At 34.4% G+C, this 144179-nt stretch overlaps 3 protein-coding genes, 1 long non-coding RNA gene and 1 pseudogene across 4 annotated transcripts; all 5 read right to left on the bottom strand.

Moving 5' to 3' along the window:
- Nucleotides 1–34190: 34190 nt before the first annotated feature.
- Nucleotides 34191–73367, bottom strand: LOC126722203 (probable LRR receptor-like serine/threonine-protein kinase At1g56130; annotated as a pseudogene).
- On the bottom strand, nt 50039–52013 carry LOC126723020 (uncharacterized). The gene is made up of 2 exons (XR_007654100.1): nt 51613–52013; nt 50039–51107 (listed from the first exon to the last, which is right to left on the bottom strand). It is a non-coding gene; the product is annotated as an uncharacterized LOC126723020 (long non-coding RNA).
- On the bottom strand, nt 55439–56506 carry LOC126723015 (uncharacterized). Its single transcript, XM_050426194.1, has one exon. It carries the CDS (start codon nt 56504–56506, stop codon nt 55439–55441), a length of 1068 nt encoding a protein of 355 aa, XP_050282151.1.
- Nucleotides 73368–75103: 1736 nt separating the features above from the next.
- Nucleotides 75104–99376, bottom strand: LOC126723018 (probable LRR receptor-like serine/threonine-protein kinase At1g56140). The gene is made up of 24 exons (XM_050426197.1): nt 98946–99376; nt 94368–94548; nt 88734–88805; nt 88442–88513; nt 88265–88336; nt 87832–87903; nt 87214–87285; nt 87030–87101; nt 86756–86827; nt 86602–86673; nt 86413–86484; nt 85697–85768; nt 85539–85604; nt 84960–85025; nt 84797–84841; nt 83530–83594; nt 82127–82503; nt 81105–81306; nt 80850–81005; nt 80223–80341; nt 78376–78586; nt 78061–78292; nt 77793–77943; nt 75104–75832 (listed from the first exon to the last, which is right to left on the bottom strand). The coding sequence occupies exons 1-24, from the start codon at nt 99073–99075 to the stop codon at nt 75446–75448; spliced, it is 3108 nt and encodes a 1035-aa protein (XP_050282154.1). The 5' UTR covers nt 99076–99376; the 3' UTR covers nt 75104–75445.
- A 16340-nt stretch (nt 99377–115716) lies between these two features.
- On the bottom strand, nt 115717–121336 carry LOC126722202 (probable LRR receptor-like serine/threonine-protein kinase At1g56140; the record flags this gene model as incomplete). The annotated part of the gene is made up of 7 exons (XM_050425349.1): nt 115717–116318; nt 118369–118519; nt 118734–118954; nt 119022–119273; nt 120188–120306; nt 120825–120974; nt 121072–121336. Coding segments are annotated over 7 exons (1542 nt in total), but the record flags the coding sequence as incomplete, so codon positions are not given.
- Nucleotides 121337–144179: the final 22843 nt, after the last annotated feature.

Here is a 144179-nt window from a genome sequence, read left to right as displayed (position 1 = left end):
GCTGAGATTCAAGTCTCCAGGAGTAGGAGGAAACTTCACACACATATATACTTAGATTATACTAGAGTAAAATTTTTATCTTGTATAAAAAAAAATTTTAATTTTTTTCACCTATATATAACACCCAAATCCCAATTAAAAAATATCAAAATTACATTATTTTTTAAATACTTAATGGTAAGTGGTAACTCTTCTAAACTACATTGAAAACAAATGGAAGTTATAGAATTGAAATGAAAGAAAAAAAATTTCAAAAGTTATAAAACTAAATTGAATTTTAGGTAAAGTTTGATGATATAATTTGTAAATTAGCATTAGAATGATAATTGATTTTATTTTAAATTTACCAAAACTTGGTAGTAAAATTTTAGTAGAAATAGAATTTTAATTTTTTAGTACTTAGTTAATAGAGCTTTATTTAAGGTAAATTATATTGGTAATTAATAAAGTACTTGTGAATTTAGCAATAGAGTTTAATCTAAAGTGAACTATGTTAATAATTAATAATTTGTGTGAGGAAAGCTTATAATACGACGTGTAATGCATGCATTGATTTACTTGACACGACTACACATTTTAAGACACCAAATTTTATTATATAATATATGATTTTTTTATATGTAATTTGAGATATCCAAAGAAAAATTAAATATGATAAAAAAATCTATTTAAAAAAAATTATTATTATTTTTGTGGATAATTCAATAGTTGGAACAACTTGGAAGATATGAGATTTAAATGTTTGACATTTCTCTTGGAAACGCAAAAAAAAAAAAAAAAAAAAAAAAAAATAATAATAATAATAATAATAATAATTTGATTTTAAGATTTCAAACATATGTTAAGGAGCTTCCTTCATCAATCTCTTCCCTACCCTTGGATTAAGTCCCAAACAAAATAAGTGAGAAGTAATTAAGAATATAAAGTGATGTGTATCCAAGTGAGAATGAAGTAGTAAGTATTGGTGCAAACACAATAATAATAGAAATAACATAAAGAAAAATTGAATAAAATATTTCTAAGTATTATTTATTTGAGAAAAGATGCATAACACTATTTGGACTGAGATGTGGCATTCGTTTTCTTTAAGGAGATTTAAGCACTAGGTTGACTAATTTTTATAACTGGGGGAGACATTCTCTAACTTACCTCCTTCCTTCACCTCCTTCTTGTGCACATATCTAGCACAATATCTACTCCAATAAATTTCAGCCCAATACTTACCACACTTAGAAAAATATAAGAGAGTCTTTCTTATTTTCAATGTGGGATTAAACATTTCACTAACTCTTATCTTCCATATTAACTCTCATATCTTTATATTTATGTTGTCATATTTATCTATTTTAATTATATAATATTAAAGAAAAATGCTATTTCCACAACATTTTCACAATAAATCCTATACAGCAAGTTGTTACATGCTATTACTAGTGAGCAAGAAATTAATTTTAATAGTGAATTCAAATTAAAAACCTGTAACAACCTGCCACATAAAAATTGTTGTGAAAATATTATGGACATAACACTTCTCAATATAAAATGCTACAACTGTAAGATTTAAGAATAGATCTAAGTTTACAAGCTGCTTCCCTTTTATGCTTTTTATGTGTTTTCATTTAGAGTTAAAGTCTGTTTTGAAACTGCTTATTTTGTTAAAACTGAAAACTTTTTGCTAAAAGTACTGTAGATAAAGGTAAAAGTTAGCTGAAATAGTACAGTAGGACCCGTGAATAGTATCAAAAAGTGCAGTAGGGCCCATGAATAGTAGCAAAAATAAGTTGAATAGTAAAATAAGCTGCCAAAAAATAAGCTGTCCAAACAAATCTTTAGGGTGTGTTTGGATACCGCTTATTTTGCTAAAACTAAAAAATTATTGCTGAAAGTACTATAGATAAAGGTAAAAGTTAATTGAAATAGTACAGTGGAGCTCATAAATAGTGTCAAAAAGTATAGTAAGGCTCATAAATAATAACAAAAATAAGATGAATAATGAAATAATTTTAATTTTTAATCCTAACCCAACTGATCACTTAGTAGCAAAAACTACAAATATTTTAGGCTTAATTTACATATATCTTGCCAACCATTAGACCCAAGTCCAAGCTAAATTGTCTTAATCTATGACAAGAAGCCAGGCTTGTCCGGCCCACATAATGACGGATCCGGATCCTTTCCATTTCTCTTTGAAATGGAGAGTGTCCATTTCATGGACAGGATCTCTTTGAAATAAATCAATGATCTAAGACATGCCATGTCAATTAAAATACAAATACCTAACTTAACAAACGCAATTGTGGTTAACCATATTGTTTACTCAACAAACCCATCTATTTTGAAAATTTCAAAATCTCTCTGTTCTCCAACCCATCACCAAGCTTCACTCTCTCTATCTCTCTCTTAACCCTACCATTGTTGCTGCCACCATGACCCCTCGTGCCTAGCTACCATTATCGTGCTGGCCAAGTCTCACACTAGTCCAGCATCGTCAGACTGCTCCGCCGGCATAGGCATTGCCTAGTAAGTTTTCCCTCTCTATGATTTTTTTTTTCTAGGGGGGGGGGGGGAGAACAAAAAAAAAAAAAAAAAAAAAAACAAACAAACAAACAAAAACAAAAACAAACTATGATACTGCTATTTTTTTTTTAATGGTGTTGAATTTGGTTTCTTTTTTGTGTGGTTTTATTAGTTGTTGGTTTGAGCTTCGGGATTAAAATTTGTCTGACTGCTCCGCCATGGAATGGTTAAGTTTAGCTCTGCTTCGCCTAATTTCAAACTCTTACTGCTCATTATCATGACAAATCTTTCATCATCAAAATCTCATTTCCTTTTATCATTTTAGCTTGTTTGTTGAGTTAAACCTTTGCTTTCATTGACAAAATATGGTTGATTTGATGCAAAATGTGCTTCTTTGAATTTTTGTCCAATTCCTGGCTGAACCACTTGAATTCTATGCAATAACAATTCTTTTGAAGTATTACTTACCTTGCAGACATTTTTGTCCTTAATATTACTTGTGTATCTATAGTATTTTGTAGAATTGTCAACTAAATTTGTATCATAACATTTTTTGCAACTTGGCATCATATTTTTTCATTTTGTAAGTTTCAATAAATACTATAATTTTAAAAACTTTTATTGGACCTCAAGGCTCAGGCTTGATACAATGTGCATGTAGGAACAAGCCTTTTTGAACTCATGTTCTTTTTACACAAAAGTGTTTGGATTTTGCTTAGCTTCTTACCAAATTCCCTTTCAAATAGAAGGTATGTTTAATAGAAGATATTGCTTTTGTTCTTATGTTGGTTCATTTTTTCAAATAGAAGGTATATTTAATAGAAGATATTGCTTTTGTTCTTATGTTAGTTCAATATCATGACTAAGTATATGGACCACTTGAAGTTTGTTAATGTATTTGCTATATGTAGATCTTTTGATTTGATGGTATAGATTTTTGAGAAATTTTTCTTTGTGGATTTTTTTCCCTTCTAATGTACATAATGCATTTGATTTTTCTTTTTGTAGAAAATGAGTTGGAGCAACCTATCCTTAAAATAGGTCTAAAGATAGGTAAGTGTTGTTCATGAAATCAAGTGCAAGCTTTATGCAAAGTTACATGTACTAATTTTTGCTCATTTGTTTTGAAAAAAAGGTTTTGAAGTTTCCCATGACTGATTAAAGAAAACGTATCTTGAAGTTCACAAGGCAAAATTTGCTAATTTTCAGTTTAAGTAACGATTGAGATTTGATATATTATAGCTTATAGGGCAACTTAGACAATTATTTGCAAAGTTTGTAGCAACTTTTTGGTATTTTTTTGTAGTTGGCTTAGAAGGTACATAAAGATGTTGGTTTTGTGTGTACATGTTTGAGTATTTTTTTAGTTGAACAGTGATCATATATGTGATATGTTGTTAACATTATGAAAATTTCTAATGAATTTTTATTTTCTGTGTAATTTCTTAACATTACGATATATGAAATGCAGTCACCTAGAATACTTGACACTTTGACGGTCTTTCCTCTCAAGTAATTGATGATTCAAAATAACGTAGGAAGTATACCGTTAAAACTTCAAGATGATTAAAGAACCTGAACAATAGAGAAAGAAGATTCACAAAATAATCTAGGAAAATTTCTAGAAATAGAGAGAAAATTGATGAGAGAATAGCTTCTTATTGCTAAAGTTCTATAAAATGAAAGCTGTAACTGATTTTATGTACAAGATCTGTTTATTCCCTTTTTGTTCATTCAAAATGCAGGCATTTCACTCAATGAAGTCAGCATTTTCCTTGCTTTGAATGTGTCATTTAGAGCCTTCTTAACTGTGTTCTTCTTCTTCTTCTTCTTCTTCACTTTTGGATTCTTCAATACTGCTCTGTTCTCAATAATCTTCATACCCTTCTTCTTGACATATACCAAGGAATGATGAAACCTAAAAGCAATATCCAAAAAATGCCAATCCTTCATATTATAAACTTCTCCATTATTTCCAGCTGGTTGAACTATAATAATTAAGTGAAACAAAGAGCTCGTATTTTAATGATTGCTCACAACCCAATACCATGTTTTAAGGGGGTAAAAGAAAGAAAATAGTTAACAACAGATTGAAAGCCAAATTGAACATTCACAGTATCTTACATCTGATTCTATGCATCCTCAAGCCAATATAATTAACCTTATAACTGACAACGCTCTAAGCTTTAAGGTGAATTAGTGCATTCATGCATGCTTACTAGATAAAATTGTCAAAATTTTCCTTTTTCTTTATCCCCTAACCGATAAAAAATCAAATTGAACATCTCCAAACAACTAAATCAAAAGTTATGATAACATAACAAATCAGAAGATGAGGCACAATAAAAGGAGAGTTTTCCCCAGTATATGCATAAACACCGATGATACTTCCTCCCTTGTCATTACTTCTCATAATAATACAAGGCTAATCGTAATGACATGTCTTGTTTCTTAACTTATGCAAAGCATATGAAATATTTTCCAATAATTAATTCTTCACTCATCCTTTATTTTAAGCTAGCTTTGCTTCTGCCATTTATTCTAAAAAAAATTAGCTTTGCTTATGGTTTTCCTTTTTGTATTTTTTATCCTAGTCTCAAGAAACTTGTGCATGGTATCAAAAATATAACTCATAAATCCCATTGCTTTTAGAACAAATTCAGATCAAAACAATCCATAACTATTTTTATCCTAGTCTCAAGAAACTTGGGTGTGGAATAAAAAATATAACCCATAAATCCCATTGCTTTTAGAACAAATTCAAAAAAAAAAAAAAAAACCCATAAATCCCCCAAAAATATGAAACACCCCACCAAGCTCAAAACCAAAAGCTTAAAAATTGAAAGTTTAATAAATGTATAAAACACCTTGAACGTTTAGACCCCAATTTACAAATTACCAATTCAAGCTTAATATCAAACAATTAATGTGCAGAAAATGAACGTAAACTTAATACAGAATTGATAAACAATCTAAACCAAATAAATTCACATCCACAGCAGAAATTAAATGGAAAGATTAAGGGAAGAGAGATGCAAACACAAGGACAACACTCGATGTGTTATCGAAGAGGAAACTGAAGCCCTAGGCGTAAAACCTCTCCGCCACACTCCAAGCGGTAAACAATCTACTAAAGAATGTAGTTGGGATACATGAATAGTAGAAGAGCCTCCAAGCCTAATCTACTAATGTACCTAAGCCCTCCAAGCTCCTACTCCAACGAGGTTACGCCGAACCTATTTCTTCTTTATCTTGCCGAATTCTGTTACTTGACCATAGCATCTACCAATATGAAATTGGTACCTTTTTAACTGCTTCCCAAACACCAAATAGCCTCCTCACAGATATGGGTATAGTGAGAAAAGGTTTTGGTAATGTACCTCTCAAGGATTTGACAATGAAAAGGAAGAGAGTAGAGGAATTTGAAGAGTCTCTATGTGAAGATTGTGGATGAATCAATCTTGTTTTTCTCTAGGATTTCTCTCACAAAATTCTCTCTGGAAGCTCTCTCAAAATCGTGGGTATAAGGGTATATATATAGTAGGGTGAGAAGGAATGTGAAAAGTCAGTTTTTCCCGAACAGGGTGTTCTGGTGACTTGACCTTGCGACTGGGTTGAGTCACGAGTTCAAGCCGCGAGCTAACAGTCTGGCCAGCCTGGGACTTTTGTCCTGTAGTGCAACAGCTGGTGTGACTCTTCAGCTTCTGGCATGCTTGGCACGTGTGCACCTTTTTGGCGGCTTGCAAGCCACGAGCCACCCGCGAGATCCAGTCGCGAGTCCCTGCTTCTTTGCACAATCTTGAGCATTTCTTCACATTCTCTCACACACTACTCTTACATGATTCCCACCTAAATACAGGGTTACTAATTGCTAAAATACAAGCAAATTTGACAAGGAATAAAGCCAACAAGATGGTTGATAAAATTTAACCTTACAAAAATAATTTTAAAAAAACACACACACAGAAACCATTCTATGAAAAAAAAAAAAAAAAAAAAAACCAAATTCAACACCAATAAATCAATCAAAAAATAGCTGTATCATTTTTTTTCCTTCGTTTTTCCAGCAACCAAACAGAGTTTATCAATAGAAAATCAGAGAGAGAAACTTACTGGGCAGTGGCTATTCCAGCGGAGCAGTTCGGTGATGCTAGTCTATGAGATATGGCCCCCGTGATGGTGATTTGGACCGAGAGTCATGGTTGCAGCGGCAATGGCAGGGTTGAGAAAGAGTGAAGCTTGGAGAAGAGAGAGATTTAGAAAAAAAAAAAAAAAAATTGTTTAGATCAAGTGAGTTTACTGAGTAAACGTTAACCATAGTTGAGTTTGAGCAATTTAGGTTTTAATTGATGTGGCACTTCTTAGATCGTTGTTTTATATCAAAGAGATCCTGTCTATGAAATGGACACTCTCCATTTCAAAGAGAAATGGAGAGGATCCGGATCCATGATAGGGCTCCCGAAATTTTCTTTTAGGTTGGGACTTGGGACGTTGTTTTATTCTTCCACCTCTAAGAGCATCCACACTAGGCCTGGCAAATGCCAAATTTAAGGAAGATTTGGCATTTCAGGCCCAAAAGAGCTCAACATCTGGATTGCCAAATGGGAACAATTGTAAAAAAATTTACAATATTGCTACAGTGCCATTCTACATGTAGAATGGCACTGTAGCACTATTGTATAAATTTTTTAATCACTTTTATTCTCTTTCTATCCTTTGTCTTCTCTTTCTCTTTTCTCTAGGCTAAGACATCTTCTTTCTTTCTTAACTCTCTATTTCTGCTTTCTCATCTACCCTCTCTCACTCTCTGACTTGTTGTTGGCTAAAGCAAGGTCCAATGAAGGCGTGGCGGTGATGGTGTTTCTCACGGCGGTGATGGCGTGGGTTTCAAATCAGTGATAGCGTATTTTCGACAGCCTGAGTTTCAAATTGGCAGCGTATAGTACTGATCGGTGGCTTGGGTTTGCTGATCGGTGGTGTGGGTTTGCTAATTGGTGGCTTGGGATTGCTGATCGGTGGCTTGTGGAGATCGGCGGTGTGGTGGGTTTGAAGTGATTTCCTCAATCATGGGTTTGAAGTGGTTTTGTCTCTTGGTGTGTTTCTGGCAATTTTTTGGCAATTTCCTCGATCGGTGGTGGTGGTTTTTGGCAATTTTGTGTGTTTCTTTTCCTCTTGTTTGTTTCTTGTGGTTGTTGTTGGTGGTGAGTTTGGTTGTGGTGGTGGTTGTTGGCCGGTGGTGGCAAGGTGGGTTTCTGGGTTTTTCTTTTTTGGAACAGGGTTTTTGGGTTTTTTTGAGAGGAGTACATTTTGTTGGTTATATATTTTAATGTGTAAATATATTATTTTAATGAGTAGAATAGGAAAATAAAAATTGGGATGTTGGGTGTGTTGTAAAGTAGTATGGTATAATGATAAAGTAGCTTTTTGAGATGGTAAAATAGAATTTCTTGTGGATACGGGATGTGAATGCTCTAATCTTTCTATCTGTACGTTCGGATTTTTTTTTTTTAACAAAACAAAACTAGTAGAAAACAATGAATTTCAAACTCCAATACACATTATTATTATTATTATTATTTTGGGGATTGGAAGATAGAACAGTATATTTGAATTTTTAATGTAACTTCTAGCATCTCTGTCAATTACCATTGGCCTTTTTTGTGTGTTTAATTTTAATAATTTAATAATTAAAAGATGTGTTTTGAATCTTAAATGTTTCTATTAAAAATATTATAATATAATAATTAATTCAACTATATGCCTTCTAGCCTCGCCATATTATTTGAAAAGAAAGTTTAGAGACGCAAATAATTTGACAAAATTTTTGACACTAATTGATATAGCAAATTATTTGTCATAGATAAAAAAATAATGTCAATTATTAACTTATATGAAAATTGGTGAAAGCTTGCTAACTCAACAGCTAAAAAAAAAAAATGGTTTAATATTTTGTTCATGTAGCGTCACCTTTACTTAATGAACCATGATATAAAGTTCTTTACGTCAGATTGAAAGGATAGAGGGGGCATTTAGGATGACTCATTCTATACGTTCAAATTGAAGGCAAATTAAAAAACAAAAAAAAGGATGTAGACAGCTTTAGGGTGTTGGTGGGGTTAATATCAATGAAAGGAACTTTTTCAAACTTTCGGAGTCAAAATTTCCAAATTCGTTCTGTGCCATTGATTTGAGAAAACGTACGGATATCTTTCATTTGTAAATGTGGGTTTCAATTTTGTCTAATAAATATTTGAGAATCTCACTGCTGTAAAAATACTTACAAAATAATACAATAGCATGTATTACAACATATAAAATATATTTTGGTTTGGCTAATTCTAAGCTTACAGATACCACTAATCAAAACTCACTATCGAGAAATTAAAACCACACGTAAACTTTCACAAAAACTCTTAACATGAAAGCAAAACATAAATAATACAGGAATAAGAAATACAAATAAATAAATAAATAAATAAAGAGGAATGGGAAAATATCTCTTACTAATCAGATTGATATTACCAAAAGTTATCTCAGCTACTTAGGGAAAAATTAACAAATGCTTTAGGGGCATTGGTTTAGGAAATATTTAATTTTTTTTTTTTTGGAAAAGAAAAAAGTAATTGATTTTTTGACAACTTTTTTATACTTCTCATAAAAGTGGTATCAAAATTTTCTTAAAAGATCCATTAACAAATGTTCTAAGGGCACCCGTTATCCAGACTTATAAATGAATAGCGTATATATATGTGTGTGTATAACTCTTAAATAACTACCTAGTGACTAGTAACAAATCTTTTGTGCGGTCGTGAAATATTGGATTGGAAGCTAAAGCTATTGTATTATTATTGTCACAAGAAGTCAGGAGAGTTTTGTAGGACTTGATGAAAGAGATTAATATTCTGAGTGAGTGGATGATAGAACCGAACATTTCCTTATAAATTGTGTGGTTCTTTTTTATAGGACAAAAAAGAAAGCATAGTTTCAAGTTTCAACAACTTATGGTAACATTTTCATATAAATGGAAGAGAAATGCTACGTCTATAATATTTTCACAACAAATCATAAATAATTAGTTGTTATTGGTTCAAATTTGAATCTACCACTGAAATTACTTTTTTGCCCTTACAATAACAACCAGTAACAACCTGCCACTTAAGATTTGTTGTGAAAATATTATAAACATAACATTTCTCTAAATAGAAAGGTATATTTTTTTTTAACTTTCTTGTCAAATAAGCTAAATGGTGTGCATTGATAATAGCTTAATTTTGCATATTTATATCATTGTTAGAAAGCATTATCATACTTATTTTGAGTTAATTCATGCATTTTATATTTGGTTTTTGAATAATGTTGAATAATCAATTTTGTATTTAATTGAATTTTATTGCGTGAATTTGTCTTTTGTAAGAGAATGGAATTAAATAAATTGATTTGTGCAAAGAAGAAAGCTAATGGACTTTACTTTTACAAGGGCCATGATGAAGTTAAAAAAGGCCAACCTAATTAAATTTAAGTCCAATTAGAGCAAAGAATTAAAGGAAATTTACACCAAATCCAAGTCCAATTCAGGTTAGGATTCCAGCCTGCACATTAGTTAGTATTTTTGGAATAACTTTCGGCTCAAATTTCCAATTGAGATGATTCAAGTTGGACTGGAAATTTAACTTAAAGGGCTACAACTTTGTAGTTTGTCAAAAGTCCGAATTCTGACGTTAAATGGGCCAAAATCGTTGGTTAAGTGAAGCTTAAAAGTCTGGGATTTTCTCTAAACGGGAATTCAACTTGTAATAGGATTCCTTGACCTATTTAAAGGCACTTTAGGGCAAAATTCAGAGGAGGCTAGTGCTAGGGCTGAGATGCAAAACAAAAAATTGGAGCAAGAGGCAGTGCCACATGTGGCTTCTCTGTAGCTTTTCTCCATGATAGCATTGTGGCTATTTCTTTATTTATTTTATTTGTCTAGTTTAATGTTTAATATTTTATTCTTGTGTTTTATTTCAATTACCATGAGTAGCTAAATTTATAATTAATGTTGAGGATAAAACCTTGTTGAGGATGAAACCTTGTTAAGGATTATCAGTATTGTTTATGTTATTTGATTTTTCCCACAATAGTTATTCTTTAATGATTTAAATTGTTTGTGCTTCATATCAATTGACTAGGATGAGATTCTAGATATGAGTTCAATTATGTTTTTCTAATGATTTAGGATTTGTCTTAATTAATTTAATGCTTGGTTTATTATTTCTTGATTTTAAAATTGGATATCTCTTGTGATTTGTTTGGCTATGGATACAATTGATGATTTGATTTTATAACTAGGAAGTGAAGAAGAGCACGCTTTAGATATTTAAATAGAAGTTTTAATGATAATATTTTCCATGGTAACAAGATTGATTTCTAGATTATCATGTAGTGGTTGGAAAAAATTAATGATCATAAATATATGCTAATATGAATTAACAAGGCAGATTCCAAAACCTTAATTCCTTTCTCTAGATTGTTTACATCTCTTTACTGCTTTATGTTATATCTTTGCTTAGTTTAATTATTTGTTTAGTTTATTTAATTTAAAAACAACCAATTTTTATTTAACTATATTAGGATTAATTTGGTTAAGATTTAATTAATTTTCCTACGCTCATTCAAATAGGAATGGCAACGAGTCGGGTTCGGGGCGGCTTTCTTTATACCCGAACCCAACCCACGGGCCCATACTCGTTACCCAAACTCGGCCTGTTTAATAAACAGGTTTTTTTTGTTGCACCCAAACCCGCCCAGTCGGGTCCCGTGTGCCACAAACCCCGGCCCAAAATCACAAATCATCATAGAACATACATGAAATGAACCCCCCCAAAAAAAAAAAAAAAATAGTCACAACATTTTCTTGGCAATTTTCCTGCCATCCAAACAGATGCCAAGATCTAACAAACCAATCTGTACAAAAAAAATCCAACAAATCCCATAAATTTTGCAAACCCAGAAATAAAATTAGCAAATTTGAAAATCCTACCAACAAAACACAAAAAAAAAAAAAAAAAAAAAAAAATCCAAAACCAAATTTTGCTCACAAAAACATGAAAAGAATAAAACCCAAACCCAATTGGTTGTGGGTTTGTAACGGGTGAGGGGTAGTTCATGGTGGTTGTGGAAATTTTCGTGATTGTTGGAAGTTTCAACTTGTTAGCGAGGTGCTTGATGCTTGATTGTGGCTGGGCTTGTCGGCGAGGATTTTCTTGGTCGCTTGAGGGAGGGCTTGTATGGGGCTTGAGTTGAGACATGAAAGTGAGAGTGGAAACTAGAAACTGAGTAAGGGTGAGGTGTGAGAGGGTGGCTGCTGGAGTGAGGGTTAGAATGAGAGTGAGAGTTAGGGTTAGATATAAGGTAATATATATAGTTTGGTTTTTTGGTAATTTTATCTAAACTAAGCAGGTCGGGTCCGGGTTTGGGTTTGGGTCGGGTATTGCAAAAACCTGGACTCGACTCGAACCTGTTTTGAGTTTTATTTTAAAAACCAAAACCCGACCCTACTGTTTATCGGGTCGGGTTGGGACGAGTACCCTTGGGTCGGGTCACAATTGCCATCCCTACATTCAAGTCCCTATGGATTCGATCTCGTTCTTGTCAAACTATAGTTTGGCACGGTTCATACACTTGTGAGTATTTTAAAATTTCACAACACTAAAAGATGTTCCTATTAATTACTATTCTTTCATGCATTATCACTGACCAACTACATTGATTAAATTGTGAAAATTTCAGCCTATGGCAATAATTAGGTTTACTAGCTGCTGGCTATTGATATATATTGGCTTTTGAGGGTCTCGGGTGAGGCATATGGGTTTTCGAGTTTACTGTTAAGAACTCTTTTTTGGACTTGGGTTAGGTCTAGTGCATCTAGTGCATTGGACCCGATCAGATGGTGATATGTGTCTACTTTTAAACACATGTCTAAAAGTGGATACATGTCATCACCTCAACAAGTCTAGTGCTACTGGACCTAAGCATGACCCTTGTTTTTCAGTTGGTACTTGAACATACAATAACTTTTAATGACTAAGATTGAGTGTTTAAAAAAAAAAAAAAAAAAAAAAAAAAAAAAAGCAAAATTCATCTCAACATTTGAACGAAAATTTTTGGCAAAAGTTAAAATGTGAAAAGTTAAAAGGTAAAAATTATTCTAAGAAAAATAGAAGCTATTGCATGTGGATGTTGTGCAATTCTGATATCAATCCCTTTTACTTATTTATACTTTCTTTTGAATTTGAACCAACTTTCCAATTCGAATGGACATGTTATTTTTTGGTTGTTTTGCATTGAATAGCGGAAGTCTAATTTGCAAGGCCACAATATGAATTCTTTATTCCGCATCACAATAAGACTTAAAGCCCAAACTAAGCATTGATATTTTTTTCCTGGAGTCTGACTGATTTGCTTAAAAGAAGCCCAATTATCTAGTACATTAGACCCGATCAGATGGTGACATGTGTCTACTTTTAGACACATGTCTAAAAGTGGATACATGTTATCACCTCAACAAGTCTAGTGCTACTGGACCTAAGCATGACCCCTGTTTTTCAGTTGGTACCTGAACATACAATAACTTTTAATGACTAAGATTGAGCGTTTAAAAAAAAAAAAAAAAAAAAAAAAAAAAGCAAAATTCATCTCAACATTTGAATGAAAATTTTTGGCAAAAGTTAAAATGTGAAAAGTTAAAAGGTAAAAATTATTCTAAGAAAAATAGAAGCTATTGCATGTGGATGTTGTGCAATTCTGATATCAATCCCTTTTACTTATTTATACTTTCTTTTGAATTTGAACCAACTTTCCAATTCGAATGGACATGTTATTTTTTGGTTGTTTTGCATTGAATAGCGGAAGTCTAATTTGCAAGGCCACAATATGAATTCTTTATTCCGCATCACAATAAGACTTAAAGCCCAAACTAAGCATTGATATTTTTTTCCTGGAGTCTGACTGATTTGCTTAAAAGAAGCCCAATTATCTCTTATTCAGTATTTTTTTTTTATTTGGGGCCAGCAGACTTATTACGAGAAATTGAATTTAACATTCATGATGGATAAAGCTTAAACTCATCCAATCTAAACTCCAGAGAAATACAAAATCAACTCAATGAAAGAGACAAATCAGACCAAGGTTATTCATATTCTATTGATGCACACATTACAAATTTTACAATCTCATAAATATTTTAGCTTTGTTGATTGAGTCAAAAAGCACTAACACCATATTACATATCTATGCAAAATAGAGACATAATCTCCATCCATTTAGTGTTCATGAGAGGACAAATAATGGTGAATCAACTATTAAACATTATGCCATTTCCTTCATTTGTGTCTCTGCCTCGTTGGGAGTTAGCATGGGAGATCCACTGGGCGTTTGGGAAGGTGCTTGCCATATTAATTCGAGGATTTGTGGGTACGAGCTATAAAGTATACATACAAAACCAAATGCACATATAATGAACATAAACCACCCAAAGGGAGGGACAAGTATCAAAATGAGCAAGTCACAAGCAAAAGCTCCACAAATAAGACACAAAAATTCAACTAAAAGGAGAGAACTATTGTGGGAATTTGGTAGTGTCACCATTGCCAATGCTATAGTGCCGGTACATACATCTATTATTAATAGCACCATGATCGCACTGTGTTCGAGGAATAGAGCACCATCTGAATTTTGATACTTCAATCCGACGAGGGCGAGCAAAAAACTAAAGGAAAAACCGAACAAAGCAAGAAATTGCTTGAAGAAATGGAGTTCTTGCTCAGATCTAGACATAAAAACATTAAAATGCCTCAGATTATGTACAAAAGATAGTTTTTTTTTTTTTTTTTTTTTTTGAATAATATGCATCATATTGTTAAAGGTTGATAAGAATTAAATGAACATTTGTCACATTCCAATTTTTTTTTTTTTTTTTTTTTGGCTTGGTTGCTAACAAGTAACAGGTGTGCAACATGGCATGTTTTGATATGTATAACATAGGGAAATGTTTTGGTGTATATAATAGGGTCAAGATAGCCTCAATTTTTAACTAAAGTTGGACAAAAATTGCGAAAACTTTATCCCATGTTCAAAGACGTTAGCTACTTAGTGTATAAAATCTTATAATGTTGTGCCAAAAGTCTAAACTAACCCTTGGCTTAGTAAATCCCATTTTCTTGAAAAAATGGGATGATTTTACCAACCATCATGCATAAGGAAACTCTCTGCATCTTAATTAAGAAATTCGACAATAAAATCTAATATTTGTTTTGGATCGACAGCAAAAAAAAGTTATGAGAAAGAAACAAGGCAAAGAAAAAGAAAACAGAACCATTAATAATACAAGTTCCCAGCTTATTTACTTCAAAACATCATGATCATAGTCTATGCACCATGTGTTACAGGCTTGTAGCCTTGTTGGGTTGCCGGGTAGTTAAACACACTGACTCCAGGTCTTAGAATTTAGAAACACACCCAATCCACACATACACAACACAACAGAGGAGATGAAGTTTAGGTAGCTGATTATACGCCAGAGGCTTCTTTATACTTGAACGTGGAAGCTCCAATCCAATGCTTTAAAAAAAAAAAAAAAAAAAAAAAAATCACATCCAATTTCTTTTTCATTTCCATATCTATCATTGAGTGCAATTTAATGAGCATTAATTGAACGCACATAAGAAACCAACCTTATTTAGTAAAACACTTAAAAAGGAAAAATGATCTTGTAGGTTTAGGAGCTAAAAACGTCTTGTTCGTCTTAAAAAAAATTAGTACTAAACCATGGAGCTTAAGTCTTTGCACTACTAGAATTTATGGCTAAACAGAGAAATGTAGAACCAAAAAACTAAAGCAAGGAACTTTGTACTAACCTTTCGGAAAGAAGATTGCTCAAATTGTTGCTGTCCATCCTGAACTGAGTGAGGAATTCGGGTATGTTCGGAACAGAAGGAGATGGAGAGGAAAATGGAAATGGTTTATCAGCTCTGTGTTCTGGTGTTTTGTGCTTGTTTCCATTGAATTGAAAGAGTCGGTATTTATATTGCTTCTTAGTCATGTGGTGGACCATCCCAAAGAAAACCAGTAGAAAATTCCTTTTGATTGGGCATAGTCTGCATAGACATTACAAAATCCGAATTGATCGGGGTGTACCAAATGGATTCGCCGTATTTTTGAGTCATTCGGGAAAGAAACGGACCACTCCTATGATTGTCAATTTGTTTAAGGTATCCTACGATTCCTTATGATGTCAAAGTCTCATGGTCTGATACACAGCTTTTTTGCCTGCTACTCCCTCTATTCTCTATGTTAAATCTACACAAAATTTCCAACAGATACATAAATTGACTTTTATTTAATGCAAAATGTCACTTATATTCTTTCAAAGAAATTCTATTTTCATAACATTTTAACAACCTATTTTGTATGGTAAACAGTTATTAGTTGTTACGGGTAGACAAAAAAGTAATTTAAATTATGAATTTAAATTAGAAACAATAACAAATTAACGATACATATAATTTGTTGTGAAAATATTATAGACATAACGCTTTTCATTTTCTCGAGTAACATGTCCTCTAAAAAAAATACATTATGCGGAAACTATCATTTTTTTTTTTCACTCTAAATTTGTCCCAAGGCCTGCCTTACCAAAGTACAAAATGTTTAAGAGCATTAATTATAATATAAGTAATTGCATGGATTTTAATTATTTATCACTAAATCACTCACTACCGTGTGACATTCAATTTTCATTTTTAAATATTTTTTCTTTAAAAAAAATATAGCATCCAAATTTAATTATGTATTTCTTTGGTGTAACACAATGCACTTACATTCAGCCTTTGGGATCAATTTGGCAGGTTTGTTAAGATTTGGTATTGGTTGTTAAAAGAGTACATTTTTTAAAAATAAATTCTAAGCCTCGAATAATGCAAAAAAGAATCAGCTATTCCATTCTCACTTTTAAGCTGGCCCAATTTTCTAGCTATCCTTTTCTAGTGCGACTTCCCTGGATGTTTCCTTAGCCTTGCCTATACGTATCGAAACCACTGCCTTTTTAAAGAGGCCGAATTTTTGGGATGTCTGATTTTTTGTGTTAGTTTGGGATGCCGTAATATTATTGCCATTTTTAATTTCTTTTCTTTTACCTTTTGATCTAAATTCTTCTTATCTTTTTATATCATAATCAAAAGAAGAAGAAAAAAGCTGTGATTAACCTCTTTATTTCAATTTATATCTATTTCTTTAAATTGATATAAATAAAAAATATAATTACGTATTTATATGATGTTGTCTTATTATTTTCTCTCATTTCCATTTTAATATTTAATTGTCCATTCTCAATCCTTCCCTACTTATAATTAAAACATCCAAAATCCAAACAAGAGCAGGGAGGATAACCACGTCCTATTTTCTCATGGATGGAATCATAATTTTATGATTTTATCTTTAGGGGGTCAAAAAAAAAAAAATGCATAACTCTCTCTCTTTTTATTTATTTATTTATTATCAATCAAGAATATAAAAAATAATATATTGAATATCAAAATAAATAAATACATAAAAAAAAATAAAATTAGCCTATATTCAATTCAAATACTAAAAATATGTAAATCAAAAGATACAAATTACTTCTTTTTAATACATTTCAACTTCATCCTTTATAATGTATCAAAAAGTAGTCGATTATGTACTAAATTTCATATTAATTTCCTTTTTTATTTACTAAATCAAAGCTTATCTTATACAATCATTTTCCATTTTGTTGACGTAGTTATATATATATATAGAGAGAGAGAGAGTTGAAATTTCCCATTCCATAGTTGCAATAGAAATTAGAACCACCCTATCAGTTAGCAGGTTGTTGATTTCCTGGTCCTTACAAGCTATTGGCGTAATTCATAAATATTTAACATTTTGTTTCTCAAAAAAAAAAAAAAAAAACCTTTGTTTGGAATTCAGATGTTGAACTAAATTATGTTTGTAATGGTTAATTTCCAATTTCAACAAACAAATATCATCAATTTTGAAAATTCCACAGATCTCATTGCTTGCTCACTAGACCGATGATTTAATTCTTGTAATTGAGAATTTATTGCAACATGTAAAATATCTAATTGTTATTGTAGGGACTCAATTCGTAACGACCCCAAGATGATATTGAGCTCGTACGTAAAGGGCCCAAACAATATAATTTGTAGAGCGTGGGTTTGAAAGGCTAGGCTTTGGTTACCGGACAGTGGTTTGGGTGGCTCTAGTCAATGAATCTCGTCCGAGGAGTTTGTGGAGCTTTGTGCTCTTATTATCTTCCTTTTTTCTAAGACTCCATGGTTTGGGAGACGGGTTGTCCCCCCTTTTTTTGGCGCATCAGCCTTTACATTATATAGACCTTCTCAGTCGATCCTAACCTTCCATCCGTTGATCAGGCAAGTATCTACTCAAGTACCTGTCCCATCAGTCGCTTCACCCTACTTTTTGTTAGTTGCACTGACCGAAGCCACACTGTTCAGAGTCTTTTCCCATTAATATGGTTAGTACGTTTGTGGGCGCATTTAATGCGGAGGTGACGTCTTCTCCTTGAACCATTTACACTCTTTATTCCCGTATGAGTCCCATTCTGCTCGCCTTCTTTTCTGAGGGTGCTCTGGAGGTTGCCTTTGACAATATACCGATCTTTCTTTTGAAGTCCTGGGAAGTCGAGGACAGGGTTATCCTCGGCTGCGTCTATGGGCCATTTGGTCTTTCACTATTTGTCCTCGGCAACCTCTATCCTCGGCACGGGCCCTGGGTCCTAATGGGAAGTGGGCCGGTTTGTGAGTTCTCTGGCCCCACAGTTATCAATGACAAAATAAGAAAAAAAAAAAAAAAAACCCAAACAATAATTAAGGCAGAGCTAAATATCACCGTTAAATCCAAATCTCAAAGAGCCATAACTTTTAACTTTTGGTTTTTTTTTTTCAAAGTGCCATTCTAAAAATATTATGAATCAAAAGTCATTTGCTTTTTTTCCTCTTAGTTGTGATATTTTAGAGCATTCACAATAAGACTTTTAAAAGCTAAAAAGTAATATTTTAGCATCCCATTCCATAAAAAACACCCTACAACAAGGATGCTATTTCTATAAATTTTGGCATATGAGCTACAGTAGATTGCCATAGATAGCAGTTTACTGTAACTTAAATCTTATAACAAGAAATATTAATATATTCCTTAGATAAGTGGCGTTGCTTTTAATGTTTGTAGATGTAGTTTTTTATTATTATTTTAAATGAAGTGGCAAAGAAATAAAACTTTTGATGTAGGGTGTATTGTAAAATAAGGTGTTAAAATAATAATAGCTGCATTAGTGATTAACCTTACCAAGAAGATTTTGTTAGGAAGAAAGATTATACAGTACTTGTGAATTTTGAATAACAGTTTTGCTTTTATTGGTTTTTGGCTCTATGCATAAATATTAGTTGACATTATGGCAAATTTTTAAAGACTTAAGGGATCGAAAATTATATTTGGCTTGTGTAGGAGATGATGTGACCATATTCATTGTAATCCGTTGAGTTATAATGTGTTGAGAAGCAAGCCAGCCTTACACATTTTGTGTCCGGTGACAATTTAAAGTAAGTTCTTTTTATTAGTTTCTTTCAATACCCTAATGGTAGTACTCATTAAATACTCATTTGCAAAGCCAACCATTTGATACTTATTTATTTATTTATTTATTTTAAACTTTAACCTCAATTGAATTGATTTCTTTGAACTAATACCACTATGATAATGCCAAAATCATGAAATATTAAAAATGTTATGGGCATATTGAATGCATTTCTTGCAAAATATGGCCACATTGCTTTGCAAATTTTTCATATGTGTAAACTATTTTAAATATAAAATAAAACTGTTAAAAGAACTTGCAAATTCTAAATTGTGTCATATATATTGAATACCTCAAATTTAGTTTCAAATAGCTTCTTTTCAAGTCTTGCTCAAATTCATGATTTGCAATAATAAGGCCTAGTATAGAGCTAACTCAACACATTTTGGGCCAAACAGAAATGTAAAATGTATTATTACTTAATATTTTATCAATGATACATGAATTAGAAAAATAATCCAACCTTTTTATATAATTTAATACAATATTAATTGGACTATTTTCATATATTTATATTAAAAAATTTTAATTCTAAAAATGTCGAAACCATTAGTATTAGCATAAATATCATATTTTAGATACCCACCATCTCTCTTGGCAATGTTGGATTTTAGTTTTGAATTTGACTCGAAAACTATTAATTCTAATTTTAATTTTGAGAGAGAGAGAGGGTAAAATTTTTGGGAGTTTGAAATTTTTTACACTTTTAAAATATTGCAAACATAGTAAAACGTATTAATGAAATTTGAACATTCAAAAATAATATAATATTTTAAAATAATGTTTATTTATTAAATTTTTGGTCTTAATTAAAAATTTTAAATCGTAAGACCAAAAAAATTCTATCAATTAATAGAAAATTTTTAATTTTTTATTATTATTTTAGGTCAGAGGATTATGTTTATATTACAATATTATTTTATGCAATGGTATTAGACAAATAGATATAATATATTATATTTTAGGGTACCTTTTTCCATTTTGGGGCTTAGGTTATTGTCTAAATGGCCTTATGGTTGAGCTTAACTGTTGAGAAGTTTTAAAGGAAAGGAGAGTATATGGTAAAGGGGGAGGAGAGGAGAGAAAAGGAAATGGCATACACCTTCTCTTTGATGCACCAAGTTAACTAGAAGGGCAAATAATGGGTTTGGACTAGTTAACTTGTTGAATAACTTGTTAACATGGGTTTGGACTAGGTGTCTTCTAGCTTATTTGGGCTGGGTGTCTTTTAGCTTTTGAACCAATTTTTCTATTTGAATGGGCACAATTTCGATGTTTTGCATTAAGTCCCATAAAGCCCGGTTTAATTAAATTTTGCTTAGAATAGGCCTAAATTTGAATTCTTTGGGCCGCATCATTGTAAGATTTAAGCCCAAGCCAATCACAATTTTGTTTTTAATTGAAGTCCTATTATCTCTTTTAGGATCTACTACAAATACAATTTAGATCATAACTTATTGAGACAACTTATTGAGACAACAAATTGTGAATTGTAGAGGATCACTTTCACATTGACCAAACACTAATACTGTATCATTTTTTTTCCCATCACTCATAACCTACTACTTTAATATGTTGTAGAAAAAATGTCACTAGACTTATTGTATTAAAAATCAATGCATAATAAGAACACAATCTCCTCCATTCGCTGTGCTTAACCTTCTGTCAAGCCTTCCTCCAATTTAGTCACTTGTTTCTCTGTCACATAGGGAGTAAGCATGAGAGATCCATTGGATGCTTGGGAAATTGATTGGAATTGGAATTTCTGTCTGAACCAGTTTGAAACTGATTGGATATTTTCTCGGCAAGACTCAAAAATTTGTTTATAGAAGCCATATAGTAAACATACAAGTGTGGATGCACATAACGCAAGAATGACCCACCCCAAGATTGGGTTAAGGATGAAGAGGAGTAAGTCACAGGCCAAAGCCCCCAAAATAAGACACACACTCTTGAAGAATAAGGGAGAATTTCTGTTGGAAGTGGCTAGTACCCACGCTGCCAATGCTAAAGTGAAAGTAACTACATCAATTATTAGGCCTAGCATGATTGCATTGTGTTCATGGAATAGAGCAGCACCTGAACCTTGATACATTAATCTGACGAGGATAAGCAGATTACTAAAGGTAAATCCAACCAGAGCAAGCCATGCGATGAAGGAACGGAATTCTTGCTCAATTCTAGACAGAGAACATAAAATGTCTCAGATTATGTGCAACATATAGTTAAAGGGTGCAAATATAAGAAATTAAATGAATATTTGTCACATTCCATTTGTTTTTTGGGGCTAGGTTGCTAGTAATGTGTAACTTGACATGTGTTGTCATGCATAACAATGTGAAGATTGCTTTAATTAATAATAATAATAAAAAAGATGGACAAGGATGATAGAAAATTTATCCTTTGTTTAAGAGTAAATGCATAAAATCTTTTGATGTCTTGCTAAAAATATGAACTAAGTTGGGAACAATAAATTACAAGGCCCTTAATTGAGTGAATCTCATGTTCTTGAAAAATTAGGGTAATGACAGAGTTTTGTAATTTAGTGGTATTGCATGTTTTCTTTTATGAGGAGAATTGTCATCCAAATCATCTCTCACCTATTATCATAACCCTTTATTTATTTATTTATTTTTATAAAAATGGGGATAGTTTAATCTCCTATCATGACTTTCACATACCAAATGCTTCTTATTTTAAGAAAAAAAGTAAAAGTAAAAGTAAATTGAGAAGAAGAAAAAAAAAAAACAAATAAGAAGAGGATTTTACCTTTAAAATCACAAGTTTTTCTAATTTTGTAGAAATATGCATAAAGAATTTTGAATTATGCACAAGAAAAATGCTCTGCATTTCAATAATAAATAAAAAATTCGAAGATCCATTGATAAAACATCGATATTCATATTTAAAAAAAAAAAAAATACTAACATACATATTTAGCAAACAATATATAGCAATGTAAAGAACTGAATAATGCAAAATTTTGTCCAACGAATTTTCGATAAACGGTGTGAAAATCTTCCTTTTACATTAAACATGGCATAATGGTGTATTGAAAAATATTCATATTTAGACTCTGTGTTTTGGTCAATGGTCAGGACCCCTTTGGTTTGGTTTTGTAATACAACTCAGCCATTCATCCAAGAAAAAAAAAAAAAAAAAAAAAAATGAAAAAGTACTACAAAAGATGTTTTACGAATTAAAGTTAATTGATATTTGACAATTTTTTTTAAAAACTTTTTATTTTATTCATTAACGTACAACTTTTTAAACATTCATTGTTTTTCTAGTAACTATAACTAATTTTTAACAATTAAAAAAAAAAAGTAAAAAAGTTACTTTTACATGCAAGAGAAAAAAGTTTTGTAACTTAATGAGGACTAACTTAAGCACTGTAATTTCCTAACTATCAAATTATATATATAAAAAGAGCACTCTTTAGCAGATGTGTATGAAAGTTAGACAAACATGTGTACTTCTCTTGTGTACTTTCAGATTGAGAATATAAAAAGTTCAGAAAATTATTTGCATCCCAAGAAAAAAAAAACCATTTCTAATACTCTGTCATGACACTAAAACATTGCTCAATATCCAAAGGTGAGCTTTTTGGATCTTACCTTTATAAGATTCAAACATTTCAAAATTTTCAATTCCAATCTTCTACATTGTTGGCAGCCAATGAAAAAATTCCAGAGAGAGAGAGAGAGAGAGAGAGAGAGAAATTAATGAGCATGGAAACAATTAAAACAGGGGAGAAAAGAATCAATAGAACCAAAAAGATAATGATGTGAGGAAAACTAAAAAAAGAAAAAGAAAAAAGAAAAAAGAAAAAAAAAAAATCAAGAAAACAATTGATTAAAGCTGCTCAAGAGTATGATGCATCATGAACTGTAGTTGCCTTAATTCATCCAAGAAAAAACAATTGTAGTTGCATTAGGCAGTTTGACACTCTGAAATCCTAATCAAGGCCTTGAAATACACACACATACACAATGAAGAAGATTGATTCTAGCTTGTGCACCAGAGAGACTTCATGTACTCAAATGTGGAAGCTACACTGCTTTTGAACCAAAAAAAAAATGAAGAAATCACCTCTATCAATGAGTAAAGTTTAATGAACATTAATTGAACACACAATCAAAATCTTATTTAGTGAAACGTTAAATGAAATTCATGAAGAAAAAAACACACACACACATAGTACTAAAACTGTGGCCTTGAAGGTTTGAACAGAACTCTACTATAATCCATGACGAAACTGAAAAATGTAAAACCAAAAACTAAATGAAAGAGCTTTGTATTTGAGCTAACCTTTCGGGAAGATTGCTGGAATGGTTGCGGTCCATAATCTCGGTGACTGTCTCTGACTCTGAGCAAGAAAAAGAACTGGTTTCTATGATATCTCTGTTTTTCTGTGTGTTTTGGTGTTGGTGGTGAGGAAGAAAGAGCCGGGGGCATTTGATTTATAAAGACCTTTGGTGAGTCACCACAAAGAATAGACAGTATTGGGGAAATCTGAATAATACGGAGACGTACCAAATGGCTTCTCCGTATTTTCGAATGATTCGAGAAACCAACTGACCATCTAAAATCTAAATAAACTTAGGAATGTTCATATTAGTAAATCTAGGATTGTCCACATGTTTACGGCATATATTTTGATACAGTTTTCTTTTCTTTTTTAAACTTTTTAAAGCATATACAATATTATACTTTCCAATATTTTAAACTTATATAGTGCCATTTTTTTAAGTGATAATATCATAATTACAATGAAAATGCAGTTTGAATTCGGGATATTTTAATTAAAAACACATAAGTATACTAGTTAAATTATAAAGTTCCTTGCAGTTGATTAATTGTCGTGTTCAAGTAAATTCTCACTGGTATTTTCTCAAGTATATTATCTAAAAACTACACTTTATTTTCTCACGTACATGTTTTACAGTGTTATGACTTGTGAGATTAGTGAATGCATTGACTTTTTTTTTTTGGGTGCTAAGAGCATCCTTATCAAGGATTGCAAAAATGCTAAAACTTAAATTTTAGCATCTTAAACCCAAAAAACCCACTCCTTCAAAACTTGCATATGCTAAAAAAATTTGAGATCTTGCTACAGTGCGCTCTCATTTTTGAGAGTGCACTGTAACAAGATGTTATCATTTTTTATTAATTTCTTTTTTTCTCTTCCATGCTTGTCTCCTTCTCAAGTCTCTTCTCACTTCTCCTCTGTCAAACCATCTCATCTAAGCTTCATCCTTTCCATCTCTACCATCTCAGCCAACTCTCACCATCTTCTTCCTAAAAAGCTCACAAAAAACACCCAAACATCCCAACAAATTACCCAAAAACTCTACAACAAAAAACCTCATAGACACCATCAAATTGCCCTTTGTAAATCATACTTGAAACCTAGAAAATACCCCCACTGCAATCACATAGAAACCCAACCAAAAAACCAAAAAATCAGCACAGAAAAATACCCAAAACCTCACTGAAAATAACCAGAAAATACAACCAAAAAACACACACACACACACACACACACACACAAAATAGCTTCCAAAACCCAGAAAATCAATCCTAAAACTTCCTCTGTACACACTACTAGCTTATGTTGTTCAAGTCATGATTAGAGATGGGGCCAGGCTCAGATCCTTTTGTTTCTCATCTGTTTGGGTTAAGCAATAAAGTCATTATTTAGAGCATTGGTATCAAGACTTCTAAATTTTTTAGCATTTACAATCTCAAAACACTACTTTTACAATTTTAACACCTTATTTTACAATATACCAAACATCAAACATTCTATTTTTTTTTTCAACTTCATTTAAATATTCTTTCTTTAATATTTTTATTCTTTTTTTTTAATTATTTCTCACTCTCCCTCTGTCTCTCTCTCTCCCACTGTCTCTCCATCTTTCTCAACCCGGTCTAGAAACTTTTCCCTCTTTCTGATATTTTGCTTTCAAAACCTCCATGGCCTAAGCTTTTCAAGCTCATTGCCTTTTACCGCAGCACTCAACAACTTCATTCTCTGCTTTATCTCCGAATTCAAACCCGATCAAAGCCTAGACTTCGATCCAAACGAGGCAAAGCCTCCCTGTTCCACCACGAAACCCAGCCAACGCCAACACAAACCACCACACACGATCTCAGCAGTGGATTTGCAAAGATATTTTGAGGGTTTTTCAGTGGTTTGTTGCATTGTGATTTAAAAAGTGTTTTGAAAACATGTATTTAAAATATTCATAATGCAAAAAATGTGTTTGATATTATATTTCTAATAACGTTTTTTCAAAAGTGAAAAAACATAATTGTGTGTTTGGTACATGTTTGTTTGTTTGTTTGTTTTTTTTTTTTTTTTTAAGTGATGACATGTAGTCTAATTAGTGAGACTTACAGTCTTTAAAATATTTAAAAAAGTGTCATTGAGCAACATTGTTTGAAATCTAAAACTAGTAAGAGGAGTTTTCCAAATTCAGTGTTTAAACACCTTAAAATGAGCAATGTAACTCAAGCACTCATAAAAAATAAAAATAAAAACACCCTTACCAAACGCGTTGTTTTTTTTTTAGAACCATAGTTTTTAGTATTTAAACACTAAAAACTGTTGTTTGGAATCGCATACTAAACAGGCCTACCAAACACATTTTTTGCATTATGAGTACTTTAAATACATGTTTTTACAACACTTTTTAAACCACAATTTTCACATCATTTTGAACAATAATACTCAAACACCTCTACCTAACAGGCTGTAAGTGAGAGAGAACGAAATGACTCCATAGGAGGGAAAACACTCATTCCTACCTTTCCCCTCAAAACCTTAAATTGGAAAGAATCAGAAGGAATGAAATTAAGTTTAATGAAATTTTCACCATAACTCCCCACGACCCCTAAACATTGAGCACTTTATTTTAAAATAGATGTACAATAGTAATGTTAATATTAATAATTTCATTCAATTTTTCTATGTTACTTCCAAACAAGGTACATTCTATTCATTTTCATTCATTTATTTAAAAATATGCAAACATGATTACTTCATTCCATTTCATTAATTTCTTTTCTATTTTTGCCAAGAGATCAGTAGCTTAATTGGCACCTCCCCATGCATAAGTGCTTGGGGGTTTAGGGAGGAAAGGGTTCGAGCTGCAAGATTAGCAGCATATTATATTTATCTTAAGATAAAGGCACGACCTTGACACCCCCCTACAATCTTCAATGAAGCCTGCCTTTCAATGAACAAGGATTAAGGAGCACTCAATTGAACGGCAACAAGCTAGTAGCAACTGTAAATATTTTCTTTATGTTAGATTATAAACAACCATCATATAAATTCTAAGATCTTGAATTATCATGATTTCACAACTACACAAATTAATTATAATGCTTACCTTGATCCATTATTGAAATTTTCTTAAGATCAAGTCTTAATATGAAAGACACTTAAGGTCTGTTTGGATACACCCTAAATGTTTGAAATTTTCTTTATTTTGGGACCACCCTAAATTTTTTTTATGCCAATAAAATTAAATTTTGGTCTATAATTTGAGCAACTTAACAATATATTGGGGGTTTTTTCAAGCAAAAATGAAAAAAAAAAAAAAATTGAACTAAAATCTAAAATATATATATATATATATATATAATAAAATTACTAAAGGCTGGGCAGCGGCTTGATTCCTTGACTAAGCCCACTGTCCAATACAACACAATTTCCAACATTTTCTTATTTTTTATTATTATTTTTCCTCACTAGACATATATTACTTCTTATTTTTAATTTTTTTTCTCTTGTTTATTCTTAACCAAACATGTCTTCTGTCTCCTCGATTTCTACACTTTGGGTTTGTTTGGATACCGCTTATTTTATTGAAACTGAAAACTTATTACTGAAAATACTGTAGATAAAAGAAAAAGTTAGTTGAAATAGTACAGTGGGGCCCATGAATAGTACCAAAAAGTGCAGTGAGGCCATAAATAGTAACAAAAATAAGCTGAATAGTAAAATAATTTTAATTTTTTCATTTCAATCCAAATGCATGCTTCATGTGTGTTTGGATAAATTATTTTTAGCCAGTTTATTTTACTATTCAACTTATTTTTACTACTATTTATGGGTCCTATTGCACTTTTTAGTATTATTCATGGACCCCACTATACTATTTCAGCTAATTTTTATCTTTATCTACAATATTTTTAGCAAAAAATTTTTAGTTTTAGCAAAATAAGCAATTTTCAGACACTTTTACATCTATGTTTTAAATTTTATTACATCTTCATCTACACTTTTACGTCTACGTTTTGCCTTCCTCCTTGTTCGTAATTTCTGTGTCTTCTACCAGTACCAGTGTGGCAATGTCTCTTCTCAAGTTTTAAGTTTCAAATTTCTCAATACGATTTTTTTTTAGTTGTACGAGTACCTTTGTTCATTTCTTTTCATTTCATTTTTTTTCCTTTTGAGGTTTTTTGGTGTATAGAATGCAAATTTGTTTTGGTTTTAAGAACAATTATTTTTTTTATTATTATTTTTTTAAGCACAAACTTCATGCCGGCCAAAACTTGAATTTTGGCCGGTACTTACTGAAACGTCCCAAAAACACCTGAAATAAACCGGAATGACCCAAAAATTTTTCAAAGTGGAATAGGGTAGGTTACCATCCTGGTTTGTTTACCGGCATGGTATTTTCTTGTCATTCCGGCCAGAACAAAACAGAATTAATAACATTGAATCAAACCTAATTATCTAAAGGCTAAAAGGAAATGGGATTGTGTAATTTATGCTTCTTGAAGAGCACATTGGACAAAATTCCTGGAGTCGCCACTATTTTGACTCTCTTTTCTTTTTAACTATTCAGTGTATGTGATGAGGTAGCTGAATGTCTCTTTTATAGGTAGAGAGAGGACCAAATTCCTTGCATGTATAACCTCCACTTGCCCATCAAAGTTGGAGTTACTTAGAAAACTTTACTTCTCCGTTAACCAATGTTTAAGGACATGCAACTTCTTATTAAACCATAACATACATGAAGTTATCAAACGAATATGTTATCAAATGAGACAATTTAGTCTTACAGTAAGAGCAAGAGCAAGAGCATGGGAGATCAAGTAAAAAAGACGAGTTTGAGCATAGAGGATGAGCTTGGACCGAAAGACTGAGCATAATGTTCGGGCCGACTTTGTGGACTCATCAATTACATGCCCAAAATCTCAGCCATAATGAAAAATATCCCCCTTGTTATAGATCCCGTATGACCATGATGGCAAGATGGATAACATCAAAAAAAACTCCTGGAAGAAGACTATATATATGGGAGAACTCAAACCTGAAGTATATATAAGGTACATTCACTGATTGGATCTACTGGAAACTGTATTGATTTAGGCATTGGAGACCTTAATTCAATGCCACACCGGTACCCCTTTAAACCCTTTTCATTTATACATGATACAACCCTATTCATTCATATAAGGGGTAATTATTGAGTACTCTTGAATTGTTGATACCATATTTTGCCGGCCCTTGATTTGTGTGTCGGACCTTGAAAAACCCAAAAATATCATTTTCTCTCCATGGGGTCACGAGAACATTTATAATGGCGTGGTGCAACTCGTTCAAACACCAGAGTGCTTAAAGTGCCTTTTTCAGCTAAAATGACCAAAGTGTCCCTAGTCAACCCTAGGTTGACCAAAGATCAATCAAGGTCAAAATCCTCACAAAACAACATTTTTCATGGTTTTATATTAAACATGAGCTCTTCGGATATTTTTAGCAACTTTGACCAGGTTTGACCCAGAGTTGACTCTCGGTGGGCCCTAGAAACCCTAATTTTGATCCGGCTGTCAAAACGGGTTGAGACTAATGCCATTGCGAAGATTATCAAATTATCATTCCAAAAACTATTCATGGGTCGAAATCAGAGTTAGAACGGTCAAGATATCATGAAAACTAGGTTAGCGCACCGATCAATGCACCATTAACTTCTAGGAGCCATAACTTTTGATCCAACCGTTGGATTTTCAAGATCCTTACCTTTTCAAAAACAGGAAGTCAAAATTTTTCCAAGGGTGTCAAAATCAACCCGATCTGAGTCCTTTTGAAGGGGGCGGCCCTTGAAGGGCCACTGCATTGAAAATCGTGACGGGGCTATAAAAGGCCCCAGGCATCCTTCAGACCAAGAAAGAAAGACTTTTTTGGGGTCCTGCTCTCTACCTGGACATTTTCGACACCTTTCTCCCCTCTTCCAAACACAAAAAACACACGAAGAAGCACATCAAAGCCTCTCGATTATTCCTTCTTCACAAAAAAATACAAGGTATTGTTCTTATATCCAGTCTTCTTCTCCTTGGTTCAACACCTTAGATTTTGGGTTTAGGGATAGGGATGTAGCTTTTAGGCTACTATCCACACCCCTAACCTTCTAAATATTTTTGTAGCATTTATCTTGTTTTTTTTGCTTGAATCACATGATTTATTGCTCTTTTTAGCATGTTGCTTGCTTTATTTTTGCTTCTAGCCTAAATCTCTTTGCTTTTTATGCCTTATGCCATGTTTCATGCTTAGATCTACATCCTTACATGCTTATATGTTTAGATCTACACGCTTTATGTTATATGCCATATTTTCCTATGCTTTGTTCCTCATTTTGTTCTAGGATGAAGTTAGGGTTACATGCTCACATGCTTGTATGATGTTGTTAGCTATGCCTTGCTTGGATCTATGTATCTATGTGTTTATTTCCATGTTATATGGTTAGGTCCTTGTCTTCACATGCTTATATGCTTGGATCCATATTCTTCCATGTCTATGTGCTAGGCTTTTACATGCCTACATACATATTTCCATGCTTATATGTGTAGATCAGTGTGTTTACATGCTTAGATCAATGTTCTCTACATGCTCTATGCCATCATCTATGTGCTTGCATGCTTCACAACTTGTTTATGTGTTTAGGCCTAGACCTTGTTTGTCATACCATGTGCTATTGTAGCCCTTTTGTTCATTTTTATTGCATTTTCTTGTGTTTTGGCCTAATGGTTAGGACCCGATCTAGACTCTATAGTCTTTGTCATCATCTATACACCAAGGCCACATCAAAGGATTTGGAATTGGATCACCCCTATTTGCATGTCTATACTTGCTTGCTTCTATGCTTTATGCTTGTGTTAGCCTCTCTAGTTCTAGGTTTTTCCATGCTTGATACCCTTAGCGGGTTTGTGGTTATGTGATTACATCTAATGCCCATGAGGCCTTGTTTGGATGTAACCATTTGAGATGCATCACCATGATGTCGGTTGCTTTGTGCACACCTTTCCCCATTTTCCGCTCCGTGTGATGATATGCTTGCCATGCTTATTTGTGCCACCCGCTGGCTTTCTATGCATCTTTACACGCTCACTTACATGTTCATGCACGAGTCTTGCTTGCTAGTGTGTCGTCCATGCTTTAACACAATGAAGTTATAGACATTTGATCCAAACCTACATTTGTCCCTTGCGGACACCACCTTTTGTTTGCTTTCTTGCTTGTTTGCCTTCTCGCTTGTTTGCTTGCTTTCTTGTTTCTTTGCTTGCTATGTCTATCATGCTTATCTGCTTTATGCCTCTTTCATATGCTTTTTGCATCTTTTCCTTCCATTGCTTGTCTGCTGGTTTCTTGTCTTTGCCTTTTCATATACACACATGGAACGAGAACGCATGGAGCTAGGGCACGATCTCCCAAGTGCAAGCAAAAAGGGCAAAGACGTAAGCATGTAAATATAAACCAAGCAGAAATGTTCAATAGTTTTACGCGTCTAGCCTCTCCCATTTGGTTATGTACTCTTTTAAAACCCCTTCCTTCCTTCCTCCTTCCTTTCTCTCTTAGATGGGTTGTATTAGGTATATCATGACATGTACTATTTGTCCTCAACTCTAGAGTATGACGACCCCTGTTTACTTTCTTGCACCTATATTTTGGGCCATGCTCTAGGAATGTAGGCATTTACTTTCCTATTTTGTGTGCTAGCATTGTGCATGATGTATGTATATATATACCTGCTCCCCCCTCCTGGTGTGATTGTCATAGTCCATGTCACCTAAGGCAAAGTGATGCCTAATTTCCGCCATGAAAGTAAGGTGACATGTCATTAGATTTTTGCCATGGAAATCTGGTACTTTGCCTGAATGCCTTAGGAAAGCATAGATTAGGATCACGCCCATTCAAAAGCCAAACCTCAAAACCCCATGCATGGAAAACCCTAAAACCCAATGCCAAAATCATGTTTTTTACTGCCAATCTCCGAAAATTAAGGTTTTATCAAAACAAAAGACTGTCCTTGGACAGGCATTGTGAGGTGCCTAACACCTTCCCCACACGTAACCAAACTTCTGGACTCAAAAATCAATATTTTTTCCCATTCACATTAGATTAGGAAAAATGTCCTTTTTCTTAGCCTAGGATTGGTAATAAAATCAACTAGAAACAAGTGACCAATCACACCTTAAGAAAACCCAATGATTGGTTGCAACTTTACTTACCTTTCGTAATCCCTTAAAATTTGGCCAAGATTCCTGCCACATTGCCAAAGGTAGACCTACCTTCCTCCATTGAGAGAGAGAGAGCACCTAAAGCTCTATGCGAACCACACCAAGTGCACGAACCAATCGAGAGGGGCCTCCAATGGACGCTGTGCTCGCGGGAGCGTCACCATAGCGGGTGGTCGAACAAAGGCCCGATGACGGCGGTTTTCCTCTCCGATCGAGGCCAGGTGTCGACACGAAGTACCATAAATGCATACTCCTCCCTCTCACATAATTGTGGGTCCTACTAATTAAATTTATGGTATGACCCAAAATTCATGTGAGAGGGGGGAGTACGCATTTATGGTACTCCCAGAGTATTCAATAATTTTCCTCGTACAAGGGGTGGGAGCCATGAATTTTCACTTAAGGGGCCGAGAGAAAACAACCATATTGATTTGCAATTCAAGAAAAACTCAAAGTATGACATTCATACATACATACATTTGTACATACATGTCTTGGCACATTAGTTTAGTAAAACAAACATTAAATCCAAAGTCTTAACTATATATATATATATATATATATATAGCACAAGATCACTATTAGAATTTTTTTTATCAATGTAATTCATATTAGCACTCAAAATACTAACAAATTAATTGACCAACTGAGCATTTTAAGTCATTTTTACCCCCTGAGTTTCTCCTTTTTTCTTTGGAACAATTATGTCCATAACATTCATAGAAATCAAATATAATAAAATCACCAAATTAGACTACTATGGTAAAAAATAAATAGAAATTAAATTCAACCAAATTATACTACTGTGGGGGGGGGGGGGGGGGCGTGTCAAAAACACGATTGCAAAAGAGCAGAAATAATTTTCTTGATCTACATAACTAATTTATGATAAGTGTGAGAATGAAATCCACAATGGGAGAACTAAACAAATAATCAAAGATAAAAATGACTGAATCACAACTTTTCACTTGTATAAAAAATCTTCCTGAGGTGGGTACAAGGACGAAGAAGGATGAACACTTATGGAGATCCTTCTCACTCTTATAGCCCACCTCCTCCTCCAACTGTCCTACCCATTAGTTGGATCTTAGAGAGATACTTGTTCCATCAGTACCCTTCCTTGCCATTTCTTGATCATGATGGCAAATTTTCGGGTGTCCTCCCTACTTAGGTTAGTTAATTAGCATTTAATGTAGCTAACATTAGGTAAGAGAAGTCTTAAATGCGAGGTGATTGTTGAATTGGGTTCTGCATTCTTTTTGACGTGTTCCCATCGTGATCAAGTGAAGATTGGCCTCTTCAGCAACACATGCAGGCATTTTTCGCACTTCCTTAGGAGCACGTGCTTCGCAGATCTCCTTGGCATCATCTTCGAATGGCTTTTCCTGTAGTGGGCTTCCTTTGTACCTTGACTGTAATTGGATTAGGCCCTTACCGCAGAGTGGGCTTCTTGATTCTTCTTCTTCAGGCTAAGATCCTCAGGGAGAGCTTAGGTCCACTCCCCACAACTACTATGGTAAAAAAATATTTTGAAAATCACTTTTGTACTAATGTACTACATCTTAGTTTTATCCTCTATCCTTTCAGGAAAATTGAATGAATAAAAAGTGGTAAAAGTGAAGGGTAGTAAAGGATATGGACGTGGACGTGGACATGGACATGGGATATGGTCTAAGGCTCTTAGAATATAAAAAAAAGGAAAAAAAAACCAAAAAAGCAAAGAGGATTTGGCTGCAGCTATGCTTTTAGAGGAGAATGGAAAAGAGAAAATGAGTGAATTTTTATAGCTGGAAAGTTGGGATTTGGAGTGGGGCAATTCTTATGGCTGACATGTAGAAGGGGGGCCAAGTTTTTTATCCAGTGGGACCAGCTCTTAAATCAAGGGAACAGAGACCAAGTTTTACCTACAATTAGAGAAGATTTAAAATTTTTTGGAGGGGGGTCATACATTACTTAACTTTGCCCCTACTTAGAGGGTGAATTTTGCATTTTAGCCTGTATTGTATATATTATTTTCACATACTTGCCATTTCACCATGATGAATGGATAAGTGAAATAGCTATTCTTTTTTAGCTAAGAACTTCACCTAGTTTGAGATTACATGGCTTTAGCTCATGATGTAGAACATTTATCATTTCATTAATGAAAATTTTAATCTTCCCAGTTCCCATAAAAAAAAAATAAAAAAAAAATAAAAGGGCAAATTACAACTTACCTGCATGTAGTTTGACCAAAATTTAAGTTGCTTACCTGTGATTTGAAATTTGGCACTTTACTCAACTGAGATTAGTTCAGTTAGATTTTCTTTACTCACAAAAGGAAGATTGAAAAATTCATGCCAAACAATTACATCTATGATGCTTTAAATACATATACAACTAGGAATTGAATAATACACAAGAAGTTCTTCAATTTACAAACTTAGATAAAATTTGATGAAAAATAGAGAATAATTCTCATCGACCCTCAATAAATCTCACCAAGCATAGGTTTAGATTCAATTGCTGTTGAATTTTCTGCAGTAACCACCAAGCTTGTACTTGCTGATGATGAGTTGAAATAGCTAGTATCAATTCCTATAGTTGCACCCTCACTCAAAACATTGGCTATATCATCATATGTCCAATCTATCAAATATCCTGGCCTTGAAGTTACAGTGCTCACTTCAATATCTCCTGAAAGCATTCCCACCACATGCAACATTGATGGCCAAAATGTTGGGGACGCTTGAGTGCATAGAAGAGATACTCCTATTAGCTGTTTTACTTCTTTCTCATAAAATTCTGATAATGTAGAGTCCACATGGTCTACTTCACGGTTGTTTTCATGTAACTGCCAAGCCTGAGAAAGATACATGTGTTATTAGAACAGCTTTACAATATTGTATACAATCCAAATTCATACTTTCTGTTTCAATGAGTCTAGTTGTTCATAATATAGTATAAAGATATTGGTAATGAGTATTCTAATTGTCTGAATGAATAAGACAATCATGTTTTACAAGGGATCTAAATAAAATCCAGTTTTTTCCCCTAAACTCATACAAAGGCTCATTTTGTGAATCTAACTTTTGCATAAATAAGAACAACCAAAATGAAGTAAAACTTATGTCTTATCTTGGATTTAATAAAATAACATTGAAAGAAGCTATTGCAAAATTTTGGTCACACAAAACTAGGCTCTTGCTAGGGTAGATTTGGGTATGGAGACTCATTTCATTTCCTATTATGGTACAAAGTGGGCTTATTTTCAAATACTCTAAATTATTAATTAAAATTTATTTTGCTTCCTTTGGACGTCCAAACTTTCCTCTTAAGAAGATCCAAGTTTAATTTATTTATTTAGAGCAAGAAAACAAAAATCCATTCAATTAAAGAAAGATAACAATCTTATACATGGAGTGCAAGAATATTGTGCATATCCATTCAAGCAGATATATCTTTTCTTCTTCCAGGCTTGAGTTAGCATTTGACCTCCCACTAACAATCTCAAGAGCCACAACACCAAAGGCAAACACATCAGCCTTCTCTGTAAGGTGCCCACGCATGGCATACTTCGGTGCAAGATACCCACTATATCAGTAAAAATTGCACGCAAAGTTTAGTACTAACATAACTAAAAAATAACAAAATAAAATAAAAGGATTATGTAATTCAGAAGGACAAGGTGACAAGCTAAGACTCTAGGGTCTTACATGGTCCTTGCAACGCGGGTGCTTATGTGTGTCTTTTTATCATCATAAAGTTCGGCCAAGCCAAAGTCTGATATTTTGGGAATGAGATTAGAGTCAAGAAGGATATTACTGGCCTTCACATCTCTGTGTACAATTTGAAGCCATGACTCCTCATGAAGATAAGATAAACCTCTTGCTAAACCCAAGCATATATCTAAGCGTGTTGACCAATTGAGATTCAAAGTTCTATTTCCTGTCTCATGCAAGCATATAAATTTAATCTACATAGTATAAATAACTAGTTACACACACAAACACAGAAACAACAAAGACGGGTTCACATACCAAATAATGCTTGATCAAGACTTTTATTCTCTAGATACTTGTACACAAGGAGTCGTTTATCTCCCTCAATGCAACATCCATGCAACTTCACAAGGTTACGGTGCTGCAGAGCGGATATAGTAGCAATCTCAGCTACGAATTGGTTCTTTCCTTGGTGTGATGTTACAGAAATTTGCTTCACAGCAACTACTCTCCCATCATAAAGTGTTCCCTATTACAAAGCACCAAAAAAAATATTAAAGAAAATATTTTTAAAAAAGAACCACGTCTACATATGATTATAATCCATTAGAGTAAATTAAAAAGCAAGGTTTGGCTAATTATAAGGATGGATGGCTTAATATATATAATTTACACTTCTTATTTGATTGATGGCTCAAGTCAAACAATGTAAAATAAAACAATACAATCACATCAAAAAATAAAATAAAACTAAACAAAACAATACAATATCCATTTATATATAAAAATTTTAAGGATGAAACTCAAAACATTGTAGTTGCTTAATGGTAATCTTCAAAATGAAATTTTATGTACAGTTTAATCATTTTCAATCTCATGCGGCTCATACCATTCAAAGGAAAAGTGTTAGCAGGGATGACAACATTTCCCAAATATAAATGTTCTACAAAACACTAGATAGCCTTCAATTCATTGGGTCCAAAATGTCAAATTTTTTTATAATAATAATAAATTAATTTTTTTGAAGTGTCTCCTTTTTCCCTCCAATGATACGAGCAATACAGTAAGCAAGCTATTAACAGCAGAAAGATCATCTTATGGATTCCATTTCATAGATCAGGTAAGAAACCATACAAATATCTAGGAAAAAAAAGGATAAAAGAAAAAAAGAACTGTTCTTTGTTGCTAAAACATTAGTAACAAAAAATTAATTATGTTTGCCTATGACTTCAATTATTTGGTCAGAATCTCCTAATGCTAAAACATTTTGGAAACTCTTTATTTGAACCAAATGTAATGACTAAAAATGCTATACCCTCCACAAGATGTAATTACTCAACTGCTCAAACTTTAAACCATCCATGAGAATATTAAATTTTTGGAATCATCAATTCAAGATTTTATACGTAGTTTTTTTTTTTAAGAAATAATTACAACATGCTGCTAACTTCGTAGTTCGAACATTTTTTCCCCCTACACCCCAAGTACTTTGTGCAAGGGGAGGTATCAATTCAACTACAAGGCATTAGATGATTTTATACGTAGTTTGTTTGAAGTGAGACTACTTAGAATGTGTGTCCAATAATTATTTTTTTGGCCAAATTATATTTTAAATCATATAATTTGAGTTGATCGCAATTAAACTCTATACTTAAAAAAAAAAAATAAAAAATATATAAAAAAAAATCAACTAACACCTTGATCTTTGAAAAACATTTCATTTCACCCCTCCATCTATTTTTTCTCTAACATCATTTACCATAAACATGCCTAAACAATGGTGTTTTACAAAGATTAGGTCACAAAAATTTGACACCGCATAAAATTGAGAGAGAGAGAGAGAGAGAGAGAGAGAGGGAGGAAATACAGCATTATTTTGGACTTAGCAAGATTCACCATTTTATAAATAAATGACGACATAGGAAACATGGACAGAAGCGGTTAATTGAAACTTTTGATAAAATACTAGGTTCTTTTATATGTAACCTTTTAAAGTTTAGGGCTTATTTGAAATCAGCCAGGTATAAAATATAAATTACCCCTTTTTTCATCAATTCATCATCCACTATAAGTAGATTTCTGTAAATCAGTGATTTTTAATAACAGATTCACTTCTTAAAATTGGGATATAGTGACATAAAATGGACCTCATTTCACTACCCCTTTTTTCATCAATTCATCATCCACTATAAGTAGATTTCTGTAAATCAGTGATTTTTAATAACAGATTCACTTCTTAAAATTGGGATATAGTGACATAAAATGGACCTCATTTCACTATACGACGCTTTGTTTTATAAGTATACCAAGTGTAAAGAGCAAGTTGCACTGAAGATTGAGCAGTCCAAATCCACAATAGCCCAAAAAAAGGAATATGAATTTGTGATATGGCGACTTAGACAAATATGAATTTGGGAAAATAGCCTAAATCAGAAACAAGTAGAAAATAAATTTGTTCATTTGATTAAAGAACTTTGAATAGATTTTGACTCAAACGGAAGTTGAAAGATAACAATAACAAAAGATGCATATGCATTAGATCTAGTAAAAGAAATAGTTTATTGTTATGGATATGGGGTTATGAATCTTCATTTTTTTTTTTGGATCAATTTACTTCTACAATAATTGCGATTGCCAGTTTCTCACCAATCACAGGATCAAGAACCAAGATATCATGGTAAAGAGTGCCACGCAATTTCAAAACAAAAAGAAAAAAGAATGTATAGGGAAAATATACAGGAAAGAAACTAAAAAAAAGGGCGATGTTGCAATCTATTGTTTGTTAATTGTTATTTGGTTGGACATAGCAATAGATGTACAGTAGCTCTAACTTACATCAGGCAATCAAGATTAAGTTTGACAAGTGACAACTATTACGTACCAGCAACATGATTTTTGGCTTACCTTCATCATCATTGGTTAGCAGTTTTCTTCTTCGCACAATATAGAAAACCACGAAAACAGAAACAAAGCTCAAAACTCCAACACCAACAATGAGACCTACAATCAGACCAGTGCTATTCTTGTTGCTGCTTGGAGGTCCTCTACTAACAGTGGGTGTAACTGGAAATTCTATACAAAAGTTAGTCAATAACATGTGAGGAAGCCAGTACCTAATTTTTCTGAATTGCACCTACAGTTTTAGCAGTTTATTACCTGGGGTAGCACTGATAGCTGAAATAGAAGGCCCGTAAATACTTTGAGCAGTTACACAGCAAGTCCCTTTTCCAGCCCAAAAGAGATAGATTTCAAGGTAGTTTTGTGATACCTGAACATTTTTAAGTTCCTTCTGAACAGCTACTAAAGATAAACCACCGGCATCCTTTCGTATGTCAAAATCCTTCAAAAAAAGATTCCCCTGGAGTAAACAAATTAAAAAATTAACAAAAAAAAAAAAAAAAAAAAAGGAAGGAGGATAAAATAAAGGAGGTAATTTTACAGGGAAATTGGAGAGGGACTATATCACGGTTGTGTTCTTGGAAACTTGAATTTAGATTTGGATTTTAAATCAACAGACTTGAATTGCCTTTATTTCAAATCCATTGATTTTAGATATCTTTTCTGTTAGGTTCTAAAGACTTAGGAACTTATGTATTTAGAACTCTAATGTGTATTGTTGGCAAACCATGATCAAAACAAGTTGTTTAGTTGTGTTTAGACTTGCTCAAAGTTGTGTCATTTATGTAAAGTTGGATTTAAGTTGTTGCAAAATTAAAAGTGCAATTCGGCCTGGTTTGATCGATCAAAACTTAGGCTTGATCAATTGAAATTCGGGCAGAATGCGTTTTTCTGCAGAATTCCAACTCAGCCCTAGTTCATTTAAAACGCTTAGGGTTTTGTATTTTTGGTCCTAGGTATATAAGGCAAACCCTAGCCATGTTTTAGTGTTGCTCATATTGCTGTTTGTGTAAATCTCTTGTGAGATCTGTGAAGAGCTTTCCTTTACACAAACTTAAGATTATCAAGAGGAGATTTGTTCAAGAACTTGATGATCATTCAGTTGCTACCATAAGAACTTAAAGAAACACAAGCGGGTGTGCTCGTACTTGCTGGAGAATTCAAGAAAGAAGGAGTTCATGGTCTTGGAGCTTGCATGTGGTCATATCAGTAAGTTTCTACTGGTGGGTAGCAATAGGATGTTAGTGGTCTAAATCCTATTGTAAAACTTCAATTCTTTTATAATGGATTTAGGTTTACCTTAAGGATAGTTAGGTTAAATCCTTCCCAGGTTTTTACCGATTTGGTTTCTTGGGTGATCATATCATTGTGTTATTTATCTTTCCGTTGTTTTGCATAATATGATTGTTTGATTGTGATAACCTAGATTTGGAATTTGGACTAAGTAATAACTTGGCTAATTACCTAGGTTAATCCAATTATGTTTTTTAAGGGGTCTAAAAACCATCAAGTGGTATCAAAGCAGATTGCTCTCTTGTTGTTGATCTTTTGATCTCTGAGCTGATCCTTGACCCCTGTTGTCATGAAACACGGACATTCTCTTGTTATTCCTCCTTACTTTGATGGGAATAATTATGCTTATTAGAAAGTAAGGGTGAAAGCATTCCTGAAATCAATTGATGAGAGAGTCTGGAACTCCGTCGAATACGGATGGGAGAAGCCCACTACTCTTGTTAGTGAGTGGCAAACTTCTCAAAAATAAGCAGCCGCGTTCAATAGCAAAGTTATGAGTGCCATCTTTAACGTTATTTCTATGGAGGAATTTAAGAGAATCTCTAATATTGAGGTTGCTCATACTACTTGGAATATCTTCCAGACTGTACATGAAGGCGCAAAGGCTGTCAAAATCAATAAATTGCAGCAATTAACTTCTAAATTTGAAAGCATTAGGATATTTGATGATGAATCTTTTGATGAATTCTATGCTAAACTTAATGATATTGTTAATTCTACATATAACTTGGGTGAAATCTATGATCAACCTAAAATTGTTAGGAAGATTCTTAGATCTTTGACTGAAGATTTTAGACCCAAGGTAACTACCATCAATGAGAGTAAGGATGTGGACTTCATCCCTATTGATGAACTTGTAGGATCTCTTCAATCCTATGAGTTGGACCTACCTAAGACTAGTAAATCCAAATCAATGGCTCTTAAGTCAGTTGATGATGTTGATGTTGGTGGATTTGATGATGAGCTCTCTGCTACAGAGATTATTTACCTTGCCAAGAACTTTAGGAATTTTCTTAGAAATAACAATAGAAGGGCAAGAGATAAGAACACTGCTGAACCTAGAAACTTTAGAAAGAATGATCCCACTAAGGTTAACAACACTGATAAACCTAGAGAAAAATTAGGTGAATCTTCTAATAATTCTATGGGTCCTTAGTGTTTTGGATGTCAAGGGTATGGTCACATGAAATCTGAATATCCTACTTACTTGAAGTCTAAGGGTAAGGCTATGGCTGTAACCCTTAGTGATGGTGAAGTTTATGATGATAAGTTTGATTGTGACGAGGATGGAAACTTCATTGCTTTCACTGCTACTACTGTAGTCAATGAAAGTGTATCTGCTGAAAAGAACCCTTCTGATGGGGAACACTTTGAGGATGTAGATCTTCAAGAAGCCTATAATAAACTTTGCAAAGTTGTTGCAAAGGATGCTATGAATGTTGAATTAGGCTTGAAGAAAATTGCATCTCTTGAGCTCGGTAAGAAAAATTTGCTTGTTAAACTGTTTGATGCTATTGAACTTTTGAATAATATGAAGACTGAGAACATGCTTTTACTTGATAAAGTTAAGAATTTGGAACATGAGTTTTTTGTTGCTAGAGAACAATCTAATAGGTTTGCTAGTTCCAAACTTGATCATATGCTTAGTGTTCAAAAGTCTCATTCTGACAAAACTGGGTTAGGTTTTGTAGAAAGCATCAATGTGTCTGCACCCAATTCCACTATCTTTGTTCCTTCATCTTCTTTTGAACCCCCTGTGAGTGAGGCTGTGAGTGAGGTTGTCAAACCCTTAGAAGTTACACCTCCTAAGAAGATTAGGGTTGATCTGAAAGAGTCTAAACCTAAGCAGCCTACCCTTTCTAAGGACAAGTCACATGATAAGTCTGCATGGGTTTGTCATTTTTGTGGAAATTCTGGACACATTCGTCCAAACTGTTACAAGTTGCAAGCTGCTAAGAGAGCAAACAAACCAAAAGTACCTGTACCTCAAGCACAAGATCCTATGGTACTCATTGGTGAATTGGTAAAGACTCTAAACCTTTATTCCAATCCTGGAGTTGGAAATCATTCCCATGTGAATAAGAACTCCAATGCTCGTGATGCATCTAAAAAGTTTTGGATGCAAAATGCTCAATCTAATTGAGTTCTTTTGACATGGTCCTTGTGCTTCATTGCTATTCTTTGTGACCATTGTTCTTTGATTTTTGTTTTCTTTGTTTTTTGGATTTGCATTGCATAACATTCATGCATTTCATTCTAGGTCGTTTTCGTTTATTTTATTTTATTTTTAAAAAAAATTAAAAAAAAAGGAAGAAAAAGGAAGTAAGTTGTGTTTTGCACTATTTTCTTGGTTTTTGAAAACAAGGTTGGTCAATTTATTTTCATATGACATGTGTTTTGTACTTTGTTTAGCTTTGATAAACTTACTTATTGCACTTTACTAGTTGAAGCTTTGTAGTGCACGTTGTGTGGGAAAGATGTTTATGGTTTTGATCACTTTGTCTTGATCTTGAAGTCATATGTCTTTGACTGTCGGACTTGAACCTTTAAAGAAAGACATAAATAATCATCTCACCACTGTTTACTAGCCAATCATGAATACCTTAGTGCATATCATAAGATTTTGTACTCGAGAAAGTGTAGCACATGCACAAAAAGATCATAAGGTGTAGCCTCGGTTTAAATGCTAAAATTGGTGTGTACATTATTAGACTTAAAACTAAATCAAATAATTGCTAAAATTGGTGTATACATTATCCTGACTATTTTAATAAGTTTATGAATAATTTAAAATTGGTGTGTACAATATGAGGCAAAATCAAACTTACATGATTGCAAGCTTATTATCTAGGAGATGTGGGAGTTATATGATGTAACTTTTTTGGAAATAGTCTCTTTCAAATTCTATGTGATGAATTTTGTAGATTTTGTGTTTAAATGCTATACACATATCACCTCACATGTATCTCTAACTTTTGCTAGTTGCACACACTACACAAGTTACTCTTTGCTAAACATTGTATATGTTATTGTGTGTGTCTTTGGTGTGACCAACCAAGTTTGCAAATACTTTGAGTTTTTATGCAAAACAAATTTGATGCTTGAGAATTTATGGAGAATGTTTGATGATCTTAGTTTTGGGAAAACTAGGTTTAAAACTTTGTTTTTGAAATACATTTCATCACATACTCATGCATTTTGTTCATCAATGCTTTGAGGTGTTTCTAAAATGTGTCTTTATTATTTTCAAAAAATGTGTTTTTTCTCAAAAAATTTTCTAAGCCTTTGTCTATTTCGATTGATCCAATCTGTTTTTCGATCAATCGAAATTGTTTTAAAATTTTAAGGAAGCCTTTGTCTGCTTCGATTGATCCAAATTGTTTTTTGATCAATCGAAATTGTTTTAAAATTGTTAAAAGAAGCCTCTATTTGTTTCGATCAATCGAAACTGATTTTTGGTCAATCGAAAATCGTGAATTAGGTTTTTTAAAATCAGAGTTTGACTTGTTCAGACTTACTTTTCAAAAAGGTTTTCAAACTTTTCTCTCTCTCCGAATTGGACAAGGTTTGCCCACAAATTTTTTGTCGTTTTCCTTCGGATTTTTTGCAAGGTTTTCCTCTCTATAGGCCAGTAAGTCCTTTATGCCTTTCCTTTTGCATTTTACTTCATGTTTTCATGCATTTTTCATGCATTTCATTGGGTATTTTTGGAACCTTTCAAATTGGGGCTTTTGATGTTTCAAGCCTCTTTTTCTGAAATTGATCATTGGGTTTTGTTCATATAATGTTATAATCATGATCTATGATGCTTAATTTGATCAATTTGGTATTTTGTACGAAATTGAAAATTCTAGGGCTTGTATTTATCCGAATTTGGGGATTTTGTTCAAATTGATTTCAATTGGCTTGTTGAATTATTGTAATTGATCCTTATTTTATATAATCTATCTTGTGTGATGATCAATTGGTCAATTTTTTACTAATTGAACAAGTGGTTTTTCAAATTTTTGGGGTTTTTGTTAGAAACTCTATGCTCAAGCCAATTTTGTGAACTTGAATTTAATTTGAACTTAATTGCACTGCATTAGAGCATGCATCATGACATTTAAATTGTTCATGCATCATATAGATTTTTGTTCTATATTTTTTTTGTGCTAACTTGCAGTCTGCCCTTGGTTTTTGTTTTTTTTCCCGCTTTGTGTCTTTGTCCTTTTCCTAGCACCATGCCTAGGAAGACTAGAGCCCATAGGACCCCCTCCACTTCCTCTGAGTCTCCCTTTAGGAGTGAGTTGTTCAGGAATGACAAAAGCATAAAGGTCTATGAGAAACTGAACTGTAAGAGAAAGATTTGGGCTAAGCATTCTGTTGTGTTAGATGAGGTTAATCCTGCCATTAGGGCAAACCTTGAGAGTAGAGGTTGGTTGTCTTTGTTAGAGGTAGATCATTCACTCCTAACCGCCCTGATTAGAGAGTTCTTCTCGAATCTCTCTTGCCACGTTTATGATTCCAACACCCTGGTTAGGAGTTGAATACAAGGTGTTGAGTTCACCATTACCCCTCGGATAATGGCTGATGCTCTTTGGGTTCCGGTTGTTAGAGAGCTTGTCTATCCTTATGAGGAGTCTTCACCCCTAGATGACGTTATGTCTTACATCACTGGGTCTTCTATCTAGTGGGGTTCTGATCCTCAGATTACGTCTGCTGAGCTTACTGAGACTACCTATCTTTTCTTTAGGATAGCGTGTCATTCTTTGTGGCCTATTTCTCATTTCCACACCATCCCTCTTGAGCAATGTGTGTTTTTGTACGCTTTTGTTTCCGGTGCGTCTATCAACTTTCCTCATATGTTTCTTCGTTCATTGAACGAAGTTCATAGGAGTTCTGTCGTTGCTTATGCTCTTATCCATCCTATTTTCATTTATAGGATTTTGTTGTTTCTCGGTTTAGTTGATTTCCCTGCCGGTGAGCCCGTTCATGTTATAGCTCCCATAGGTGCCACTTTCCTTAGGCAGAGGGCTGCTCACTTGAGAGTTGGCTCTACACGTCCTAAAGGTGGGTCATCTGGTGTTGTTCCCCCTCCTCCCTCTTCTACAGTTGCTGATACGACTGAGGCGTTTGGTGTTGCTACTACTGATGTTGATGTTCCTCCACAGACTACTTCGTATGATTCAAACATTCAACGTATGTTGGATCATGTCTTGGCCGTTTAGGTGGCTCATGGACAAATTTTGGTGGACATGCTCGATGAGATCCGTGCTTTGCGTGTAGAGTTGGCACAGTTTCGACGATCCTTACCGCCACCTCCTTTTGATGATGGATTTTGATTGCCCTTTGGCATTCCGTCACAAAAAGGGGGAGTATTTTTTGATTTGAGCACTTATAGAGTTTTTGTTTTCAGGGGGAGAGTATTTTTTGTGTGTGTTGGAGCTCGTTTTTGTTTTGTTGGGCTATTCATGATAGGGGGAGATACATTTATTGTTTTATATGTTTCTTGTTTCAACTACTTATTGATTAATATTTATGAGTTGTTCATTGATATTTGTCTTTATTGTGTGTTGGTTGAAATCAAGAATTTATTTTGTTTACTTGTATTTTCCATACATGCGGTTATGCATTTTGTTTAGTGTTTTAGGAAATATACAGGTTGATTCAATTGAGATGCTGTCTACACTTGCAACTGATGGATAGTAGTTAGGATTAGATTTGTTATAATGAGCATTTTTTTGTAAAGGGATTTTCTTTGTAAACTTTGAGCTTTTAGTTTTGTTTTGTCACGGATTGCCAAAGGGGGAATTTGTTAGGTTCTAAAGACTTAGGAACTTATGTATTTAGAACTCTAATGTGTATTATTGGCAAACCATGATCAAAACAAGTTGTTTAGTCGTGTTTAGTCTTGCTCAAAGTTGTGTCATTTATGTAAAGTTGGATTTAAGTTGTTGCAGAATTAAAAGTGCAATTCGGCCTGGTTCGATCGATCGAAGCTTAGGCTTGATTAATTGAAATTTGGACAGAATGCGTTTTTCTACAGAATTCCAACTCAGCCCTAGTTCATTTAAAACGTTTAGGGATTTGTATTTTTGCCCTAAGTATATAACGCAAACCTTAGCCACGTTTTAGTGTTACTCATATTGCTGTTTGTATAAATCTCTTGTGAGATCTGTGAGGAGCTTTCCTTTACACAAACTTAGGATTATCAAGAGGAGATCCGTTCAAGAACTTGATGATCATTCAGTTGCTGCCATAAGAACTTAAAGAAACACAAGCGGGTGTGCTTGTACTTGCTGGAGATTCCAAGAAAGAAGGAGTCTGTGGTCTCGGAGCTTGCATGTGGTCGTGTTAGTAAGTTTCTACTGGTGAGAAACAATAGGATGATAGTGGTCTAAATCCTATTGTAAAACTTCGATTCTTTTATAGTGGATTCAGGTTTACCTTGAGGATAGCTAGGTTAAATCCTCCTCAGGTTTTTACCGGTTTGGTTTCCTGGGTGATCATATCATTGTGTTATTTATCTTTCCGTTACTTTGCATGATATGATTGTTTGATTGTGATAACCTAGATCTGGAATTTAGACTAAGTAATAACTTGGCTAATTACCTAGGTTAATCCAATTGTGTTTTTTAAGGGGTCTAAAAACCATCAATTTCAAATCCAAGGTTTTTAAAGTTGGATTTCATCAAACAAATCCTTGATCTTTTAAGACTATCAAACAAGATATTTGGATTTTAATCACTCAAATCCAAATTGACATGCCCAAATCTTGCTATCCAAATGCATCACAAAGGTTTCATTCAAAATCCTTATCATGATTATAGACATATTTTGGATATTATGGGTTTTGGAAATTAATTGCAAAAGTAGTGAAGAAATTACAGAGTGGTTGTGCCATACTTAAATAAAATTATGAAAAAAACAAGTGCAAATTAGATGGTCAAAGAAAATTTGAGGGGCCAAAAAGGAAAACCTCTAGTGGTAATTTAGGAATTAATTAGATAATCTCAATTATAAATACGCATTATATTCAAGGAAATTTCTGCATTGATGAATATATTTGTTACATACATTCTCTTTTTTTTTTTTTTTTTTTTTTGAGGTAAAAGATAGAAATATTATTGATTAGAAAAACGATATACAAGCAAAAACGTATAAGCCCTATTCTGGCACATTCAAAACAGGGGAAGAGTTAGACCTCTAATACAAGCCTGAAAAAACAAATACTCCATTTCATCTTCGGCACTAAAACCTGATAGCTTATCCATTGTTCCTTTGTGCATTGATGAGATTTTGGTATTCCTGCAAGAACCCAACAGCCCCTGCTAAAATGGTTTTGGGGTGGGGTTGAACTCTCTCAAACTATACTTTGTTTCGTGCATTCCAAATTCCCCATGATACCACTGCCTATTTTTCTAAATCCGTTTTAGAGTCTCTGTATCAACGTTTTGAACAGCAAGAAGAAATCATTGGCTTCGTTTGGGCATTTTTGGATTTTCCCTGAACATAAGGCCCATATGTTTCTTGCGAAAGGGCATTCCCAGAGCAAGTGACCTGTAGATTCTAGTTGCTGACAACACAGTTCACACCGAGCATCCACATTCACCCTTCTTCGATGTAGGCTCTCCCTAGTAGGCAGTATATTTGAGCCAGCTTGTCAAATGAATTTGCGGACCTTTGGGGGCACATTCAGCTTCCAGATTTTCTTCCAATAAGTTCTGTCCCTACTAGTTGTGGAGTGTTCAACCCAATTTTGTTCCTGCAACCTGATGGCAACTTGATAAGCTGACTTTACCAAGAAAGAGTGGGATTTGTTTTTGAAAGTTCAAATAGTGTAAAATACCCTTGAACGTTTAGACCCCCAATTTACAAATTAACCAATTCAAGCTTTATGTCAAATAGCTAGTGTGCGGAAAATGAACAAAAGCTATAATATAGAATTGGAAAAACTATCTAAGCCAAATTAAAATCACAACCCACAGCAGATAATAAAAGGCAAAGATAAAAAGGGAAGGAAGATGCAAACACAAAGACAACACGCGATGTATTATCGAAGAGGAAACCGAAGCTCTCGGCGTAAAACCTCTTCGCCGCCTTCCAAACGGTAAACAATCCACTAGAAAATGTAGTTGGGATACATGGACAACAATAGACCCTCCAAGTCTAATCTACCCAGTGCACCTAAGCCCTCCAAGCTTCTTGCTCCAACGAGGTTGCGCCGAACCTTTTTCTTTTCTAGCTTCCCGGATTCCGCTACTAGACCATAGCATCAACCAATGTAGATTGGGTCCTTCCTAACTGCTTCTCAGAACACCAAACAACCCTCTCACAGTAATGAATATGGTGAGAACAAGGTTTTGGTAAAATGCCTCTCAAGGGTTTGACAATGGAGAGGAAGAGAGTTGAGGAATTTGAAGAGACGCTAATGTATAGAATGTAGGTGAATCAATCTTGTTTTACTCTAGGGTTTTTCTCTCAAAATTCTCTCTGGAAGCCCTCTTTCATTTGTGGGTATAAGGGGTATTTATACTGGGGTGAGAGGAGAATGTGAAACGTTAGGTTTTTCAAAACAGGGTTGGCTCGTGGCTTGGCCTCGCGACTTGACTGAGTCGCGAGATCCAATCGCGAGATAACCGTATGGCCAGTTGTCCTGTTTTGTCTTGTAGTGCTCCAACTAGCATGACTGTTCACCTTCTGGCATGCTTGGCACGTGTGCTACATCTGGCGGCTTGCAGCCGCGAGTCACCCGCGAGATCCAGCCGCGAGACTCTGTTTTCTTGCACACTCTTAAGCATTTAACACTCTATCTCACTCACTACCCTTACAACAAACCCACCTAAATACAGGGTTACTAAATGCTGAAATACAAGCAAATTTGGCACGGAATAAAGCCAATAAGATGGTTGATTAAATTCAACCTTACAGTTTTCCTTCCAAGCTAGTACATCCTGAGTCAGATTACTTTGCAACGGGATAGACAAAATTTCCATACATGTCTGATGTGCAAAAAGGTCATGTATTTTTTTCCCTATCCCATTGGAAAGTATGGACATCAATCAGATCCTTTACCATCAAGTTGTGTTGTTGGTCACCAAGGAAAATTGGCTTATGGGATAGCCACCTATGGGCAAACACTCTAATGGATTGACCATTCCCCACCTTCCATTGTGCTCCTTCCTTATATCCCTTGCAGCTAGTAAACTTCGCCATACATAGGATGGATTATTCCCCAACTCAGCTTTCATAAACAAACAATTTGGGAAGTATTGAGCCTTATAGACCCGAAAAAATAAGGAGTGGTTTTGCTGGATCAACCTCCACACTTGTTTTGCTAGCAAAGCTAAATTAAAGGCATGAATATCCCTAAACCCCATACCACCCCTCTCCTTTGGGTTGCACAATTTTTTCCAATTTATCCAGTGGATTTTCTTCTCATCCTTTGTCTGCCCCCACCAATACTTTGCCAAAGTAGAATTAATTGTGTCACATAAAGCTTTTGGGATTTTGAAAATACCCATGGAGTAAGTCGGAATAGCTTGAGCAACTGTTTTGATGAGGATATCCCTCCCTTCCTTTGAAATAATTTTTTCCTTCTAGCCCATGACACTTTTGGTTATCCTTTCCTGTAAATCTTTAAAGGTGTTAACCTTTGATGATTTACCACACACCATAGGTAATCCAAGATAGGACTCACAATCCTCCATAATCCATGCTCCAAAGAGGCCTTGGATGTCTGTTTTAATAGCTTGACTTGTATTCAGGCTAAAAAAGATAGAGGTCTTTTGTCTATTGATTGCTTGCCCCGATGCAGCTTCATACTGTCCAAGAATATAGCTTGGCAGAAAATAAAGTTGTCATCTGCAAAGAATAGATGAGATATACAAACCCCATTAGTGTAGGATAAGATTCCATGTAGTTGTTATGACTCTGTTGCCTTCCTGATCAATGAGGATAGGCCCTCTGCACACAATAGAAACAGGTATGGGGAGAGTGGATCGCCTTGCTTTATACCAAGGGATGGGGTGATATATCCTTTTGGTTCACCATTAATGAGTACCGAGTATGATGCAATATGGACTATTTCCATTGCTAACCGCACCCATCTCCCATCAATTCCCAACTTGAGCATAATTTGCTGAAGGAAGGCCTTTTCTACCCGATCATAGGCATTGCTAATGTCCAGTTTTATTGCCATTTGCCCTTTCTTTCTTGTCCTTTTGTTCCTCATCCTGTGTAAAACTTCAAAAGCTACTATAGCATTATCAGTAATCAATCGGTTAGGAACAAACGCACTTTGGGAGTCAGATATTACATTTGGCAGAATTAATTTCAATTTATTGGCTAACACTTTAGATACAATTCGGGACACTACGTTGCCTAGCTTGATAAGTCGGTAATCTTTGACAGATCTAGGTTCCTTTTTTCTTTTGTGGGGGGGGGGGGGGGGGGATAAGTACAATATGGGTGTAATTCATTTTATGCAAAAAATGACCAGATTGTAAAACAGATAATATAGCAGTAGTAATATTGTCACGCCTTAAACCCAAAAGGGTCCACGACATGAGAAATCACATCTTAAAGTACCTGTAGATTTTTTTTTCTTTCTTTCCTTTAAGACAATCCAATCTACAAAAATTATATCAAGTTCTAATATCAAGAATTATCATTATAATTCCATTGAATATACTCTCAAAGTAAGTCAAAGCTCTAAGCATTAATTACAATGACCACTGGCCACAAAATAATAGAGGTCTGAATAAATAATTACATATCAATAGCTTGTCCCATCAGTGGAAATAAAGTTACAACTACTATAATATACAAAAGAATGTGTCAAGCCTATTCTAAGATGTACAACATCTAATATCTCCATTACAAAAGTTTAGCCTCCATCAGTAGTTAGTCTAACTACTATTAGCCACCAAAAAGCTGTCTCAAAATATTGTTGCCTACTTTAAAAAGTTTATAAAATAATGGGATGAGATAGAGCCCAGTAAGTAGTATATTTAATGGGGGTGGGGGAAATGCAAGTTTCATTTTCAATAATAATAATATGACAAGAATGATTTAATAATGAAACACAAAGTTTCTCAAAATAAATACCTTGAAACTATATACTATAATCTGTGAGCACTAACAATATAATTTCGAAAGCCATAAAATCTAACATACAGTAATTTATCATAAATATACCATACTACCACATAAATTGGTCAAGGGATCCACCCATTCACAATTGGCATGATATTGTCCTCTCTGGTATGCAGACTCTTGGCCCCATGGATAATAGCCTCACCCATACCCTCAAGGTTTTCTTTCCCCCCATGGGTAGCAGAGAGAGCGCGTCAAATAGGACCTCTCTTGCATGTGGTCTCTTGGCCCCATGGGCAGTAGCCTTACCCATACACATTTAAGGAACCTCTTCCCCCCATGGACAGCAGGGAAGAACGCGTCATCCAAAGTGAAAGAGCACTGACCTAGATTTGATTCCGTTGTCACAAAGACTACTGAAACCAAATCGGGTGATCACCGGGAAATCACACATAGCATGGTGTTAAAACAACTCACAGGTTACATTACTTTGAAACACATAGTTCATATCCAAGTAGTTTCAGAAAACTTTAAATAATCTAACTTCTACAAAATTTGTAAGGTTTTCAACTTCATTCTTGTCAAGAGATTTTCTATCAGTTCCCAATTAATACAAGACAAGATAAGCATCTTTAAAATTTTCAATATACCATAAAATCAATGGTTTTCTTATCAAAGATTAAATAAAAGATGCTCATTTTTCCATATAAAAAATTCATGCATTTCCCCAAATGTAATACCAAATATGATGCATTTCCATATATATATATATATATATATATATATATTAAGGTTACGACACAATAGTTTTTAGGAAAATATAATTTCTATAGGTAGTTTCCAAAAGCGTGTCTAACCCAAAAACATTTATATAACATCATTATTTTTCAAAATCCCATTATAAAAAAAACTACTTACCTCGCAACCGCAAAATCCTAATTCTCCAAGCTCCAAGGAGATTAGCTAGAACCTCAAAAAAAAGATGTGAAGGTGTTTATGGGTTTCCAAAAATTTTCCGGTGATCTTGCCGGAAAAATGATGGTGGAAATGGTGATGGTGGTGGTGTGGAAGTGCCGGTGGAGAGGATGAGAGCAAAGAGTGTTCTACCGAAAATGAAAGAGAAGAAAAAGAAAGAAAAGAGAAGTGAGGGAGTGAGCCGGCCAAGGAATGAAAAGATAGAGTGATTGTGAGGTGGGTAGTGGGGTTAGGTGGGGCTTGGCACGTGTGAAACCAAAAATATCTGATCTTTTTTTTTTAAAAAAAAATTATAGGACGTTACAATCTTCTCCTCTTATAAAAATTTCATCCTCGAAATTTTACTTACCTTGATCTTGATAAAGGCTTGGATATCTTGACAACATATCCTCCTCACGCTCCCAAGATGCCTCTTTCACTGAATGATTCTTCCAAAGCACCTTTACCCACGATATTGTTCTATTGCGTAACACTTGCTCCTTAGGATCCAAAATCTCTACTGAAACTTCTTCATATGATAAATCAGCTCTAATATGAAAAGGCTCATAGCTCAAAACATATGAAGGGTCAGGAATGTATTTCCTTAGCATAGACTCATGGAAGACGTTATGAATTCCTAACAAGGCCGGTGGTAGGGCAGTTCTATAAGCAGCCTCACCCACTCTCTCCAAGACCTCAAAAGGCCCTACAAACCTAGGGCTTAACTTACCCTTTTTGCCAAATCTCATTACCCTTTTCATAGGTGCAACCCATAGGAAAACTTTATCTCCAATTTCAAGTTCCAAAGCTTTCCTTTTAATGTCAAAATAGCTCTTTTGTCTACTTTGGGCTGCTCGTAGTCGATCACAGATCATATTTACCTTTTCACAAGTCCTCTGAATAATCTCTGGCCCCAAGAGTTTTCGTTCTCCAACCTCATCCCAACAAATTGGGGATCTACACTTTCTCCCATACAAAGCCTTATAAGGTGCTGCTTTAATACTTGAATGTAACTATTATTGTAAGCAAACTCTACCAAGGGTTATTCAGCAAAAAAAAAAAAAAAAAAACTCTACCAAGGGTAAGTGACTAGCCCAACTCCCTTTAAGATCCAAAGCACATGCTCTCAACATATCTTCTAGAGTTTGAATAGTCCTTTCAGACTGTCCATCTGTCTGAGGGTGGAAAGCTATGCTAAAATTCAATCTAGTACCCAAGGCCTTTTGCACACCACCCTAAAAATGAGAAGTAAACCTTGGATCTCTATCTGAAACAATAGTAGCAGGTACTCCATGAAGTCTCACAATCTCATCAGCATAGAGATGAGCTAACTGATCAAGGGAGTAGTTCATCCGAATAGGGAGAAAATGAGCTGTTTTTGTCATTCTATCAACAAGCATCCAAATAGCATCATGACCCTAAGGAGATCTCGGCAATCCTGAAACAAAATCCATAGTGATTTCCTCAATGGGAAGTGGTTGCAACAAACCCGAGGGTTGTTGGTGCAACACCTTAACTTGCTGACAAGTCAAACATTGCTCTACAAAGTGAGCAATCTCCCTTTCCATATTATTGCACCAAAATTTTTCACGAAGATCACGGTACATCTTTGTACTACCCGGATGTATTGTATATGGGGAATAGTGAGCCTCCTCTAGAATCTCCTTTTTAATCAATGGATCATTTGGCACACAAAGTCTACTCCCAAATCTCAAAGCACCATCCTCAGAGATAGAAAATTCAGATTTCTTTCCACTACGCACCTCATCCATGGTTTTCTTTAAGTGCGGGTTGTCAGCCTGTGACAATTTAATTCTTTCCACCAACGTTGGTTGAACACTTAAACTAGCCAGGTAGGCCTCAGAATGGCCTATAACAACCTCAATCTCCATCCTTTCAAGATCCCAAATAATTTCCTCTTGAGTGGTTAGCAAAGCATCAGCTACAACATTAGCCTTACCAGGATGATAGTTAATAGAGAAATCGTAATCCTTAACCAATTCCAACCATCTCTGTTGCCTCATATTTAACTCCTTTTGGGTAAAGAAATACTTTAAACTTTTATGATAAGTGAAAATCTCACATCTTTCCCCATACAAATAATGTCTCCAAATTTTCAAAGCAAAAACAACTGTAGCCAACTCCAAGTCATGAGTGGGGTAATTTTTCTCATAATTTTCTAATTGACGAGAGGCATAAGCCACAACCTTCCCATTTTGCATCAACACACAACCAAGGCTCTTATTAGAAGCATCACTATAAATGACAAAACCCCTTGTACCTGAAGGGATAGTTAACATTGGAGCTGTGACCAATCTCCACTTTAGCTCTTGGAAGCTTTTCTCACATTCTTCCTTCCACTCGAATTTAACATTCTTTCGAGTTAATTGTGTCAAAGGAGCCGCAATGTGGGAAAATCCCTCTACAAATCTTCTGTAGTAACCAGCAAGGCCTAAGAAACTTCTAACCTCACTCACATTTGTAGGCCTATCCCAATTAACCACCGCTTCTATCTTATTAGGATCCACTGTAATTCCATCCTTAGATATCACATGACCCAAGAACACTACTTGATTCAACCAGAATTCACACTTCTTCAGCTTAGCATACAACTTCCTTTCTCTTAGAATCAATAAAACAATCCTCAAGTGTTCTTCATGCTCTTCTTAACTCTTAGAATAAATCAAAATATCATCAATGAACACAATGACAAATTGATCCAAGTACTCATGAAATACCCTATTCATCAGATCCATAAAAGCAGCAGGGGCATTAGTTAATCCAAACGGCATCAACAAAAATTCATAATGACCATATCTAGTCCGAAAGGCCGTCTTTGGTATGTCCTCACCCTTAATCTTCAACTGGTGGTAACCAGAACGAAGATCAATCTTAGAAAAGACTTGTGCTCCTTGCAACTGATCAAATAGGTCGTCAATACGAGGCAAAGGATATTTATTCTTTATGGTGACTCTATTAAGCTCATGGTAATCAATACATAACCTCATAGACCCATCCTTTTTCTTGACAAATAAAACTGGAGCTCCCCAAGGCGAGGCACTAGGGCGAATAAACCCTTTGTCCAGTAGTTCTACCAATTGCTCCTTAAGTTCTTTCAACTCTGTGGGTGCCATTCTATATGGTGCCTTAGAAATAGGTGCAGTGCTAGGAAGGAGATCAATAGAGAACTCAATCTCACGATCAAGGGGCAACCCAGGTAGATCATCAGGAAAAACATCCGAAAATTCCCTCACAATGGGAATGTCCCCTATCTCCAATTCTCCACTTTGTAAATCCACTACACTAGCAAGGAATCCTTGGCATCCCTTTCTAAGCAAGCGCTTTGCTTGTATGCATGATATCACACGAGGCATAAAAGGCAAACATGAAGCCTTAAATAGAAATTTTGATTCACCTGGAGGCCTAAACACCACCTCTTTCTCAAAACAATGCACACTAGCATCGTAAGAAGCCAACCAATCCATGCTCAAAATGATATCAAAATCATGCATATCTAACAACACCAAATCAGCCAATAACTCTCTACCCTCAATACAAATAATACAAGACTTAAGCACAAGATTAGTCATTAAAGTATCACCAACAGGGGTAGAAACCGATAACTCAAAATCAAGTAGTTCGGGGCTCTTGTCATGATTTTAGCAAATGCACAAGAAACAAAAGAATGTGTAGAACCAGGATCAAAAAGAACTTTAGCATGTGTAGAGAACAAAGGAAGTGTACCTACCACCACTGTATCTGTGACCTGAGCATCCTGAGTAGTCAAGGCTTACACTCTACCTTGCACCTTCTTCCCATTGTCATTACCCTTTGCAACTTGAGATGAGGAAGAGGAACCCGAGCCCTTAGAACTTGGCCAATCTCTAGCAAAGTGTCCGGGTTGCTTACAAACAAAACAAATCTTGACCCTATCACAATTTTGTCCATCATGAAGTTTACCACAACGAGAGCAAGACTTCTTATCACTAGACTGAGGATAGGCATTCTTGCTATGCGTAGATGATTGTCCTCTATTACCCGAGTTTTTGAAGAATCCTTTCTTATGCCCTTGACCCTTACCATGTTGAGAATTAAAGGGCCCTTGCTTCATTTCACTCTCCTTGGAACTGGGGTTGTGCTTAAAGTCTTCTTCAAGACTCATTGCCCACTTCACAGCCTCCGTAAAAGTATCCACTCTAGAGGCTATAATGAGAGGCCGAATCCTACCATTAAGGCCCTCCCGAAACGTTTTCACTTTCTTGGACTCATTTGGAAGCATGTAAGGAGCAAAGCGAGAGAGCTCAACAAACTTAGCAACATACTCCTCCACTGTCATAGCCCCTTGAACCAAATCAGAAAATTCTCTTGCCTTACGGTCCCTCACTACATCGGGGAAGTATGTCCTATTGAAAACTTCCTTAAACTTCTCCCAAGTAATGGGAGTGTCTCTTCCCAACTCCGTACTCAACAATGGCTCAGTGCTTGACCACCATCTATCAGCAGAACCCTGAAGAGCATAAGTGGCATACAACACCTTCTTAGCATCAGTACATTCAAGGGCTCTTAGTAATTTTTCCATCTTTAGCAGCCAATTCTCTACTACCATAGGATCAGGTCCCCCATCAAAAGTTGGAGGGTTTTGCTTATGGAACTCCCTAAAAGTGCAACCCTCCCTCCTACGCTCACCACCCTGGACTACTCTAGTAATCCTAGCATAAATCCTATCTGCCACCTCATCAATCTCGCCACCATTAGGAGTGGCAGATCTCTCACGCTCTTGGCGATGCCTATGGCCATGCTCTGGAGCTGTAACCTCATCCACATGCCTTACTTTACGTGCTTTCTTTTTAGGAGGCATAATGTACCAAGGTATTTATACCTATACCCAAGAAACAAGCAAGTAACTCACAAGGCAACATAGAAGGTTAACATAGAAAAGATAGATAAGGAAAAAAAAGAATAGTAGGTGGAAGCTAAAATAAAGGTACAAAATAAAGAATTCATCAAACCCCTAATGCTATGACTTAAATCAAAATCAATTCCTATTTTCAAAGTCTACAGAATCATAACCTAAGCTTTGATACCATAATTGTCACGCCCCAAAAGCAAAAGGGTCCACGGCATGAGAAATCACATCTTAAAGTACCTGTAGATTTTTTCTTTCTTTCTTTCCTTTAAGACAATCCAATCCACAAAAATTATATCAAGTTCTAATATCAAGAATTATCATTATAATTCCATTGAATATACTCTCAGAGTAAGTCAGAGCTCTAAGCATTAATTACAATGACAACTGGCCACAAAATAATAGAGGTCTGAATAAATAATTACATATCAATAGCTTGTCCCATCAGTGGAAATAAAGTCACAACTACTATAATATACAAAAGAATGAGTCAAACCTATTCTAAGATGTACAACATCTAATATCTCCATTACAAAAGTTCAGCCTCCATCAGTAGTTAGTCTAATTACTATTAGCCACCAAAAAGTTGTCTCAAAATATTGTTGCCTACTCTGAAAAGTTTATAAAATAATGGGATGAGACAGAGCCCAGTAAGTAGTATATTTAATGGGGGTGGGGGAAATGCAAGTTTCATCTTCAATAATAATAATAATAATAATATGACAAGAATGATTTAATAATGAAACACAAAGTTTCTCAAAATAAATACCTTGAAACTATATACTATAATTTGTGAGCACTAACAATATAATTTCCAAAGCCATAAAATCTAACATATGGTAATTTATCATAAATATACCATACTACCACATAAACCGGTCATGGGATCCACCCATTCACAACTGGCATGATATTGTCCTCTCTGGTATGCAGACTCTTGGCCCCATGGACAGCAGCCTCACCCATACTCTCAGGGTTTTTCTCTCCCCCCATGGGCAGGAGAGAGAGTGCGTCAAATAGGACCTCTCTTGGCCCTATGGGCAGCAGCCTCACCCACACACAATTAAGGAACCTTTTCCCCCCATGGACAACAGGGAAGAACACGTCATCCAAAGTGAAAGGGCACTGACCTGGATTTGATTCCGTTGTCACAAAGACTACTGAAACCAAATCAGGTAATCACCAAGAAATCATACATAGCATGGTGTTAAAACAACTCACAGGTTACATTACTTTGAAACACATAGTTCATATCCAAGTAGTTTCAGAAAACCTTAAATAATCTAACTTTTACAAAATTTGTAAGGTTTTCAACTTCATTCTTGTCAAGAGATTTTTTATCAATTTCCCAATTAATACAAGACAAGATAAGCATCTTTAAATTTTTCAATACACCATAAAATCAATGATTTTCTTATCAAAGATTAAATAAAAGATGCTCATTTTTTCATATCAACAATTCATGCATTTCCCCAAATGCAATACCAAATATGCATTTCCATAAATATATATATATATATATATATATTAAGGTTACGACACAATAGTTTTTAGGAAAATATAATTTCCATAGGTAGTTTCCAAAAGTGTGTCTAATCCAAAAACATTTATATAACATGGTTCTTTTTCAAAATCCCATTAAAAAAAACTACTTACCTCGCGACCGCAAAATCCTAATTCTCCAAGGTCGAAGGAGATTAGCTAGAACCTCAAAAAAAAAGATGTGAAGATGTTTATGGGTTCCCAAAAATTTTCCGGTGATCTTGCCAAAAAAAAGATGGTGGAAATGGTGATAATGGTGGTGTGGAAGTGCCGGTGGAGAGGATGAGAGCAAAGAGTGTTCTACCGAAAATGAAAGAGAAGAAAAAGAAAGAAAAGAGAAGTGAGGGAGTGAGCCGGCCAAGGAATGAAAAGATAGAGTGATTGTGTGGTGGGTAGTGGGGTTAGGTGGGGCTCTACCCACCTCACAACACATGTGAAACCAAAAATATCTTATCTTTTTTTTTTTTATTAAATGACAGGACGTTACAAACATCCCTTTCAACTATGTGCCAATATTTTTGGAAAAAGAAAGGAGACATACCATCCAATCCTGGTGATTTGGAGGGGTGCATTTGGAATAGAGCTCGCTTGACCTCTTCAAGAGTGTATGGTTGGAGCAGTGTGTGGTTCATGTCTGGAGTTACTACTCCATCCACCGAGTCCAACACTAATTCTAGATTTGTGGGTTTGTTGATGTGAATAAATTCTGAAAATATGCTTAAGCCACCCTAGCCGTATCAGATTCAAAGGTGCACCATTGGTCATTCTCGTCTAAGAAACCATGGATCTGATTTTTCTGCCACCTTTGACTAGCTCTTTGGTGGAAATATTTTGTATTCTTGTTGCCTGTTGATAACCATATTGATCTCGACCTCTGCCTCCAGAATAGTTCGTCTTGGAAGAGTAGCGACTGAATCTCATCCCTCACCTTTTGTATTAAGTAGTTCATGTCTGGAGTTACTACTCCATCCATCGAGTCCAACACTAATTCCAGATTTGTTGGATTTGTTGATGTGGATAAATTCTGAAAATATGCTTCAGCCACCCTAGCCGTATCGGATTCAAAGGTGCACCATTGGTCATTCTCGTCTAAGAAACCATGGATTTGATTTTTCCGCCACCTTTGACTAGCTCTTTGTTTGAAATATTTTGTATTCTTGTTGCCTATTGATAACCATATTGATCTCGACCTCTACCTCCAGAATAGTTCGTCTTGGAAGAGTAGCAACTGAATCTCATCCCTCACCTTTTGTATTAATTCAACATTGTCCGCCGTATTCATAGAAGTCAGTGTCCGCCGTATTCATAGAAGTCAGTGCTTCTCTTCAATTTTTGTTTTGGAGTTTCCCAAATTTCTTCCCTGCGCCACTAAAGCCATTCGGCATTTTTTAATCTTCTCAAAGAGCTGAAACATGGGGCTGCCGCTGGTCACCACTCCATTCTAGGTTTCAAAGATTACATTATCGCACTCCGAGTGAGAGGCCCACTTCTCCTCAAAACACTTCAGTATTTTTTTCCCGATGAGCACCTTGTGTACACGCTTGGGTATTGAGCATGATTGGGTCATGGTTCGAATATGCTGCCTGAAGATGGTATAACTTATTGTTTGGAAAGATATCCCTCCATTCAGTTGTTGCGCAAGCACGATCCAATCTTTATTGTACAAACACGTCACCCCATCTATCTTTCCTCCAAGTAAACATGTTTCCATTGAAGCCAAGATCAATAAGTTCACAATGCAGCAATACACTCCGAAATTCCTCCATCAGACGAAGTGATCTCGGAATCCGTCCTTGCTTCACCTCAGATGAGAGGATTTCTTTGAAATCTCCCAAACATAGCCATGGCAGTGAGTCTAATATGAAGGAGTCTCTAATATGAAGGTGTCTCAACAAACTCCAAGATTCATGCTTTCGATACTCCTTCGGTTTGCCGTAAAAACCTGTGATTATCCATGGTGCAAATGGGTCAGTCCTAATATGAGCATCGATATGGTTTTGAGTGTAGTTTTGGACATGTAAATCTACCCGTTCTTTCCATAGCATAGCTAGTCCACCGACTCTACGAATGCAGGGAACCACAAGCATGGCATCATAGTGCAAATCGGCTTGTATTGTTTTCATCTCGTCTACTGTACGCTTCATCTTCATGATAAACAAAACGTTGGGAGCTTTTTTCCTCACCAAGTGAGAGAGGACAGTGACTGCACAAGGTTTCCCAAGCCCCCGACAATTCCAACTCAAGACGATCATTGTGCTTGGTGGGGCTGAGTGGTAGCCGCCGCCGTTGTGCATGTTTTTGTACGCTTCCTTCCTTCAACAACCTCATACTCCGCCTCACAAGTTCGCTTCTTCCCTACCAAGCCTTCAGAGACCACGGGTTTACTTGTGGCGTCATGTTCTAGGTGTGGAATTTTTTTGAACTTTGGAGTTTTTGCATTTGGTTTCTTTTTTTGTCACGTGACTCCCTCGTGCTTGTGTTTCCAAGGGTTTCATAGTCTTTGCTCTCCACAATTTCCACGTAGGAGATAGGAACACTAACAAGCTATGCTCCATGATTTTTGGGATTGTGCTCTATCCCATTAACTTCGGTGTGTATCATAAACTCAAGACCGTTTTCGGAATCAGCTTGAATAGAAACGGATGTCTCTCTATGTGTATTTAAGGCGGGCTGCATTTCCGTTACTCCCTCATCAATGCCATTAATCACGTGACTTATAGGTGGAGGATTTGCCGTCTCAGGGGTGTGGCTGGTCAGCGGTGGAGCCCTTGCACTTTATCTCCTTGGTCCCAACGTGGTGGGGTTGGTGGTGCCCATGTTTGTTGGAATTTCGGCCTCCGAAAACTAGCACGCAGCCACTCCCCATATGGAGTTTCCTCGCCATCCCTAAGCCCGTCCCCAACATTAGTAATCTTCAAGTCGCTGCCCATCTTCCATACTGACCTCAAGAGATTTTTTGCTGCCCTAAGGTTTATGGGTTTGGTCTTGAGGAACCTACCCACAAGGAGCATTCTTCTAGTATTTGTTTGCGATGCTCAAAACGAACCTGTATGACCTCACCCTCCTCTGGCATCAAACTCACTCGTCGTAAGCGTTCTATGAAATCCGAATCCATGTAGAGCAACCACAATGCTGGTGCGTCACTAGTGGAAAGTATCAGTAGTGAAAGTGTGTATTGCTTTTTCCCACATAGAGTAGGAAGAAGGTCTCACCCAAGATGAGAAGAAGAGCTCCTAACGAGAGGAGAAGAAAATTATTCTACGTATTAATGGTTAACAAAATAAAAGTAACACTTATTTACAAGGGAGAATAAACTTTTTAGGCAATGCAAACTTGCAAACTTCATTTTAAAAGAAAACACAGTAATTCTAAAAGAATTTTACAAGATGATGCAGACCTGAATGTAAACATCAAAGACACACCTCCCAAGTTTTTGCCACACATCAGAGTTTAGAAAAGTTGTTTTTGCAAACTGGAGGCTCACAGTGTAGTTTCCATTCTCAAGCCCTAGGCCATAGTATCTTAATGACGAAGCAGAGAGTCGAGCTGTTTCGAACAACTCTGATTCTTGTATATTGAGCATTATTGGTCCCAAAAGAATATCCAGCATTGCTAACAGCCTACCTGTTTGTGTTAATCACATAATATGCAGCTGGACCAAGTGTCTCATTATCCCTCTCATACACAATTCCATTAGAAGCAGTAATTTGAGGACCACCACACTTAATTGCAAGACCAGAATCTGAAATCCAATATAAAAGAAGTATTGATTGATATGAGCTCAGAAAAGGTGATTAAACTTGTGCGCTCATAAGCATACTATACATTTCAATTGTCAACAATGATTGAATTAGAAGCCTAATCAATTCTAGTGATTTATTATAAATAAATTAAAATTTAAGTTGAAAAACACTTTAATTTATCTGGAAGTTGAATGTGTGACAAAAGATTGACGTATTCAAACCTGAGCTTTAAATACTCATTTAATGATCACCAGTAAAGGGTTCTTGACAGAGGCTCAAAGACCTTGCAATTTTTTCTAAACTGCCATCATCAATTATTGAAAATTGAATTGACACTAGAATATAGCTATGATGCATTGCCAATTTAGCCCTTTAAAAAGATCAATCCAATATTCATTTTTAACAAAAATTTGGAATGCATCCGGGTTGTTCCGTGGCCATATCAATTTTGTAAACATTTGAAGTTTCATTACTTTGCATTCTTCATAGAAACACCAATCCTAGAGTCTAAGCTCTCATTTTTTGGCCTCAATACCAATGAATGATTTAGAATCTTACAATCAACTGAGATTTAAATTGTACTTGCTTATTCCAGTGCCTTGATTGCAAGGAAAACCCCATTGAAGACAGTTCAGTCCTAAAGGCAGAACACTAGAAGTAGAACCGAAATACACTTAGGGCATGTTTGGTAGATTGTAATAGTCTCTGTAATGTAATGGTTATTCCTATGATTTAATTATTCTTTAGTTTGGTTGTGTTTTTATTACAAGGAATAATCATTCCTTATGAATAGCTATTCTTCAAAATGAGGAATAACTATTCCTCTTTAAGAGGTTGTATTAACTATTACTTAGTAAGTGTAATAATTTCAAAACTTAATATATTTTCAAGTAAATAAACTTTCCATATATATCTAATAATTATAAAAATAAAAAATCATAAAAAAATAACACATATTTATCTTAAATTTAAAAATAACAAATTTTAAGGAGATATAATTGTATGAGTAAGAAATTTCCTAATATAAATGTTAAGTTTCATTCGAATGTTATAAATCACAACCAAACTAATGAATAGGTTTAGTTATTACATTATAACACATTTTATTCCCAGTAATAAAGATTACAATTCCTGTCGTAATCTCCATTCAGTATACCAAACGTACCCTTAGATTTGGAATATGGAGTTTAATGGTGCACATGAAACATTAGTTATTAAAGAAATTTATTTGATCGATACAAATATTCTTATTAGAATTAAGCTTTCACTCATGCAATGACAAATGAGCTCTTGGCAAAATGCAAATAAGCATTCTCCTAATAATTCTACTCATGATTGCCCATGATGAAAAAGGTTTCTTCAAATGAGTTATGCAGAATCGGTATATTGGGGAGGGGGGAGTGGCACTTTGTCAATCAGACTTTGATCGTCCCCTTTACTCTCCTAGGTATCAAATCAGATAATTACTCCACTTTTTTCTCAACGTTCTGTGGCAGGATAACATAGATTAGATGCTCATTTGACCATATAAATCTCAGTAAGATGACGCAACCAGTTTGACCCATTCTAATTAATGATGACTCATGAGTTGTTGGAGCTGGAAATTCGATTTGTCATATTCAGGATGTGAGGCTCAAAGAATATTTTCTACTTCTTCCTTTTTCTGTTCAACTTCCTGCAATTTTCAATTAATTTTACTTTTTTTTTTCTTTTCACTTTCTAATATTTTCCAGCCTTCTTGAAAACAAACACAAGTCCTATCTACACTAGTTTGGTAGGTAGGTTTTTTCCTACATCAGACGCCCAATGGTCCACTCCTTTTACTGGAAATGTCTTAAGTAATTTTCATGCTAGACATCTGATAATTGATTACTATCGATAATTTACTGCTAGTCAAACATTATAATTCTCAGAAGTGGTGAGTTGATGACAATTCACACTCCACATAAAGCTCCAAAACATTTGAGAGGACAAGTTACCATGTTGAAAGCATCATGGCTACTAGCTTCTAACAACCTCACCACCATAATTGACAAGACTAATAACATTTTAAACTAGAGCAGAAAAAAAAAATTCATTATTGTAAAACACGAGCATTAAAATAGAAATATAGCTTGGAAAAATTTACCTGTTGTTAGAATTGTCTATTGAGAAATTGTTGGCAACTAAATTACTGCATAGTATACAACATAAGATCTAAATGTCAGTTTTTATTCAAGTGTAGTAGGTTATAGAATATCAGAAAAATTAAATATAATATAAAAATTTCAAATACAATAGTATACATACAGTTGTAAATTTTGCTCACTGACCCACGAAGGAAAGCTTCCCTCTAAATTATTGTAAGACAAATCACTGCAAGCATGGCATTACAAGGATGTTAGATACTTGATCTATTCAATGTGTAAATAGGTAAAGTTATGTGACATTGATGCTCTGTGTTAAAGTTGAGAATAAAATAATATAAGTAGCGAAAACTAGAAAGAGAGAATACGAGGGATTATGTGGTTTAGTCAACTAGCTACATTCATGAGATAAAACCCTAGCGGTTACATCTTTACTGTGTACTCAAACCAACACAATGAACCCATTAACAGGGTATCTATATAGACTAGCTAGAAGCTTGATTTAGCCCAACATGGGCTTACAACATAACTAGGCCTCTTGGGCCATTATATCAACATAAATCCAATATCTTTAACACTCTGAAACAAAATTTTGAAACCACATCATTTGAAATCCAGAACCTCTATTTTTCCATGTTTGCTAATAATACCATGCTTGTTTATGCTATTAGCTACACATGGAAACTTACGAATCTAGTGGGATTACTCTTTTCTGAGACTATAAGATTAGGCCAGTACAATTACTCCAATGGTAATACAGAATACACTTTTCTATAAATTCTTGCATCTACATATACAGAAAATGTTTCATCACTAAGTTAATACATAGAGATCAAATCTTTGATTAAACTGAGTGTGTTATAACCAGCCAATTAAAAGCATCTAACCTCCCAATGTAAAAGTATCTTCTTCGTATAATTATTATAGCTCCTATATATAAATGTTCACTTAGCTCATACAAGATAATGGGATGTGTTACTCAAGGTTTTCCTACCAAAATACCACACTAAAATAGCTTAGTGTTAATAAGAGATTAGAATCATAATACCCCTCCCTTGACATCAGATTGATTATTACTCCTTGTACATTAGAGATTCAAAAAAGCCTTGTACATTCAATCGACAAATGACTTTTTTCAATTAAAAAGCTATTTGTTAGACACCTCCATTTTCATTTTAAATGTTTCATGATGTTGTTAAATGCAAATAATGTCTTATTTTCTTACATATTGAGAAGAGAAGTGCTTTTTTGTGCAGGCACAGTGCCACTTAACTTGTTATTTCCAAGAAACCTGATAATGAACAAAATAAAATATGTTTCAATACCAAAAAAGAATAATATTGGGTGTATAATATGCAATTAAGAAAATGAGGTCTATTACAAGAAAGAGAGTGAACTCAAATTGAAAAGCAAGTCTGGAATCAATCTGATACATAAAACTAGTTATCTACAAGAAGTAATTAATAATTATAATCCTTATACAACTAGAGCTAGTAAAATATAAGCCAGATACACCATCCCAACACAAAAGAAGGAACAAGGAAAGGATAAAGAAAAGATAAGAGAAGTTGAAAGTAATCGGGATGAGTTTGAAATACTATGAAGTGGCCCCTTATTTGATTACAAACAGGGAGTTATATCACTTAATTTGATCAGTACCATTTACCACTTAAATTTTAGTACATGAACCCATATAAATTTCTTTCTTCAGGTTAGGTTGTTAAACCTAATAAATAGTAGAGATGTTCCTAGTTCCATTGGTTTGAACAATAATCAAATTTAACTGAACACAATTCTAACTCCAAGTGTATCTAAACAGTTATCGACCAATGGCATTACTTACAACTGTTTCAACTGTTGGTATTCTCCTATATTGAATGGAATTGAATCAGGGATATTATTATTTCTCAGCACCCTGCAACACATTTAATTAAACTGTCATATAATATTCTGAAAGAGCAATAAAGAAGGAAAGAATCTGAAACATTGCTACTTTGGTGTTTTCATAATTAGGAAACACTGCTACGTGTATATTCATAATTTGGAATCTAAAACATTGCTACTTTGGTGTTTTCTTACGAGATACTTAGAGACTTCATATCCTTTACAGTGGAGAGCTTCCATTAGACAAATCACTTATTCTCCTACAATAATATCACACATGAGATTGTTAGCTTTACATGTCTGCAAAATACAAATGAAAGTAACCAAGAGATTTAGAGACTCACAAGTCCTACAAAGATGTCAAATTGGAAAATGTTTTGAGGGTATTGGACCTTCGAAAGAGTTACCTTCAAGCCTCCTACAAAAGCATTTTGGAGTAGTCAATCTTAAATTGAGCACAAATGCATCTTTTCAGTAGAATGTACAAGTAAACGCTAAAATTTTCTCAATCAGAACTCTACAATAAACAATATTTCATTATGTAGGATAGGGCTAGCAATATCATCTTACAAGGTATTAAGCTTTGACCAATTCCCTATGAAGTCAAGTATCTTTCCTGTGAGTTCAGTGTCTGATGCCCACCTAAGACCACAAGGAGTGTTTCCTCACACAATCCTATCACAATTTTTTGTATTTATATTTATCATTATGTAAATTTTAGAAAGTTTGCAATTGAAAAAAGAAGTAGTAGGCTGGTTCTTACATCGCCTGTAGGCTTTTTAAATTAGCAAATGTAGAAGGAATCTCACCAGTAACTCCAGAACTATCAAAGTAGCTATCAAGGTAATGAATTTACATGAATCAATTGATATTTGATATCATATCCTCAACAGAAATAAATTTGGTAAAAACAGTAATGAATAAAGACGAAAGGATAGGTCTCAAGCCATCATTAGATTATTCATGTTACTAACTTGTTATGAGAAAAATTTTCAAAATTTCCCACCGTAAGTATCTACAAATTAAATATCAAATTTAACATGATTGCTGGCACCAAATCTTTGCAATAGCTGTACCATTTCCACCAAATCATTTTTGCTAATAGTGATTGACTCTATAATGTAAAATATATTTTAAAAAATTATGACTACTTTTTTTTTTTTCTTTCTTGGGATAATATATATAGTCTTGCATATGCAAAAGAAAATTGTTATATAGCATATAAGATTTGTTGTCCCAAAGTTGTTAAGAGCCTTATAAATCAACTGGTTGGTACCTTCTGATGTTTTCAAATGAGACATCTAGGGTTCAAATTCTCCTTCCCCAACTCTCAAATTATCAAAAGGATTTTTTCTCACAAAATTCTAATTATCTTTAGCCACAAACATGATATTACTAGAAGCTTTGCTAGAACAATTTCCAAAGTCTGCCTCACCGAGCTATAAAATACAATTAAATTGACTTCAGAAGTGACACCGAAAATGGAAAGCTATATTAATTGTACTAGAACTTACAGCTGTTGTAATTTCACTAAATTCCCAAGCTCCGATGGGAGAGAACCAGTGAAGTTGTTAGTTGAAAAAGATCTACAAAATTAGCAAGTAAAACAATATATGAATTATAAACTAGGATTTGATTCTCTTAGGTGTAGATCATCAAGGTCAAGTATGTGAAATGAAGAATTCCAACCCAACAAAAAAAGTAATGTGAAATGCAGAAAACATCAAAATAGGTGTACAATTGCATTTGGTTGACTACTAAATTTATATTTTGTGAAACCCTTCTTCATATATATTTAATGGGAAGTTACACTTGCATCTATGCACCTTGAACCTAAGACCTTACCTCCACACTATTTTGAGGGAGGAGGAAATGCCATTTGAGATAGATGTCATTCAAAAATCCTTTCTTCAAATATATTATAATAAATAAATGGTTGTAGTTGAAGACCACTAGTACCTAAATAAACAAAGAACAACACCACCAAGACGCCACATAGATGACCTACAAATTTGAATGAGGGTAACTTACAATGACTGTAAGGTTGAATTTATTCAACCATCTAATTGGCTTTATTCCGTACCAAATTTGCTTGTATTTCAGCATTTAGTAACCCTGTATTTAGGTGGGTTTGTTGTAAGGGTAGTGAGTGAGATAGAGTGAAGTTTGCTCAAGAGTGTGCAAGAAAACAGAGACTCGCGGCTTGGCCTCGAGGGTGACTCGCGACTGCAAGCCGCCAAACGCAGCACACGTGCCACGCATGCCGGAAGGTGAACAGTCATGCCAGCTGGAGCACTACAGGACAAAACAGGACAACTGGCCATACGGTTATCTCGCGACTGGATCTCGCGACTTAGTCAAGCCGCGAGGTCAAGCCGCGAGCGACCTCTATTTTGTAAAACATGACGTTTCACATTCCTCTTTCACTCCAGTATAAATACTCCTTTTACAGAGAGAATTTTGAGAGAGAAACCCTAAAGAAAAACAAGATTGATTCACCAACAATCTATACATTAGAGTCTCTTCAAATTCCTCATCTCTCTTCCTCTCCATTGTCAAAACCTTAAGAGGCATTTTACCAAACCTTGTTCTCACCATATTCATCATTGTGAGTGGGCTGTTTGGATTTCTGGGAAGCAGTTAGGAAGGAACCAATCTACATTGGTTGATGCTATGGTCTAGTAGCGGAATCCGGGAAGCTAGAAAAGAAAAAGGTTCGGCGCAACCTCGTTGGAACAAAAAGCTTGGAGGGCTTAAGTACACTGGGTAGATTAGGCTTGGAGGGTCTTTTGCTGTCCATGTATCCCAACTATATTTTCTAGTGGATTGATTACCGCTTGGAGGGCGGTGGAGAGGTTTTACGCCAAGGGCTTCGGTTTCCTCTTCGATAACACATCACGTGTTGTCTTTGTGTTTGCATCTTCCTTCCCTTTTATCTTTGCCTTATTTTCTGCTGTGGATGTCTTTTATATTTTGGCATAGATAGTTTTACCAATTCCATATATTAGCTTATGTTAAGTTTCCGCACACTTGTTGTTTGACATAATTCTTGAATTGGTTAATTTGTAATTTGGGGGTCTAAACGTTCAAGGGTGTTTTTACACATATTTGAACTTTCAATGACGATAACTCCATAAGATTTCCAAGTTCCTTTGGAAGTGTCCTTGATAATGCATTGATGCCAAAACTCCTAATTTATTAGACATCAGAAAAAAGAGAAAGGTTAACTAACATTAAATGTACTATGTCCTATAAGTTTCATATCAAAATTCAGACAGGCTTACAGGTATTGCATGCGAGTTAGATTGCCAATGGATGCAGATAGGTTACCTATCAAGTAATTTTGGGCCAAATTCCTATAAGAAATATTGGAAACTTAGCATATTTAATAGACTAATGAAAATGAACTATCCTGCAAAACTAGTACACCACATCTAGTATAAATTTCAATTGGTTAACATAATGTAATACAATTTCAAGGTCTAAGTTCAATCCTATCTTACATGAAAAAGAAGGTAATCAATATTCATGCAAAAAGCAAGTAAACAAACACATAAAGAAGAAATCGTACAGATTGAAGAGGAAAGTCAAAGTCCATAATTCTTCTGGGATTCCTCCAAAAACACTCACAGCATAAACCTTCCTAAAAAAGAAAATTTAATAATAAAATAATAAAACATCAACCATGAAAAGAAAGATTGATATACTGAAGATGCTCAAGATATATTTTGAAGTATAGGTTTTGTACTATTACATACACCACATCCTGGTCTCTTTCCAAGTTTTGCAGAATTTCCAAAGATTTTTAATTTTAAATCCAAAAAAAAAAAAATTTATACGAAATGATTTTGTATATGAAATTAACTTGTGGATTGCTAAGTGGGTTCCAGTTAGTTTAACTAATAAAATCTCTGATGGTTGAATAAGATGTCTAATTTCCCACCTATACCAAAAACCAATTGGTGTCTTGGTTTGTTGATTAGGAGTTATTATCAGGAGTGAACACCATAGGTTGAAACTCTCTCAAAAAAAAAAAAAAAAAAAAACTTGTGGATTGCTAAAATTGTAAGCTTGCATTAAATGACTGCTCAAGAATATTAGTGATTAATATCATACACTAGATTTTTACAAGAGCAATGTTTACATATAATGATGAGTTGCCAATTAATGGCCATATAGCCTAGTGGCATTCCACTTTTTTCTTATGGGATTTGATTTGAGGGTTGAATCCCCTTAACTTACACTTCGCAAAAATAATACATATAATGTTAAGGCCCAACCTGATTATCCTTTGCAAGGATTTTGTTCTATATTTTGTGCTAAATGGCATCTCAACTAGTGCTTGTATACTCCTTTTTTTTTTTTTTTTTAATAACTAATTTAATTGGAAAAAAAAAGACTATTTCATGCCAAAAAAAAAAAAAAAATATATATATATATATATATATATATATATGCAGAAAAGACATGAAGTAGCCAAAAAAGTACAAAGAAAACTAACTACTATGTACAAGAAAGAATAGAGTTATAAACATTAATGGAATTCCTAGATGTGAGTCCTCAAGTTCGAGACCAATGAAACAAAGTGCTTACAAACGAGCTCTCGGCAAGGAGTTGATCTCTCAAGCTCTCCACAATTTTAGGTTTAATTTGAAACTTTAGGCTTTGATTTGTTAATTTTGGAATTATAAGGTTTAGTTTGTAACTTTTTAAAGTGGAGGGTTTAAAATGTAATTTAGTCAAAAAAAATATTCAAAAGAGAGACACATAATTTAACCCTTGGTAATGCATATAAATTGTAAGTGCAAAACTTAGATATAATTCACATTGCTTAAGTGTCCGTTTGGCAAAAATAATTTTTGCCAACTTATTTTAATATGCAACTTATTTTTGGTACTATTCATGGGTTCCATTGCACTTTTAGGTATTATTCATGGGTCTCACTATACTATTTCTACTAACTTTTATCTTTATCTACAGTACTTTCAGTAAAAAGTTTTTAGTTTCAGCAAAATAAACAAATCTTAAACAGACCTTAAAAGTGTGTTGTGTGTAGTAAAACTTGTCTTCCCATTCCTTAAAAGTTACCATGATTTTTTACTTTTTAGTGGAGTTTGTGGTATGCATTTGTGTCAAAACCTCATTTTCTCTCCCTTATGTGTGTGTATATGTTTGTTTCTCAAAAAGAGAAAATGGACACAGTTAATTTCACATTAGGGGTCTGTTTGGGATCCACTTATTTTGCTAAAATTGAAAAATTTTTGCTGAAAGTACTGTAGATAAAAGTAAAAGTTAGTTGAAATAGTACAGTAAAATCCTTAAATAGTACCAAAAAGTGTAGTGGAGCCCATGAATAGTAGCAAAAATAAGCTGAACAGTAAAATAAGTCGACTTTTTAATTTAGAGCCAAACACACACTAGGTTCTCCGTTTAAATTCAAAACACATGGTTGCATTGAGTAATGATATTCAAATAAAATTATATTTTAAGGGACAATTAAGACTATAAACTCAATACAGCTATGTATTTTTAAGGGACAATTAAGCCATATTTAAGTAATTCTAAGCAAAAATTACATTATTAAAAAAGAAAAAAAAAAGAAAAAAAAAAAAGCAAAAACAAAAACAAAACAAGAGGATATAAAAGAGAGACACATACAATTGGGTAATGTGTCAAGTAGTGCTATTATTAAACGAACAGTCGCATTTGATCAAGGGCTTGTAGTTTCCGTCATTGAAGCTGATGGAGTCGATAGCTGCTCCACTGCATGGTTCCCCACTTATATTCCATTGCTTTGAATTTGCTGAGATCCCCCATTTTTGAAATATTGTATTCAATGCTCTAACTGCAAAAAAAAAAAAAAAAAAAAAAAAAAAAAAATCCATCCCAAAAACAAAAAAACAAAATGTTATGTATTTTAAATAATAATAATAATCCCTTTCAAATCATTCATACCCATCACAGTTTCAACTTTCAACTATACATACACACACATATATATTTATATATTTTTTGAATTGATTATATCCAAATTTAAATCTCAAGAAGTGTAAGCCCTAATTATTATTATTATTATTATTAGATATCCAATAAGTCTTTTTATTTTATAATTACTGGGGTGGTATGTGTTTGGGGGTCTTTATGAGTTCTTTGTTTACTTGTCTCAATCACTTTAGCTTTGGTTGACTTCCCTTTGATTTGTTTCAGCTCTAATACGACAATTTCAACAAGACGTTCTGCTGATTTGCCGTTGGATTTTGTTTTTCACCTGTTGGTATAGCCCAACACGTGTGGGCTGTGAGAGTGGTTTAGAGATGGGCTTCATACCTAGGCTTTGCCCATGTTTTCCTTTCTCCCTTTGTTGGTTCAGCTTTAAAAAACAAACCAATAGATATCTTGTTCCCAAGCACTTGTGGACCTAACCCACTTGAGTATTGGCCCAATTAATCTCATGGCCCAGATCCGAACTAAATCAATTCCTTGAAGCTTGAGCTTACTTTGACCATTGGTATGGGCTGTAGCCCTTGAATAATTTGTGGGCTTTGTTTCATGAATAGATTCTTGGGCTGAAATTTGGGTTTTTTTTGAATCTGTAGACTCAATTTTAACAGGGTGTGGGTTTTTTTTTTGGTGGATATTGGGCCGTGGAAGTGGGCTTTGTTTCATGGCTTGTTGCTTTAAAAATGCCTCCAACAATATGTAACTATATACCCGAATTTACAAGGCATCTAAGCCCCACTATTTTGTATTTGGTATTAACCAATTTCCATCACCAATATCAAAACTTCAATATCTATTTTATTTTTCAGCAACATGATTCTTTAGTTTGTATAATATTGAGTATGAAGTTACTAAGCCTATTATCAATTTCATCCAAAGATTTGCAAGCTATAGCATCACGATCAAATTCTGAAAGTCCTATCAATTCTAAGCCTTATACTTCAAGTTCACACTCAACAATTATAAACCAAACACAGTTTTCGGTATTCATCATGTTTATTAGTTATAAGTTCTAACCAAGAAAATAAGAAAAGCAAACTTTAATAATGTGTAATATATTCACATTTAGTTTAACTGGCATATTTTAGTATTTCCAACAGAGACATTTAATATTCACATCCTATCTCCAACTATTAATGTTTAAAAAAAATAATTACGTGTAATATATCCAAAGAGGACAAAGCACTCAGCCAAGAACAAATAATATGTAAGGTAAGAAACTGTGTTAGAGAGAGAGAGAGAGAGAGAGAGAGAGAGAGAGAGGCACACCTTCAGTAGGATCTGTAGTAGCTTGGGATTGATTTTGAGCTTGAACTAACTCAATCAGGTGGCCAAAGATGCAAGAAGCACAAAAAGCTAAAACTAGAAGAGGTGATGATCCTTCCATGACTTAAAATTTTCTCTATGAGATTGATTGATTAACAAAATAGACGAGCATTCATGCAACAGAGCTAGAGAGAGAGAGAGCAATAGAGGAAGATAAAGGCTTCTCCTTGACTTGCAAAGCCACCAGACCAATCTCTGACAAATGCATTTCCTATTCAGCCAAAAAAAAAAAAACAAAGAATTTCCTATGTATATATCCAAATCCCCACGTTCGTATCCCCTTGGTAAACTATTAGAAACTACATGAACTGCCAATTGGGACGTAAGGGTTGACCATTTTTTAGTTATAAAAACTACATAATTCAGTTAGGATGTCACATCATGCCCCACTCACAAGCTTGGTATAGGTGACAACTTGGTAGTACATATCCACATTTCATTTTCGGGTTAATTCACAAGCCCTGTATAGGTGACAATTTGGTATAGTTAAGTGTTATACTAGGAAGTCTTCCTCTAATTTGCCTGCCTTAGCGTAACACACCAGGAATTCCGGTAGATCAAAGCTATTGCTTGCCAATCAAGTAATATCCTTCTTTGGTGTAACTTAAATATAGACAAGATTCTTTGGGGGATTAAATCTCTTCTTTCCTTCTAAAGTCTCAATTGAATGGGAGTCTATGACTATCTAACATACTCAAGCATGTCTTACATGCCAACAAAGCTTACATATCTGAAATGTGTAGCTTAACTATCATTAATCAGCTATCTTCTTATTTTCATATTTTAGCCTCACACACTCTTGACGTGAGGTTCAGGCTAATTGAAAAAATTCACCTCTAAATTAGTTTGGAAAAACATTTCTGCAACTCACTATATAGTGATTGATTAAATTATTCATGCGTACTTTAGTCAAATGACCTATCTAATGAGTCATGTAACTTGTTTTAAAAATGCTTGTGGATAGTTTGATTTGTCATGTCCAAACTAGCTTATTCCCAACTAAAACGGATGGACAAATTTTTAAATATCAAATTATAGGTATTTTATTGGTTCATAAGATTAAGCAACAAATTCATCAAAAATACCTAGAAAAAATCCCAGCCTATCTTCATAAGAATAAGAAGAGTTTTGATGAATCCATTGCACTAAATGAAAAAAAATGACTAGAAATAGAGACAAAAATCAATATGATTTTCTTTAACTTGGAAATTTTTAATCCCCAAGGCGTTGTCATAGAGAATTGAGAATTCTAATTTGTTACAATTCAAGGAATAGAAACGGTATACATAAAAATATTGTATTTTGCAATGTAAATAAGTTTTAAGAAAATTGTGGTTGAGATCAAGTTTGAATAAAAAGATCTTTATAGAGATAAAAAGATACTAATTAAATTAAAGTTCTTTCTTTAGCCCAATTATCAATTAGAAGATTTATCTTGTATGAATCACTATTAGTTTGATACCAATAATAGTAGTCATTTTAGTCTGGTAAGGATTCAGATATATCCACTATAGAAAAATCCATTAATTATACATTTTTTACTCAATTACAATCCAGCCTTATGCCCAATATTAAATATTTATTATTTAGTATTTTTGTATACTATCAATTTCACCTTGTTGAATGGATAAGTGAGATGGCCTTTTTTTAATAAGAACTTCATCTAGTAGCAGTATAAAAAAAAAGTACATCTCCATGTAAAACATTTGTACAGTTTCTTGAATAGTACATATGACAATGTTTTAGTTACAACATGACACAAACAATGCCTTTACCAAGAAGTATAATGAAACTACGGTGTCAAACCCACAAAAGGAAGATTGAAAAACATTCATGCTAAACAATTACATCTATGACTATGATTATTTAAATACGTATACGATTTTTGATTTGAAGAATACACAAAAGTGTTTGAATTCACACACTAGAAAAATTTTGAAGAAAAATAAAGACTAATTCTCATTTCACCTCTTTGATAGTCTCACCAACCATAGGTTTAGAAGCATTTGTTGGTGGAATGTCTGCATCACCTACCATGCTTGTACTTGATGATGATAATCTGTAATTGATGCCTTTAGTTGCAACCTCATTCATTTGGATACATCTTCAAATTTCCAGTCTGTCAAATATCCTGGCCTTAAAGTTACAGTGCTCACTTAATTATATCTATGATGATTTAAATATGTACACAATTAGGAATTGAATAATACACAAAAAGTTCTTCAATTTACACACTTAGATAAAATTTGAAGAAAAATAGAGAATAATTCTCATTGACCCTCACTAATAATCTCACCAAGCATAGGGTTAGATTCAATTGCTGTTGAATTTTCTACAGCAACCACCATGCTTGTACTTGTCGATGATGAATTGACATAGCTAGTATTAGTTCCTATAGTTGCACCCTCAATCAATGCATTGGTTATATCATCATATGTCCAATCCGTCAAATATCCTGGCCTTGAAGTTACAGTGCTCACTTCAATATCTCCTAAAAGCATTGCCACCACACGCGACATTGATGGCCGTAAAATTGGGGATGCTTGAGTGCATAGAAGAGATACTCCTATCAGTCGTTTTACCTCATCCTCATTGAATTCTAATAATGTAAAGTCCACAAGATCAGCTTCACGGTTGTTTTCATGCAATTGCCAATTCTGAGAAAGATAGATGAGTTGTCAGAGTACTTTTACCATATTGTATGCAAGTGGTGCCAGTGAGTGATTAATTTGTTTCAATGAGTCAACTTTCGATGGGTTCGGAATTATAGTACAGAAGTGGTGCAAGTGAATAATCCAATTTTTTTAATGAGTCTAACAACAACAACAATGGTAACAATCAAGCCTTAATACCAAATTTTTTGAGATTGACTAAGAATTCTCAATAGATTAGTTAGGGTCAGCCATATGTATTCTTTTCTATCATGCTATTTTAAAAGTCATACTCTTTGTTTCAAAAAAATATAATTGTTCATAATATAGTATAAGAGTACTGGTAATGAGTATTCTAATTATCTGAATAAATGAGACAGGTATTTACAGGGGATCTAGATAAATCCTATTGTTTTCCCTCAAGTCATTCACAGGCTTATTTTGTGAATCTAAATAACACTCCATTTTAAGCACTTATTTTAAATGTTTTGTGACAAATCAAGGTTAACATACAATTCAATATCAAAGAATATGTAAACTTAAAAACCAGGAGCATAAAAAATTATGTATAAAGAAGAAAAACCAAAAACTAAAAATAAACTTATGTGTTATATTAAATTTCATTAAATAACTCGGAAAGAGACCATTACATAATGTTTGGTCACAAAAAAAAAAAAAAGAAAAAAAAGAAAAAAAGAAAAAGAAAAAAAATAGGCTCTTACTAGGGTAGATTTGGGTATTGAGCTATGAAGTATGGGTGCGTTTCAGGACTCGGGTGCAGATGCGGGACTTAGCAATTTTTGAAAATGGTGAGTGCGGGTGTGGCGGGACTCGGCAATTAAAAAATTATTAAAAATATTTTTATTTATATATTTTATATATTGCTAAGCATGCTTTTATATATAATAATAATAATAATAATAATAGAAAACTCATATAATAATAATAATAATAATAATAATAATAATAATAATGTACAAAATAAAGCCTCTCTGATCAAAGACTTAGTGGCTCAGTGGCTCACATACCAAAGGTTTAGTGGTTCAGTGGCCCAATGTAAGAAAAAAAAGAAAAAAAAAAAAGAGGGAGATGTGGCTCACGTGAGAGGCACAAAAAACAAAATAAAGCCTCTCTGAACAAACGCATTTAACAATCCTTTTCAAAAAAAAAAAAAAAAAAAAAAAAAAAAACAGAACGACAACCTGGGCTCGTGAAAAAAAAGGGAGAAGAAGACAAAGAAGCAAAGAAGAAGAGGAAAGGGGTTAAGGCCGTTGAAGACGGCGATAGCAGTGTATCAAATCCACTAGTATTTTTGGTTTTAAGTTTTTTTTTTTTTCCTTACCAGCTGATTTCCTTTTTCCGGCCGAAACACACCTATATTCGGCCGATACGATCCGATTCGGCCCGAATGGGCGCAAATTGGCCCGGTTCAACGAGAATTGGTGCGCGTTGGAGCTGAATCGGTGCGAGTTGGCGTGAATCTGGAAATGGAAAAAAAAATGGACGCAATTCGACGCGCAGGCAGCGGCATCCCTCGCGCGTCGTTGCGTCGGAAGCGGATGCGGCGGCCATTTTGCCGCGTCCGTGCATCCTAGGTATTGAGACATGTTGCAAAGTGGACTCATTTTCAAATATTCTAAATAAGAAAATAAAATTATTTTGCTTCGTTTGGAAATCCAAACTTTCCTCTTAATGTGATCCAAGTTTTATCTATTTATTTATTTTTGATAAGTTATGATCCAAGTTCTAATGGTACTTCAACTTTTGGCAGAAAAAAAAAAAAAAAAAAAAAATATATATATATATAGAGAGAGAGAGAGAGAGAGAGAGAGAGAGAGAGAGAGAGAGAGAGAGAGAGAGAGGGAGAGAGAGAGTTGTGGATGGATCATGGTTGTCATGCAAACACATATCCAGATGAAGATAAATACTACAGAAACTTTTTGAGGGACAAAATTATTGTTCATACCCATTCAAGAAGATGCTTCTTTTCTTCTTCCAAGCTTGAGTCAGAATTTGGCCTCCCACTAACAATCTCTAGAGCCACAATACCAAAGGCAAACACATCAGCTTTCTCTGTAAGGTACCCACGCATGGCGTACTCCGGTGCAAGATACCCACTATATCAGTAATAATCACATGAACAAATAGTACTAACATAAATATATCAGTAACATGAAATATATGATTATGTAATTCAAAAAGACAAGGTGACAGCTGTGCCTCTAAAATCTTACATGGTCCCTGCAACGCGGGTGCTTATGTGGCTTTTTTTATCATCATAAAGTTTGGCCAAGCCAAAGTCTGATATTTTGGGGATAAGATCAGAATCAAGCAGAATATTACTGGCCTTCACATCTCTGTGCACTATTCGAAGCCGTGACTCCTCATGAAGATAAGCTAAACCTCTTGCTACACCCAAGCATATATCAAAGCGTGTTGACCAATTGAGATTCAAAGTTCTGTTTCCTGTCTCATGCAAGTATGTAAATTTTAATTTAGATAGTATGCACACCCACAGATAGAGCAACAGCAAAGATGTGTTCACATACCAAATAATGCTTGATCAAGACTTTTATTCTCTAGATACTCATACACAAGGAGTTTTTTATCTCCCTCAATGCAACATCCATACAACTTCACAAGGTTGCGGTGCTGCACTTCAGATATAGTAGCAATCTCATTTATGAATTGGTTCTCTCCTTGGTGTGATGTTACGGACAGTTGCTTCACGGCAATTCCTCTCCCGTCTTTAAGTGTTCCCTATTACAAAGTACCAAACAAAATGTTTCTTAAAAATAATTATTGATCTACATATGGATTTAATCCATCAAAGCAAATAGAAAAAGGAGAGTTTGTCAAACTGGGATGGATGGCTTAATAGATGTAATTTACGCTTATCTGATTGATGGCTCAAGTAATGCAATGTAAAACAAAAACCACACAATAACAATTTATATATAAAATATATATGGAAAAACTCAAAACACGGTAGCTGCTGAATGGGTTATCTTCACCATAAAATTAAAAATGATGTGCAGTTTAATCATTTTCAATTTAATGCCTCATACTATTCATAGGAAAAGAATCAGCAGGGATGACAAGATTGCCCAATACAAATGTTCTACAACACACTGGATTGCTTTAATTTGGCCCAAAACTTGGAATTTTAAAATCTAATATTTACTTTCTAGAGTGTTTATCCCTCCAACGATACAAGCAATACATCTAGCAAGCCGTAAACTACCGAAAAGATCATCCTATGGATCCCATTTCTTAGATCAGGTAACCAACCATACAAATGTACGTCTAGAAAAGAAAAATGAAATTGTTATTTGATGCTCCTAACAAATAATTAGTAAAAAAACTAATGACTTCAATTTTTTTTTTTTTGGCTAAATTATATTTTAAACCATATACTTTGGGTTGATTGCACTTAGACCCTAAATTTTGAAAAGTTTCAATTAAAACCTTAATAGTTTGGATTGATTCCTATAACAGAGTTATAGGAAATATGAACAGAAGGGGTTAATTGAAACTTTTGAGAAACCACACAGATTTAAATATAACTTTTTGAAGTTTAGGGTTTATTTGAAATTAATCATAAACTATAAGGTTTTAAATGTATTTTTCCCCCTTTTATCAATTCATCAGCCTCTATAAGTAGTTTGCTGTAAATGAGTGATTTTCAAAAACAGATTCACTTCTTGCAATTGAGATCCTCATTTCAACATAAGATGCTTTCTTTTATAAGTATACCAAGTATAAAGAACAAGTTACACTGAAGATTTAAGAATCCTACAAATCCACAGTTGTCGTAAAAGAAGGCACAAAAACCATAATTTTGAATGAGTAATCGGGCCAAAAAGGGGAAAAAAAGTGTTAAATATATTATGTTATGTAAACTTAGACAAGTTTAAATTTGGGAAAATGGCCTGAATCAGAAAACAACTAGAAAAATAGGTTGTTCATTTGATTAAGAATATATTTTGAATAACTTGCAACTCTTACTAAAGTTGAAAGAAAACAATAACAGAAGATCCATGTGCATTAGAACTACTACAAAAATAGAAATGGTTTCAGGCTATGGGGTCATGAATCTTCATTTATTTTTGGATCAACATACTTGTACAATATTGCAATTGCCAACTTCTTGCCAGTCACAAGAACAAGATATCATGTTAAGGAGTGCGATGCAAATTCACAACAAAAAGAAAAAAGAATATAAAGGTAAAAACCAAAAAGATAAAGGGTGATGTTTCAATATGTGCTTTGTTAATTGTTATTTCTTAAAAATAGCAATACATGTATAGCAGCTCTGAACTTATATCAGATAGTCAAATTTAAGGCAATGGCTTGGGTACAGCCACTAAAGTTCTTGATTGGAATAAGGGATTACCTTATAAACTGGTCCAAATCCTCCCTCTCCAAGCTTATTATCTGGGTTAAAATCTTCTGTAGCAGTCCTTAGTTCAGTATAATTGAAAGTGAATGTTTTAGCATCTATTTCATGGAGCTCTGCAATTTCAACATAAACACAGGCTATAACACTGAATCTATTATCTAGTAATTGATATGGTCGAGTGGTTTAAAACAGAAAATGCAGAAAACTTTTGCATGCTAAATTGAGTAACTATCCTTTTCCTAAGCATCAACCATCAATGTGTTTTAGAACAGAAAGTTGTTGGACTGATGCTGGAGATTTGGTTGCAAGCTTAATTGTGGAAATTTGCTTATAACCTGGGGCTTCATTGGCCACATAACTTATGTTTCTCCCTGGTCATTTATGTCTGTGTGTGCATGTGTATTATTCCAAGACACGTATAGAAGAGATTTTGGTAAAAATGCCAATGTATACATGAAATGATACACTGCTCAACCTAATATGCAGTATGTAGAGGCCACCTCACTAATAGTGACTAATATAGCAACAAACAAAGGAAAGAGCTCCATTTTGCTAACAAGTAGAGAAAATTGAATCAAGTTTGACAACTATCATGTATGTGCAACATGATTTTTGGCTTACCTTCATCATCATTGGTTGAAGGTTTTCTTCTTCGAACAATACAAAAAACCACGAAAACAGATATAAAGCTCAAAACCCCAACAACGAGACCCACAATCAAACCAGTCCTATTCTTGTTGCTGCTTGGAGGTCTGTTACTAACAGTGGGTGTAAATTCTATACCAAAATAAGATAGTCAATAACAGGGTTACTAACATGTGAGGAAACTAGTACCTAATCTTCTGATTTGAAACTACAGTTTTTGCACTTTATTACCTGGGCTAGCACTGATGGCTGAAATAGAAGGTCCGTAAGTGCCTTGATTAGGTATACAGCAAGTCCCTTTTCCAGCCCAAAAGAGATGGATTTCAAGGTAGTTTTCTGATACCTGAACCTTATTGTACTGCATCTGAACTGCTCGGTAAGAGGCACTACTGGCATTCTTTCGTATATCAAAATCCTTTACTACAAGATTGCCCTGGAGTAGAAATATTCAAAGGTTCACAAAAAACCAAGAATGAGGATAAGAGGAAGGAGGTAATTTATGGGAAAATTGGAGAGGGACTACATCAGAGGTTTCATTCAAAATCCTTGTCATGATTATAGAGATATTTTGGATATCAAAGCTATATTCGGTTTTGGAATTAATTGCAAAAGTAGTGAAGAAATTACATAGGTAGCGGTTTTACCATAGTCAACTGCAATTATGAAAAAATAAGAGCTAATTAGATGGTTAAAGAAAATTTGTGGTGGGTCCAAAATAGATAACCTCTAGTGGTCAATTTAGAATTACTTTGATAATTTCAATCGTGGGGAAATGATTAGTGCACACAAAATTATGTGTAAACTTTTTTAAAACTAAAATTGTGAAGTCACGATTTCAGTTTTAAAAAACTTTACACACAACTTTGCCTGTAATAGGACCACCGGACCTCCTGGCCTAAGTGGTACCCGGATCACTTGGTGACCGTCAGCTTAGGGGTTCTAGCCCCTACATAAACAATTACACATTAAAAAAAAAAAAAAAAAAAAAAAAAAAAAAAAAAAAAAAAACCTTTGTTTGTAATAGGTAGATATGCAGTTCGTAATAGACATTTCCCTTCAATCATATATATGCATCATATTCAAGTTAATTTATGCATTGATGAATAAGACGGTCAATATATTTGCTGCATACACTTTTTTTTTTTTTTTTCCATGTGATTGTATACTAGGGTGAAAAACTTTTTAGGCAAAGCAAACTTCATTTTAAAATAAAACATTGTAATTCTAAAACAATTTGATATTATGATGCAGACCTGGATATAAATATCAAATACACGTCTCCCAAGACTTCGCCAAGTGTTAGTGTTATCAAAAGCTATTTCTGCAAATTGGAGGCTCACAGTGTAGTTTCCATTCTCAAGCCCTAAGCCATAGTATCTTAATGATGAAGCAGAGAGTCGAGCTGTTTGGAATAGCTCTGAGTCTAAAGTATTTGTAAACTGAGATGACGAAGAACTTGTATACTGAGGATTATTGGTCCCTCTAAAATATCCAACATTGCTAACTGCCCACCTGTGTGTGTTAATCACATAATATGTAGCTGGACCAAGTGCCTCATTATCCCTCTCATACACAATCCCTTTAGAAGAGGTAATCTGAGGGCCACCACACTTAATTGCAAAGTCATAATCTGAAATCCAACATAAAAGAAGCAGTCATTGATGTGTAATCTCAGAAAAGATCATGGAAAAATTCTAGGTACTTGATCCAATCCATAACCAGCTTAAGAATAACACACACACACACCAAAAAAATGCAATATCCATATCTAGATATTTATGACCTAATATCTTTTGTGTGTGTGTGTGTGTATATATATATATATATATATGAAGAATAACACACACCCATCCTCTCGTATCTCTACAACCCCAGAAATCCAAGAAACCCTAAAAGAAATAAAGTGATTTTGTAGAGCTACTTGTGTTCAATCTTAGAGAGAGAAAACCTACACACATAGAGTGAAACGATAGCATTTCTCTTCTCTTTCCCTCTTACCATGCCAATACCTTGAGAGGATTTTTATCATCACCATCTACACCTTATTTGAGTGTTAGAGAGAAGATTGGTATTGGGAATTTTTAGAAAAGCCTAAGTTTAAATCCAAGTTCCACTTGTTGAATAGCGGTTGGTTGCTCAACTAGCAAGACCCCATAGAAGAAAGGACTTGGTAAAGTCGGATGCAAGCAAGAGCTTGGAGGGTCTATAGTCAATCTTGTATTGCATCTATTCTCTACAAGTTGAATGTGCGACTAAGTGCTAATGACAAAAGATTGACATAATCAGACCCAAGCTTTAAATACTCTTCTAAAGATCACTAGTAAAGGGTTCTTGGTAGATGTTGACCTTGCAATTTTTTTCTGAAGTACATTTCACTGCCATTATCAATTACTGAATACCAAATTGGCACTGGAATATAGTTATGATCCATTTCCAATTTAGCCCTTTAAAAAGATAGATCCAATTTTCCTGTCTACTAAAAATTTGGAATGCATCCTGGTTGTACTGCATCCATATCAATATTTTGTAAACATTTGAAGTTTGATCAATCTGAATTCTTCTTAGAAACACCAATCCTAGAGTATAATCTTCTTATTGTTCGGCCTCAATACCTGCTAATGCTTTTCAATCTTACAATTATGTTAATTGTACTTACATAATCCAGTGCCTCTATTGCAAGGAAAATTCCGTTGAAGACAATTCAATCCTGAAGGCAAAACACTAAAAGTAGAACAGAAATACACTTAGACAAGGAATATAGTGATTATTGGTGCACATGAAACACTAGTTATTAAGCATATATATATATATATATATATCTAATTGATACAAATATTCTTATTAGGATTAAGTTGTCACTCATGTAATGAGAAATGATCTCTTGGTGATATGCAAATAAAACAATAGAGACTAAAACAGGAAATAGAGAAGTGGGATAACCCCTTAATAAAGTATTTATAAAGACTAGAAGCTAGGTTAGCCCTATATGGGCTTAAAACATAACTGGGCCTCTTGGGCCATTACATAAACATAAACCCAATACCTTTAACAACACACAATGGAAATAAATTGGGGGTCATCTCTTGAAGGATTGTTTGGGTGTTATAACTACTGAGAGTTGAGGTATTCATAAGGACGATCTTGTTGTTGTATTGATTTCTCTAGGACCCATGTTTCTTGGTGCTTGCTTGGACTATTCCTAGTTGTTTCTATTACTTGGGCTATTATCATATAATTTAATTCACACATAGAAACAGGAATATATTCCCAACACATTTTTTCTCATTGTTCTATATGAGGAAAACACTGTAAGATGATATAACCAGGCTTGACCCAGTCTACTTAATAAAATTAATTCTTCAATTTGCATATCTTGGTAACTGATGACTCCCAGGTTGTTGGAGCTGGAAACTATAGTAGTCATGCTCAGGATCTCCATGTGTCAAGCTTAGAGAATATTTTCTACTTCTCACTTTTTCTATTCAATTTCCATCAATTTTTAAAACAGTAGCCCTACCTATCCCAAAACCCAACAACAAATCCCAAATTAATTTGGTATCAAAGGATTTGTCCTGCATCAGACGTCCATTGGTCCACTTCTTTTAATGGACATGTTTAAGTAATTTACATGCTGGACAGCAGCTACTTGATTTTCTATCTATAATTTACTGCTAATAAAACATTATAATTCTCAGGAGTAGTGAGTTAATGATAATTCATACTCCGCATAAAACAAAAGTTCCAAAATATTTGAGAGGACAAGTTACCATGTTAAAAGCAATATGGCTATCAGCTTCTAATAGCTTCACCACCATAATTGACGAGACTAATAACATTTTAAACTAGATTAGAACCAACAATTTTTTTCATTATGGTAAAACTTCAAGCGTTAAAATAAGAAAATATAGCATGGAGAAATTTACCTGTTGTTTGAACTTTCTATAGTGAAATTGTTGGCAACTAAATTACTGCACATTATATAGCATAAGATCAGAATGTCAGTTTTTATTCCAGAGTAGCAGGTTATAGAATATCAAAAAAAGTAAATATAATATAAAATTTTTTCAAATACAATAGTATACATACACTTGTAACTTTTGTTCGCTGACCCAAGAAGGAAAGCTTCCCTCTAAATTATTGTAAGACAAATCACTACACGCATAACATAACAAGGATGTTAGATACATAATCACTTCAACTGGTGAACAATCCCCTCCCCCCAAATAAAAGAAAAAGAAAAAAAGAAAGAAAATACTTCATCATTTTAGAGTAATCACTAAAATATTACATGAGATCAAATCTTTGTTTAATCTAAGTGTGTTATAACCTTCCAATGTAAAAGCATCTTCTCCATAAGATTGTTATAGCTCACTTTATATAAATGTTCACTTAGCTCATACAAGATTTTGGGATGTGAAACTCAAGGTTTTCTACCAAAAAACCACCCTAAAATAGCTTAGTGTTAATAAGAGATAGGAGTCATACTACCCCCTTGACATTAGATTGAATATAACTTCTTGTATATATACAAAAGAGATTCATAAAAACCTTATACATGCAATCAACAAATAAGGGACTTTTTCAATTAAAAAACTAATTGTTAGACACCTTCATTTTAAATGTTTCATAATGCGCTTTTATTAAAATAATGTTTTATGTACTTACATGTTGAGAAGAGATGTGGTTTTTCGTGCAGGTAGAGTGCCATTTAACTTATTATTTCCAAGAAACCTGATAATGAAAGCAATAGTATAAGGTTCAATACAATAAAGAACAATATTGGGATGTATAAAATGCAATTAAGAAAATGAGGTATATTTTACATGTAAGAGAGCGAACTCAAATTGAAAAGTGCATCTGGAATCTGTCCTGTTATATTGTTGAAGCTCAAATCCCTAAAAATAGTAAAACAATATTAGTATTATTATTATTATTGATAATAAAGTTATAATAAAGTTATGAGCAAGACTTAGTACAATACTTAAGTGTTGTTCCTTAGGTTCTTCTCTTAAGATTTTGCCATATAGTTTTTTTTTTCATGAATGGAAGTGTATTTTTAAGTTAAGTTGCCACATAGCAGAATCTTAAGAGGGAAACCTAAAGAACAACACATAAGGTATTATACATAATTTTTGTCCTAAAGTTATTATCACATGGTTGTGTGATACATAAAACTAGCTATCTACAGGAAGTAATTAACAATTAAAATCCTTATGCAACTAGAGTCAGTAAAATATAAGCTAGATTCACCATCCCAACAAGAAAAAAAAGATGGAGAAAAGATAAGAGAAGCTTAAAAGAAACAGGATGAGTTTGAAATAATATGAAGTGGCCCTTTATTCAATTACAAATAGGGTGAGTTCATTTTGCAAGCCATGATGAGTATTTATAATTTAAGTTTTAGTACAAGACCCATATAAATTTCTTTCTTCATGTAGGAGTTGTCCAACCTAATAAATAGCAGATATGTTCTGGGTTCTATGAACAATAATCAAATTTAACCTAACACATTTCCAAGTCCAATATTGGTATAACTTACAGCTGTGTCAACTGTTGGTATTCTCCTATATTGGATGGAATTGAATCAGAAATTTTATTATTCCTTAGTACTCTGCAACACATGTAACTAAACTGTTATACCATACTCTGGAAGAACAATAAAGAAGGAAAGAAAATAGGTATGTTCATCATTAAGAATTTGAAACATAGTTGCTTTGGTGTTTCTTACAAGGTACTTAGAAATTTCATATTCTTTATAAATGCTAGTGAAGAGTTCCCATTAGACAAATCACTTATTCTCCTACAATAATATCACACATGAAATTGTTAGCTTTACAGATCTGCAAAATACAAATAAATAATTAAGAGATGTAGACACTCACAACTCTGTTAGAGAAGTCAAATTGGAAAACGTTGAGGGTATTGGACCTTCAAAAGAGTTTCCTACAAGCTTCCTACAAAAGTATTTTGAAGTAGTTAATCATAAATTGTGCACAATTGCATCTTTTAGGTAGAATGTACAAGTAAACACTAAAATTCTAAATCATAACTCTTACAATGAACAATATTTCACTTTGACTTTGCTATGAAACTTGAGCTTTATCAAGTATGATTTAGAGAGAAACAAATAGGATAGGGCTAGCAATATTATCTTACAAGGTAATAAGTTTTGACCAATTCCCTATGAAGTCGGGTATCCTGCCTGTGAGTTCAGTGTCTGATGCCCACCTGAGACCACATGAAGTATTTCCTCAATCTTATCACAATTTTTTTTTTTAAATTATCATTATGTATATTTTTGAAAGTTTGCAATTGAGAAAAGTTGTGAGGTAGTTCATACACTGTCTGGAGGTTTCTTAAATTAGCAAATGTTGAAGGAATCTCACCACTAATTCCAGAACTATCTATGTAGCTGTCAAGGTGGAAATTTACATGAATCAATTGATATTTAATTTCCAATCATCAGCTTACATAAAATTTAGTAGTAATGGTTAATGAATTTAATGACCAAAAGACAGGGCTCAAGCCATCATTAGATTCTAAATCAAGTTTCAAACTTGTCATAAGAACAATTTCAAAATTTCAAATGGTAAGTATCTACAAATTAAATATCACATTCAATTTGATTGCTGGCAATAAATCTCTGCAATAGCTGTATCATTTCCACCAATTCATTAATGCTAATACTAATGTGCTCTACCATATAAGATATATTTTAAAAATTATGATTCACATTTTTTTTTTTAAATGTCTTGGGATAGCATATACAGTCTTGCATATGCAAAACCTTGCAATTGGCATATAATAATTGTTGTGACAAAGTTCTTATGAGCTTAAGCCACATTCATGATATTACTAGAACCATTCCAAAGTCTGCCTCACCCAGCTATGAAATATAATCAAATAGATTTTCTGAACTAAAACTGAAAATGGAAAGTTATATTGTACTAAAACTTACAGCTGTTCTAATTTCACTAAATTCCCAAGCTCAGACGGGAGAGAACCAGTGAAGTTATTTCCCATAAATGACCTATAAAATTAACAAGTAAAAAAAAAAAAGAATTATAAACCAAGGATTTGATTCTCTTAGTGCAGATCATCATGATCAAGTATGTGAAAGGCATAATTCCAGCCCAAAAAAAAGTTTAAGCGAAATGCAGAAAGTAACAGAATTGATGTACTGTAGACTTGCATCTGGGAGACTAGTGAATTCATATTATTGTGAAACCCTTCTTCAAATATTTTAATGGGAAGTTATATATGCATCCTATGGACCTTGAACCATCCGTGTTTAAAAAAAAAAAAAAAAAAACACACACACACACACACACACACAACCACCACCACCAAGATGCCACATGACTTACAAATTTTGAATGAGGGTAACTTACAATGATAATAAATTTGTAAGATTTCCAAGTTCCTTTGGAATTATCCCTGATAGTGCATTGGCAGCAAAACTCCTAATTTATTAAACATTAGGGAAAAAAGAGAGAGAATGGTTAACTAACAGCAGATGTAATATGTCCTATCCTATGAGTTTAAAATCAAAATTCAGATAGGCTTACAGGTATTGCATGCGAGTTAGATTGGCAATGGATGCAGACAGGTTACCTGTCAAGTAATTTTGGGCCAAATTCCTAAAAGAAATTTGGAAACTTAGCACATTTAACAGAAAATAATGAAAATGAACCATCCTGTAAAACTAGTGCACCACATCATCTAATGTAGATTTCAATTGGTTGACATAATGCACTACAGTTTCAAGGTCTAAGTTCAATTCTAACTTACATGAAAAATAATTAATCAATATTCATGCAATATACAAGAAAGCAAACATATAGAAAGAAGAAATCTTACAGATTGGAGAGGAAAATTAAAGTCCATAGTTCATCTGGGATTACACCAACAACATTCAAGGCATAAACCCTCCTGTACAAAAAATATATATATATATCAAACATGAAAATAAAGATTCATATACTGAAGATGCGCAAGATATTTTGCAGTGTAGAATCTGTACTTTTACATAAGACTGATAGATGCCTGTGACTTAAATTGGCACATGAGAATACATTCTATCAAAATTTTAAATGAAAATTTACTTTGTTTTCTTATGCTCAATTTGATGGTCTATTGTGAGTATGATATTACATGCTCAAAACATTTTAATTAAAGAAGAGCACATAGGAGCACCATAAGGGCAACCCTATGCCCCATGGCAACTTTGTTCTTTTTCTAGGACCACAATCTTTACCACACTATTTTTTGCAACTATCTTATATGACAGACTGTGACCAGCTAGACCCATCACTTTTTTTCCACCACTCACAATTTGTCATGTCAGAGTTGTAGTAAAGTTGTAGTACAAAAGGTTGTGATCCTAGATTTTCTTGGCAACATAAAAATGAATCATTTGAGTGATTGCCTGTTTGGAGAAAGTGATTTGGCCAAAATACACTGATGATCCCTAAAGTTTAGGGAGTGCTTAAAAGAATGAGCATTACATAATGGGACAATGATGTGGCTTTTTTAAAGTGATGTGGCGATGTTTTTGTCATCTTTTGGAGGTAATGTAACAAAAATAGTGTTGGAATGCTTGAACAAAGGTACACCTCTGAATCAAATCAATCACACCCATTTGGTCCTTATCCCCAAAACAAAAGCTCCCAAAAATAGGACCGAATATCACCGGATCAGCTTATGCAATGTTTTGTAGAAGTTTTTGTCAAAGACAATGGCCAGTGTTAGATGTTAGATTGTAATTCATCAATGTAGTCTTACTGTAAATGTTTAATGTAATGATAGTAGTGTAAAGTTTGTACATAAAGATAAACTACATGTTGTTTTATGTATTAGTTAGTTAGGTTACATATAGTTTTACTGTATAGAAGAGTTAGTTAGAAGTAGTTGATAGATGGCACTTGTTCATTGGTTAGTTTGTTAGTTGGTTATAGCTTTCCCCTCCAATCTGTTTCCTATATAAGAAATGAAGTTTGTTTATTTTGATCAATGAGAATTCAATGCATACTCAAATATCTCTCTCTTCTTCATCTCTGATCTAATCATTCCATTGATGAAGCTTGTTACATGTGTGAATTCTAGCATGGTATCAGAGCAAAACTAAATTTCAGAGTCTTCAATTTCGATATTCTCTAAAATTCTTAGTTCAGTTCCTCTTGTTTTCTTTTCCATTTCTAGTGCTCTTCTTCCAATCAAGTTGCTCATCTTTTACTTGATTCGTGCACTAGAATCTTTGCTCTAGATCTTGATTTCTTTGCGGTGATTGGCAAATTGGATTCTTGATTTAGGGTTTATCTTGTTGATTGTGATATTTGCAATTGGAATGTTTTGATAATTGCAATTGGATTTTTGTTCATTCAAATCCCTTGATCAACAAAGTTTGTGACTTGATTCTTTGTGTCTGAGGATCTTGATTTGTTGATTGCCCAATTCTAGTTCAAAAGTGACAGTTCTTGGAGGTTTGTGTGATTCTAGATTGTAATCTTTGACGTTCTTGATTGTACATCTGAGTTTGAGGATATGACAAATAGTACTTCAAGTACTTCTGTTCCAACTATTCAGCCTTGGGAGAATTCTTCTAGTCCTTACTACTTGTCCAGAAGTGATTATCCTGGGGTTTCCCTTGTTATTCAACATTTAACTGAAGAAAATTACAGCACTTGGAGTAGAGCTGTTTTTATTGCCTTGGATGCAAAAACCAAGTTGGGTTTTATTGATGGCTCCATACCAAAGCCTCATTCTGTTGACCACCCTTGTTACACAGCCTAGTGTAAATGCAATAGTACTGTTTTGGCCTGGTTGTTCAACTTAATTTCTAAAGATTTACAGCCTAGTGTGGTGTATTTCAAGACAACAAGAGACGTATGGCTTAATCTGCAACATAGGTTTTCTCAAGGTAATGGTCCTCGGATTTTTGAGTTGAGATTTTTCTTTGAGTCAAGAGGATCTAACCATCAATGCTTATTATATAAAGTTTAAAGGATTGTGGGATGAGCTATCAGAATACGGGACCTGTTCTTGTGGTCATCAAGCTGAAGAATGTGTGATGTCTTTCTTGATGAGTCTTAATGACACTTACATAGCTGTGAGAGGGCAGATCTTGCTAATGGATCCTATTCCTTCTCTAAGCAAGGTATTTTCTCTCTTGGTTCAAGAGGAGAAACAAAGGAAAGTAGGAAAGAATCCCACCACTGAAGCTTCTGCCTTAGCAGTCAAGAACAATGGTTCTTTTGTTAAAGGATCTAATAAGGGTAAGTCTGGTAGACCTCAGTGCACTCATTGTGGAGCTTTGGCCATGTTGTTGATAAATGTTACAAATTACAAGGCTATCCACCTGGCTACAAGTTTAAGAACAAGGGGCAGCAAGGTGGACATTTTGCTTTTACCAGTAATGTTGTTACCACTAAATGCATCAATGAAGAAAGTTTCAATCTCACTAAATTAGAATATCAACAACAACTTGGCTTGATCAACTCGCAGAACCATTTTGGTACACAAGCTTCACAAGAATCCACTTCTAGTGTTCATCAAGTAGCCACCATTATCACTCAACCTCCTTCACAGCCTTCTTTGGATTTTCAAGGGCATGAGATGTTAGGTATCAATTCTTCCATTCCTCTTTTATCTCACCTTCCAAGATTGGTTTCTCCTTCTTTGGACTGTTTAGTTTTTTCTTCTCAAGTTGATATTGCTCATCTTTGTTCCACTGATTGGATTCTTGATAGTGGAGCAATAGATCACATGATTCATTCACTTTAATTCTTTACTTCAATCACTTCTATTGTCCATTTTTCTGTTAAGCTTCCTAATGGGGACATGGCTAAGGTCACTCATATAGGGACTATCAAGTTAACTCTTACATTGACATTAGAAAATGTGCTTTGCATTCCATCTTTCTCCTTTAATCTTGTGTCTATTAGCAAACTAACACAATCTCCTTCTTGTTGCTGTATATTTCTTTCTCATTACGGTTTTATCCAGGAGGATGATTGGGTTGGGTAGAAAGCAGGGAGGCCTTTATACATTAGAGCTTGCAGACATTGTTCTTCCTAAGTTTGTTTTTGATATGTTGTCCAAGCTTTCTTCTTTCAGCTTTGTAAATTCAATAAACTCTTGTAATTCTGCTTTTGTAATTGATAGTACTAGCCTTTGACATAGCAAGTTAGGGTATCCTTCTTTTCAAAGATTGGCCAATTTACAATCTCTTGTACTTGATGTTATCAATTGCGGCAATAATATGTCTTTTGATTATCCTATTTGTCCAATTGCTAAGCAAAAAAGGTTACCATTTCAGTCTTCTATTCATGTTTCTAATTCTTGTTTTGATTTGATACATGTTGACATTTGGGGACCTTATTCCACTCCTTCATTGAATGGTTCTAAATACTTCCTTACTATTGTGGATGAATTTAGTAGATGCACTTGGACTTTTCTCATGTCACATAAGTCTAATGTTTCCCATTTAATTTAGTCCTTTTACAATTTGGTAGTTAATCAATTTAACAAAACTATCAAGGTTATTAGGTCTGATATTGGTCCAGAATTTGCCTTACATTCTTTCTATGCTTCTAAAGGAATCATACACCAATTATCTTGTGTTGAAACACCTCAATAGAACTCTATTGTTGAGAGAAAGCACCAACATCTTCTGAGTGTAGCTAGAGCTTTGAGGCTTCATGCTTGTTTGCCATTAAAATTTTAGGGAGATTGTAGCCTTACTGCCACTTACCTTATTTATATGATACCTAGTCCTTTATTATAAGACATTACTCCCTATGAAAAGTTGTTAGGACATCCACCCACTTATTCTCACCTTAGAGTGTTTGGCTATCTTTGTTATGCATCTACCTTAGCTAGAGATAGAACTAAGTTTGACCCTAGAGCAAAGTCTTGCATTTTTCTTGGTTATCCACAAGGTCTTAAAGGATATAAATTGTATGATCTAAGAACCTAGTCTTGTTTCTTGTCTAGAGATGTTGTTTTTAAAAAGTTTATTTTCCGTTTCAAATCTTGGATTTCCAAGTATGTCAATGCTCCTTCTTCTTCTTTTCATTGTATTTTTCCTCCTCGACCTTCTATTCTTGATCATTCCTCTAAAATCCCTAATGCTTCTACTGAGTTTTCCCCTCCAATTTCATTTTCTGATATGGCTGTGCCACCTGATGACTTCCCTGATTTGGTTCATCCTACTGATGTTTCAAATCAAGTTGATTCCCTTTATGGTTCATCCTACTGATGTTTCAAATCAAGCTGATTCCATTGGTCTTATTCCTCTTGAACCACAAGTTACTGATGTTGTTCCTATTAGGGAGTCTTCTAGAATTCATAGGCCTCCCACTTATCTAAGAGATTATCATTGTAATCTTGTTGTTGCTCCTATGTTGGCCTCAGCTACTCTCAGTCCATCATATGATTCCTTTGCTTCTAGTTCAGGTAATTTGTATCCCTTTTCATCTACTCTCTCTTACACTAAATTGTCTCCCTCTCAAAGAGATTTCTCCATTGCAATCAATGTTCACAAGGAACATGATACCTATGCTCAGGCTATTTTAGATCCCTAATGAGGGAGAAGATTGAAGATGGAGTGATCAAGACCTTCCATGTGCCTACAAGACATTAGCTAGTTGATTTGTTTACTAAACCTCTCCACCAAAGGCAATTTATGTTTCTTTTATCCAAGATGAACTTGATCAACATTTACAATTCATCTTGAGGGTGAGTGCTAGATATTAGATTGTAATTCATCAATGTAGTCTTACTGTAGATCTATAATGTAAGGATAGTAGTGTAAAGTTTGTACATAAAGATAAACTACAGGTCGTTTTATGTATTAGTTAGTTAGGCTACATATAGTTTTATTGTATAGAAGAGTTAGTTAGGAGTAGTTGACAGATGGCACTTGTTCATTTGTTAGTTTGTTAGTTGGTTATAACTTTTCCCTCCAATCTATTTCCTATATAAGAAACATAGTTTGTTTATTTTGATCAATGAGAATTCAATGCATGTTCAAATATCTCTCTCTTCTTCATCTCTGATATTATTATTCCATTAATGAAGCTTGTTACATGCATAAATTCTAACAACCAGTAGATTGAAAAATAAAATTCTTCCACCTGTAATCTTCGAATACCAATCAGCTTTTATACCAGAAAGATGGGTTCAAGTTACACTTGATATAAACTCTCTCTATCTCTTGAAGACTTGGCGGAGTAGCTTTTTCTTTGTGTTCTTGGTTAACCAAAAAAAAAAAATTCTAAGCAAAACCTTTAATTTATTTATTTATTACTATATCCTCCTAGTATTAGTAAATTTTGAATTTGTTAAACAAAATTTCAGTAAAACCATAGTCAAATAAAATTCATTGGTAAATTTTTTAGAGAAAGTATTCATTACTCATAAGTCATATCCATATCTGAGAGGTTGAGAAGCATAGGAAACAAAACATGAGGATATAAAAAGTGAGACACGTACAATTGGGTAATATGGCAAGTAGAGTTAGACAAACACTCGCATTTGATTAAGGGGTTGTAGTTTAGGTTGTCAATGTCAGTTGAGTCGATGGCTGCTCCATTGCATAGTTCCCCACTTATATTCCATTGACCTGATGGTGCTGTGATCCCCCATTTTTGAAATATTGAATTCAAAACTCGCACTGTAATCAAATTCAAAATAAAAAGTCATTCTGTCAAGTTCAGGAAACAAAATCCAGTAATGGCCCTTGCCTCCTAAATTGCTGCTGAATTTTCAGTGGCAGCTTCACATGTAAGTTAGGAAGTTCACTTCTCAAAAAAAAAAAAAATATATATATATATATATATATATGTATAGGTATTATTTTTAAGTATAAAATTTAGCTACAAAATTAGTTCTAACCTAAGACTACAATTTTACTTAATATCTTTTTATTAAAGGTGAATTTTGACAAAAGAACCAATGAATTACATCTTTTTCTTATATCCTTTATGCTTGCAAAATTTCTAAAAAATTAAAAATCAATAGCTATGTCATTAATAAATTGTTTAAATTGCAAGTTTTTGTAGTTTAAAATTATGCATAAAATATAAGTTCATAGATCATATAGTAAATAATATCCGATTAATACAAAATTTGACATGTGTATTAAGAGTGTAAAGAATATGAAATCTAAGGGTTAGTTTTTCAAAATATGCAGTAATGTTTATTTTATTGAGTAAGGTTATAAATTTAAGCTACAACTAGTTTTGTAGCTAAACTTTGTCCTATTTTTAAACTAACATGTTTTGTCTGCACTAAAATAAATATATTGAATACTTGGTTTGAGAATCCCAAAATTTTTGGTTCAAAAAAATAAAATCCAAAATAACAATAATAAAAATTAGAGAAATTATATAGAAACAACAAAATCTCACAACATTTTCAGTCTAATATTATATTATTTTATTTTGACTTATAAGGGATCATCACCTCAACTGTTGTGAAAATATTATGACAATTTGTTGTTTCTCTACCACAACTCTAAAAATCAGAGCCCAAATAATAGCAAAAATATCCCAAACAACAAGATTAGGCATAACAACACCAAACAAATAAAATATTACAGAAATCTCATTCAAAAACAAAAAATAACTACCCTTAATCCATTCCATATAAATAATCCCTAATTTCAATATTTTCCCTAAAATACGGCCTTGCATGTAAGTTAGGGTGTTCATATGAACACCTGACAGAGTTGGTTTTAAACTAACATATTTTGTCTACCTTAAAAAAAAAAAATTAAACACCCTAACTTGATAATCCCACCAATTTTGGTTCAACAAAAATAATATTGGACACCCAAACATGTACACAACAAAACTGGTGACAATGTAAAATATAGGTCCAACCTTTCAATCAAACCCCTTATGTTATTTTTAAATAAAAATTTTAGCGAGGAAGAACCAATGAATTTTCGCCTATGTGGTTCAAGGTTTTTGTGGGCAAAGTAATTATTAGGTACTCCCAAAGTATAATGACATAGCATTCCCTCTTTTTGACATTCATGATAGATTCGACCATGAATTTAATTAATGAGATTAATCATGAATGTGAAAGAGGAAGAACCACATCATTGTACTCTGAAAGTACCTAATAATTTTCCTTGTGGGACAAATAAAAAATGGGAGGTGATGGACTTGAAAGAGGAATTGGGAAATTTAGAGAATGTTAAGGATTTACTAGATAGTGAGCTCATCATTGATTATGTGGTCCCACCACTTTTATTGCAACTTGTGAGTGTTTAAATGATCTAGCATGGTTGATGATGCTATTAAAAAAATTAGGATTTGTGAAAAATATTATGATTTGTGAAATTAGTTATATCCATAGACTTGGTGAGTTTGATTACCTTGTTTTTAGCAGACATGTTATGGTGAGAAAAACTATAACATGAGACCTACATTAAGTTAATTGTATTGACTTTTCGACCAAAAACATAATAGTGGGACTTGCAAAAAATAATCTACTATAGCCACACAAAAAAACTCCTTTTGTTGTGTCTCTAAATTTTCTCAATAAATGAGTTTCTTTTTTATTAGCTTTTTTTTTCAGGTTCCACTATTATGTTTTTGGCCCAAAAGTCAATACAATAAACTTAATGCAAGTTCCACGCTATGGTTTTTCTCAAAATGTCAAGTATGAATCACAACACTCTCTCTTTCATCCCAAAATCACAGCAATACACTCTTTCTCAACCCAAAATCTAAAGAACAAATTTTTTCTCTCAACCCAAAATCACAACAACTACCATGCATGGCTCAATTGAAGATCTCCAATCTTAGATTCCGACTCTCTCTCTCTCTCTCTCTCTCTCTCAACCCAAAATCTAAAGAACAAATTTTTTCTCTCAACCCAAAATCACAACAACTACCATGCATGGCTCAATTGAAGATCTCCAATCTTAGATTCCAACTCTCTCTCTCTCTCTCTCTCTCTCAACCCAAAATCTAAAGAACAAATTTTTTCTCTCAACCCAAAATCACAACAACTACCATGCATCACTCAATTGAAGATCTCCAATCTTAGATTCCGACTCTCTCTCTCTCTCTCTCTCTCTCTCTCTCTCTCTCTCTCTCTCTCTCTCTCTCTCTCTCTCTCTCTCTCTCTCTCTCTCTCTCTCTCTCTCTCTCTCTCTCTCTCTCTCTCTGAGCATTAAAGATACAATTGAGTTTTGGATGTTTAGATCAATGGCTCAATCAAAGATCTTCAATCTTAGATTCTGAAACTACATGTGAAGAATGATTCCAATCTATGTCTCCCTTTGTCAGAGCATTAAAGAAACAATTGGGTTTTGGACTTTTGGATCCAAAAGAAGAAGAATGAAAGGGAGAGAGGGAGATGGAAAAAAAGAATAGAGCTTGGGTGAAGTTTTTGGAGAGAAGCAATGCTTTATAAAAAAAAAAAAAATACAACTTCCACAACATTTTCATAATAATTTTTAAAAATATTTATGTGGCAAGCTGTTATTAGCTTTAATTCATGCCCATCACTAATATCACTCTTTTGCCTAACAGTGACTACTTGTCACTCAAAATTTATAGTAAAAATGTTGTGAACATAGCTTTCTAAATATATATATATATATATATATATATATATATTACATACATTAACAATTTGACATATTTGTTGTGAAATTAGTTGGGTCCATAAACTTTCTTTTTTGGAGAGAGGGATATGGTGGAAAGATAAGGGGAAAATTTTAGAAAGGGGAGTGGCGTGGTGACAAAGATAAGAAAGAAAGAAGACACTAAGGGGATTGGGGGTTACAGGGTGGTAGGAGAGGAAGATAGGATTTGGGGAGAGAAAGAAAGAAGATAATTAAAGAGAGACAAAAAAAAAAAAAAAAAAAAATTGAAAGAATTTTTGTATACGGTTTATATTAGTGTGTCTTAAAAAATTTAATAACTATTTAAGAGAGAAGAAAAAAATGTAATTTTTTTATACGAACTATGTTTGACTATGTACTAGTTTTATAATAAAGTTGAAACAAAAAACAGGAAAGCCATCTTAGATAACGTTATCCCACCAAGAAATGGATGATACGGTATTCTTCATCTGTTTATTATTATTATTTTTTTCCATACTGTTATTTGGAGAAGACACCATATAATCTTGCAGTTTTCTCTATGTTTGGTTATATAATTCATTGTATTTCTTGGCAGTATACTACGCATTTCCCTTAAATAATCTTCAAAGTCAAATTACTTAGTCATGTCCAATATATAAAAGATGTTGAGGTGTGGCTAGAAGCCTAGAAGATGTATTAGGGGTTTTTTTTTTTTTTTTTTTTGGGAGAATAAATGAATAAAACTTAAAAAAAAAAAAAAAAAAAAAAAAAAAAAAAAAAAAAAACTTATACTAAAAACTGGAAAATTATTAGGTACTTCCGGAGTAACCATAAATACGTACTCCCCCCAATCACATAAATGGTGGGGCCTACCATGAATTTAATTAGTGGGACCCACCATTCATGTGAGAGGAAGGAATACGCATTTATGGTACTCCAAGAAAAACTATATTGTTGTTTAATGTTTCCTATAAAAAATATAATAATAAATGTTGTGCTTGTTTGAGTAACTTGGTATTATTAAGCAGCTTAATATTATTAAAAAAGTAGTTTTATATTATTGTTTAAGGGGAAATTATTGTGTACTTTCAGAGTATCATAAATGCGTACTCCCTCATCTCACATGAATGGTGGATCACACTAATTAAATTCATGGTGAGATTCATCATTCATGTGAGAGGAGAGAGTATACATTTATAATACTCTAGAAGTACCTAATAATTTTCCTTGTTTTAAGACCTCACTTTGTATACGCAAAATGTAAATTGAAACTAACTATTTTCAGCAGAGACACAGAGACTTCAAATCTCTATGCTCCTATTTACCAAATTATCAACAATATATATATATATATATATATATATATATATATATATATACACACACATACACACAAGGCAGCAGAGCACTGACACTAATACTATAATCCAATAATCCGTAGGAGAGAGAGAAAAAGAGAGGCACACCTTCAGCAGGGTCTGTACGAGGTTGGGTTTGATTTTGATATTGAGATTGAGATTGAGCTACCTCCACCAGCTGGCCGAAGATGCAAGCAGCACAAAAAGCTATAGCTAGAAGTGGTGGTGATCCCACCATGGCGTTAATCTTTTTCTATAGAGATTGATTAACAAAATTGATGAGCAATGAGAATGCAGAAAACCAGAGAAAGAGCAAAAGAGTAAGCTACAAGATGATTCTTAATTTCCTGAGCCACCAGACTTGATTAAATGCATTTCCTAAGAAGTCAGTCAAGCAAAGTAAGTCCGTCCAATTGGCATCCGGTTAGGCAAAATGTTTTTAATTTATTTATTTATTTATTTTTAACACAAAGTCAAGCAAAGTCCATCCATTTGGCATCCGGTTAGGCAAAATGATGAGCAACGAGAATGCAGAAAACCAGAGAAAGAGCAAAAGAGTAAGCTACATGATGATTCTTGATTTCCTGAGCCACCAGACTTGACTAAATGCATTTCCTAAGAAGTCAGTCAAGCAAAGTAAGTCCGTCCATTTGGCATCCGGTTAGGCAAAATGTTTTTTATTTATTTATTTTTTTTTTAACACAAAGTCAAGCTAAGTCCATCCATTTGGCATCCGGTTAGGCAAAATGTTTTTTATGTTTTTATTTTTTTATTTTTTAACACAAAGTCAAGCAAAGTCCATCCATTAGGCATCCGGTTAGGCAAAATGTTTTTTGGTTTTTGCCTTTTGTTTTTGTCTCAATTTTTTTTTTCTTTTAAATTTTACTATAACACAATATATATACATACATATATATATATATATATATATGAGTTAAGTTCAAGTTACATTATACCACCCAATAACTTGTTATTAAATTCATATTTTAAGAATGCCACCGTTAAATTATATGTTCTATATGTGCTTAACAGGCATGCCAAATTTCATGCCAATCGGATGTTATTTACCATGTGATCTATAAACTCATCTTTTATGAATTATTTTAAATTACAAAAACTTGAATTTAAATAATTGATTGATAACATGACTATTAATCTTTGATCACCATGAAATTTTGCAAGCATAGAGAGTATATGAATATAATGTATTGTAACGGTAGATTTGTCAAAATTCACATCTAATAGTAAGTTATTAAGTGGCGTAATATCGTTTAGAATTACACCAGATATAATTTCAACCCAACTATATATATATATATATATGAGTTGGGTTCAAGTTATAGCTGGTGGCTAATGTAATTCTAAGCAATGTTATATCACCCAATAACTATTATAAAATTCATATTTTGAAAATTTCACTGTTGAATTATATATTTTATATGTTCTTAACATTCATGCTAATTTTCATGTCAATTGGATGTTATTTACCATTTAATCCATAAATTCATCTTTTATGCATTATTTTAAATTACAAAAACTTGAGTTTAAACAATTGATTGATAACATGACTATTAATCTTTGATCACCTTGAAATTTTGCAAGCATGGAGAATATATAAAAATAATGTAATATAACGGTAGATTTGTCAAAATTCGCATCCAATTAAAAAATATTGAGTGGTATAACATTGCTTAAAATTACACCAGGTGTAACTTGAACTCAGCTCTCTCTCTCTCTCTCTCTCTCTCTCTCTCTCTCTCTCTCTCTCTCTCTCTCTCTCTCTCTCTATATATATATATATATATATCTTTTTGTCATATATTTAATAAATAATTTTTTTTTTTAAAAAAACTATATCTTTTGTCTTGTAAATCTGTGCGATACATATGTATTTGTTTGGGTGTTATGTTATGCCCCAATACCTTTTTTTCATTAAAGAAATTCACATTTCTCATTAATTATCAATATAATTTTGATTTATGTATATATAATTAATTAAGTCGTGTATGGCACAAATATAATGCTGTGTTTAAAGTAAATGCATAGTATGATTTTAAACGATTTGTAAGTAGTAAACTGGGATTTCGAGTTACTCAAGGGGGTGAGGGGGAATTGGAGCAGCACCAATCATGTAAGGTATAAAGTAAATTTACCCAAATCCGTTTTCCAAAGGTATGGCACATTTCACATTAAATTCTATTCAAACTTCATGTTAATTTGTCACATCTCTCCTTAGCCTTATTACAATTTTTTTTTTTTTTTAATGTATAAAATCTATTTCATTAATATAAAAATGTTTGAAATAACAATTAAATTTATTATTTTAATCAAAAAGTAAGGATTGAACAATATTATCCAAAGTGTTTAACAAGTTAAATTTGCAATAAAACAATTTTTTTTTTTTAAATATTCATGCATTTAAATACTTAGTAATACATGTTGATACCGTTTGTCCACCCTCGATTTGCATACTAGAACCCAAAAAATCCAAAATATTATTTTTTCTCCATGTGGCCATGAGAACATCCAAAATGACGTGGCGTAACCCATTCAGACACCGGAGCACCTAAAATGCCTTTTTCTGCTAAAATGACCAAAATGCCCTTGGTCAACCCTGGGTTGACCAAAGGTCAAACATGGTCAAAATCCCCTCAAAATATCACTTTTCATAGTTTTACATCAAACCTGAGCTTTTCGAAAATTTTTGGCAACTTTGACCAAGTTGACCCGTAGTTAACTTCTAATGGGCCCCAGAAACCCTAATTTTGATCCGGCCATCAGAACAAGTTGAAACCAGTGCCATTGTGAAGAATATCAAATTCTCAATCCAACAACTATTCATGGATTGAAATTGGAGTTAGAACGGTCGAGATATCACAAAAACCGGGATAATGCACCGATCGATGCATCACTAACTTCTGAGAGCCATAACTTTTGATCTGACCACTGGATTTTCAAGTTTCATCAGAAACAGGAAATCAATATCTTTCCAGGGGTGTCAAGATCAACCCGATTTGAGGCCATTTGAAGATGGTGGCCCTTGAAGGCCCTAGGCACCCTCTAGAACAAAGAAGAACAACTTCTTGGTTGCCTGCTCTCTGCCTAAACGCTTTCTACACATTTCTCCTCTCTTCCAAACACAAAAAATACATTAGAGCTTCTTGATTCTTCTCTCTTCACCAAAAATACAAGGTATTGTTCTTATACCCAATCTTCTTTCCCTTGATTTTATACCTTGGGATTCAGGGTTTAGGGGTGTGGATGTAGGGATGGCAATTTTTGCCCGACTCGAGGTACCCGGCCCGACCCGACCCTAATGGGCCGGGTTTTACCCGATCCGATTAGGAATAGGGTCGGGTATGGGTCTAAAAAAAAACCCGAAGCGGGTCCGGGTTTTATCAAAAAAATCTGAGACTCGACCCGAAATTTGGCCCGTTTAAAAACCCGATACCCTAAATTACAAAAATACCCTCTATATATATATAAACCTATAATCTAACCCTAAATCCCTAATCTGGTAATCCCTCATTTCAATTTTGTTCAGCCTCCCTCACTCCCTCTCCCTCACCTCATCTCCATCAGGTTTGTGCTCTCATCGTCTTCTTCTTTCATTTTCCTTTTTTTTTTTTTTTTTTTTTTTTCCTTTTGTTGTTGTTGTTGATATTGTTGACCGACACTCCCTCTCCCTCAGCTCATTTTGCTTTGTTCTGATCTCCATCAGGTTTGTGCTCTCACCGTCTTCTTCTCTTTTTTTGTTGTTGTTGTTGTTGTTGTTGTTGACCAACACTCCCTTACTCCCTCTCCCTCAACTCATTTTGCTCTGTTCTGATCTCCTTGGAAGACCCATCAGGTTTGTGCTCTCACTGTCTTCTTCATTCATTTTCCTTTTTTTTTTTTCTTTTTTTGTTATTGTTGTTGACCGACTCCCTCACTCCCTCTCCCTCAGCTCATTTTGCTTTGTTCTGATCTCCTTGGAAGACCCATCTGGTTTATGCTCTCACCGTCTTCTCCTTTTTTTTTTTTTTTTTTTTTTTTTGGGGTTGTTGCTTTCTGGGTCTCTTATTTTATGTAAATTCATAGGTTAAGTGTACAGAAATTGGATGCTTTGTTTTGTACCAATGGGGTCATGGTTTGATTGATTGATTCAGTTTTTTTGAGGTGTATTGGTTGTATCACTGTAGATTCTAGTTTGTTTATGGTCATTGAAATTTAAGATTGATTCTTCTTACTGTAGTATTGTGTGCTTGTTGGTCTTGACTCACACATATGTCACACACACAGTAATCCCCAAATAAAAGTAACAATTTTTGTTGTGCACACAACATTTTTCCATAACGAGGAAATTTTTAGCTTATATAATACTTTTTATTTTTGTTGAGAAAAAGCTTATATGACACTTTAATGTCTATCATACTGCTTTGGTGAAAAGTAAATCCTTATTATAGATTTATTAGTTTCTCATTTATTGATTGTTTTCTTTTTCAATATATTGTTTTCTAGTATGACATGTATGAAAAAAAAAAAAAAGTAACTGGGACAGTTGGTAAATGCATCTTAAACTCCTATAGATAGATTGATTTCTTTTCTTAAGAAATGATTTTGCTAACATGGAATAGAGTATATAATACCTATTTCTTAATGCATATAATCTTCAAGGAAACAACCTACAACCTTAAATTATCTTTGATCATTATGCTTGTTTCATGTGATAACTTTGGTGTCTTCTTCATTTCTGCATAGTTTGTTTAATGGAAGAAATTGTTTGTTATTGGTGTTTGTTGGGAATGCAAATCCTAAAACGGAGATGGAAGACACAAACATAGTCACAAACAAATTTGGTTCTTCCTCGCCAAGTGGCTCTCCCTTGAGAACCGGATGGTGTCCCTTGCCGACTATGCGGTTTCCTTCACCATTTTTACGATCACCCTCGCCATTGTCGCCTGGCAGCTCACCCTCAGGATCACCATTAAACAACGAGTAAGTGTTTGAATTTGTAGTTAATCATGTTTAATTATGATTGCGTTGATAGAATTTGTGAATCTGTGTAATTATGAATTTGTTCCTATTAATCAATGAGTATGTGTAATAATAAATTTGTGATAATTTGTTTTGATTCTAACTCCCAAACTTTTGAACCAATTAGGAATCCCAAATCCTCGACGGTGGACTTAGTGGGAGAAGACTTAGAGGTAGAGGAACAAGAAGGGACAAAGAGAGAGCAAGAGCAAGAGCCTACAAATGAGGACTTGGATACAAGTAGAAAAGGAAAGACTACCTCAGATGTTTGGTCTCATTTTACAAGGAAGAAAGTTGATGGAAAAGTTAAAGCCCAATGCCATCATTGTAACAAACTTTACTTGGGTGAGTCTAGTCAAGGTACAACTCATTTGCGTAATCATTTAGCAAGATGTCCATGGATGAAGTTTAAAGATATAAGGGATATGTGACAACAAGTCTTAATTAAACAACAGAATAAGGTGGATGGAACTATGAGTTTGAATACTTACCAATTTGATCAAGTTAGAGTGAGGAATAAGCTTGCTCGTATGGTCATCCTACATGAATATCCCCTTTCAATGGTTGACCATATTGGGTTTAAAGAATTTGTGACTGATCTTCAACCTATGTTTAAACTTGTCACAAGAAATACTTTGAAGAGTGACATTCTTAAAATCTATGAAAATGAGAGGGAGAAAGCTTTGAAGATGACGGACAAGAATGGAAGTAGGATGGCAATTACAACTAATATGTGGACTTCAAGTAACAAAAAGAGAGGGTTTATGGTCATTACCGCTCATTTTATTGATCATACTTGGACGTTGCAAAGCCGGGTTTTAAAGTAATTTTTTTATCTATAAATTAAATGTTAAAGACTTTAAATTTAGAATGTTTATTGAGTTATGTTATAATTATTCATATTATTTTTCTAGGTTTGTTTATGTTCCTTCTCCACACATGAAAGATGTCCTTGCTGAAGTCCTTGTTGATTGTTTTTTAGAGTGGAACATTAATAGGAAGTTGTCCACAATAACTGTTGATAATTGTAGTACTAATGATGCCATGATAAGACTTCTCTTGAATAAGCTTAATACTAGTTCTCTTATGTTGGGTGGGTCTATGTTGCATATGAGGTGTGCTGCACATATTTTGAATTTGATTGTTCAAGATGGGTTGTCTCTTATTGGTGATGGAATTGAAAGGATTCGTGATAGTGTGATTTATTGGACTAGACCACCAAAAAGGAGGCAGAAATTTGAAGAGAATGCACTTCACTTGTGTGTTCAATGCACCAAAGAGTTAGTTTTAGATTGTAAAACTCGTTGGAATTCAACTTACTTAATGCTTTCTACTGCATTGATTTATAAAGATGTTTTCTCACGTTTGGCTAAACGTGAAATATCTTATACTTGTTTACCGTATGATTATGATTGGGAGTTAGCCAAAGATATTTGTGGGAGGTTGGAGTTGTTTCATAGTGTGACTGAGTTTTTCTCTGGTCGTAAGTACCCCACAACTATTTGTATTTTAATTTGGTGTGTGAGTTGAAAATTGCATTGAATGAATGGAGTTTGTCTTCAAATGAGATGATAAGTACGATGGTAGAAAGCATGCTTGCTAAATTTAATTCTTATTAGGCTAATGTTAGTATTGTTATGGCTATTGTTGCTATCTTAGATCCAAGATATAAGATGAAGTTATTAGAATTTTATTATCCTAACATTTACGGTGATAATTTTGATTTGGAGATTGAAAAAATTAAGAATCTTTGTTATGATTTGCTTGATGAGTATGGAGATATAAATAGTCCTTTGTAGATAATGAAGGAAGTTCTCATATTCCTGCAAGTACTTCAAGCCCTGTGGCACAAATGAAGTTTAGGTTGAGTGGGGCAATGCCATCTTTTGATTTATTTGTGAACAATAGTTCAAGTAGTTCAAAGAAACATGGGAGTGTTAGAATGGAATTTGATCATTTCATTGATGAGGGAGTGTTGAAGAGGAGTGAAGATTTTGATATTTTGGGATGGTGGAAAAGTAATGGTCTCAAGTATCCTACTTTACAAAGGATTGCAAGAGATATTTTAGCCATTCCTGTCACAACTATTGCTTCAGAATCTGTCTTTAGCACTAGTGGGAGACTTTTAAGTACACACCGTAGTAGGCTACATCCCAAGACTATAGAGGCAATGATGTGTGCTTAGAATTGGTTATGGAGTGAAATCAACAGTTAGCAATTGTCTAATTTCTATTTATAAAATCAAAATTGTATTTTTATATTTGCTAGTTACAATTTGATGAAGTTTATTCCATTCTTTAATTCATTGTTGTTGTAGGTTCTTCAACTATATCTGGAGATTGTACACTTCAATCAATTCTTAATGATGGGGAGCGTAATGAAGAGGATGGGAGTTTTGTCACAATTGTGGATGATTAGACATTTTGTATTAATTTAGTAGCCTTTTTAATTTCTTAGACTTGTTGGATTAATTTGTTGGTTTGTAATTATTCTAAGCCTTTTTAGCCTTTTGTAATATCTTAGCCTTTTTAATTTGTTAGTTTGTGGAGGATAAGACATTTTGTAATTTCTTAGACTCGTGGGATTTGTTTTGTAACTTTTTAATTTCTTAAACTTGTTAGACTTGTGATACTTAGTTCTTGGACTTGTTAGATTTAATTTATTTTTATGTTTGGTTGGTGATTTTAGTTATGATTTATTAATTTATAGATGTATAATTAACAGGTGATTTATTGATTTATGATTAACCTTTGATTTGGATTGATTTGGCTGCATATGCCAAAAATCTTAATGGGCTTAAAAAAAAAAAAAATTGGGTGGGCTAGATTTGGGCCCAAATGGCTAAATGAGGCCCGCGGGGCCCGGCGGGGCAGGTATGGGCCCCGGAAAAAAAAAAAAAAAAACCCAATTAATAATCGGGCCGGGTCCGGGTCGTGGGTCTTGGCTCGCGGGTCGGGTCTGGGTATGCAAAAACCCGGCCCGAATCCGACTCGTTGCCATTCCTATGTGGATGTAGCTTTTTAGCTACTATCCACACCCCTAACTTTCTAAATCTTTCTCTAGCAATTATTTTGCTCTTTTTGCCTTAATAACATGATTTATTGCCTTCCTTAACATGTTTCTTGCTTTATCTTTCTCTTAACATGTTCTTAGTTTAGATCCATGTTCTTCCATGCTTGTTTATATTTTATTTGTCTTGATCTACATGCTTTATACTTTATGCCATGTTTTCCTATGCTTTGTTCTTCTTTTTGTTCCATGTTGATGTTTGGGTCTACATGCTCACATACTTGGTATCATGTCCATGGTTATGCCTTGCTTAGATCTACATGTTTGTATGCATATTCTATGCTCCCATGCCTATGTCTATGCCTTCACATGATTTTATGCTTGGGTTTGCATTCTCCCATGCCTTTATGTTTAGATCTACATGCTTAGATGTATATTCACATGCTTACATGCGCATTTCCATGCTTATACATGTAGATTGGTGTGTTTACATACTTAGATCGACATTCTCTACATGCTTTATGCCATTATCTATGTGCTTGCGTGCTTCACGCCATGTTTATGTGTTTAAGCCTAGACCTTGTTTGTCATCCCATGTGCTATTGCACCCCTTTTGTTCCTTTATTGCACTTTCTTGTGTTTTGGCCTATTGGTTCAGACCCGATCTAGACCCTATTGTCTTTGTCATTGTCCACACACTGAGGCTCACATCAAAGGGTTTGGATCATCCTATTTGCATGTCTATGCTTGCCCGCTTCTATGCTTTATACTTGTGCTAGCCTCTCTTGTTCTAAGCTTTGCCATGCTTGACGCCCTCTGCGAGCTTGATCTTGTTTGGTTACATTCGATGCCCATGAGGCCTTGTTTGGATGTGACTATTTGAAAGGCATCTCCGAATGCCGGTTTGCTCTGCGTGTACCCTTTCCTTTTCCGCCCCGCGCGATGCTATGCTTACCATGCTTGTTTGTGCCACCTGTTGGCTTTCTATGCATCTCTACATGCTTGCTTACATGTTCATGCATGAGTCTTGCTTGCTAGTGTGCCGTCCATACTTCAACACAATAAAGCTATGGACATCTGATCCAAATCTACATTTTTCCCTCGCAGACACCACCTTTCGTTTGCTTTCTTTCTTGTTTGCTTGCTTCCTTGTTTCTTTGCTTACCACGCCTATCATGCTTATCTGCTTTATGCCTCTTTCATATGCTCTTTGCACCTTTCCCCTCCATTGCTTGTCTGCTAGTTTCTTGTCTTTGCCTTTGCATGTACACACATGGAGTGAGGACGCATGGAGCTAGAGCATGGTCTCCCGAGTGCAAGCAAAAAGGGTGAGGATGCGAGCATGTGGACATAAGCCAAGCGGCTATGTTCAGTAGATTTAGGGGTCTAGCTTCTCCCATTTGGTTATGTACTCTTTTAAACCCCCTTCCTTCCTCCATAATTTCTCTCTTAGATGGATTGTATTAGGTTTATCATGCCATGTACCATTCGTCATCGTCTCTAAAGTATGGCGACCCCTGTTTACTTTCCTGCACTTATATTTTGGGCCATGCTTTAGGAATGTAGGCATTTACTTTCCTGCTCTATGTGCTTGCATTATGCATGATGTATATATATATATACCTGCTCGCCCCTTTCCAGTATGATTGTCATAGTCCATGTCACCTAAGGTAAAGCGATGCCTAATTTACGCCGCAAAAGTAAGGTGACATGTTGCTGAATTTTCGCTGTGGAAATCTAGTACTTTGCCCGAATGCCTTAGGAAAGCATAGATTGAAACCACACCCATTCAAAAGCCAAACCTCAAAGGCCCCATGCATACAAAGTCTCAAAAGCCAATGCCAAAATCATGTTTTACTGCCAATCTCCAAAATTTAAGGTTTTATCAAAACAAATGATTGTCATTGGACAGGCGTTGTGGGGTACCTAACACTTTCCCCACACGTAACCAAACTTCCGGACTCAAGAATCAAGATTTTCTTGCCATCCACATTAGATTAGGAAAAATGCCTTTTTTCTTAGCCTAGGATTGGTAATAAAATCAACTAGAAACAGGTGACCAATCACACCTTAGAAAAACCTAATGATTGGTGGCAACTTCACCTATCTTTGATAATCCTTTAAAAATTGGCCAAGATTCCTGCCATACCTCCAAAGGTAGACAAATTCCTTCCTCCACCAAGAGAGAGAGCACTCGAAGCTCAGCACAAACTACACTCTATGCCTAGTCATCGAAAGGAGCGTTCAACGGGCCCCGCGCATGCTAAAGCGTCGCCATGGTGGGTGGTCGAACGAAGGCTTGGTGGTGGTTTTACGCTCCACTTGAGGCCGGGCATCGACAGACTGGAGACTTCACTAGGGATATATGAGAGTTTAGCCTTTAGAGCTTTTGATGAAACCATAATCTTTGGACATTGGCTTTCAAAAACTCGAAAATTGGCATTGGCCTCCAGGGCTTTCCTTTTGGAAAAGGCTTCTACTATATCCTAGTAGACTATCTTTAAAAGAGAAAAAATGTTTTCCAAAAAGGGGTGTGAGGTATTTTCATGGGGCTTTCCTCACATGCTTTATAGCTTTCCTTCACATGCAAACATTAGGGTAGCAAAACTTAATTTCCGCTGCACCTTTATTTGCTTTTATATAAAAATATATATATATATATATATATATCTATTGTGCTTTGAAAAAGTCTTTCCCCTTCATTAAGAATTGCATGACATATACACCCTTTTTGAGCCGAACTCGGGCTCCGCACTACTGGCATAGTCACATCTCTTTGGGGATTTCATCACCCCATTTGCAGATGCCTAAACACAAACATCGGCAATGTTACCCATAGTTCGATTTGGGGCTGACTTTGTAGGCACTTTTGGGTCCATGGGTGGACAGGAGTAGCTAAAAAGGCCCCTTTGATCCTTCCTGCCCCACAACTTCCATGAAGGGAGGGGTATGGTGATTGAGTCCCCTTAGGATATGAACAACCTACTAGTTAAGCCTTTGCATACAGTTAGCCTAGTTATGTCAAACCCGTGAGGACTAGATCAAGCCTAGAGCCTATAAGTACTAGGTAAAGCCTAAAGAGTGAACATCTAAGCCTAGGAAAGGATACCCTTATAGGGCTAGAGGTCAGGGGAAAGTGTTTTGTAACAGGTGCACCCTTTTTGCTTATGCCAAAGAAATTGTTCTCTACTCTAGGTTCCTTCTATCCTGCTTGCACAACATCCATGATTAAAACCCAAGGGAAAGCAACTCCGTTGCTTGTACACGCTAATCATACTCTATCCCTAAGGGTTTACAACCCTACAAGGGCATTCATGCATACACTAATTGGTTCCATCACCTAATTGTGCAAAGATAAAATTCATGGCAAGTAGACAAAACTCCGTTCAGGAGGAAATGTTGCAGAAAAGCTGTAAAGAATTCCAAAGCATCAAGAGTTCCAAAGCTTTCCTAGAAAAGATCCAAAAGGATTGCCTAGAAGCTTAAAACATCAAAGAAATCACAAGCTGTCAAAGTGGCTAGGAGGGTCCAAGATCCAAGTTAGTAAGAGATCCAAGTGTCCAAGAGCTTCCTCAAGAAGTCCACATTGTCAAAAGCCGAGCTTTTCCTCGTGATTGCATTGTAAAAGGCCCACTATTGGAGCCGATGAACCCAACATTGTGAAAGCAAATATTGTACAAGCATGTAATCAAAAGAAGGGTCCTTCCTGCATTGTTGAGCATGTCATGAAAGTTTCGATTACTTGCTAATCTCATGCATTAATCTTGCATCATAGTAGAAACTCACCATGATAAATACCTAATCAAGGTTGCAAAGCCAAATTTTTCTGAAAATGGTAGATGCATGTTAAATAACAAGGATGTAAACTAACTCAATTTTGGTGTTGTGTTTTCACATTGTCAAATGCAGCCCATTTCTGTCACGTCCCATTCATTCTCAAGATCAAAAGGTTGCTAAAAATTGCTAAAAAGAAATAGTCTAAGCTACTACCACATCGTGATCCCATCATCACTAGGTCCCATGCAAGAGAGATGTCTACTAGTAGGCCTTCGACTCTCGAAGTGAGTCCTGTCGAGTTCACTTAAATGAAAGAGCAAATGTCAGAATTGATGCGCATGGTGCAATAGCTAGTTGTAGAAGGAGGACAAAACTTTTCTGGTCATAGTCAAGGAGGTCCCCAAACCGAGAATGAAAATCAAAACACCCCTACCAAAACAAGATCAGGGCCACCATATACCACCCCAAGGCAACAACCAAGAAATGGGTCCTTCTAAGGATAAGACTCTCGAATTCAGGTATGAACAAGTCAAGAGCCAAATGGAAACTCTAGCCGAAAAGCTTTGAATCATAGAGGGCTCCTGCACCCATGGAAGCGTTGATCTAGACAGTTTGACCAACTTCTCACAAGTCATTATGCCCCCCCAATTTCAAGGCTCTAGAGTTCATCAAGTATGATTGTACTGGAGACCCTTGTGCGCACTTGCGTATGTTTGTAGAAAGATGGCTCCCTATGGGGATAATCACCCTCTGCTTTGCCAGATTTTCCCTGATAGTTTGATAGGCCCCGCGGCCACATGGTATGCGAGATTGGAAAAGACCTCTAGCTGGAGGGAAATGGCTAACTCTTTCTTGGAATATTATAGGTTCAACACCGAGATAGCTCCCGACTGCACGATCCTTATGAGAACAGAGAAGAAGAGTAGGGAGTCTTTCCGAGAATATGCCCAGAAGTGGGGTGAGCTAGCCACACAGGTGCAACCCCTTATGATGGAAAATGGGATGATCAAATGGTTCATTGACAACTTTAAGCCTCCTTACTATGAGAAGATGATTAGCACCCAAGTCACTTATTTTGCCAGCCTCATCCCTATTCAGGAGCGTATTGGTGAGGGTATTAGGAGCAAAAAGATCATGGATCCTGAGTCTTTGAGTTTCATGGTCGAACAACAAGTTAAGAAAATGACTGGCCGCAAGGCTAAGGAAGCTGATATTCATATCATCGACAATGCATCAGAAAGGCCTGGGGGTATTACTTTTGCTTATGCAACCCCAACTGCTAGACCTTATCAGCAACAGGTTCAGTCTACTCAAGTACCTAACCGAGCCTTTAATCAAATACGGATGCTAGACCTACCTCGACCCCTGAGAAAGGAAAACTGGGAGTACACTCCGTTACCCATGCCCATGGCAGATCTCTACGCTTACCTGATGGAAAGGAAGCTAGTAACCATGATGTTTTCTAGGCCCAAAGAAGGCCCTTCAGTACCTGGTTTTGATCCGTCCAAGAAGTGTGAACACCATTTTGGGGCTGAGGGGAATAGCTTTGAAGAATTTTACCATTTGAGGGATCGTGTCCAAGATCTTGTTATGAGCTTCCTCTCTTGGCCAAGCCATTAGCTACAGTGTTGGCCTCACGGTATGTGTAAAGTGGAAGGACAATCCACTATCACTTGCTAAGATTCCTACAATCACCAATTAACGGAACAAGATGTGATGCGTAAACACCATCTTTTATTAGCCAATGTAAAACCAAAATAGAATCCATGCAAAAATTTACATGTTTAAGGCCCAAGTTCCAAGTTAAGTTTAAACCAAATCTAACAGCTTCCAGTTCTGCAACATTATTAGTCGTGATACCTAGATTTATAGAGAATCCTTTAATCCATATGGGTAGGAATAACCTCTTGTTGATAAACAAAAAATCATAACAACAAGCCTAACTCTGGGAACTAGACCATGGGCCTTATGTGAATACAAATGACCCATTATTCTATAAAGATACTCTTGTAAAAGTGGTTGAAGAACCATGAAGAATGGGGTAAAATCCTAATAGTAAATAAAGAGAGAAAATTGCCTTGAATAAGGTGCAAATGACCCAAGAATATGGTCATCGAAAATGGTCCTTGTAAAGTCCAACAAAAAATTGAAGCCAAGGAACCAACAACCAAGATCGAGCTCCTTGGTAAGAGAAGAATGAAGGAGACGCACTGTGCTCCAAAAGGTATTGAAACTTTGGAATTGAAATTGACTAATCTACAAGAAAAAATTCGAAGGACCTCGGTCAGAGGGGGAAAGCGAAAGGAGAAAGATGCCTGGGAGGCTTTCGGAGTTCACCAATCTCAAAAAAACATTTATACTACTTTCAAGAAAATGAGCCAACAATAGAAGTTGCTATCAGCCTAAGGAACCTTCAAAATGTCTCTTTCTGAAACTCGAAGAATAGGTCCTTTCCTCATTGAACTCAAATGGCATCTAATACACCACTTTCTATGAAGGGAAAACAATTAAAATGCTTTCAAATGCAGATTCCCAGGAAAATACAATAAGAATGGAAAAAGAACAGAAGACCTAGAACTCCTTCAGAGTCATGGCAGAAAGCCATGATTGATCCAGCGGACTAAAGACTTAGTCCACACTGTTTCAAGGAACCAAACCATACCCATTATAAAAGAACATCAAAGCAGAAGAGAAAAGGGGAGGAAAAACACTGAGCATCTAAGATATGCATAGTATTAGGAAAAATAAGCAAGAAACACTAGCCCAGGTCGAGAACCTTGGGAAGAAATTGAATGTTCAAATAGCATATAAAACACTATGAACGTTTAGACCCCCAATTAACAAATTATCAATTCAAGCTTATTATCAAACAATTGATGTGCGGAATATGAACATAAGCATATAATAGAATTGAAAAACAATCTAGACCAAATAAAATCACATCCACAATAGAAATTAAATGGCAAAGATTAAGGGAAGAGAGATGCAAATACAAGGACAACATAGCGATGTGTTATCGAAGAGGAAACCGAAGCTCTCGGCGTAAAACCTCTCCACCGCCCTCCAAGCGGTAAATAATCCACTAAAGAATGTAGTTGGGATACATGAACAGCAGAAAACCCTCCAAGCCTAATCTACCCAGTGTACCTAAGCCCTCCTAGCTCTTGCTCTAATGAGGTTACGTCGAACTTATTTCTTCTTTAGCTTACCGGATTCTGCTATTGACCATAGCATCAACCAATATGAAATTGGTCCCTTCCTAACTGCTTCCCAAACACCAAATGGCCTTCTCACAGATGTGGGTATGGTGAGAAAAAGGTTTTGGTAATGTACCTCTCAAGGATGTAACAATGGAGAGGGTGAGAGTAGAGGAATTCGAAGAGTCTCTATGTGAAGATTGGGGATGAGTCAATCTTATTTTTCTTTAGGGTTTCTCTCTCAAAATTCTCTTTAGAAGCTCTCTACATTTCGTGGGTATAAGGGGTAAATATACTAGGGTGAGAGTGGAATGTGAAGAGTCAGGTTTTTCAAAACAAAGCTGGCTGGCGGCTTGGCCTCGCGACTTGACTGAGACGCGAGTTCCAGCCGCGAGCTAACTGAATGGTCAGTCTGTACTTTTTGTCCTGTACTGCTCCAGCTAGCATGATGCTTCAACTTCTAGCATGCTTGGCACGTGTGCAACTTCTAGCAGCTTGCAAGCCATGAGCCACCCGCGAGATTGGAGTTTGAGTTTATTTTGAACCAATTCTGAAGTGGCTCTTGGAAGAAATTTAAAGGTAAAAATCCAGGAAGATGGTGCCAAAAATAAATTGCCCATGGGCAATCACATACACACATGTAGAGAAGTCTCAATTTGGTTGCATCTAGGACAAGTTTGATCAATCCCACTTTGATGTAAAATTATAAAGTTTCTAGTGGGAAAACGATCATTAGTCACCACTTGTTCTTGTTCATGCAAGAACTTGTAGGCTGAGTAAACAGAGCAGATACCATTATTTTTAGACCAAAATAATTTACCTTGAGGAGAGTGGAATTGAGCAATAGGAATTCCTTTAGTAATATCCTTAGTTTGGTCAGGTAGTTGTAGGGTGAGATCTTTCATACTGCATGTGTGATTTTGTTTCAGCATGTCCACAGTTCTGGTTTCCTCATGTTGCTGTAAAGGCCATGCTATTTGTTTCCTCAATGGGCCACCCGGTACCCAAGAGTCATACCATATGTTTACAAGATTACCTTCCCCTGTGATCCAATGCATACCTTTAGTCTTAAAAAGATATCTACTTCCCAGGTGGATAGCTTTCCAAATGTGTGAAGCCAAGGGGGTCGTGTGGCTATCTTGAATGTGGAAAATATTTACTCTTTAATACTCTAGCCCATAAAGAATTTGGGGTTTTTCAGAGTCTCCAAGCTTGGTGGTAAGCATAGCAATATTCATATCTCGTATTTAAAAAAAAAAAAAAAAAAAAAAAAAAAAAAAAAAAAAAAAAAAAAAATTTAAACCACCTTCCTCTTTAGGCCTAGTGATCATGTCCCAACCAATAGTGTGGGGATCTCAAATATTCCTTGAATAGTCTCCTTAACCCGCCTACTAGTATTTGGAGAAAAAGTTATCTTGGTTTTCTGGGTACTAATAATCTGTCCTGAAGATGCACTAAAACCGATCCAAAATATCCTTTAATTTTTGACAACCTTGTTGCTTTGCTTTCACAAACAAGAAAATATTATCTGCAAAGAACAGATGTGAGATTCTAATTTGTCCTCAAAATGTAGTAGGTTGTATCTGTTTTTTCCTAACTGCATCTTCCAACATAATAGATAACCTTTCCAACCATAAAATAAAGAGATAAGGTGATAGTGGATCCCCTTGTGTAATTAACCTACTGGGTAGTAACTCTGGCAAGACTGTACCATTCCATAAAATCTTAAATTAGGTGGATGTGATCATACTCATGATAAGCTTTCTAAGTGATTCAGGAATATGGAAGAATTCGGGTTTTTCTGTAATAACTTCCCTTCCAACCAATCATATGCTTTGTCTAGATCAAATTTCAACAAAGTAAATTTGAAGGCCAAAAAACAGATAAATCTCCATGTGAAATATTTGAATGGCTTCTTCAGTAATGCCATAAATTTGAGTATTTCACTCATAATTTGATACAAACTCCATTTCTATGACATATAATGAATTATGGTGTCAAACATATTTGAGAAAGAAAATATTACAAAAAATTATATCTCTGATTATATATATGTAATCAGGAATTGAAAATGATGAAGAAAAGTATAGACCAATTCTCATCTACCCTGTTTGATAGCCTTACCAAGCATGGATTTAGAAGCACTCACTGGTGAATTATCTATGTAACCCACCATGCTTGAACTTTCTGAATAGTCATAATAGATGCTAACGGTTCCTCTAGCTGCAACATCATTTCTTAAGCTTCTAGGATCATCAGATTTCCAGTCAGTCAAATATCCAGGCTTTGAAGTTACAGTGCTCACTTCAATGTCTCCTAAAAGCATTGCCACCACACGCGACATTGATGGCCGTAATGTAGGTGATGATTGAGTACACAAAAAAGATACTCGTATTACTCGTTTTACTTCTTCCTCATTGAATTCTGATAATTTGACATCGACAAGATCGACTTCACGGTTGTCTTCATGTAGTTGCCAAGCCTGAGAAAGATATTTTGTTACCAGGCTTCAGAATATAGTATATAGGCAGTGACAGTGAGTATTCCATTTTTTTCCAATGAGTCAACCTTCTAATTGTTCAGAATATAGTACAAAGGTGGTGGAAAGGAGAAATCCAATTGTTCAAATGAGTCAAGGGGTTCAGCATATAGTCTAAAGGTATTGGTTGTGACAAGGACAGAGCTAGGATTTAGAGTGGTGGGGGGTGGTGTGGAGAGGACAAAGTATGAAAAAACAAATTCATGAAAACAAACTTTTTAATATATTACAATACACTAATCTACTAAAAGGGAACTCGGCCTTCTTTTTGTTTTCATAATTTATCTATGATTATATACTAAATATCAGTGTATAAAATCAAAGAATCCGTCAAGAGATCATCTTCCATTTTGATTTTGTAAGCCAAAGCCAATTTTACATCACTAGATGTGGTTGGGCTATTTTAAGAGAGGATTAAATATTTTTTTTTAGGTTCAAAAAAGGAGAAATTTTTATTTTATTGTAAACTATAATATATTGGTACAAAGTGTTAAAGATGAAGGCTTCTGCAAGTTCAGCTCTGGTTCAGTTGCTGCAAGTTTTGTACAGTATGACATGTAGCTTAATTTGTCCAAGTTTGAATCTTATGTAAAACCATACGTCTTTAGGTCTCTGTCTATTTAGTTTTTCCTTCTCCTTTTTACTCTGTTTTGTGTGTGTATATTTATATATATTAACAGAGTTGTAATGTTTATCAATTCAATGAAAACAATTTCAGTTTTCTTTCATTCCAATCCAAAGTTTAATACAATTACAAAAAGAGAGTGGATTACAATCAATACAAACACAACAACTAACATTGTAAACATCTTTAAACCACGACAACAAAGCAAATATTAAATCTTTTTTGAAGCCATGTACACCAATGTATCATGGAGATCGTGAATCTAAGATGGACATTAACTTAATCATTAGTATTTTTCCTATCCTTAAAATCTTAGGGGGGCCAATAAGTATATTTACATATGAATTTGTAAAATTGTAAAAGATCTAGACAAATCCAGCTGTTTTCTTGATTGTTCCAAGGAACATCTTCATTTCACTTAAATTTGTTATTTTTACTCTCATATATCCATGCATTTCATGCATTATAAAGTACACTCTTGCATATCAGGTTTTGCATGTTTATTAGATGCTTGAAATGCTTGATTAGTTAGGTTTCATGTATTGTTTCACTTTTTCTTTCGTTAGATAATGATTTGTTTATGTTGAATATTAATCATTCTAATTATTTCACATGGATATCTCTAGACTCTAGTATTCTTGTGGAAATATGATGTTTTGCTCTTTTTTCTTTTTCTTTTATAAAAAATTGATTGTAACAATATGAATATATGTTATTCTAGGTTGTTTTGTGGTAAATTGTTTATATTGCTAATAGACACTAGAAACCAGTTTGTAGGACTGAGTGGGGCGAGAGCCTTACGCTTTCCCAATCCATAACTTAGCACCTGAACACAAATAGGGGGACATAGATCATAGGTATTGTTCATGTCCCATGTATTGCTTTTGTCATTTTCTATTTTTAAAATTTTAAATTGTGTTTAGGACTAAAGTAGTGTAGCTTTATTTTCAGATTTAATTATGGTCAAAAGCCATGTTTTTTTATTCTTATTAGAGATTCAATGCATCGTTTTTCAATTCAGTGCAATTTTGAGGTTTTCAAAAATTTTTTATATGAATAAATAAAGTGATAATTCCATATGATAAGACTCCCATTCTTTGGGAAGGAAAAGATAATCCTTACAGCATTAGTAAAGCACTAGCCTAAAACTAAAATGCCTGAAACTAAAATTTTGCTAACAAAATCCAAAAAAAACTAGCATTGGGATAGCTACAAGATAGCAGAAACATCTTTCAACTACTTTGCATAGTCAAAATAAATTTTTTAATCTATAAATTTTTTAAATTTTCTCTCCAACTCAAACGACTACGCATCCAATTAAAGAAAGATAGCAACCTTCTATATGCAACACATAAACATAGTTCATACCCATTCAAGAAGATACATCTTTTCTTCTTCCAAGCTTGAGTCTGAATTTCGCCTCCCACTAACCATCTCTAGAGCCACTATGCCGAAGGCAAACACATCAGTCTTCTCTGTAAGGTGTCCACACATGGCATACTCCGGTACAAGATGTCCACTACATTAGTAACACAATTATATGCACAATTGAATATTAACATAACTAAAAATGAAATAAAATAGTAACTAGCTAAGCTTTTGGGGTCTTACATAGTCCTTGCAACGCCAGTGCTTATGTGACTCTTGTTATCATCATATAGCTTAGCCAAGCCAAAGTCTGATATTTTGGGGATGAAATAAAATAGTAACTAGCTAAGCTTCTGGGGTCTTACATAGTCCCTGCAACGCCAGTGCTTATGTGACTCTTGTTATCATCATATAGCTTGGCCAAGCCAAAGTCTGATATTTTGGGGATGAGATCAGAATCAAGCAGGATATTACTGGCTTTCACATCTCTATGTACAATTCGAAGTCGTGACTCCTCATGAAGATAAGCTAAACCTCTTGCTACACCCAAGCATATATCATAGTGTTTGACCAATTGAGATTCAAACTTCTTTCTCCTGTCTCATGCAAGCATAAAAATTTAAACTACTTACTATACATAAATATATGTGCACATAAAGTGAGATAGAGCAGCAACAAAGATGTGTTCTTATACCAAATAATGCTTGATCAAGGCTTTTATTCTCTAGATGTTCATAAACAAGGTGTCTTTTATCTGCCTCAACACAACATCCATACAATTTCACAAGGTTACGGTGTTGCACAGCAGACATAATAGCAATCTCAGTGACGAACTGGTTCTTTCCTTGGTGTGATGCAGCAGACAGTTGCTTCACAGCAACTACTCTTCCATCATTAAGTGTTCCCTATTTTGCATTGAGTTTCAATCACAAATATTGAAGAAAATAATTAAACGATAAATCGTTACTCAACAAGAGATAATTTTGATCTACTAGTGTATACTGTATATAGAAAATGAGAACCTAGCCAATTAGGTGGGTGGCTCCAATAGATGTAATTCACACTTCTTATCTAATTGATGGCTCAAATAAAATCAAACTATGTTGAATAAAATTGCATACATTCATTTACAGATAAATTTACATGGATAAAACTCAAGGTTGTTTGTGTGTGTGTGTGAGGAATGGCTATTTATACCCTGGAATTGGAGGCCAAACCTAACCGTTTTCAGTTTTTAACTGATACCATTCAAATGGAAAATATATGAAAAGAATGACTAGATTACCACATATAAATATTTGTTCTACAATTTCAATATATGGAATCAAAAACTTTCGCTTTCAGATCATTATTTTCTCCAATGCATAGTTATTAGACATAGACTGAAGTTTGACCCTATGTAGGTTTTGGGTCATTGGGTTACTGATTGAACCACAGTTTTAATAAAAAATTAAAAAAGATTAACAACAATTTGGGAATGTGAGTGCATTAGAACTAGGGAAGAAGTAGAAAAGGGCTTATGGATTTGTGTTATGAATATTTAATTATTTTCATGTATGTACTTCTACAATAATTGCAACTGCCAGGATGTTAGAAATCATAAGCAATGTGAAATAAAGAAAAAATATATATAGAAACAAAATTGAAATAGATGATTTTGCATTGTGATTCTTTACTGCTGGGCAATTGCAACATATGTCTAAAAGCTCCTGGCGATTGCAATATATGTCTAATTTCTGTTAACTTACATCAGATTGCAGACCTTATGGCACCGACATAGATTTATGCACATAATGTTGTTAATTGCTTAGGAACTTACCTTATAGACAGGCCCAAATCCTCCTTCTCCAAGCTTGTTAGTTGGATTAAAATCTTCTGTAGCTGTTTTTAGTTCAGCGTAGCTGAATGTGAATGGTCTGACGTCTATTCCTAAGAGCTCTGCAAATTTCAACATAAACACAGGTTGTAACTCTAAATCCATTGTTTAGTAATCAATTTTATTAAGTTGTGTGCAGAAATTGCGGGATAATTTTAACTTGCTAAATTGAGAAAGCATCCCCATGTTAAGCATTAATTATCAATGTGGTTTTTTCTAGAATGTTGTTGGATTGATGATGGGGCTTCATTGATGAAGTAACTCATGTTTCTCCTCACTTTTCCATGATATGCATGTGTGTGTACACGTACATATGGGCATGTGTTTTTTATTATTTCCAGACATAGTAGAAGAGGCTTTGGTATAAAAGCGTCTATGAAGCTGCAGTTTATATGCGAACGTGAAATTGAATTAAAGTTGAATGCGCAGTGTTATGTACGAAACACAACGTGCAGCACTGAGAGGCCAACTCACTATATAAATTAGTAAAATAGGAAAAAATTTAGTAATTTTAATTCGTAGACTAAATTGAATGAAGTCCAACAACTACCATAAATGTGTAACATGATTTCTGGCTCACCTTCTTCATTGTCATTGGTTTGAAGTCGTTTTCTTTTGTGGATGATATAGAAAACTATGAAAACAGATAGAATGCCTCCAACACCAATACTGATTCCCACGATCAGACCAATCAAATTGCCATTGCTACTCCTAGAACTGGGTGTAAATTCTATACAAAAGAAAGGCAGTAAAAAACACGACACCAACATTAAAGGAAAGCAGTACCTCATCTTCTTATTGCATCTACAATTTTTGAATTATGGTACCTGTAGTAGCATTTGGGAGTAAGAATGGGTTGTTATTGATGGCACTTATGGCGGAAATAGAAGGTCCATAAGTACCTTCAACATGTACGCAGCAAGTCCCTTTCCCAGCCCAAAAGAAATGGATATCAAGATAGTTTTCTGATAATTGAGCCGGAAAATCCCTCTCAATGCCTATGTAAGATCCCCCCGCCTCCTTTCGTATGTCAAAATCTTGTGAGACAAGATTCCCCTGACACAAACATATTCGAAATTTCAAAGGCTTCAGTCAGTTTATCTTTTAAGTAATCAAGAATTTCAACTAAAGGGTAAAGCTGATTAAATAGAGAACTCTAAGGGTCTGTTTGGTGAGTGAGTTCAAATTCACATTTTTACATTTTAAACAACACTAGTCGCATACCCACGCGTTGCGCGGTAATTTTTTTAGAATGGTCTCATTAAATATTTTATTAATACTATAATTTTAGTTATTGACCATTTGATTTTCATTAGTTTTTAAGTTAACAAAAACCTTAAATATACTTCTTCTTTTTTTTTTAACCTTTACACACACACGCACACATATAGTGAATCTTTACACATACCTTTAAAAAAACTTTATATATTCCACTTTTTTGGATGCGTAAAATTATAGACTACTACTCTAAAATGATAGTGGCTAATTAATTTTATAATTTTTTTAGTGATCTCATTTGTAACGCTTCTTACCATTATCATATATTTACTAATTGATGATTTGCATAACAAAGACGATAAATGAGAGGTAGCATTGTTCATTAGATTTTTGAAAGTAATAGTGCATGAAAATTATATATATATATATATATATATATATTATAAATAAGGTTAAATGAAATGTAAAAAAATGGATTTTTAAATTTTCTAACTTTATTTCTTATGTAATTTCTACTACTATCAGAGAACATCTCGTTTTTAGTTATGATTAATATGGTTTCCATAGTTAGAATTTGATTAGTTTTAAATTTAAATTTAGTACTATGATTGTATTTAATTGCTGATTGTTGATTTAATTTTTTAAGTGAATTAAACGGTTTATGTTACTACACTATAAAGTTTTTAATGTTCTCCACACGGTAATCTCTATTTTATTTTTTACTTCTCCTAACAATCTCTTTGTTTTCCAATCAATGATTACTAATTGACGTTTGGTTTTTTTTTTCTTTATCTACTCTTTATTACTTTGTATTGGTTTTTTTCTCTCTCTCTCTCTCTCTCTCTCTCTCTCTCTCTCTCCATTGGCAACCTATCATTTTCCAAAATTTGATGATGATTCTATGACATTAAATATGCATTATTAGTTTTTTTAATTTTTTAATTTAGTGTTTCTAACTTGATTTGTTTTGTATTTCATTCTTCCTTTGATGCATTGGGTGTGAGAATGAGTGTTTCCCTATCATTACTCCACTTAATGTGGACAATTTTATTTATTTAATTTAGGCAAAATATTATATTTAAAATTTTTAAAAATAAAAAAGGAGTGGAAATATAAATAATTTAATGATATATATGGGGGATGTGGTTGAATTTAAATGTTAAATAAAATGATATGAGAAAAAAAATAAAAATAAAATACATAACAATAAACACTAACTTATCCAAATAATTCTATGTAATATAATAATAGTACATTCTTATATACTATTTTTAATTATTTATAATGAAATATGATAATATTTAACAATCAAAGACATAAAAAATAAAAAAATAAAACTTAAAACACAAAGCTAAATCCCATAAACCAAAATAGAGCTCTAAAGAATACAAAACTTTATCAGGCTAAAATAGAGATGCAAGAAAAAAAAAATCTACCAAAAAATTGAGGGAGAAAGAGTGGGAAATAACCACTTTTCTGTGAGATAAAATTATGTAAAGAATAGAAGAGTGAATGATAAATTTATACTTAAAAAAAAACAAAACAAAACAAAAAAAAAAACAAAATAAAGGAAGATAAAAGGAAAGAGGAAGAGTGATATCAAGGTAGAATTTTTGGGGAGATGAAAAGGTAAAGAGTATGAGAAAAGTTGAAGAAAGTGTAAATGTAAAAAAAAAAAAATGAGTACAATTTGATGAGCACAATTTTCTTTTAGTTGAATTTAAGTAAAATATTACATTTTTTATTTTTTAAAACAAAAAGAGAGAGAAAATATAAATAATTTAATGATAAGGAGGATGTGGTTGAATTTCAATATTGAATAAAATGGAAGAGAAGAAAAAAATAAGAAAAATTAAAAGATATAACAATAAACACTAAATTATTCAAATTATGCTATGTAATGGAATACTATTTTATTTTTATCTACTATCTTTAATTTTTTATAATGTAATCGGATAAAATTTAACAATCAAAGAGCAAAATAATAATAATAATAATAATAATAATAATAATAACTTAAAACACAAAACTAAATCGTATCAACATAAATTAGAGTTCTTAAAAATACAAAAATTTATCAACCTAAAGTGGAGATGCAATAAAAAATAAAAATCCACCAAAACATTGAGAGAGAGAGAGAGAGAGAGAGAGAGAGAGAGAGAGAGAGAGAGAGAGAGAGAACCTTTTTGTGAGAGAAAACTATGCAAAGAATGGAAAAGAGTGACAAATTTATAGTAAGAGGGAAGGGATAAGAAGAGACAAATAAAGGAAGATGAAGAGAAAGATAAATAGCAATATTAAAGTAGAGGGTAGTGGGGAGATGAAAAGGTGAGGGAAGAAGAAAGGTTGAAGAAAATGTAAATATTTAAAAAAATATGTGAATGTAAAAAAAAAAAAAAATTATAGGAAAATTGGAAATAAAAAAGAAATATATATAGATGTTAAAACCGACAAAGATGAATATGTAAAGTCAATAAGCTATTTATATTTATATATATATATATATATATATATTTGTAAAAAAAATAGAAATAAATATTAATTATATATAGATGTTAAAACCGACAAAGATGAATATGTAAAGTCAATAATATATTTATATATATATATATATATATATATATTTTTTGTAAAAAAAATAGGAATAAATATTAATTATGTGGCGAATGACGTGGTGATGAGGTGGCGCAACAGGAGCTCAGTAGCTATAAATTCCACGCTTCAGCTTTTAGTAATATATTGATTACACATATTTTCACACTTTTTCATCAACACGTATTTCAAAAAACTTCAAATAACAATTCTCAAACTACTCTACCAAACACCCCTTAAATTTCCTACTGTAACCCCAAAATATACAAGAACCAAAATAGTATTTTTAACATATTCATTATTGGGCAGAATCGCAGAAGTATAATAAGTATTTGTGTCAAGGCCTGTAACGACCTAAGGAAAAGCGTTAGCTACATCTACGCTATACCTCAAAAGGACTAGTCACAATTGAGACTCTTTGTAGTTGTTAATAAAGCCTAGATCTACCTAGTAAATACCCGATGTGGGACTCATCACACACCCACACACATCACACAATCAATCAAATTGGGTTATCACAATCTCCCCCACTTAAATCCCTGACGTCCTTCTTAGGGTCCACTTTGTGAAGTAGTGTCTTTGAGCCCACATGGGATTACCGGGCTGGCTCTGATATCACAATTGTAACGGCCCCGCCCCAACTGTATAGATATTGTCCACTTTGAGGCCCATACCCCTTATGGTTTTGTTCTTCTCTAGGTTGCGTTAGGGAAAAGGCCTCTACACATTGAAGAGAGGTCATTCCTTATAAACACATTCTTATATGCTTCCCTAGGCGATGTGGGGTTCTATAGAATGCAATTTGATTGATTGTGTGATATGTGTAGGTGTGTGATGAGTCCCACATCGGGTATTTACTAGGTAGATCTGGGCTTTATTAACAACTACAAGGAGCCTCAATTGTGACTAGTCATTTTGAGGTATAGCGCAGATGTGGCTAACACTTTTCCTTAAGTTGTTATAGATGGTATCAGAGCCATACCCTAGCCGGAAGTGTGGGCCCCACACACGAGAATGCGTGTGCCCGTAAGGGGGGTAGATTGTAGTGATCCAAAAAGTGGGGTCTTACATTCTATGGAATCCCACATCACCTAGGGAAGCACATAAGAATGTGTTTATAAGGAATGACCTCTCTTCAATGTGTAGAGGCCTTTTCCCTAGCGCAACCTAAGGAAGAACAAAACCATGAAGGGTATGGGCCCTAAAATGGACAATATCTACACAGTTGGGGCAGTGCCATTACAAGGCCTCTCCAATGTATGGTTCTGTGGCAAAACAAAATTTAAATGCAAACTTTTGCTATTAAACAACACGGATCACGTATAAGGACACGTTTACTAGACTGTAATGGTAATTACATAATAATAAAAATATGAATTACAAGGAATACAAGATGTTGTGATATAATACTTAGAACCATGAAGACAATGGAATGAATGCATTTTAAATCAAATTATAAAAACTTAAAATATATTTTAAGAAATATCTTACACATATAATTATACTTCCTAAAAAATAATATTTTTTTAAAAATTTGAAAGAAGGATTAGTTATTTTTTATTATCATAATTGTTATATGCTTATGGAAAATTTATGTGATAATTACACATAACCCACCTGTGGTTAGGGCGAAAATCACTTTGCCTACTCGTGGTTTGAAAAGTATCACTTAACCCACCTGTAGTATGTTTCCGTCAATCTCCGTAACCCACCTCAAGCCCAACCATTACGAAAACACCTCTTAACACCAAAACACAATATAACGCGAATCAAAACACCAAAAACTCAGAAACTTTTCAAGAGAGAGAATTATGGTGAGATCAACGTGTTCTTCGTGGTTTTTATATCTCTTTTTCAGCCTGTCCCGGCCCGGTGGTTTCATGTCGTCACGGTGGCTCAAACTTTATGTCTCTCTCCTCCCAAAACAAAAAATAAAGCAAAAATGCAAGAGCAACAAAATCAAAAAGTGGTATTTATTTCTCTCTCCATTCACACAAATTTTAAACATGAAGAATATGAAGAACATACCCAAAAAAAATTAAAAGCCTAACCCTATTGCCTCCCTCAACCCAAGAGCCGCACTCCTATCCTATACCAGTGGAAAAAAAAAAAAAAAAAAAAAAAAAAAAAACCTCAAAACCCACAGCATAGTCACACAGACTTTCCCACAACTCCTGTTTTTCTTCAGTTTTCATAGAAACAAATGGTTCCAAACCCAGCATCACTGACCCGCAAATCCCTACTCTCTTTCAGTTTCATGGGGTTTTCTCGTAGACCCATTTCGCATTCCACTCGAATTCCCACAAACCCAGTTTAGATTCGTGGGTTTCGTACTTGTTCTTCGTGCCACTCTTACTCTCACCCGTTGAGTTTTAGCCATGGAGCCGAGTTTAAGAATTTGGGCCGTTCTAAAATGCGATTTGGGCAACTGGGTTTTGATCATTTTCTAGTTTCTACAGTTTCGAATGGTGGGTCGGGTGGCTATGGAGGTTCTGGTGGGAGAGGTGAAGGTAGTGGTGGTGGTGATGGTGGTGCTAGCAGCAATTTATGTTGTTAATGGTTCCCAAATGTAGTTTATGTTATGCTTTTTGGTTTCCAATCTTTTTTTTCTTTTTTTTTTTTTTTTTTTTTTAATTCGAGGAGTTAGCCAAATGGTTGAGGGAGGCAATGGGGAAAACTTCTATCTTTCTTTTCTCTCTATTGTGAACCCATAACCACTGGCCACCATGATTTCTGCAAAAAATAAAAATAAAGCACACCCAAATGCAAAAACCAACAAAACCCACAAATGGTGACACAAAACCACCAAATGGAGAGCCACAACTCATTAATGGCGAGAAAATTTGTAACCACTTATGGAGAGCCAGAACCACCGTGATGAGATGAAACCACCGGGCCAAGACAGGCTGAAAAAGAGATATAAAAACCACGAAGAACACGTTGATCTCACCACAAGTCTCTCTCTTGAAAAGTTTCTGAGTTTTGGGTGTTTTGATTCGCGTTATGTTGTGTTTTGGTGTTAAGAGGTGTTTTTGTAACGGCTGGGCTTGAGGTGGGTTACGGAGATTAACGGAAACATACCACAGGTGGGTTAAGTGTTACTTTTCAAACCACGGGTAGGCAAAGTGATTTTCGCCCTAACCACAGGTGGGTTATGTGTAATTATCCCAAAATTTATTTATCTGAAAATATATTAATTTTAAAAATTAATATACCTACTAAAGAATAGCTATTACAACACTTTTAGAGAGTAATAGTTATTCCTCATTTTTAAAAATAGCTATTCATAAAGAATGATTATTCCTTGTAATAAAAACATAACCAGACTACTGAATACTTAAACCATAAGAATAACTATTACATTTTAGTGCCTATTACAGTTTACCAAACATACCTTAAGTAACTTCCTCGCAGTTGCATACTTCCTTCGATTCATGTTCTCACTTCGTATTGCTAAGTCTTCTAATCTTCAATTTAGGAGGGAAAAAAATGTATGGTGAATCCATTATTTATCAATTTAAAAAAAATAATATATCCTATTTTTGGAGGGGGGCCGACTAATCGATTTGGAGGGGTAAAACGTGTCTTGAAATCAAACGAGTTTTTGGGGAGGCCACCTTCCCCCCCCCCCCCCTCCCTTTCCCCCTTTCTTTGCCTCTACCAATGGTCGGAACCAAGATTTCATCATGGAGGACCAAAAAGGATATCCTAAATTTCTTTTATATGAGAAAAATTATATTGTTATATCTTATCTATCAACTAATTCCAAACCATAAATATATATTGTGGGACCCTTGGGCCCAAAAGCTCATTATTTATCCATATATTGGGCCTATGGCCCAAGCGGAGAATGAGGATCTACCCGAGGAGGAGAAGTCTTCGTCAGAGGAGATTGTGTTGATAAATAAAAGGTGGGTTTTGGTCATAATAGCTCTAAATAATGTGTCGAGGATGAAAACTTCATCGGCCGGACTTGGCCGAGGTCCTAGAAGATGGTTCGACAGCAAGGATGACAACCCTTGAAATTCAGTTGGGGTAGACAAGTATTGCAGAGATATAAGATAAGGATGAGCCCCAAAATATCTAAGAAGAAAACTGCTACCTCCGCATTAAATGCATTGCAGCTAATCCCATGCTCACATTAATGTAGAAGTGATACTTGAACAGTGTATTTCAGCCTTACAGCTACTACATAAGGACTTATGGGAAGTGTTGATGGGACAAGTATCAGCCCTAACCATCTAGTATACAGGTGGAAGGTGGAGATAAAAAAGAGGGAGAGTATAAAAGAAAGAGGAGAGAACAAGATGAAGGGATTGAAAATTTGAGAGAAGAGATACTGTAGTAATCCATAGTCAAACTTGTAATGTTATTTAAGAGCATTATACAAGAACTATTGTCCTCGGATTTCGCCGAGGACGTTCTTCCTTCATTTTACGATTGTTCATTTTTTATTTTTTTGTCATCAATCTTATCTAGCTCGTTGTTTGACCAACTAAAGTCCAGTTTTCCAACCCATTTCTCTACAAATTCATTATTTTGGACTTCTTGGTCCTAAGTCCATCCACATGTTGGGCTAGGAACTCAAATCGGGTCCTTACATATATATATATATATATATATATATATATCACCTTCTAAGAACAAAAAAAATTATATAGCATTTGGAATAAATAAAAAAGAGTTGATGAATTGATGACTATAATGATGAGAGAAAAATATAACTTCGAAAAAAATGCGAACACCAACAATTTGACACGAAAATGACACTTTAATTCAATTCTATCAAAATTACTCAACATTATGTTTTATTGACCATAAATACTAACAAATTATCCTCTACTTTCTTTATTTTTATAACTGATATTAGTAAATTAATTAGGAAAAATTAAAGAAAAATAAAATAAAGTATATTGTTTCCAATTCTAAAATTTAAGAATTTTCTAGTCAAGAAAATTGAATCATTAATTATCTCAATCCAAAATTTTACTTATCTTTTTAAAATTTAATTTAATTTTTTTTTCTTTTCATTCCATGAATACAACTCATTATTGAATAAAGCAATGAAATCAATGTTAATTACTTTTCAAGGGGTTCAATTAATTTTTGTTTTTTGTTTTTTTTTAAAGGAAACTAATTAATGTTAATAGGAAAATGCTAATGGATACCTTTAGGGCAATGGTTAACAATCCGTTTTAAGAAATTTTTTAGGGGAAAAGAAAAAAAAAAAACAATTAATGTTTTAACAGTTTTTTCCATTTCCCATAAAAGTGGTGTCAAAATTTTTCTAAAATGGATTGTTAGCCATTACCCTAAGGGTACCCATTAGCATGACCCATGTTAATAAAATGACAATGGTTCACATAGGTCAAATGGTATTATTCTTGGGTTGTCTTTTCCATAGTTATGAATTCTATTCAGTTTCGTCCATAATAGCCAGAATTTTCCACTCCAATTAGTTAACCGAAACGAATTACCATTCTATTCCATCTCATTCCAACTTCTAGCTTATTTCGCTCCATTCCACCCGTTTTGATCCATTTCACTAAATTCTACCTGATATGGTAATTTCAGCTAGCATGTAAATGAATCATTTTTTTTTTCCAAAACCCTTTTTTTTTTTCTTGTGAGAAAATTTTATTACTTCACTTATGAAAGTTCAATAAGTGTATAAAACACCTTGAACGTTTAGACTCCCAATTAACAAATTACCAATTCAAGCTTAATATCAAAAAATTAATGTGCGGAAAATGAACATAAGCTTAATACAGAATTGATAAACAATCTAAACCAAATAAAATCACATCCATAGCAGAAATTAAATGGAAAAGATTAAGGGAAGAGAGATGCAAACACAAGGATAACACTCAATGTGTTATCGAAGAGGAAACCGAAGCCCTTGGTGTAAAACCTCTCTGCCGCCCTCCAAGCGGTAAACAATCCACTAAAGAATGTAGTTGGGATACATGAACAGCAAAAGACCCTCCAAGCCTAATCTACCCAATGTACCTAAGCCTTCAAGCTCCTACTCCAACAAAGTTACGCCAAACCTATTTCTTCTTTAGCTTGCCAAATTCCGCTACTTGACCATAGCATCTACTAATATGAAATTGGTCCATTCTTAACTACTTCTAGGGGTGTCCAACCCAACCCGAAATCCGACCAACCCGAGCAACCTGCCCGAACCCGAACTAGCAACCGTCCGAACTGACCACTCCGACGGTCGGTGACGGATTTTTGACCCCAAGACCCGACACCAGCGGGTCGAGTGGCGGGTTTTCTTCTCCAAAACCCGAGCCACCCGACCCGATCGACGTTATATACAAATCTGGAAATATCCGGCGACATTCAAGCGAGATTTGGTGAGATCCGGCGACATTCAAGCGAGATTTGGTGAGATCCGGCGACATTCAAGCGAGATTTGGTGAGATCCGACGACATTTGAGGAGATTCAAGCGAGATCTCGACCATATTTGGTGAGATCCGACGAGATTCGAGGAGATCCAGGCTGATTTCAGTGATTTTTGGTGCAGATCTACTGGATTTTTGCAGATTCCGGCGAATTTTTTGAAGATTCCGACGACGTTTGTAGGATCCGGCGACTCTCAACACCGACCGAACCGACCCGAACACCACCCGAACCGAAAACCGACTCGACCGAGTGACGCCGGCGGTCGGTTTCTGGTCCCTTCGCCTTCCACCCGACGCCGGCGGGTCGGGTCCGGGTTGGGTCCAAAACCGACCCGACCCGACCCGTGGACAGCCCTAACTACTTCCCAAACACCAAATGGCCTTCTCACAAATATGAGTATGGTGGGAAAAGGTTTTGGTAATGTACCTCTCAAGGATTTAACAATGGAGAGGAAGAGAATAGAGGAATTTGAAGAGTCTCTATGTGAAGATTGTGGATGAATCAATTTTGTTTTTCTATAGGGTTTCTCTTTCAAAATTCTCTCTGAAAGCTCTTTGAATATCGTGGGTATTAGGGTATATATATAGTACGTGAGAAGGAATGTGAAAAGTCAGTTTTTCCCAAACAGGGTGTTCTGGCGACTTAACCTCGTAACTAGGTTGAGTTGCAAGTTCAAGCCGTGAGCTAATGGCCTAGCCAGCCTGGGACTTTTGTCCTATAGTGCAATAGCTGGCGTGACTCTTCAGCTTTTGGCATGCTTGGCACATGTGCAACTTTTAGCGGCTTGCAAGCCGCGAGCCACCCATGAGATCCAGTCGTGATTCCCTGCTTCTTTGCGCAATCTTGAGCCTTTCTGCACACTCTCTCACACACTACCCTTACATGATTCCCACCTAAATACAGGGTTACTAATTACTAAAATACAAGCAAATTTGGCATGGAATAAAGTCAATAAGATGGTCGATAAAATTCAACCTTACAATATTCCCCTTTGGCTATTCCGTGACAAAACTCTAAAACAAACTCTAGACTTAACATGTGAGTTGGGAACAGTTGAACAAAACTCACTCACACCTAACTCTAGAATCTGATAAGCTCTTGAATCATATGAACAAGAATCTCCTGAAACATAACAACATAGTATCATCATTGTATGCAAAAAAACTTGTAATAGCATATAAGACAAGCACAATGCGATCAAGCAAAATGGAATGAGAAATAAATCATGGTTTGACCAAATAGTAATCACTATAAAATAGTGACTACAATGCTCATTCACACTTGGAATGAACATCCGGACATACAAGTTAATAAGCTCAATGCAAATCACTCGCATGCCCAACACTCAACCAATGCACAATATATAAAGTATATACATTTGGGAACAAAATCCTACTAGGGCACAAGAGTGAGAATACTTAAATAAAATGCAAAACATTTAGCTAGAAGTATTAGGCAACAGAACATAAAGGCTGCAAAGCATGGTACAAGCCATAAAAGCCTACAAGCACATGGAAACAAACCCTAAAAGCTTACAAAAGCAACATGGGCACAAACTAAAAACATACTGAATAATAACTTTAAATATTAACAAACCAAAGTAACATGAGTGTTTTAAAAACAGATCCATGAGTTTTAAACAAAACAATAACCAAGAAACACAGCCATACAAAACCAAGAGTTTATAAAGACAATAGAAGATTATAAGTAAATAACTGATAAACTAGGCTAGCCAAAGTTAGGCAATAATATGTTCAAAGTTATGTGTGAGTGCATATGACAGCTTTCTCCTCTTGAGCACACAACTCCCCCTTTGACTATGCACACTTCCCTTTGTGTTGCTCTCCCCCTTTCAATAAGCTCTCCCCCTTTTTGGCATGAATAGCTAAAGGCTGTCCTCTGGCTTTTGCTGAATAGCATCTAGCTGATTCTCCATGGTCATGAGTCGCAATTGAACTTGATTGTTGGTGGAGTAGATAAGTCTTTCAATTCCGTCAATGCCCATATGAAGATTTTCAGGCCAATTTACCAAAGTTGCCTATTGGGCTATAAGATGGGCTAAAGGATTGCCCTCTCAAAAAAATGTACTTTGATTGTATCACGGAATTACAATTGAAACACATTACATCAACAGTGTGATGTTTAATTTTCAAGCTTATTTTTTATTTTTAAAAACTATAACTTAATCTTGTATTTCTATGCTGTAATCGTAACACAACGTTCTTACATTCTGATTTTGGAGCAGGTAGGTTAAAATTTTGTAACACAACGTTCTTACATTCTAACCTTGTATCTTTTAGATCCATGCTTCAATCATGGACCTCTTTTTTCATTTTTTTTTTTTGGGTCCTCAGGTATGCCTTACCATCAAGAATTACATTTTCTATAATAACTTATTATTGGGTAATTATTGGGTACTCCCAGAGTATTATAAATGTGTACTCTCTCCTCTCACATAACTGTGAGTCCCACTAATTGAATGGTGGCACCCACAATTCATGTGAGATGGGAGAGTATGCATTTATAATACTTCTAAAGTATTCAATAATTTTCCCTTATTATTTTGATCCATTTTGGAATTATGTAGAGGATTTAACAATTTTTATAATATATATATATATATATATATATTGAGTATGTATTATATAAATTATGTGGTTCTTTTCAAAAAAAAAAATTATGTGGTTACGATTTTGTTAGGGGTATTCCAAAAGATTGAAAAATCAAATGAATCTGGACTAACATTTAGTGACATTGAAACTTAATGTACTTTGAGCAATTGATGTTTCTAAACGAAAGTTTTAATAACTTGTGGTCTTTTTCTTCCTTTTTTTGGTAACCAACCTGTGGTTTTTTACCTTAACCTTTTATATATATATATATATATATATATATATATAAGATAGAATTTCTACTCTATCCTAATCTAAGTGTATATATGTGTGAAACTTCCTCCTAGGGACTTGAATCCCAGCCCTTGCCCTTCACATCCCACAAGCACTTATATATAATTGTGAAGTGACTATCGAACTAAAGGTGTGCGGTGGTTACGTTAACCTTTTTCAATCCTTAATCTTTCAAATGAGCAATTTTAGTTGTAGGGTTTAAAAGTTGAGCTTTAGTGGCTATTCTATCTACTTCTATTAATTTGTTTGTGTACATGACTAATGATGAAGTAATAAAGTGGCCAATTTTTAATAACGTGGAAGTGTTTTTTTTTCTTTTTTAAAAAAGAAAAAGAAAAAACTATACAATCAATTTACCGAACTGAAACTTGATAAAAAGCTATTATCATGAGCAGATACTATATGTTGAAACTCTAAAAATAAAAACAAAATTTACCTAGTTGGAACTTATTTAAGCCCCAGTTTGATCAACTAGGCTTCGGCTTAGTGACTTGGTACATATCGACTTTTGAACCTCTACTTATTACCTTACGTTCATTTCATAAGCTTAAAATACTAGGGTTTTTCGAATGAGTTTAAAAAAGAATTAAATTCATGCTTAAAATACTAGGGTTCTCCCAGTGAGTCTAAAAAGGAATTAAATTCAATGAAGTTGATGTTAATCACTAAAAATCATTCAATTACTCTAATCAGTAAAGTGCTACGCAATTACACGAATTAAACGGAGGTGTATCAAATGACTTTCCCGTATTTTTGATTCATTCCGGAAAGAAAATGACTATTTAAAAAGATATAAGGATATGCATATATCAGTCTGACAAGGATGGTCTATTTGATTATGGTATCCCAAGATTCTTTATGATGTCAAAGTCTCATGGTCTGATACTGTTTATTTTTTTGGTTGGCTTGCTATGCTCTCATATTAAATAGGATATATTAAATAGGATAAAGTTTAATTACAAAATTGGTTGTAACCTTATACTATAACTTACTTTAATATCTTTTTATTGGAGATGAATTTTAATAAGTCCATCATTGAATGAAATCTTCTTCTTATATTCTTCATACTTGCATAATTTCTAGAAAATTAAAGATTAATAACTATGTCATCAATAAATTTTTTAAATTGCAAGTTTTTGTATTTTAAAAGTATTCCTAAATATTTATTATTGATCATACAGTAAATAATATCCAATTGACATATAAGCTTACAGATTATATAGTAAATAATATCCGATTGATACAAAATTTGACATATGTGTTAAAAGCATAAAGAACATATAATTTAATAGTTAGATTTTCAAAATATGCAGTAATGTTTATTTTATTGAGTAAGATTATAACTAGGGATAGAAGTATCACTAGACTAGATGGCCCTCCCAATTTTTTTTTAAAAATATTATTATTATATATATATGTGTACTAATTTTGGAAATTTTTTTTCTATAAAATTACATTCGGTTTCCCTTAAATAATATCATTGATTCTTTTAAGCATAATGTTATACTCACAAACTTTTTTACAACATTTTTATAAATTGTTTTGTAGCAAATTCTAATTTTTTTGCATAGTAGGTGTTAGTACATTTTAAATTAAAGTTGTTAAAGAAATGTTAAAACTCAAAATAACTGAAGATGAATAAAAAGATAAGTTATAATAAAAGTTGTTAAAGAAAGAGTTGTTAAAGAAACAGTTACTTGTATGTAAGTTAGATTAAATAAATTAAGAGAAGTTTTCTAAATTAATAAATGTAAGGTTGAATTTATTCAACCATCTAATTGGCTTTATTCCGTGCCAAATTTGCTTGTAATTCAGCATTTAGTAACCCTGTATTTAGGTGGGTTTGTTGTAAGGGTAGTGAGTGAGATAGAGTGAAGATTGCTCAAGAGTGTGCAAGAAAACAGAGACTCGCGGCTGGGACTCGCGGGTGACTCGCGGCTGCAAGCCGCCAGAAGCAGCACACGTGCCAAGCATGCTGGAAGATGAACAGTCATGCTAGCTGGAGCACTACAGGACAAAACAGGACAACTGGCCATACGGTTAACTCGCGACTGGATCTCGCGACTTAGTCAAGCCGCGAGCCACCCCTGTTTTGTAAAACCTGACGTTTCACATTCCTCTCCCACTCCAGTATAAATACCCCTTTTACCCACGATTGAAAGAGAGCTTCCAGAGAGAATTTTGAGAGAGAAACCCTAAAGAAAAACAAGATTGTTTCACCCACAATCTATACCTTAGAGTCTCTTCAAATTCCTCTACTCTCTTCCTCTCCATTGTCAAATTCTTGAGAGGCATTATACCAAACCTGGTTCTCACCATCATCATCACTGTGAGACAGTTGTTTGGATTTCTGGGAAGCAGTTAGGAAGGAACCAATCTTCATTGGTTGATGCTATGGTCTAGTAGCGGAATCCAGGAAGCTAGAAAAGAAAAAAGTTCGGCGCAACCTCGTTGGAGCAAGAAGCTTGGAGGGCTTAGGTGCACTGGGTAGATTAGGCTTGGAGGGTCTATTGCTGTCCTTGTATCCCAACTGTATTTTCTAGTGGATTGTTTACCGCTTGGAGGGCGGCGGAGAGGTTTTTCGCCGAGGACTTCGGTTTCCTTTTCGATAACACATCGCGTGTTGTCTTTGTGTTTGCATCTTCCTTCCTCTCTATCTTTGCCTTTTTATTATCTGTTGTGGTTTTATTTTGTTATGGCTTAGATAGTCTTTAACCAATTTCGTATTATAGCATGTGTTAAGTTTCCGCACACTAGTTGTTTGACATATTGCTTGTATTGGTTAAGTTGTAATTTGGGGGTCTAAACGTTCAAAGGTGTTTTGTACACGTTTTTGAACTTTCAATAAATAACATGTAGGTTATGTGAAGGGTTGGAAGATTATATATACGGCTATGCTATGGACTAATTTCATATCAAGAGTGAATGAAGAAAATAGTTAAAAGCAAAGAGTATTGTGTGAGAGAGTGAATTCAATAATATTTCTAAATACTTGAGAGATTCCGGGCCAAAGAAAGGTGTTCTTCTGGTGGAGCTTTGGGCTTGAACACTTTGTGCAGAAGTTGTTCTAGCCATACAACATTTGTTGGGCTGCTGTATCCTGGGGGAGACAAGTCAGAGAAGGTCTGCACCGGTTACAAAGATTAGCCAACCAAGGGCTTGAATCTCCTTAAAGAGAGCGAGTGCCGCGCCTTAGTCCAAATAGTGTTGTGTAATTTTTCTCATTGAATTAATAATATTCAGAAGTACTATTCAGTTTCTCATTCTGTTATTTCTATTATTATTGTGTTTGCACCAACAATTTTAAGGAGATTCATCACATGGAGCCTACACAAGAGAAACCAAATGAGCCTGTTGGAGATCTCAACAAGCCCTTTCACTTTAAGGGAGCCCACTTCAAGAGGTGGAAAGGAAAGGTCCTCTTCTACTTGAGTCTTCTCAAAGTCGCCTACATCCTCACTGACAAGAATCCATCAAAAGTTTCTACCGATGAGATGAGTGAGGAAGAATATATTCTCCATCAAGAAAAAATAGATAAGTATACAAAAGATGAATATAATTGTCGCTCTTATCTATTGAATTGTCTTGCCGATCATTTCTATGATTATTATGATACAACTTACAATTCTGCCAAGAAAATTTGGAAAGCTTTACAAAGCAAGTATGATACTAAGGAGGCTGGTGTAAAGAAGTATGTTGCTAGTAGATTTTTCCGTTACCAAATGGTGGATGGAAAATCGGTGGTGGATCAAGCACAAGACTTCCAAATGATTGTAGCAGAATTGAGATCCGAAGGCATAAAGATTGGAGACAATTTGGTGGTAGCTGGCATAATTGATAAACTACCATAATCTTGGAGGGAGTTCCAAAAGACTTTGCGGCACAAACAAAAGGAGACATCCTTAGAGACTTTGATCACACGCATCCGTGTGGAGGAGGAGGCTAGAGGACAAGATGCACTCATGACACAAGAGAGCAATGGTAATTCCACCACAAAGGTAAACCTTATTTCAGCCAATAATAATATGCCCAAAAATCATTTTCCTAGAAATGTTCAATTGAAGCCTAAAAAAAGAGCCTTTAAAAATAATAATAGACCTCAAGGAAGGGGAAACCCAAATAAAAATTACAATAAGAACCAAGGACCCTCTTCACAAGATCAATTTAATAGATCATGTTTTGTCTATGGCAAGAGTGGGCATATTGCTCGATTTTGCAAATTTCGGAAACGTGAATCTGTCCCGCAGGCTAACGTAACCGAAGAGCCTTTAGTGGCTATGATTACAGACATCAATATGGTGCAATATGTTGAAGGGTGGTGGGCAGATTCTGGTGCTAATAAGCAGGTCTGCTATGACAAGAATTGGTTCAAATTGTACACTCCTTTTGAAGAAGAAAAAACTATTATGCTTGGTGATTCTAGCAAAACCAAGGTTTTTGGGAGTGGTGAGATTGAATTGAAATTCACTTCTGGACGTGTGCTAACATTGAAAGATGTTCTTTACACTCTGTCCATGAGGAAGAATTTGATGTCAAGTTTTTTGCTTAACAAGGCTAGCTTCAAGCAAACTATGGAATCTGATAATTATGTAATCACTAAAAAGGGATTATTTGTGGGCAAGGGTTATGCTCATGATGTAATGTTTAAATTGAATGTTGAGAATAATAAAGCATCCACTAGTTCAATTTATATGCTCTCTTCTATTAATTTTTGGCATGCTCGTTTGTGTCATATAAATAGTAGATATGTGGGAATCATGAGTAGTTTAGGATTAATTCCAAGACTGTCAAAAGATTTTGAAAAATGTGAAACTTGTAGTCAAGCTAAGATTACAAAAAGGCCTCATAAAAATGTTTTAAGAAATACCGAATTGCTTGAGTTAATTCATTCCGATTTATGTGAATTTGAGGGAATTTTAACTCGTGGAGGAAATAGATATATTATCACTTTTATTGATGATTTCTCAAAATATACAACTATTTATTTGTTGAAAAATAAAAGTGATGCTTTTGAAAAATTTCAAGATTTTTTAAAAGAAGTTGAAAATCAATTCGGTAGAAAAATAAAAAGAATAAGAAGTGATAGAGGCCGTGAGTATGAATCAAGTGCATTCAACTCATTTGTTCAGTCTTTGGGAATTATCCATGAAACTACTGCACCATATTCACCTGCTTCTAATGGTGTGGCTGAAAGAAAAAATAAAACTTTAATTGAGTTAACAAATGCCATGTTAATTGAATCTGGTGCACCTTTACATTTTTGGGGTGAAGCTATTTTAACTGCATGTCATGTTTTGAATAGGGTGCCACATAAAAAGTCACATACCACACCTTTTAAGATGTGGAAAGGACATAAGCCAAATTTGGGATATTTGAGAGTATGGGGTTGTCTTGCTTATGTAAGGCTTACTGACCCTAAAATACCTAAATTAGGTATAAGAGCTACTACCTGTGCTTTTCTTGGTTATGCGATTAATAGTGCAGCCTATAGATTTTTTGATCTTGAAAACAAAATAATTTTTGAATCTGGAGATGCAATTTTTCATGAAGAAAAATTTCCTTTTAAATTGAAAAATAGTGGGGGTGAAGAAAATAATTTGTCACAGCCTAGTTCTTCTACATCACATTTACAAAATCAAGAAAATTTTGAAATGGAACCTAGAAGAAGTAAAAGAGCTAGAGTTGAAAAGGATTTTGGTCCTGATTATTATGTTTTTAACATTGAGGAAAATCCCCAAAATTTAAAAGAGGCTTTAACATCACCTGATGCTATATTTTGGAAAAAGGCTGTAAATGATGAGATGGAATCTCTAATTTCTAACAGAACTTGGAAATTAGTAGATCTTCCACCGGGTTGTAAGACCATGGGTTGTAAGACCATAGGTTGTAAATGGGTCCTTAGGAAAAAATTGAAACTGGATGGATCAATAGATAAGTTTAAAGCTAGACTTGTTGCAAAAGGCTTTAAACAAAAAGCTGATCTTGATTTCTTTGATACATTTTCTCCGGTAACAAGAATTACATCTATTAGATTGTTAATTGCTATTGCTGCAATTTTTGATTTGAAAATTCGTCAAATGGATGTAAAAACTGCTTTTCTAAATGGGGACCTAGAGGAAGAGATTTATATGGACCAACCTGAAGGCTTTGTAGAGCCTGGACAAGAAAGTAAGATATGTAAGCTAACTAAATCCCTATATGGCTTAAAACAAGCACCTAGGCAGTGGCATGAAAAGTTTGATTCCTGCATGATTAAGAATGGTTATAAATCAAATGAATGTGATAAATGTATTTATTCTAAATCATGGAATAATTTACATGTTATTATTAGCCCCTATGTGGATGATATGTTGATTTTTGGCTCAAATATGCATGTTATAAATGAAACAAAAAATATGCTTAAAAGCCATTTTGATATGAAAGATCTTGGTGAGGCTAATTTTATTTTGGGCATGAAAATTACCAAAACATGTGATGGTTATGTTGAGAAAATATAATTTTCATGATCACAAAAGTGTAGCTACTCCTTTTGATTCTAGTATTTATTTATTTCCTGTGAATAATGATGATGAGATTTTTAATCAAAAGGATTATGCTAGTATCATGGGTAGTTTGCGTTATGCTACTGATTGTACTAGACCTGACATTGCATATGCAGTAGGAGTGCTTAGTAGATTTACTAGCAAGCCTAGTAAAGATCATTGGCTAACTATTGAGCGAGTCATGAGATATTTAATTGGTACCAAAAACTATGGCATATTTTATAAAAAGTACCCCGCTGTGATTGAAGCTTTTAGTGATGCCGATTGGAATACTTTGTTAGGTGATTCTCTCTCTACCACTGGTTATATTTTTACCTTAGGTAGTGGTGCTATTTGTTGGAAATCTAAAAAACAAACAATAATTGCTAATTCAACAATGGAAGCTGAATTAATAGCATTAGCTTTAGCTAGTGAAGAGGCAAATTGGCTTAGAGATTTGTTATATGAAATTCCACTTTGGGAAAAACCAATTCCACCTATATTAATTCATTGTGATAGCACTGCCACAATTGGTAGAGTTAAAAACCGTTACTACAACGGTAAATCCTGACCTATAAGAAGAAAGCACAGTACCGTGCGATCTTATTTGAGTAGTGGCATCATAACTGTGGATTATATTAAATCTAATGATAATCTTGCAGATCCATTTACCAAGGCCTTGGCAAAAGATAGAGTCTGGAATACATCAAGGGGGATGGGACTAAAGTCCATAGAATCATGAGCCATGTATGAGGATACCCAACCCAAGGACCAGAGATCCTGAGAATTGGGTTCAATGGGAAAAACGAATCGTACGATGGTCGTAAGAAATGCACTATTCATTTTTTTAAATTATTTATTTTATAAATAATTTTTAATTGTTCATCCCTATGATGTAAGTGCATTTATCCTGTAATGTGGAGAGGTTGAGTAAAAAACTCTTAATGAAATTTGTAGCTCGTATGAGTGGGGTGTCAGAATTACAGGAGCACCCTTGACAAAATTTCACCTATATGAGTGTGGGGGTGGGGCCGCTCCCTATGAGATTTGGACTTAATCTCAAATACACTCATGAAACTGGGATCAGCACACGGCCGTAAAGTGCTAGCTATAAAAGCTCATGTCAACACCTGGATCACTATGTGTGAGCATCAATATTTTATTTCCCTTAAGTAGTCATAGTTCAAGTCGGAGACCACTATTGACTCTGGAGTAGAGATTGTTGTTTCACTAAGTGAAGGTTCAATGCAGAGCACACCTTCATGATGCATAATAATCCCTCTTTGCCCGGTAATCTCTCATTTTCCAAATTTAATATTAAAATGAGTGGGGGAATGTTAGTACATTTTAAATTAAAGTTGTTAAAGAAATGTTAAAACTCAAAATAACTGAAGATGAATAAAGAGATAAGTTATAATAAAAGTTGTTAAAGAAAGAGTTGTTAAAGAAAGAGCTACTTGTATGTAAGTTAGATTAAATAAATTAAGAGAAGTTTTCTAAATTAATAAATAACATGTAGGTTATGTGAAGGGTTGGAAGATTATATATACGGCTATGCTATGGACTAATTTCATATCAAGAGTGAATGAAGAAAATAGTTAAAAGCAAAGAGTATTGTGTGAGAGAGTGAATTCAATAATATTCCTAAATACTTGAGAGATTCTGGGCCAAAGAAAGATGTTCTTCTGGTGGAGCTTTGGGCTTGAACACTTTGTGCAGAAGTTGTTCTAGCCATACAACATTTGTTGGGCTGTTGTATCCTGGGGGAGACAAGTCAGAGAAGGTCTGCACCGGTTACAAAGATTAGCCAACCAAGGGCTTGAATCTCCTTAAAGAGAGCGAGTGCCGCGCCTCAGTCCAAATAGTGTTGTGTAATTTTTCTCATTGAATTAATAATATTCAGAAGTACTATTCAGTTTCTCATTGTGTTATTTCCATTATTATTGTGTTTGCACCAACAGTAAGCCCACCACTCACATCATTTTTTTATTTACCACTTATTATATTAGTAATTTATAAAATAGCATGTAAAACTAAAAAATAGCTCAACAACAAAAATTACCAATAGTAAAATTAAAAAAAAAAAAATTAAGCTCAACTAACCAATTTTATCCAAAATAAGTAACCCCGCCCTTTAAAGAAATTCTAAACAAAAATAATTTTGTTCTTACCACAAAAAAAAAAAAAAAAAAAAAAAAAAAAAGAAAAAAGAAAAAAACTCAATAGTTAAGCCTAAGTAGTAGTAAAGACAGAAGTTAAAACTACCACACACAACCAACAATAAAGTCACCCCTCTAACTTAAAGTTCTAACTCTGTCTCTAGTTGTAGTCTTAGGCTAGAATTAATTTTGTAGCTTAAACTTTGTCTTGTTAAAAATCTATACAAAATTACACTTTCCAACAGTTAAATGAATCTTAATTGGTAAGTTTTGTAAGCTCTCAAATTAAATTAATTTTTTTCTTTTATTTTTTCTTTTATTGATAAGTTCATAAATTGACTTTGATTTCCTGCTAAATGTCACACATATTTTCTCAAGTACATTATCTAGAAAACTATCATTTTTTTCTTCTATTTACAATCAAATGGAAACAGTACTCAAATTGGAGGCAGTACTCCAATTTATTTATTTATTTTTTTTCATTCTAAAATATTTTTTATGATATCCCAAGTACAAGATGTTTAAGAGTGTAAGGTTGAATTTAATCAACCATCTTATTGGCTTTATTCGGTGCCAAATTTACTTGTAATTTAGCATCTAAAAACCCTGTATTTAGGTGAGAATCATGTAAGAGTAGTGAGGAAAAGAGTATGAAGAAAAGCTCAAGAGTATGCACTCAGTAGGGCCTCGTGACTAGATCTCATGACTGGCTCGCGGTTGGCAAGTTACCAAAGTTTGCACACGTGTGAAGCATGCAGAGGAGCTGAAGAGTCACGCCAACTGTAGCACTACAGGAAAAAACTTCTAGTCTGGTCAGGTAGTTAGCTCGCGACTCAAACTTGCGACTCAGTCAAGTCGCCAAACCACTCTGTTTGGGAAAAATTGACCTTTCGCATTCCAAACACACACTAGTATAAATACCCCTTATACTCACATATTGTAGAGAGCTTTTAGAGAGAATTTTGAGAGAGAAACCCTAAAGAAAAACAAGATTGGCTCATCCACAATCTTTACACTTTGATTCTCCAAATTCCTCTACTCTCACCCTCTCCATTGTTACATCCTTGAGAGGTACATTAGCTAAAACATTTTCTCACCATACCCATATCTATGAGGAGGCTATTTGGTGCTTGGGAAGTAGTTAGGAAGGGACCAATTGATATTGGTTGATGCTTTGGGCTATAGCGGGATCCGGTAAGCTAGAGAAGACAAAAGTTTGGCATAACCTCATTGGAGTAAGAAGCTTGGAGGGCTTAGGTACACTGGGTAGATTAGGATAGGAGGGTCTTCTGCTGTTCATGTATCCCAACTTCATTCTCTAGTGGATTATTAATCACTTGGAGGGCGGCGGATAGGTTTTATGCCGAGGACTTCGGTTTCCTTTTCAATAATACATCGTTGTGTTGTCTTTGTGTTTGCATCTCTCTTCCCTTAATCTTTGCTATTTAATTTCTGCTGTGGTTGTGATTTTATTTGGTTTAGATTGTTTTATCAATTCTGGCTTAGCTTATTTTCATATTCCACACAGACATTGTTTGATAATAAACTTGAATTGGTAATTTGTAATTTGGGGGTCTAAATGTTCAAGGTGTTTTACATACTATTTGAACATTCAAAGAGTATTATAACATAAAGGATTATATGGATTTAATGAATTATCACTAAATCACAACCAAAAAACTCGCTACTGTGACAGTATATATGTGGCATTTAATTTTCATTTTTAGAGATTAGTTTCTTAAAAATAATGCAATTTTTTTAGTTTTGTATTTCTTCTCTGTAACACAATGCACGTACACAGTTTTTGGGATCAATTTTACAGTTACGTAAAGATTTGTTATTAGTTGTTAAAGAGTACACTTTTTAAAAGGTAAATTCTAAGCCTTAACTCTCACGTGAAAAAACAACCAGCTATTCTTTTCTAGTGCAGACTTCCCCGAATGATTCCTAAATCTTGCCTACGCCTACATGTATCGAAACCAGTCTTTCAAAAGTAGTCGAATTTTTGGGCTGTCCGAATTTTCGTTTTAGTTTGGGACTCGGTCGTGGCTTTTCTATTATTTATATTTATTATTATTTTTGATGTAAACTATTTTAATCTTTCTATATCATAAAAAAAAATTGATA

Source organism: Quercus robur, chromosome 4 (assembly GCF_932294415.1).
Source record: "Quercus robur chromosome 4, dhQueRobu3.1, whole genome shotgun sequence".
NCBI classification, from domain to species: domain Eukaryota; kingdom Viridiplantae; phylum Streptophyta; class Magnoliopsida; order Fagales; family Fagaceae; genus Quercus; species Quercus robur.
This window is presented reverse-complemented; position numbering and strand designations above follow the sequence as displayed.

Excerpts from the sequence above, each read along its gene's own strand:
- LOC126723018 (XM_050426197.1), bottom strand. The coding sequence starts at position 99,075 with ATGGTGGGATCACCACCACTTCTAGCTATAGCTTTTTGTGCTGCTTGC. Across the intron at positions 87,904-88,264 it reads CTTACAAATTTATTATCATT|GTCATTTATGGGAAATAACT; the intron begins GTAAGTTACCCT and ends TTAATTTTATAG. Across the intron at positions 85,026-85,538 it reads ACCACATCTCTTCTCAACAT|TGATTTGTCTTACAATAATT; the intron begins GTAAGTACATAA and ends TTATGCGTGTAG.
- LOC126723015 (XM_050426194.1), bottom strand. The coding sequence starts at position 56,506 with ATGCCTCCTAAAAAGAAAGCACGTAAAGTAAGGCATGTGGATGAGGTT.